General features: G+C 41.7%; 5 protein-coding genes and 1 pseudogene across 5 annotated transcripts; 5 read left to right on the forward strand and 1 right to left on the reverse strand.

The window, feature by feature from the left end:
• The first annotated feature begins 422 nt into the window (after positions 1-422).
• On the forward strand, positions 423-11,169 carry LOC134405758 (vomeronasal type-2 receptor 26-like). Its single transcript, XM_063137011.1, has 7 exons — positions 423-462; positions 1,830-2,028; positions 3,905-4,196; positions 5,387-6,247; positions 8,539-8,766; positions 9,308-9,434; positions 10,271-11,169. Exons 1-7 carry the CDS (start codon positions 423-425, stop codon positions 11,167-11,169), a joined length of 2,646 nt encoding a protein of 881 aa, XP_062993081.1.
• A 5,367-nt stretch (positions 11,170-16,536) lies between these two features.
• On the forward strand, positions 16,537-27,127 carry LOC134405759 (vomeronasal type-2 receptor 26-like). Its single transcript, XM_063137013.1, has 6 exons — positions 16,537-16,793; positions 18,563-18,854; positions 20,414-21,274; positions 24,446-24,673; positions 25,212-25,338; positions 26,217-27,127. The coding sequence occupies exons 1-6, from the start codon at positions 16,537-16,539 to the stop codon at positions 27,125-27,127; spliced, it is 2,676 nt and encodes an 891-aa protein (XP_062993083.1).
• Positions 27,128-28,530: 1,403 nt separating this feature from the next.
• LOC134405760 (vomeronasal type-2 receptor 26-like) lies at positions 28,531-41,042 on the forward strand. The gene is made up of 7 exons (XM_063137014.1): positions 28,531-28,570; positions 30,527-30,716; positions 33,148-33,325; positions 34,937-35,797; positions 37,561-37,788; positions 38,440-38,566; positions 40,141-41,042. The coding sequence occupies exons 1-7, from the start codon at positions 28,531-28,533 to the stop codon at positions 41,040-41,042; spliced, it is 2,526 nt and encodes an 841-aa protein (XP_062993084.1).
• A 1,842-nt stretch (positions 41,043-42,884) lies between these two features.
• LOC134405761 (vomeronasal type-2 receptor 26-like) lies at positions 42,885-57,538 on the forward strand. The gene is made up of 5 exons (XM_063137015.1): positions 42,885-42,908; positions 43,916-44,091; positions 47,442-47,733; positions 55,645-55,771; positions 56,637-57,538. The coding sequence occupies exons 1-5, from the start codon at positions 42,885-42,887 to the stop codon at positions 57,536-57,538; spliced, it is 1,521 nt and encodes a 506-aa protein (XP_062993085.1).
• Positions 57,539-80,537: 22,999 nt separating this feature from the next.
• Positions 80,538-90,202, forward strand: LOC134405762 (vomeronasal type-2 receptor 26-like). Its single transcript, XM_063137016.1, has 4 exons — positions 80,538-80,825; positions 86,919-87,146; positions 88,013-88,139; positions 89,304-90,202. Exons 1-4 carry the CDS (start codon positions 80,538-80,540, stop codon positions 90,200-90,202), a joined length of 1,542 nt encoding a protein of 513 aa, XP_062993086.1.
• On the reverse strand, positions 86,653-86,746 carry LOC134407080 (U6 spliceosomal RNA; annotated as a pseudogene).
• Positions 90,203-101,978: the final 11,776 nt, after the last annotated feature.

Raw genomic sequence — 101,978 nt, forward strand, 5'->3', positions numbered from 1 at the left:
GGTCACAGGATATGGATCACACATGCTGGAGTATGCTTTTACTGCAGACACCCTAAGAGGTCAACTTTCAGCAAGGAAGCAAGAGACATTGTCTTGCTGGTGGAAAACCAAACTTGCAGGGGCAGAGCTGGGTTGGACAAGATGATAACACTGTTGGCACACTCTCCCAGGACTGGCCAGACTGGCATCAAGAATTGAAGCCAGATTCTTTCCCCTTCACGTCACACTTAATTCAGAATTGAAAACCTGCATGCCAATTCACCTTGTCCTTCTTCTTCGTAACCCTCTACTGTTCCCAATCGTTGTCTTTTGTCTTTATCTTTGTGTATACTCCCTCTAAAAGTATGGGAAAGACACCCACATATTCCCCTTCAGAACTTTGGCCATGACCAGAGTCTGAGTCTCTTGGGAGGTTGGGGGCAATGGCTCCTGTAGCGGTACAGGCAGCTGTCCGCCATACTGGTGAGCATGTCACTAACAGGAACTTCGGCTGGGAGCTCTCCCCTCTTCAGGGTACATCCGGACAAATAGGTTGAAAGAAAAGCCAAGCTTGTACAATGTACCAGATAGGTGAGCCCAAGGCGTGAATGGAGGCCAGCATGGCCAACTTGCTGGCCATGGTAGAGTATGTTCCCTCTGCCCACTGTTGCTTTCGGTCTCTGGTGATACTGGATCCCAATCCTGTGTGATGTGTGCCGGCTGTGCTTCAGTGATCAAGGTCAAAGTCCTGCCAGCCTGTCAGTCATCAAAGGTGCCACCACATCCATTGGACTGAAGCTGACTGGCTGTGCCCAAAAATGGTGCTTGAGCTACTCTGTGGCTGCCCATAACATCAGCTATGGCAGTCTCTGGTGTCCTCCACTTTCAGGATCACTAGCACTTGGTATCCTCTTTCTTATTAGAAGTGTTGGACTGAACTGCAATGTATACTTAAGGGGGATAGCAGCAGCCAAACTGAAGCAGGCAGGGTGTGGGACCTAGCTCACACCACTGTCCCAGCAAGGCAGGCCCCACCGCCCATCACTTGACACCCCAGACACCCTTACTTTGGGCCAAACAGAAAGTCCAAACAATAGGAAAAGGCAGCCTGAGCAAAAGGAAATGAGGGGTACGAGGGCCAGTACCAGCCTTAATCACATACAGTGCAGCTCTCGTAGGCAGGCACACAGGCCAAAGCCGAGTGGGAGCAGAAGAGGGGCGCATGTGGGTCAGATCCACTCTCCAGGGGATTCTGTGACTCCCTGCTTTATAGCGGTATTGAAGTGCACTGACAACTCTTGGGGCCCATTGACACATGCCATATACTGATTTCATACTTCTATATCTTGCCCGGTGAGACTCGTGCCTTTCATATACTGCTTCAATAGTGCAATATCTGACTTGGTGTAGTTTAGGCCATCGTAACTCAGGCCAACTCCATTGCAGGATTGGGCCTGAACCCAGACTGGGAAAGATCAAAATAGCATAAGCATGTTTTCTTCTGCAGTGTCTCCTGGAACCAGTAATTCTCAGAAAGAGATTATCTCCCCTGTAATTATCCATTTTACCATGATGAATTTTCCTTCTTTGACAAGCCTTGAGGGAAATCTCACTAGAAACAATATAGTCTAAAACTGCAGTATGGTATTAATACTCCTATCATTCAGAGCTGGGACCAGGGACAGCCAGTATGAACAATACTGATCCTTGATTATGCACAGTGTGAGCAATACAGTAGCCAAATAATTAACATTCAAGTCTGGCTGCCCATTTCAGTGGAATTTGAAGGATAATGGACTGGAATAAAACAGGAAGAGTTCCATGCAAGTCAGCGGGGTTCTTTCTTTCAGTCTCAGTGCTGCTAGCTCCGGTGGTGTGCAGCAGTCCCAGTGCTAAATGCAGCATCAGTGACCCTCTTCCTATTCTTCACAAGCATTATCAGTCAGGAGACTTCATCATTGGTGGCATCATGTCTCAGATTTACATCATATTCTCCAATCTGATAGAATTCACAAAATGTCCCTCTAAGGAACTTTTTGGAGACATTGTGTAAGGAATCTTCTTGAGGCGTATCTTAGGGTGACCATATGAAAAGGAGGACAGGGCTCCTGTATCTTTAACAGTTGTACTGAAAAGGGAATTTCAGCAGATGTCATTTGTATATATGGGGAACCTGGTGAAATTTCCTCTTCATCACAACAGTTAAAGCTGCAGGTGCCCTGCCCTCTTTTAAATCTGGTCACTCTAGTACAGCTCCTGCAGCTTTAACTGTTGCGATGAAGAGGGAATTTCACCAGGTTTTCCATATATACAAATGACACCTGCTGAAATCCCCTTTTCTATGCAACTGTTAAAGATACAGGAGCCCTGTCCTCCTTTTCATATGGTCACCATAGCGTATCTTCATACCTCTTTGCAAGTAATATTTCCAGCAATGCCTGCCCCGTTGATTGGCTTTTCTTCCAGGGGATTAGTTGAGAATGGCGGGAACTTCATCTGTCTCTTTAATTGTTGAATGGGATCGTGTTCCTTCCTGTTCTAACTGTATCATCACCAATGCCAGGCTTGGCTTCCCTCAAGCATTAACAGAGATAGACTATTCTGGGAGGGGAGGTTTTCTTTTCATTCTCCGTACCATAAATAATATGCAAATTGAATGGGGGATGGAAGCAACAGAAGCACTCTGTCTCTCTGTCTCTCTGTCTCTCTCTCTGTGTCAATCTCTCTCTCTCTCTCTCTCTCTCTCTCTCTCTCTCTCTCTCTCTCTCTCTCTCTCTGTGTGTGTGTGTGTGTGTGTGTGTGTGTGTGTGTGTGTGTGTGTGTGTGTGTGTGTAAACCAGTCTGTGCTGGGGCAGGATCTGAAAAAGAGGTAGACCTAACTTTGCTCTGTGCACCAAATGTTATGGTAATATACGTTCCCCTCGATGGCTGATGTGGATCAGGTTTCTGTTGGAATGTGAATGCTGGCCTGATCTACACCAAACAGGATGTTTCACTATGAACAATATGTAAAAGGCAGGACAACAGTTGGGGCCCATTGACACATACCATATACCACTTTCATACGCTTTCATAGTGCTGCTTTGCGTAGATTAGGCCGCTGCATTCTGCATTATTATCTAATGCAGAATTGTCATCTCATGCTCAGCATATATGTGTGTGTGTGTGTATGTTGTGTGTGTGTGTGTGTAAATGAAATGCAATAAGTCACCACTGGTCTCATTCTGAGGAAAGAATCCTGAGTTAGTGCTGGAACCCCCAAAATATCTTACCAGACAAAATCAGGTGCCAGTGTGGCATAGCAGCTAAAGTGTTTGACTGGGAGTTGGGAGATCTGGGTTCTAATCCCCACTTGGCCATGGAAATGCACTGGGTGCCAGTCTGTTGGTACCCAGTGTTGCATTTATAGCAGCTTACATACCAAAACAATATATATATATATGGATTTTTAAGTGCACATTTTAATGACTTCCTTCTGCGGTTCTGTTATAAATTGCAATGTACATTGATTTAGTGCAAAAAAAATCTGATTTTATTTGAATGTATCTGCATTCCTAAATGTCTGCAAACCAGCAATCATGACACTTGCAGTGCTAATGATTTTTTAAAATTGTTTAAGGGAAGCTTACTAGTAAAAACAAAAACAAAAAACTGAACTCACGTCCACACAAAAAAATCACCTAAGGTAGTATTTCAAAAAGCTATGGAATAATTTGGAAATGGAGAGTTTTAGAGGCTTTCTTCTTCAAGCAATTGTCTTCCACCTAAACAGATCTGAAATATAATAAATGACAAAGATGGAAGCACGTTTTCCATGTTGCACCCTGTAACTCTCAATGCAGGATGCTATCTCAGATTTGAAGTGTAGCATGTGACATATTCTGAAGCAAATGCACATTGACACATGATGTGACTCTCATTACAGGTTCATGATTCAGATCTATCAGCACATCCTGGCCTTGGTATTTGCTGTCAAGGAGATCAATGAAAATCCCCAGATCTTACCCAACATCACCCTGGGCTTCAATATCTATAATAGCCTCTTCTTTCAGCGATGGGCATATCATGCCTCAATGGAACTTCTCTCTACAAGGAACAAATTCATTCCGAATTATAAATGTGATGGTCGGGATAATCCAGTAGCAGTGATCGGAGGAACTAATTGTAAAGTTTCTTTACACATGGCCCCTGTTCTATTCACCTATAAAATGCCACAGGTCAGAGATGCATCTAGACAGAAGGAATGAAAGAAGTTGCTCACAGTTAATTTACCTTTTAAATTTCGTTGTGTTGCTTGGAGATCAAAAGTGCTCGAGATCAAAAATGAAATGACCCTTTTCTGAGTCAGGCAATAGATTCGTTTTTGAAAGATCCAGAAGAAGACCTCAAAAGATGCAGGTAGAACTTGAACCTAAAGGAATTTTGTTTGGAGTTTTGTTTATGTAGTGTACAATGTAGACATCAAACAAATGTCATGACAAGAGCATCAAAGGATGAGAGATTATTGGAGACACCGTTGTTGTCGTGTCTTGTCTGGGCTGGGAGATAATGACAGGAAACTGCAGTCCAAGACATGTGAAGGATGGCAGATCAAAGGAGGTTACAATTGTTTTGTAAGATGTGCAGGTGACAGAGACTGGATTTGGGAAGTGTGGTGAATTTGGTCTCTTATCAATTTGAATACTTAGGCTGCCATCCTACATACAGCTCGGTGGGAGGAAATCCCACTAGATTCAATGGGGACTTGCTTTGAGCATCTATCAAAAATTGAAAGATTGACTGACCATAGAAGATCGCACTCTGTGCTGGTCTTGCCTCCCCACATAGGATAGTCGCTAGCCTCTGAGGTTGGATGCTTATGACATCCAGATAGGAGTGCACCCTTAGTTTATTATTTTAAAATGCAATACATAGAAGTTAGAATGCTATGATGTCTACCTTCTTCATTGTATAGGGTGGCAATTTCAATATGGTTAAAAAAAAAAAGGAAATGGATCACCTCACCCCCACATTAAATAAAAGCTTTAGAAGCATGCTATATCATATTCTTCATCCTGTTCACATGGTTGATCTGCATTGGTAGAATGAGAATTTCACTTGCACGTTCGGCTTCCTTAGGATGTGGGTTGTAAGCCTTCAGCCACAATTTGCCTGCCTTTTTTTGCCTATGCATTTCATTGAAAAATATATCATCTTAACATTTTTTTTGTAAATCATACGGTTATTGTTTAAAGAATATCCTTTATACCATAAATTAATCTATGTGTGCAAAAGCTTCAAGAGCTGGAAACATAGGCAAGGAACCAAGCTATCCAAATATTCGAAGAGAGAGAGATACACAGACACAATTAATTTCATTTTGGAAGCTATCTTCTCCCCTAAGCACTTCTTGATTTATTTTATATAGCTCATCTATGGCTCTTCTCCCATGATGAATACCAATATCCAAGATGATTTCTTCCACCGGATGTTACCAAACAACATTCATCAATATGAAGGGATTCTCGAGTTACTCTTGCATTTTGGGTGGACATGGATTGGGTTGATTTCTGAGATTGATGACGATGGAGACAGATTGATACAGGATATTGTTCCCATGTTTGCCAAGAAAGGTGTCTGCTTTGACTTCATAGAAAGATATCCAACACTTAAATTTGAGAAGGACATTCTTGACACTGTGGAGTTGGCATTTGAACTATTAGGGATTGTTATTAGAAGTACTGCTAATGCAGTTATTGTAAATGGTGGAATTCATACCATGATATTACTGCGAATGTTGCTCCAGGATTTAGAAAGTGAAGGCGTGCCTACAAAAATGGAAGGTAAAGTCTGTATTATGACAGCTCAGATGGATTTCACATCACTTCCCTTCCAAAGAAATTCAGGCATAGACTTCATTCACGGTTCCATATCATTTGCAATTCACTCAAAGGAGGTATTCGGATTTCAAAAATTTCTTCAGCTGAGGAACCCTAACACTGAAAGAGAAGATGGATTCATCAGAGTTTTCTGGGAAACAGCATTTGAGTGTTCCTTCCCCAACTCTGAGGTGGATGTGATGGCTGGAAACATCTGTACTGGGGAGGAAAAGCTAGAGTCTCTTCCAACTTCTGTGTTTGAAATGACCATGACTGGCCACAGCTACAGTGTCTACAATGCTGTCTATGCCGTGGCTCATGCTTTGCATGCTGTGCTTTCGCCCAAATGCAAACATCGAGCTTTGGCAAATGGAAAGAGATGTGATCTTCAGAAGCTAATGTCATGGCAGGTAACGTTCTTAGCAAAAGAACCCAGCAGAGACCCCACATCTGAGAGCAAAATGAGAATCCAGAGTGTTTAGAATAATTTCCATGTACAAAGGCTGGATTGGTATAAATGTAGCAGTGATATAACAGAGCACTTTAATTTTCCCTGCTTGGAATAGTGGGCAGAATATCTATTCTGTAATTGTTTCCAGTCACACCAAGAAAGGTGGATCTGTAAGAGATTCTAGTGTCTGAGGAGTTCTTCTCCAGATTACAAACTTATTTTCCCAAAGGACTGAAAAACAAAACAATACAAATGTAGTTTTTTGCTCAAATTACTTAATTTTCATAGATTATTTATATATAAAGTACTAGAATCTCTTACAGATCCACCTTTCTTGGTGTGACTGGAAACAATTACAGAATAGATATTCTGCCCACTATTCCAAGCAGGGAAAATTAAAGTGCTCTGTTATATCACTGCTACATTTATACTACTACTAGCTGTACCCTGCCACGCGTTGCTGTGGCTCAGTCTGGTTAAATTGAAAAGAAAGAAAAGACGAAGTGGATGTTTCTAATATGTTTAATTTCACAATGCTTGTGGATATACAATATTTTTAGTTGTTCCATTGTCTGTGTAGATATAGAGATTGTCTGGTTCGCCGACTCAGAACACCAACATATAATTGTCCATGAGAGAAGCAATCTGTGTCTAGATCTAAACTGCACAATTCTAAAGATTGGCCCTGAGCTTTGTTAATGGTGATTGCAAACGCCAATAGAATTGGAAATTGCAATCTCTTAAATTGAAATGGCATATCTGTTGGAATCATAGGAATGCGAGGAATGAGGACATCTTCACCTTTGAAAGGTCCTGTCAAGATTGTTGCTTCTATGACGTTGCTCAGTAATTTTTTTACTGCAAGCCGCTGGGTTGTACCGGAATGCAAGGTGACTGTAATCATTTCATTGTTTACCACGGAGTCGTGTTTGACACTGATGTGCTGTTTCTCGTTGATGTCTTTCAGCCACTCTCAGCCTGTCGTGTTCATTCTGTTGAGAACAAAGCAGATCTGAAGCTGTAGAACGCGATTGCCGTGCTCGCAACCGTGCATCCTCAAGGCTGGCTGAACGTTGCTTGGCTGGTTCCTTGGCACGTATTTGAGGCATTCTTTTCCTTTTTTTCTCGTTTGCTGATGCCCATTCTTCCTCAGTCTGATTTGCAATTTCTCATCGCAGTGCTTCCGCTCTGCGAGTACGACGACCTAAGTGTGATCTTCTGCGAGGCATTATTTGGATGAAGTAAAGCAGATTGTTTGGTGTTTTAAAAAGGATGTTTTTACGGTGAGGAGGTTAGTGGAAACTCCTGGCAGTTACCTTTCTTCAGAACGTGTAACTGTCACAGGTGTGACATCTATATTCACTCAGCCAATTGTGAGAGAACATGCAAATAGGAGAGGAGCCAGAGGCAGTGGATTGGCCTACTGGTTGGCAATGTCACAATGACCTATAAGAGCAAATAGGAGAGAACATGCAAATAGGAGAGAAGGCAGAGGCAGTGGATTGGCCTACTGGTTGGCGATGTCACAATGACCTATAAGAGCAAATAGGAGAGAACATGCAAATAGGAGAGAAGGCAGAGGCAGTGGTTTGGCCTACTGGTTGGCGATGTCACAATGACCTATAAGAGCAAATAGGAGAGAACATGCAAATAGGAGAGGAGGCAGAGGCAGTGGATTGGCCTACTGGTTGGCGATGTCACAATGACCTATAAGAGCAAATAGGAGAGAACATGCAAATAGGAGAGAAGGCAGAGGCAGTGGTTTGGCCTACTGGTTGGCGATGTCACAATGACCTATAAGAGCAAATAGGAGAGAACATGCAAATAGGAGAGGAGGCAGAGGCAGTGGATTGGCCTACTGGTTGGCGATGTCACAATGATCAGCAGGACTGGTTTTGAGGAGGCCTATTTCTTCGATTTTAAGTCAAACTTTTGTCCCCATATAGAACATAGTTACATAACAAAGCTCGCGTATTCGAATGCAACGTTGTGTCAAAATTTCAAAACAATCGGTGAAGAACTTTCGGAGATATAATGTCTGTTTCGAATGAACATTTACATTTTTATTTATATAGATTACATCTACACTGTATGGGGTCTTTAAAGGAACCACTAGCCAAAGATATCCAGTATGAAATGTGGACATTCTCTTGTACATTTGGATTTTGTTTCACTCTTCTGGATTTCCATTCTTTCTTTCTTTTTCTTTTTCTTTCTTTCTTTCTTTTTTCCCCTTTTTTTGCAATTTAGCTCCACCACTTTCTGAGAGCCACCTCGTTTAACAACAGTGCTGGGGAACTGGTTTCTTTTGATCAAAATGGGGAATTAATAGGTGGCTTTGATATTATCAACTGGGTCACATTCCCAAACCAATCTTTTCAGAGAGTCAAGGTTGGAAAGATGGACCCCAGGGCTCCCCAAGAAGAAGTGTTCACCGTATCTGAGGATGTTATCATATGGAACAGTGGATATACCCAGGTGTGGCCTACTCACATTTCTGAGAGTCATTTACAGATTGTTCCACTGTTCAGACCTTGTCATAGCTCTGTCTTTGTATTCTGGCAGCTCATTCCTTCATAACCAAATGTCTGCCATGCTTCCATGGTTAACCAATCATTGCCAAACAGTTCGGCAGTAAGGGTTGCTGAAAGTGGCACTAGTGCCCATGACATTGTGTGAGATTTCCATGACAATCCAAGAAGCATGTGAAGACGCAGGGATAGATGAACTCTAACATTCCCACCGAGTCCCTCACTTTTGGGTCAATTTTTAAAAAATTATTTAGGTTTCCAAATTCTTGCAAAACTGCATTTATGTAAATGTCCTGTACAATTAGTTGGATTGGTGTTTCGGTGCCAGAAACATCACTGTGATTGGAAGCATATGCAGTAATAAATGTTGAACTCCCTCTTTTTACAACAGAGGGAGGGACAAGGGAGCAAGATTGCTAACTCAATGGTACCCAGTGAAATTAAAACTTCCAGTTCATAAAACATTATTGTCTTTTGTTTATGGATAGGTGCGGCCCCTTTCTCAGTGTAATGACAATTGCCAGCCAGGTTATAGCAAGACAATGATAGAAGGGAAGCCATTCTGCTGCTATAATTGTCTTCAATGTCCAGAGGGCAAGTTCTCAAAACATGTGGGTAAGCAATGCTGTGTGTATATTTTATCAAATCTAGTGACATAAGAGCTGCCTCTATTTCATCTTTATGATATATTGTAACGAACTCCATTGCTCTCCGACAATTGTCTAATAACCAAAATCCCTGAATGGAGCCCCTTTTATCTTTATTAATACAATTGGATTGTTTCTAAAAATAGTGTGTACATATTATATTCATGATTTTGGAATGAAATAGGACAATGTGTTGAATCCAAGGTGGCTCGTTTACCTTTTTAAGGGTGAGAACTCAGATCGTTCATTTGCTATGGAGAAATCCGGAACTAAAGTCTGTTGCTTCAGAATGGTTGGTTTCTTTTGAGATTGCTCGAGCTGAAATCGTTTTGTCTTTTGTGCACAGCCCTACAGAGCATTATTTTAGCATCTTTCCCATAATTTAGCAATCCTGCATATTTTTCATGGTTGCTTCCTTCAAGACTTTACAAGGACTCTACCTTATAATTCTACACTTTAATTCATGCAAAATAATCTATATTTGTATCCAAGGACAGAAGACACATGCACTGATTGGATTTATTTTCTCATGGGCCCCATTCAGACAACACGCTAAACCACACTGCTTAACCACAAAAGTGTTATAATACATTCCGTTAATCATTTTGTGGTGAAGCAGCATGGTTTAGCGTGTTGTCTGAATGCCCGGGGCCATGGTGTGTTACATCTCATTTCCTTTGGAATTAATCACAGTATAACTTACTAGAAATGCAGTGGCTTTAAAAGAAGGGAAGCTTTTGTTTAGATTTCAAAGTAGCAATATACATAAGACTGCAATGTCAAAACCCCTGTTTTCACTTTCAGATATGGATGATTGTTCTCAATGTCCAGATGATCATTATCCAAACTCTCAGAAGGATTTATGCCTTCCCAGAATGATAACCTTCCTGTCTTATGAAGAGCCTTTGGGTACCACTTCGGCAATTTTGGCTCTTTGCTTTGCTTTCATAACAGCTTTGATGTTGGGTATCTTCATTAAGTACCAAGACACCCCCTTAGTCAAAGCCAACAACCGGAATCTCACCTACACTCTCCTTGTCTCCCTTCTGCTTTCCTTCCTTTGTGCTTTGCTATTTATTGGTGATCCTATTGAGTTGACTTGTTGTCTTCGACAAACTGCTTTTGGTGTCATCTTCACCTTGGCTGTTTCCTGCATCCTGGCCAAGACTACCATTGTGGTTTTAGCTTTCATGGCCACCATGCCCGGATCAATAATGAGGAAATGGGCTGGGAATAAGTTGTCATTCTCCATTGTCCTCTTCTGCTCTCTCATTCAAGCCACACTTTGTACTGTGTGGTTGGCAACCTCTCCTCCATTCCCAAATCTTGATATGCACTCAATGAGTAAAGTGATTGTACTAGAATGCAATGAAGGATCCGTCATCATGTTCTATTGTGTCTTGGGCTTCCTGGGCTTCCTGGCTATTGTCAGCTTCGTTTTGGCTTTCCTAGCCAGGAAGTTGCCCGACAGTTTCAATGAAGCCAAGTTTATCACCTTTAGCATGTTAGTCTTTTGCAGTGTTTGGCTTTCCTTTGTTCCAACCTACCTGAGCACAAGGGGGAAATACATGGTGGCTGTGGAGATCTTCTCCATCTTGGCTTCCAGTGCTGGGTTACTGTTATGTATCTTTTCCCCCAAATGCTACATCATTGTGCTGAGACCAGAGTTAAACAATAGAGATCAGCTACAAAGACGAAAGTAAAAGCTTTAAAATTCTGTGAAACTTGTCTAGCCAACATCAACCATTCTTAAGTAATAACTGTAAATAAGTTAATTACTTGGAATATGTGTTATTTTTTCAATGGGTTTCATCAATTATATCTGCATTGCTTTTTTTTTTCATTAGAACAAAGTGAAGCATGAAGCTAGGTTATTGATTGGTAGTGATGTTTATTTCTCTTTATAACTCCTACAATATATGTGATAACATTATCAATTTTTACAGAATATTGTTTTCCGATGCATCAGAAGTGTATGTTTAGTGATATTAAATGTTTCAGTATGTTTTTTATTTATTTGTGTTGCCTGTGGAAGTGTAATTGCTGTTGTGTTTCTTATATTGTAGAGATTAGGGCGCTCTGCTTCAAAAGTCTGAAAAGCCAACAGTGCTCTGAGTTTTTGGTGTAGAGAGGAGATGGTTTAAAAACTGATGAATATGCATGGAGTGGAGATGTCCATCATTGGAACTCTGTTCTGTTTTTGGATAACCATTCCATTCCAGTCTATGGGAATTAACAAAAATGCTTACAGCTCTGTCATTTTTAAAGATAAAGAGATGAAGCTTGGCACTGTTATAAACTTTATGTAGTACTTTATCCTTGCCAATTTTGAGGCAGATTCCTTCATCCCTTGATTTTTAGGAGATTATATTTAAACTTGGGCTTTTAAAATTGATTTAAAAAAGACTATCATTTTTAATTATAGTGATGAAACTTGCCAGGATGTTATCCCTTAAGTAGGGATTTAGCCATGCCAAGTTTGAAACAGAGATGCTCATTCCTGGGTTTTAAGATTTTTTTTTAAAAAAAAATCCGCTTTAACGATTCCCCCCCCCCAAGGATGGACAAGCCAACTCACCTCATAAGGTTCATGTGGATAGGCCCCATGGTGTAATGTCATCCAGAACTCCAGTAAGTTGACTTGGATGGACCAGAAGGCCAAAAGAAAAGAGCTCCAGGAATGCCAAATCTATCCCAGGCCAAAGCCATTACCAGGCACACCAACATTCACACAATATAAATTTTAAATTGTGGGAGCCAGAAGTCACCTGCTCAGCCACACCTCCTGCTCCCTTCCAGCAAGGGTCACTAGGCAGCAGCCATTCCATTCCCTCCTCCCGGTCAAATTGAGCTAATTAACTGTTAATTAACTGTCCGGGAATTGAATCACATTGAGCGTGTGTACCTGAGTCTAAAGACCAGGGATAGACTGGGGATTCTGTTAGTGTACTGGCCACCTCGCTTCCTATCAGACTCCCTGGCCGAGCTCACGGAACTGGTGTCGGAGTTGGTGTTGGAGTCGCCCAGGCTTTTGGTCCTGGGTGACTTCAACATCCCTTTCTGGAATGGTTTGTCAGGTACAGCTCAGAAGTTCATGGCATCCATGACAAAACTTGGGCCTATCCAAATTGGTCTCTGGACCCACACATTCAGCAGGTCTCACCCTAGATGCTGTTTTCAGTTCCGAACAGACAGATCTGTGGGCGGAGGTGATAAATACCTCTGCATTGTCATGAACAGACCATTTTCTGGTCAGGGTTAATATCATGGCTACCATCCGCCCCTGCAGGGGTGGCAGACCTATTAAGATGGTCTGCCCTCGAAGGCTGATGGATCCTCTTGGATTCCAGAAAGCCTTAGAGGGTGCTATGGCTGGTATTGTCGACAATCCTGTTGAAGCCCTGGTCAATAGATGGAATCAAGACCTAACTAGGGCTATCGACATGATTGCCCCCAAACGTCCTCTCTGACCTGCTTCCAATCAGGCACCTTGGTACACAGAAGATCTCAGGAAGTTGAAGCAGGAAGGTCGACGACTGGAGCACCGATGGCGGAAAACTTGTCTCATATCTGACAAGGCACGTCATAGAGAACATCTTCGTTCCTATGGGGTGGCAATACGTGCAGCGAAGAAAGCTTTCTTCTCTGACCGCATTGCGTCTGCGAATTCACATCCAGCAGAACTGTTTAGGGTGGTGAGGGGTCTAACTCAGGCACCTCCTGCCCTGAACCCAGTTTTAGAGCCTTCGGTAGTTCACTGTGATGCATTTAATGATCATTTCACAGATAAAATCTCTCAGATAAGAGTCAATTTAGATGCCGTCGTTATAACAGAAGCTGAAGCTGAAGTATCCAGGAACTCTGTGAGTAGGATTACACTGGATCAGTTTCAGTTGGTGAGTACTGATGATGTGGATAAGCTGCTTGGATGAGTAAGGAGTTGCCCAGTATCAAATCTTCCATTTTTGGGCAAGGTGATTGAGAGGGCTGTTGCTTTCTAACTCCAAGCAGTCTTGGATGATACAGATTTTCTAGACCCATTTTAAACCGGCTTTAGGGCAATATACAGAGTTGAGACAGCTATGGTCACCTTAGTGGACGATCTCCACATGCGTATTGACAGGGGGAGTGTGTCGCTGCTGGTACTTTTGGACCTTTCAGTGGCTTTCGATACCATCATCCATGGTATCCTTCTGGAACGCCTGAGGGATTTGGGAATTGGGGCACTGTGCTGCAGTGGTTCCGGTCCTACCTCTCAGGTAGATTCTAGATGGTGATGCTTGGGGATAGTTGCTCCTCAAAAAAGGAGCTGTTGTATGGTGTACCACAGGGTGCCATCCTATCCCCAATGCTGTTTAACATCTACATGAAACTGCTGGGAGAGATCATCCAGAGGCATGGGGTGGGGTGCTATCAGTATGCTGATGACACTCAAATATACTTCTCTATGCCTTCAATAAAAGCATCAGCTAAGGATAGTGTGTCTTCTCTGAATGAATGCTTGGAGGCGGTAATGGGCTGGATGAGGAAAAACAAACTGAAGCTGAATCCAGACAAAACAGAGGTGCTTGCTTTCAAGGGCTCTGACCTAGGTTTGGAGCTGTGCCAACCAGTTCTGGATGGGGCTACACTCCCCCTGAAAGACTGTGTTTGCAGTTTGGGGGTGCTCCTGGATCCGTCGCTCCAAATGACAGCCCAGATAGATGTGACAGCCAGGAGTGCCTACTATCAGCTTCGGCTGATACGCCAGCTGCTCCCCTTCTTAGAGTCACAAGACCTAAAGACAGTAGTGCACACACTGGTAACCTCAAGGCTTGACTTCTGCAATGCACTCTACATAGGGCTACCATTGTACCTAGTTCGGAAACTTCAACTAGTTCAAAATATGGCAGCCAGGTTGGTCACTGGTACATCTAGGGGTGAGCATATTACCCGATCATTAAAATCACTCCACTGGCTGCCAATTAGTTTCTGGGCAAAGTACAAAGTGTTGGTCATTACCTTTAAAGCCCTAAATGGTTTGGGTCCAGGTTACCTGCGGGATCGCCTTCTCCCATACAGTCTGCCCCACACACTCAGGTCCTCTGGGGTGAACTTATTTCAGTTATCTAAAACTAGGCGGACATGAGTTTCCCAGAGGACCTTTTCTTCTGTCGTCCTCAGATTGTGGAACGGCCTGCCGGAGGAGATTTGTAAAATTAACTCTCTGTGTGATTTTAAGGCAGCCTTTTCTTGCAGGCCTATCCAGATCAATGTAAAATCAAGAATTTTTAAGATGTATTGATAACTGTTCTAATGTTGTTCCCCGCCTCAATCCAAAGGGAGAGGCGGGTAATAAATAAATGATTATTATTATTATTATTATTATTATTATTATTATTATTATTATTATTATCTTGGTGTATTTGCATTTCACCTCCAGTATCCATCCTGCCTCCAAACTGATAACAGTTATACTCTCTGAGACTTCTCCCAGACATGATGTGCTCCAATTTCTACCTAAAGTGTATGCAGTGATGAGGGTAATTCCCCCTCCCCATGGCTTCATATTAGTTGTCTAATAAAGACCCGACCCATTGTTATTACCCACCAAGGATTAAACAGTTCTCACCATTGACCTTCTTAGGGACCATACGGAATGAAGACACTCAAAGGGGGATATGGGAATAAGCCTAAAACATGGCTGGCCTTTACATCCTTAACTTTGTCCTGGTCCTGGGGCTCCATACAGGGATGGAGGCCTGCTTCCAGGCCTAAACAGTGGGCACTGGGGCCTTCAAGAAGGGTTCTAAACCAAGGAGGAAAATGTTGAACAAAGAATTCATCCTTCCTATATGGGTAATCTAACAGAAGTAAGGGCAAACTTAATTGGGCTTGGGCCCCTTCACAAAAGGGGGCAGTTTATCTGGCTCATGCTCTGACTGTGGCTCCCTGGGTCCCCTAATCCCTGTTACTTGGGGGCATCCTGAGGATGGATGGGTGTCACAGGATATGGATCACACTTGCTGGAGTATGTTCCTAGTGCAAACACCCTAAGAGCTAAAGTACCAGCAAGCAGGCAAGAGAAACTGCCTCACTGGTGGAAACCCACATTGGAAAAGAAACAGCTGGGTGGGACAAGATGATGACACTGTCAGCGCACTCTTCCAATTCTGCCATTGGCTTCATATAGATGATAACATTGGAGAGAGAATAATGCTCCATGTAATCCCTCCGAGAAGCTGCTGGGGGTGGGCGGCAAGGCCCAGTCATCCAATTTTATTGTCTGGAACTATCCCTGTAAGTAAGAGCCAAAATGCCATAAATGGTGACCCCATATCACAAGGCATGGATAACTCAACCCCCCCCCCACTAAGAGGAGGATACTGTGTTCAATGGTATAAAACCACTGAGATAATATTGAAAGGTCTGAATCTTCCTGTTCCTCTCTCAGAGAAGAGCATTTCTCATGGGCCTAATGTACACCAAGCAGAATGTTGCACTATGAAAGTGGTATGAAAGTGGAATATAAGGGCAGGTGCCACACTACTGCTTGATAGCGGTACTGAAGTGCACTGATGACTCTTGGGGCACATTGACACATACCATATACTGATTTCACATCACTATATCCTGCCCAGTGTGGCTTCTGCCTCCTATATACTGCTTTAATAGTGTAATATCCGTCTTCGTGTAGGTTAGGACATGGTAACCCAGGCCAAACTCCATCCCAGGATTGGGCCTGAACCCAGCCTGGGACAGATGAAAATAGCATAAGCATGTTTTCTTCTGCAGTGACTCTTGGAACCAGTAATTCTCAGAAAGAGATTATCTCCCCTGTAATTATCCATTTTATCATGATGACTTCTACTTCTTCGACAAGCCCCGAGGGAAATGTCACTAGAAACAATATAGTCTAATACTGCAGTATGCTTTTAATACTCCTATCATTCTGAACTGGAACTAGAGACAGCCAGGGCTCTGGCCATCTGATCAATACTGATCATTGATTTTGCATAGTGTGAGCCACACATTAGCCAAATAATTAACGTTCAAGGCAGGCTGCCCATTTCAGAGGTATTTGAAGGATAATGGACTGGAATAAAACAGGAAGAGTTCCATGCAAATCAGTGGGATTTCTTCTTTCAGTCTCAGTGCTGCTAGCTCAGGTGGTGTGCAGCAGTCCCAGTGCTAAATGCAGCATCAGTGACCCTCTTCCTATTCTTCACAAGCATTATCAGTCAGGAGACTTCATCATCGGTGGCATCATGTCTCAGATTTACATAATATTCTCCAATCTGATAGAATTCACAAAATGTCCCTCTAAGGAACTTTTTGGAGACATTGTGTAAGGAATCTTCTTGAGCCATATCTTCATACCTCTTTGCAAGTAATGTTTCCAGCTATGCCTGACCCTTGGATTGGCTTTACTTCCAGGTGATGGGAGCAACAGAATCTCTGTGTGTGTGTGTGTGTGTGTGTGTGTTTACGTGTGTGCGTGCGTGCATGTTTATAAACCAGTCTGTACTGGGGCAGAATCTGAAAAGGACGCAGAACTTACTTTGCTCTGTGTAGAAATTCTCATGGCAATATACATTCCCCTCGATAGTTTATGGGGATCAGGAATCTGTTGGAATGGAAATGCTGGCCTGATCTACACCAATCAGGATATTTCACTATGAACGGAATATAAAAGGCAGGACAACTGTTGGGGCCCATTGTAACATACCATATACTGCTTCCATACTGCTCAATATCCTGCTTGGTGTGGCTCCTGCCTTTTATATACTACTTTCATACTGCTCTCAAAGTGCAATATCCTGATTTGCGTAGATTAGGCTACTGTATTCTGCATTTTTCTCATGCTCAGCCTGTATAGATGTGTGTAAATGAAATGCAATAAGTCTCCACTGATTTCATTCAAGGAAAGAATCCTGAGTTAGTGCTGGGACCCCCAAAATACCTCACCAGACAAAATCTGGTGCCATTGTGGCATAGCGGCTAAAGTGTTTGACTGGGAGTTGGGGGTTCCGGGTTCTAGTCCCACTCAGCCATGGAAATCCACTGGATGACTTTGGGCCAGTCACACACTCTCAGCCCAACCCACCTCACAGGGTTGTTGTTGTGAGGATAAAATGGAGAGGAGAATTATGTATGATGGCTTGGGTTCCTTGGAGTAAAAAAGGCAGGATATAAACACAAGAAAATGAATGAATCAATCAATAAATTACTTATATCAAAACAATTTAAATCATAAGGACTTCAGATTACTATCCCATTGATATCAATAGGTCAACTTTATGAGTATTTATGAGTGTTGCTTTTTGTCTGCATGTTTGTAGTTTGAGTGTGGTAAGCTAAGAATGAGAAGTTTCCCCCTAGTATTGAAACGCTTCCACAAACATAGCTGGATGAAAGCTGCTAAGAGTAGGGGGAAATAAGTTGCTTTTTCACCTCAATGCTAATAGCCTTAGATTAGTTCAAAGCAAAAGCAATACTTAAACAATGTTTATTGGACGTCAAATGACAAAATAGCTTGTCCTTAATGAGGAAATAGCGTCCCTATCTCAAACATTCCTCACTTAGTTCCTCTGATAGGATACTGTTACATTTACAGGAGCTTAAATATCCAAAACAAAGAATAGATTTTTTTAACTGCACATTTTAATGTACTTTCTCCTGCGGTTCTGTTATAAATTGCAAAGTCCATTGGTTTAGTGCAAACAAAATTTGAGTTTATTTGAATGTTTCTGCATTCCTAAATGTTTGCAAACCAGCAATCATGGCACATGTTGTCCTGATGTGTTTTTTAAAAAAATTGTTTAAGGGATGCTTACTAGTAAAAGAAAATCTGCACTCAAATCCACAAAAAATACACCTAATTTAGTATTGGAAAAACTATGGAATAATTTGGAAATGGAGACTTTTGGAAGCTTTCTTTTTCAACCGATTGTCTTCCACCTAAACAGAGCTGAAATAAATGACAAAGACGGACGCAGTGTTTCCATGATGCCACGTGGAATGCTCAATGCAGGATGCTATCACAGAACTGAATTATAACCTATGCCATGTTCTGAAGCAAATGCACTTTAACACATGACATAACTCTCACTACAGGTTCATGATTCAGATCTATCAGCACATCCTGGCCTTGGTATTTGCTGTCGAGGAGATCAATGAAAATCCCCAGATCTTACCCAACATCACCCTGGGCTTCAATATCTATAATAGCCTCTTCTTTGAACAATGGGCATATCATGCCTCAATGGAACTTCTCTCTACAAGGAACAAATTCATTCCAAATTATAAATGTGATAGTCAGGTAAATCTAGTAGCAGTGATTGGAGGAACTACTTGTAAAGTTTCTTTACACATGGCCGCTGTTCTATCCACCTATAAGATCCCACAGGTAAGAGATGTATCTCCACAGAAGGAATGAAAAAAGTTGCTTGCAATTATTTTATCTTTTAAATTTTGTCATCTCATTTTGAGATCAAAACTGCTAGAGATCAAAAATGAACTGATATTTTTTCTGAGTCAGGCCATAAATCCTTTTTTGAAAGATCCAGAAGAAGACCTCAAAAGATGCAGGTAGAACTTGAATCTAAAGGAATTATGTTTGGAGTTTTGCTTATGTAGTGTACAATGTCATGACAAGAGCATCAAAGGAGGAGAGTTTATATGAGATTAGCAAAAAAGCCCGTCATACGACAGGTGTAGAGGAGCAGTCTGGTGAAGAGGTTAGTGGGTTTTGGCCCCTTTGCTAAGGCAGAAGCTCCTGGCAGTTACTTCCATAGAAGGCCACAGTTCTGAGAAACATTGCTAGATGGCGCCACAGGGTAAAACCTAGAAGTGGCTTGGAGGAGCCCTCTGGCCTTCTATCTTGGAACTTCCCTAGATGGAAGTTATATTGCTTGATAGATGGCAGTTATTTTTCTTGGATATTCCATAGAAGGCCCTGTGAGCTCAGAATTTTTAAACATGCAAATAGGAGAGAATGCAGAGCCAGTGGATTCGCCTACTGCTCGGCAATGTCATTGTGACATCACCAACCAGTAGGCCAATCCACTGCCTCTGCCTTCTCTCCTATTTGCATAAGTGGCTTGGAGGAGGCCTCTGAGCTCTTATATATTACAGGGAAACACGAGTGTGTTTCCCTGTGTTATAGGCGATCAGTGAAAAGTGCATTCCACCATGTTAAGGCCGAAATTGGGGGTGGGTCATTCTGACGTTCATAAAATGGAAAATGTTTCACCAATCTTTCTGAAACAGAGACCTGCCAGAAAGTAATGCTGGTCTTACATACCCTGCACATTTCAAGAAGATTTGTGAAATATTGAGGGCAGGATGGCAGTTCAAAGTACCAAAATGGGGAAAGCCTCTCTGGCTCAAAATGGCTTTTTTCTATTTCCAGGTGGCAATGATTTTTGTGTGCACTAAAAGCTCTGAGTTGGGACCCTTACCCTTTAAACCAGCAGTGGGATCTTGTCCCCTTGTCCTTCTAGTTGGTGGAATGGCTTTTCTTTTTTCAAAATTCGCTTCCATTAATTTTTAATGAATATTTCTTTGCCCCATTAAAGTGAATACAGACTCATAACTCCTAAATGGAAGATGCGAGGGAGACTGGAGCAGGCAGGCACCATCGGAGCCTGCTTCAGTTGGACCCCCCCCCCCCCCACAGGGCTAACATCTTCACCTTGTGGGGAAGAAGGAGCTGTTGGTTTGCCCCTCCATTGGGAGATGAGAGGACGGAGCAGGGCCTTCCCACCAGCAATATGGTTATTGCTTAAAGAATATCCTTTATTGTTTAAAGAATATCCTTTATATGTGTAAAAGATTCAAGAGCTGAAAACATAGGCAATGAACCAAACTATCCAAATATTCAAAAAGGGAGATATACACAGACACAATTAATTTCATTTTGGAAGCTATCTTCTCCCCAAGCACTTCTTGATTTATTTTCTTTAGCTTATCTATGGCTCTTCTCCCATGATGAATACCAATATCCATGATGATTTCTTCCACCGGATGTTACCAAACAACATTCATCAATATGAAGGGATTCTCGAGTTACTCTTGCATTTTGGGTGGACATGGATTGGGTTGATTTCTGAGACTGATGATGATGGAGACAGATTGATACAGGATATCGTTCCCATGTTTGCCAAGAAAGGTGTCTGCTTTGACTTCATAGGAAGATATCCAGCACTTAAATTTGAGAAGGACATTTTTGACACTGTGGAGTTGGCATTTGAACTGTTAGGGGTTGTTATTAGAAGTACTGCTAATGCAGTTATTGTAAATGGTGAAATTCATACCATGATATTTATGCGAATCTTGCTCCAGGATTTAGAAAGTGAAGGCTTGCCTAGGAAGACCGAAGGTAAAGTCTGGATTATGACAGCTCAGATGGATTTCATATCACTTCCCTTCCAAAGAAATTCAGGCATAGACTTCATTCATGGTTCCATATCATTTGCAATTCACTCGAAGGAGATATTCGGATTTCAAAAATTTCTTCATGTGAGGAATCCTAACATTGAAAGTGAAGATGGATTCATCAGAGTTTTCTGGGAAATAGCCTTTGAGTGTTCCTTCCCCAACTCTGAGGTGGATGTGATGGCTAGGAACATCTGTACTGGGGAGGAAAAGCTAGAGTCTCTTCCAGCCTCTGTGTTTGAAATGACCATGACTGGCCACAGCTACAGTGTCTACAATGCTGTCTACGCCGTGGCTCATGCTTTGCATGCTGTACTTTCCTCCAAATGCAAACACCGAGCTTTGGCAAATGGAAAGAGATGTGATCTTCAGAAGCAAATGTCATGGCAGGTAACGTTCTTAGCAAAAGAATGCAGCAGACACCACACATCTGAGAGCGAAATGAGAATCCAGAGTGTTTAGAATGATTTCCATGTACAAAGGCTGACTTGGACATTGTAGGCACTTTCTACATTTTCGAATTTATAGTTTGACAGTTCAGGAGTTTTATTTATTATTTTATTTTAATTTATTAATTACATTTCTATACCGCCCAATAGCCGAAGCTCTTTGGGAGGTTCACAAAAATAATTAAAAAAAACCATATAAAGTATAAAACTTTAGTATAAAACCATAATAAAAAATGCAATATAAAAGCTCAACCAGATAAAAAGTTGTGGGGAGGAATCTGCTCTGAAAATTTAATGAGTGGGAAATGAGCTTCCTTCAAAGTAGCTCATTTGCATTGTTTCACCTGAGAACCACTAATGGAGTATCCATTTAGTAACCTCTCTGCTTGTTGTCTTGAATTTACCAAAAATTCTACTTCAACACTTTTAATATTGAGTCATGGCACCATCCACAAATCTTGATCCTTTGGATTTTTACTGTGTTTCTGAATATTTCAAATGCAGCTGAAATTGACTAGTTTTAAGTAATCAGTAATTTGCTCTCAATATTCGCAGGACTATTTGATATACTTTATATATAAATGATGCATTAAAGTAAAGTAATATGAGCAAAAAAAAACCCATGTATGTGTTGTATTGTTTATCAGTCATTTGGGGAAATATGTTTGTACTCTGGATAATACCTCAGACACTAGAATTTCTTTCAGATCCATCTTTCTCTTTGTGATTGGAAACATTTCCAGAATAGATATTCTGCCCACTATTCCAAGCAGGGAAAAGTAAAGTGCTCTGTTATATCACTGCTACATTTATACTACTACTACTACTACTACATCTTGTCCCTTCATTTTGTATTTATTTTGTATGCTAATAGCCTAAGGCCTAAGCATTAATAAATTACTACAAATTTACTAGGGCTGTGCACAGACCCACCGATCCACTTTGGATCCCGATCCACAACTTCCAGATTGGGCGCGCTCCGCTCCGTGTCAACCTGCCAGTTGTCTGCTCTGCATTGCTCCGGAGCTCCGGATCCAAATCGGAGCTCCATTCTCCCCCCCCTCCATAGAATTGCATTGAAATCCAAACACCTATAACTTTTTTCTGTCAATGTTAGAAACCTCAAAATTGGCACCATGCGAGCTTATCCATGCATCCACCTTCATGCCAAGTTGGAAGTCAATCCGAGCCTCCCCTGATTTTTGGGGATTTTTTGAAAAAAAACCACCCCATTTTCAGAAATGCGATTTACTCTGACATCTGTACAGCTACAAACTTGGAAGTGGGCACCCTCACTGATGCCATCTGGATCCACATTCATGGCAAGCTTCAAGCAAATCCCATCATCCCCTGATTTTTGGCAATTTTTTCCCCTTTTAACTCAAACCAATTCAAATCCCATGCTAGAACACTGTCACTTTTTATGTTAGAATCCTCAAAATTGGAACCATGAGAGCTTATCCATGTATCCACATTCATGCCCAGTTGGAAGGAAATCTGAGCCTCCAGTGATTTTGGGGGAATATATGAAAAATCCCCCCAAAAAGGACAATATGCCCATAAGAAAAACATACCTGCCATAGGGATCCATTGCAAAGCGCTTGCCCATAGCAATCAATAGCACAGATGATTTGGGGGAATCAAGATTTTTTTCTAAATAAGGATCTTCATCTCAGGTGAAACATTTCCAAAAATGAACACACACACACACACCAAGAAATCTTAAATAGGGTGAGTGTGAAATGGAGCTGCTTTTTATCACACAGAAGGATACCCTCCCTGAGTCAAAGCAAGACACGCACAAACCATCCCTGCAAGGTGGGCACAGACGAGGACAAACAGCACTGGGAGCAAGCATGCCAGAGGCTTGTGGGGTTGAACCACAAAGCCCATCATCTAGTACATCTCCCAGGCACCAGGAGGGCAGAGAGGCAGGCAGAGATGTATGACTATGCCATAGATCTATGGGAAAGTAAGTCCCAGCAGATACCCCACCACAACAGCACCCAGGCGGAGGTGGGAAGGCAGGCATGCAGCAGACATTTCTGGGGGCACAAGGAAGTGAGCCAAGGATTGTTTCAAAGCCAGTAATGCAAACTGTCCCTGTGAGGTGGGAACAGCACAGAGAGATGTCTTTTCTTTTGCATCCCATAACTAGGAGGCTAGGAGGATAAGAGTAAAGCTTTGTGATCATTGCTTCACAGTTGATTGACTGCACTGTGATCACAGCCATTATTAAACAACAACAACAATAATAATGTTAATAATAGCAGTACTAATATTAATATTAATAGTAATAATAATAACAACCACAACAATAAGGAGTTGAACCACAATGAAAGCCTGACTGACTTCACTGAAGAGGGAAAGCCAGGAGAGCTTGGGCTATGGGGTGTATAATAAATGTAATAAATAAATAAATAAAAACAGGAAGGGTGGAATTAAAAGCAGCAGTGTTGCTGAATCACAACAACAACAAGAATTTTTTTTTAAAGGCTATGTCTGTCTTTTACCAGTAAGAGGAAAGTGGACGTGCGCAGGGGGAGAGGGAATTGTGCCAATTTCACTGGTCCTGTCTAGGAACCAGTCTTTGATAAGCTACGTTACACTTAATTTTTAAAAAAATATATAGCAAGGAAACCACAGCACGAAAACTGCTAAAAATAGGCACAAATGACCCCCCACCCATGACTTTCTAAATACATTCAGTTTCAAGGATGTAGCTTAAAAAACAAAAAAAGTCATACGCTAATCTTTTCCGCTATGCAATCCTATGTGGAAAATATCTAAAATGCCTGGTGGAACACTCTGCGTAAAAGTGAATTATTTATTTCTAGTCGCTTCTCTTCACCATGCTTCGCCAGCCACCCGATCCGCTTCTCCTCCGCCTGTAACAGAGGCGAATCAGGCCGCTCTGCTATCGCTTCAAAGAACCGAAGAGAAGCAGAGCACAGCCCTAAAACCTACTACTACATCTACACTGTACGGGACTTTTAAAGGAACCACTGGCCATAGATTTCCAGTATGAAATGTGGCCATTCCCTTGTACATTTGGATTTTGTTTCACTCTTCTGAATTTCCATTCTTTCTTTTTTTCTTTTTTGAAATTTAGCTCCACCATTTTCTGAGAACCATCTCGTTTAACAACAGTGCTGGGGAAATGGTTTCTTTTGATCAAAATGGGGAAATAATAGGTGGCTTTGATATTATCAACTGGGTCACATTCCCAAACCAATCGTTTCAGAAAGTCAAGGTTGGAAAGATAGACCCCAGGGCTCCCCAAGAAGAAGTGTTCACCATATCTGAGGATGTTATCATATGGAACAGCGGATATACCCAGGTTGGGCCGACTCCCATTCCTGGGAGTCATTTACAGATTCTTCCATTTTTCACACACTGTCATAGCTCTGTCTTTGTATTCTGACAGCTCAGTCCTTCATCACCAAATGTCTGCCATGCCTTCATGGTTAACCAATCATTGCCAAACAGTTCAGTAGTAAGGGTGGCTGAAAATGGCACTTGTGCCCGTGACCTCATGTGAGATTCCCATGACAATCCAAGAAGAATGTGAAGATCTAGGGATAGGTGAACTCAACCATTTCCGTGTCTCACACTTTTGAGTCATTTTCTTTTAATTGTTTAAGTTTTCAAATTCGTGCAAAACTGCATTTATGTAAATGTCCTGTACAATTGGTTGGATTGGTGTTTCGGTCTCAGAAACATCACTGTGATTGGCAGCTTGTGCAGTAACAAATGTTGAATTCCTGGGTTTTTACAAGAGAGGGAGGGACAAGGAAGCAAGATTGCTAACTGAATGGTACCCAGTGAAATGGAAACTTCCAGTTCATAAAACATTATTGTCTTTTGTTTATGGATAGGTGCGGCCCCTTTCTCAGTGTAATGACAATTGCCAGCCAGGTTATAGCAAGACAATGATAGAAGGGAAGCCATTCTGCTGCTATGATTGTCTTCCATGTCCAGAGGGCAAGTTCTCAAAACATGTGGGTAAGCAATGCTGTGTGTATATTTGATCAAATCTAGTGATATAAGAGCTGCCTCTATTTCATCTTTATGAGATATAATAACTAACTGGATTGGATTGTTTTTTTAAAAAATATTTTAACCCACTATAGTGTGTATATATTTTATTATTGATTTTGGAATGAAATTGGACAATGCGTTTAATCTAAGGTGGCTCATTTACCATTTTAAGAGTGAACACTCAGATTGTTCATTTGCTATTGAAACATCTGAAACTAAAGTCTGTTGCTTCAGAATGGTTGGTTTCTTTTGAGATTGCTCCAGCTGAATTCACCCACTATCTGAAGACCCAAAGCAGCATATAGACCACATTTTGTCTTTTGTGCACAGCCATACTGAGCGTTATTGTAGCATCTTTCCCATAATTTAGCAATCCTGCATATTTTACATGGTTGCTTCCTACAAGACTTTACAAGGATTCTATTTTATAATTTGTATGTTTATCCAAGGAGAGAAGACTCATGCACTAATGGGATTTATTTTCTTATGGGCCCCATTCAGGCAACATGCTAAACCATGCTGCTTAAACACAAAATGGTTAATGGAATGTGTAATGCATTCCGTTCACCATTTTGTGGTGAAGCAGCATGGTTTAGTGTGTTGTCTGAATGGGGCCATGGTGTGTTACATCTCATTTCCTTTGGAATCAATCACAGTATAACTTACTAGAAATGTAGTGGCTTTAAAAGCAGGGAAGCTTCTGTTTAGATTTCAAAGTAGCAATTTTTTGTGAACCGCCCAGAGAGCTCCGGCTATTGGGCGGTATAGAAACGTAATAAATAAATAAAAATAAATTAATATACAGAAGACTACAATGTCAAAACCCCTATTTTCACTTTCAGACATGGATGACTGTTCTCAATGTCCAGAAGATCATTATCCAAATTCTGAGCAGGACTTATGCCTTCCTAAAACCATAACCTTCCTTTCTTATGAAGAGCCTTTGGGGACCACTTTGGCCATTTTGGCTCTTTGCTTTGCTTTCGTCACAGTTTCGGTATTGTATACTTTCATTAAGTACCAGGACACCCCCTTAGTCAAAGCCAACAACCGGAATCTCACCTACACCCTCCTTGTCTCTCTCATGCTCTCCTTCCTTTGTGCTTTGCTATTTATTGGTGATCCTAATGAGTTGACTTGTTGTCTTCGACAAACTGCTTTTGGTGTCATCTTCACCTTGGCTGTTTCTTGCATCTTGGCCAAGACTACCATTGTGGTCTTAGCTTTCATGGCCACCATGCCGGGGTCTATAATGAGGAAATGGGCTGGGAATAAGCTGTCATCCTCCATTGTTATAATCTGCTCTCTCATTCAAGCCACTCTTTGTACTGTGTGGTTAGCAACCTCTACTCCATTTCCAGAACTTGATATGAACTCAATGAGTAAAGAAATTGTATTGGGATGTAATGAAGGATCTGTCAGCATGTTCTATTATGTCTTGGGCTTCCTGGGCTTCCTGGCCGTTGTCAGCTTCACTTTGGCTTTCCTAACCAGGAAGTTGCCTGACAGTTTTAATGAAGCCAAGTTCATCACCTTCAGTATGTTGGTCTTCTGCAGTGTTTGGCTTTCCTTTGTTCCAACCTACCTGAGCACAAGAGGGAAATACATGGTGGCTGTGGAGATCTTCTCCATCTTGGCCTCCAGTGCTGGGTTATTGTTATGTATCTTTTCCCCCAAATGCTATATCATTGTGCTGAGGCCTGAGTTAAACAGCAGAGATCAGCTACGAAGAAGGAAGAAGAAAAAGCTTTAAAATTCTGTGGTACTTGTCTAGCCAACATCAACCATTCTTAAGAAATAATTGTAAATAAGTTAATTACTTGGGGAATATGCGTTATTAATTTCAATGGGTTTTATCAATTATATCTGTCTTCTTTTTTCGTCTTCATTAAAACAAAGCAAAGCATGAAACTACATTATTGTTTGTTATTGGTGTTCATTTCACTTCATAACTCCTACAATCTTTGTGATAAGATTTTCAGCTTTTACAGAATATTGTTTTCTGATGCATCAAAACGTGTATGTTTTATTTTATTAAATTTTTCAGAATGCTTTTGATTTATTTTTGTTGCGTCTGGAAGAGTAATTGCTGTTGTGTTTCTTAGATTGTAGAGATTGCTCCAAAAGTCTGAAAAGTCGATGTTGCTCAGAGTTTTTGCAGTAGAAAGGAGATAGTTAAAAAAAGTGATGAATACCCACAGGGTGGAGATGTGCATCATTGGAGCTTTGTTCTATTTTTGGATAACTATTCCATTACTGTCTATGGGAATTAACAAACATGTTTACAGCTCTGTCATTTTTAAAGATAAAGAGATGAAGCTTGGCACTCTGAGAGATCTTAAGTAGCACTTTATCCTTGACAATTTTGAGGAAGATCCCTTCATCCCTTGATTTTTAGGAAACCCTTGAACAAAGAATGCATCCTTCCTATATGGGTAATCTAACAGAAGTAAGGGCAAATCCTTGAATTAATTGGGCTAGGGCCCTTTCACAAAAGGGGGCAGGTTATCTGGCTTATGCTCTGACTGTAGCTCCCTGGGTCCCCTAATCCCTGTTACTTGGGGGCATCCTGAGGATGGATGGGGGTCACAGGATATGGATCACACATGCTGGAGTATGTTTTTAGTGCAGACACCCTAAGAGGTCAACTCCCAGCAAGAAAGCAAGAGACATTGTCTTGCTGGTGGGAACCCAAACTTGCAGGGGCAGAGCTGGGTTGGACAAGATGATGCCACTGTTGGCACACTCTCCCAGGTCTGGCCAGACTGGCATCATGAATTGAAGCCAGATTCTTTCCCCTTCACATCCCACTTAATTCAGAATTGAAAACCCGCAAGCCAAACCACCTTGTCCTTCTTCTTAACCCTCTCTTGTTCCCAATCTTTGTCCTTATGTTTATCTTTGTGTTTCCCCCTCTCTTAAAAGTATGGGAAAGCCAGATTCTTTCCCCTTCACATCCCACTAAATTTAGAATTGAAAATCCGCAGGCCAATTTACCTTGTCCTTCATCTTCTTAACCCTCTCCTGTTCCCAATCTTTGTCCTTTTCTTTATCTTTGTGTTTACCCCCCCTAAAAGTATGGGAAAGACACCTACATATTCCTCTTCAGAACTTTGGCCATGACCAGAGTCTGAGGCTCTTGGGAAGTTGGGAGCAATGGCTCCTGTAGATATACTGGCAGCTGGCCACCATACTGGTGAGCATGTCACTAACAGGAACTGCAGGTGGGAGGTCTCCCCTCTGCAGGGCACATCCGGACAAATAGGTTGTAAGAAAAGCCAAGCTTGTACAATGCCCCCAGATAGGTGAGCCCAAGGCCTGAATGGAGGCCAGCATGGCCAACTTGCTGGCCATGGGGAATATGTTCACTATTGCAACTTTTGCTTTGGGTGTCTGGTGATACTGGATCCCAATGCTGTGTGACATTTGCTGGCCCACCTTCAGTGATCAAGGACAAAGTCCTGCCAGCCTGCCAGCCATCAAAGGTGCCACCACATTAATAATATTTGTGGCTCCCTGAGATGAGGCCCTGGCTAGCTGGGACTCAGAAGCGCAGCCAAGTGGGCTGAACATCTACTCCAGCCGTGTGTGCACTGGGCCGAAGTTCTGCACTCAGTACATGGATTACGGCTAAAGTAAGGCAGCCAGGGGTTCGAGGCCATGGCCAGGAGGGTGCGGGACTTGAGCAGTGGCCAGGTAGAAGCTTTGGAATGAGGTGCCGGGGTGGACCAAACCTATCCTGTTCCATGTCCTCTCTTGCATCTTCTCCCAGTCTCTGAAGGGCAGCTTCAAGGCAGCATTGGCAATGTGCCCAAGCCCCGCTGGCTTTCCGAATGCTTGTCCTCCAGCAGCCAGAAAGCAAAAGAGGGAGAGTAGGGTGGCAGCCAGCTCAAGGCTTGGAGTGTGAAGCACTAATCTGCAGGGGCTTAGAGACCCGAAAAACAGCAGCAGCGAGTCTGCTTCTAAAGCTACCCGCTGAGTGAGCATGTGGGTACGGGAGCTGAGCTCGGCTCCCAGGAAGTAAAAGGACAGCCCTGGTTTAGAGGGCTGGAGTGGCTGATGGTTGCCTCAGTTGAGCTTGTCACCTCCTCCCAAGCTCAAAGGTGAGGGGGGACACCAAGCATCAGTGGTGGTGACCCAAAGTGGCTGAACAGCCTCTCCAGCCTTGTGCTCGCTGTGTTTGTGACAGTGGCTATCTATCGACAGGGAGTGTGGAGCATTTATAGACTTCCCCATATATGCTTGCATATGTTCATGAGACTCATGCAAGTTCTTAGCTACTTCTTCCGACCTGCAAATTCCTTCCACCGCCCAAGTCATGGTGAAAGGGCAGGCATAGGGCATCTCCAATGGTTGCTCCCAATGGCTTCATGTAGATGTCAACAATGAGGACAAAATAATGCTCCATGCAGCCCCTCTGATAAATTCCCAGGGGACCAAAGCACAGTCATCCAGTCTTATTCTCTGTAAGTAGGCGCCAACCACCATAAAATGGAGACTACATATCAGAAAGCATGGAGGTGGCCCAGGAGGATACCGTGGTCGATGGAATCAAAAGCCACTGAGAGATTGAGAAAGAATAGAAGGGTCTGAATCCTCCTGTCCCTCTCCCAGGCCATAGCTAGACCTAACGCTTATCCCAGGATTGTCCTGGGGTCAAACCTTTTCATCTAAGTGCCACACAGGGCATCCAGCGCTCAGGCAGGGACCCGGGATGATCCTGGGATAAACCTTTGGTTTAGCTACGGCCCAAGAGATGTTCATTTATCAGGATGACCAGGGCTAACTCCATCCCATGATTATGACAGAACACCGATGTGATAAATATGTTTTATTCTGCAGTGTTTCCTAGAACAAGTATTTCTCAATAAGTGATTATCTCCTCTATAATTATCCATTTTACCATGATGACTTCTACTTCTTCAACAACCCCCAAGGGAAATGTTAATAGAAACACTACAGTTTAATACTGCAGTATGCTATTAATACTCCTTCTATCATTCAGAGCTGGGACTAGAGACAGCCACAGGTCTGCCCATCTGATCACTGATCTTTTATTCTGCACAGTTTGAATCACACACCAGTATTTGAAGCAAAATGGACACAGGAAGAGTTTCACACAAGTCAGTGGGATTTTTTCTTTCTTTCTTAGTGCTGCTACCTCAGGTGGTGAGCAGCAGTCCCAGTGCTAAATGCAGCATCAGTGACCCTCTTCCTATTCTTCACAAGCATTATCAGTCAGGAGACTTCATCATCGGTGGCATCATGTCTCAGATCTACATGTTCTCCAATCTGATAGAATTCACAAAACGTCCCTCCAAGGAACTCTTTGGAGACATTATGTAAGGAATCACCTTGAGGCTTATCTTCACACCTGTATGCAACTAATATTTTCAGCAGTGCCTGCCCCATGGATTGGATTTAATTCCAGGGGATTAGTGGAGAATAACATGCACTTCATCTCTCTCTTGAATTGCTGAATGGGATGATAACCCTTCCTATTCCACCATTTATCATCAACACTAACACCATGTTTCACTTTCCTCAAGCATGAACAGAGATAGACTATTCTAAAAGGGGAGGTACCTTTTGCTTCTTCCTACAATAAAGAATATGCAAATTGAGTTAGGGGCGAGAGCTACAGCAGCTCTCTCTCTCTCTCTCTCTCTCTCTCTGGGCATGTCTACATGGGGCGATATCTCAGGGATCACCACTGGATCGTCTCTGTGTGTCCACATGATGCACAGGGCATCCCAGGAGCAGGGAGGGACGATCCCTCCTTTCCCCGGGATATCACCCTACCTGAGACTGCGGGACGTATGGCCTGCTGTTGTGGTTTCGTTCCGGCTCCTCGTAAGTAACGAGCTCCGTGCCCATTGGGGGTGGGGTGGGGGAAGTGGGAGCAATATTTTTTAAAATTACTTACCTTCTTGAAGGAGTGCTCGAACGTTTATCTTGAGTATTTTAAAAAAATCCTAAATGGTGGGCGCGATGTGTTCTGTGCTCCTGAGACATCTCACGCCATGTGTAGACAGAGGGGGAAGATCTCATAATCATCATATCCCGAGATCGTATTTATTTATTTATTTATTTATTTATCACATCTCCCTCCATGCCCCTCGTCTAGCCATGCTCTCTCTCTCTCTCTCTCTCTCTCTCTCTCTCTCTCTCTCTCTCTCTCTCTCTCTCTCTGTGTGTGTGTGTGTGTGTGTGTGTGTGTGTCAACCAGTCTGTGCTGGGACAGGATCCAAAGAGCAGACAGAGCTTACTTTTCTCTGTTCAGAAAAGCTCATAGCAATATAGGATCCCCTCAGTTGATGGGGATCAGGAATCTGTTGGAATGGAAATGCTGTATATTATCTAATGGAGAATGATCATCTCATGCTCAGTCTATATATGTGTGTAAATGAAATGCAATAAGTCTCCACTAGTCTCATTCTGAGGAAAGAATCCTGAGTTTGGGCTTGAACCCCTGAAATATTTTACCAGTCAAAATCAGGTGCGAGTGCTTATCACCAGTTATAGCAGAACCATTTAAATCATAAGGACTTCAGAGTAATATCCCATTGATTTCAATAGGTCAACTTTACGTATGATTATGTCTCGATCCAGCCTTTTATGAGTGTTACTTTTTGCCTGCATGTTTGTAGTTTAAGTATAGTATGCTAAGAATGAGAAGATTCTCCCTAATCCTGAAAGACTCCCACAAAAATAGCTGGATGAAAGCTGCTAATAAAAGGCCGAATTTAGTTGCCTTTTCCATTCAATACTTAGGCTTAGATTAGTCCAGAACAAAATCAATCTTTAAACAATGTTTGTTGGATGTCAAATGACAAAATATCTTGTCCATAGTGAGGAAATTGAGCCTCTATCTCAAACATTCCTCAATTAGTTCCTCTGATGTGATACCACTATGTTTACAGCAGCTTACACACTGAAACAAAGGATAGCTTTTTCAAGAAGACATTTTAATGTGGTACTTGAAGGTCGCTGTAGGAGAATTACATTTGAAAAATCAGGTTTGTCGTTGTGGAGATGGAAATATTGAAACCGAGGCAATTTCATCCTGGGTTTTAAATAGTATAATTTTAGTTCGAACTGAATTCAATGTTTATATTCACTTGGTCATATTGAGTATATTTGTCTGAAGGATTCTTTTGGATACTGGACAGTTTGCTGTCCATTTTATATTTGATGATGTAGATTTGTATGAACACTGCAATAATTTGCAATGAACATTGGCTTGGTGGAAATAAAATTTGATTTAATTTAATTTGAATACACCTGCATTCCCAAATGTCTTCAAACCAGCAATCATGATAAATGTTCTCATGATTATTTTTTTTAATTTTGCAATGTTTAGCAGATACTTACTAGTAAAAAAAAAACCTACACTCATATCAACACAAAGTCACCTGATTTAGAATTTCAAAAACCATGCAGAAATTTGGAAATGGAGAATTTTGGGAGTATTCCTCTTCCAACTATTGTCTTCCATCTCTATGGAACTGAAATGTAGTAAATGTCAAAGATGGAAGCACGTTTTCCATGTTGGACCCTGTAACTCTCAATACAGGATGCTATCTCAGATTTGAAGTGTAGCATGTGACATATTTTGAGGCAAATGCACATTGACACATGATGTGACTCTCATTACAGGTTCATGATTCAGATCTATCAGCACATCCTGGCCTTGGTATTTGCTGTGGAGGAGATCAATGAAAATCCCCAGATCTTACCCAACATCACCCTGGGCTTCAATATCTATAATAGCCATTTCTATGAACGATGGGCATATCATGCCTCAATGGAACTTCTCTCTACAAGGAACAAATTCATTCCGAATTATAAATGTGATAGTCGGGATAATCCAGTAGCAGTGATCGGAGGACCTAATTGTAAAGTTTCTTTACACATGGCCGCTGTTCTATTCACCTATAAGATGCCACAGGTAAGAGATGCTGTCACAACACAGTACTCACACACCAGGCCTTGTCGCAAACAAACCCTCCTCAAGCTAAGCGCCACCACTTGAACAACCTGAAGGTAGGGTAAAACACAACCTTTCCCTCATATGAGAGGGTAAAGGCTAGAATCTGAAAAGGTTTTACTTTGTATGTAATAAGCTGGAGGTTATATATAAGGTTTTTATGATAATAACTGTAGCGCAGGTGATAAAGCCAAGCAGACACGTGGTTTGAGGTAACAAAACTAAATAAAATGTTTATTTTTGCTTAACAGAACAGTTACTTCAAATTCAAGTTAACCTGCTTAATCTACTAGTTTTAATAAAAACAGTAATCTTCAGTCTCTTAACGTCTTATCTCTTTTCACTCTTCACGCCACTGAAAATCTTAATTGACACTCCCAACTCCTAACCAACCAACTAACCCCCGCTCTAGACTCCCCCATTTATACTCCTCCCCTCTTTCAAAGCATCATCAGCTACACCCACTCAGTCTAACATTCTGCACTTACTAGACATACAAAGCTAGACATGCCTAAGGGAACAGAACTGTGGGGTAATGCCACAGCTACATCTAGAGGGAATGAATTATGCAAGTTAGTCACCATTATTTTACCTTTTAAATTTTGTTGTATGTTTTGGAGATCAAAAGTGGTGGAGATTAAAAACGAAGTGACCTTCTTCTGAGTCAGGTCATGAATCCATTTTTTTGAAAGATCTGTCAGAAGAGATCAAAAGATGCAGGAAGGACATGAACATGAACCTAAAGGAATTACGTTTGGTGTTTTGCTCATGCAGTGTGCAATTTAGACTCTACATGGACATCAAGATGCATGTCATGTCAGGAGCATCAAAGGAGAAGGGATTAAAGGAGATACAGTTGTTGCTGTGTCCCATCAGGGCTAAGAGGCCATGAGGGAAACTGCAGTCAAAGACATCTGACGCATGACAGGTTGTGGAAGGTTACAATTGTTTTGTAAGAGGTATTCTTAGTTTAAATACGTAGGTTGCAATCTTACATACACCTGGCCAGGAGGAAGTCCCATTACATTCAATGGGGACTTGCTTTCAGCAATTTAAATATGGTCAAAAAACGGAACTGCATCATTCCATGCCCACAAGAAATCAAAGCTGAAGTAGCATAATATATCGTATTCTATATTTGTTTCATATGGTTTATCTGATTTGGGAGAATGAGAATTTCACTTGGACTTTCTGCCAATTTAGGAGGGATGTGGAGTTGTGGACTGTGACCCCTAGCTCACAATTTCCATGCCTTTTGTTCCCTGACTTTTTTGTTAGAAAAATGTATCAACTTAATATTTTTTTTTGTATAGATTATATGGTTGTTGTTTACAGAATATCCTTTATACTGTAAATTAATCTATACCATGTAAAAGCTTCAAGAGCTGAAAACTTAGCCAAGGAACCAAACTATCTAAATATTCAAAGAGAGAGAGAGATACACAAACCGCCCAGAGAGCTTCAGCTATGGGGTGGTATATAAATGCAATAAATAAATAAATACATAAATAAAATTAATTTCATTTTGGAAGGTATCTTCTCCCCAAGCACTACTTGATTTATTTTCTTTAGCTCATCTATGGCTCTTCTCCCATGATAAATCCCAACATTCCAGATGTTTTCTTCTATCGAATGTTACCAAACAACATTAATCAATATGAGGGGATTCTTCAGTTACTCCTGCATTTTTGGTGGATATGGATTGGGTTGATTTCTGTGAATGATGATAATGGAGACAGATTGATACAGGATATTGTTCCCATGTTTGCCAAGAAAGGTGTCTGCTTTGACTTCATGGAACGATTTCCTGCACTTTCATTTGATAAGGACATTCTTGACACTGTGGAGTTGGCATTTGAAATGTTAGGGGTCATCATTAGGAGTACTGCTAGTGCAGTTATCGTAAATGGTGAAATTCATACCATGATTTTTCTGCGATTGTTGCCCCAGGCTTTAGAAAGTGAAAGCTTGCCAATGAAGACAAAAGGAAAAGTCTGGATTATGACAGCTCAGATGGATTTCACATCACTTCCCTTCCAAAGAAATTCAGACATAGACTTCATTCATGGTTCTATATCGTTTGCAATTCACTCAAAGGAGATGTCTGGATTTCCGAAATTTCTTCACATGAGGAACCCTACCATTGAAAGAGAAGACGGCTTCATCAGAGTTTTCTGGGAAATGGCATTTGAGTGTTTATTCCCCAACTCTGGTTTGGATGCAATAGATGGGAATGTCTGTACTGGGGAGGAAAAACTAGAGTCTCTTCCAGCATCTGTGTTTGAAATGAGCATGACTGGCCACAGCTACAGTGTCTACAATGCTGTCTATGCCACGGCACATGCTTTGCAGGCTGTACTTTCCTCCAAATGCAAACATGGAGTGATGGCCAATGGAAGGAGATGTGATCTTGAGTATCAAATGTCATGGCAGGTAATGTTCTTAGCAAATGAATGGAGCAGAAACCCCATATCTAGGAGAATCCAGACTATGTAGAAAGCTGTTTGTCTACAAAGGCTGGCTTGCATATTGCAGAAACATTCCTTGTTTGCTATATTTATGGTTTGACAGTGCAGGAATTGTGTGGAGGAATAAATCCAGGCTTCTGCTCTTCCTGTGAAAAGTTGAAGATTGGGAAATCAGCTTGATTTAGTGTAGTCAACATGAATAAGTTCCAGTTTGAAACTACTAATGGTGTACCAATTTAATAACAATACTTCTCTTTGTCTTGAATACACAGAAAATACTACTGCAAGACATTTAATATTGAGTAATGGTACTGCACAAATCCAGATCCTATGCATTTTTACTGTGTGTCTGTCTATTTAGCTCAAACTGACTAATTAGTTTTACGTCATCAACAATTTGCTCCAGATATTGGTAGAACTAATTTCTATGCTTTATGATGAGTTTCATTATGCATTAATTTGAGCAAAATTGCATATTTAAAAATGCGCTTATGTGTTGCATTGAGCAGGGGGTTGGACTCAATGGCCTTATAGGCCCCTTCCAACTCTACTATTCTATGACTCTATGATTTTATGATTCAGTCACTTTGGAAAATAGGTCTGTAGTCTGGAGAAGAAAGCCACAGACACTAGAATCTCTACCAGTACCATCTTTTTCTGTGGGCCTTGCTAGACCTGCCGGGATAAGCCGGCAGGGAGGCGGGGCTACGGCGTGCTAAGTTTAACGCGCGCCGCCCAGCCTCCTAGACGGCCGACCCGCAGGGACGACGGAAGCCCTGCAGCGTCGGCCATGTTTTTTTTTTTTTAAAGGGGCCATGTGGGGCCCGAAGCCGCCGGAGAAGGTAAGGTTTTTTTTTTAATTTAATCCCCCCCCATCCGCCCACCTCGCCGTCTCCTTCGTCGCCCTCCGCCCCCCCACCATCTCCTTCGTCGCCCTCCGCCCCCCCACCATCTCCTTCGTCGCCCTCCGCCCCCCCCACCATCTCCTTCGTCGCCCTCTGCCATCACCTCGCTGTCTCCTTCGTCGCCCTCTGCCATCACCTCGCTGTCTCCTTCGTCGCCCTCTGCCATCACCTCGCTGTCTCCTTCGTCGCCCTCTGCCATCCCCTCATCGTCTCCGTCGCCCTCCGCCCCCCCACCATCTCCTTCGTCGCCCTCTGCCATCACCTCGCTGTCTCCTTCGTCGCCCTCTGCCATCTCCCCCCCCCGGATCACCCACCTCCTGGCACGATGGGCACAGCGCATCGTGCCAAGTCCGTGGCTTTTCGCGGCTCCTCGCGAGTAAGCGAGGAGCCGCGAAAAGCCGCGGAACTCTCCACACTTTCCCCAGCTCCGGCCTGAGGCCGGAGCTGGGGAAAAGGCGCGCCATAAGCGACTTCGCTTATGGCGGGTAAGACCAGGCCTCAGCGCGGCCTGTCTGCGGATTCCCCTGTGCGTCATCTGGACGCACAGCAGGGAAGCCGGGACAGAATGCGCGCTAAGGCCTCGTCTAGGAAGGCCCTGTGTGACTGGATTTTTTTCCAGAATACATACTGTGCCCAGTATTCCAAGCAGGGAGAAGTAAAGTACTATGTTCTACCTTTGCTACATTTATACTACTACTACATCTACACTGATGGGACTTTTAAAGGGACCACTAGCCATAGATATCCAGTGCAAAATGTGGCCATACTGTTGTACATTTGGATTTTAGTGAATTTAGCTTAATTTCTGTTGGTTCTTATTCAGGTCCACCACTTTCTGAGAGCCATCTCTTTTAACAACAGTGCTGGCGAAAAGGTTTCTTTTGACCAAAATGGGGAAATAATAGATGGCTTTGATATTATCAACTGGGTCACATTCCCAAACCAATCTTTTCAGAGAGTCAGGGTTGGAAAGATGGACCCCAGGGCTCCCCAAGAAGAAGTGTTCACCATATGTGAAGGTACTATCATATGGCACAGCAGGTATAACCAGGTAGGGATAATTCATATTCCTGGGAGTGGTTCACTGTTCAAACTCTGCCGTAGGTCTGTCTCTGTATTCTGTCGGTACGGCGCTGCATATCTGAACCAGGAGTATTAACCTATTATCTTTTTAAACTTGTTTTATTCACATGAAGTAGACCGCTATAGTTAATTTCCCCTAAATACATATCACTTATACTCCATTGACTGTAGCATGGTCATGCATTGTTTTTTTTTCTTTCTTTGGAAAAATGTGCATTTCAAATGTACATTAAATCAACAGAACAACAACAAACATATTTTTTGAACACATTTGGATATTTGGGGAAGTGATTTTTTTTAAGTCCCACCATTCACATTCAGGATTACAAACAGGCCAAATTTGGGCGATTTGAAAACAGAAACAGAATTGTTGTTCATCCCTACTGCCAAGCTGAGATGCATGAGAGGCCGAAAACGTAACAATGAGTTAAAGATTATGGAGAATATATGCCAGAATATTAAGAGCTGTGATAGGCATCTTATGCAGTTTTACATATTGAACTCAAGGGTTTTTTACAATGGAAGGAGGTGCAAGGGAAAAAGACTGCTAACAATGTAGTGCCCACTAAAATGGAAACTCCCAATTCATAAAACATAATTCTCTTTGGTTTCTGGATAGGTGCAGCCCCTTTCTCAGTGTAATGACAATTGCCAGCCAGGTTATAGCAAAACAATGATGGAAGGGAAGCCATTTTGCTGCTATGGTTGCCTTCGATGTCCAGAGGGCAAGTTCTCAAAACATGTGGGTAAGGGATATTGTGTGTATGTTTGATCAAATTTAGCAATATTTCATTGTTATGATATATATTAACAGACTGTATTGTTCTCATCCAATTATCAAATAATTACCATCCTTGAATTGAGCCAGTTTTATCTTTATTAAAATAATTGGAAAGTTTTTTTTTTAAATTTTTAACTCACAATTCTATAATCTTGATTTAGGAGTGGAATGGGACAGTGCATTGAATCCAAGGCCATAGCTAGACAGGGTGATGTCCTGGAGATCATCCTGGGATCGTCCCTGTGCATCCACATGATCCCTCCCTCTCCCTGGATATCACCCTACCCTTTTTTCACAGTTTTTCCGCAGTCTTGGGATTATCCTGAGACCGTGGAAAGTGTGGCCTGCTATCACAGTTTGTCCCGGCTCCTCGCGAGTAACCGCAAGGAGCCAGGAGCCAGGCATGGGGCACAGAGCTCCTCAGGAGCTCTGTGCCCACCCATGGTGGTGTTGGGGGAACAGAGAAATTATATCTATCTATCTATCTATCTACTCACCAGTTTGCAGACGAGTGCTCGTGCACGCATTCTCCTTTAAAAACTAAAACAAAATGGCGGCCGTGATGTTGCATGCTGCATGTAAACAAGAGTGACGATGTCATGATCATCAAATTGTGAGATGATTGCCCTTTCACCCCCTCGTCTATCCATGGCCCAAGTTAGCTTATTTACCTTTTTATGTATAAACACTCTGATTGTGCATTCTGCCAAAGGAAGTGAGGCAGGTGGCTACCAGGAGGAGGGCCTTCTCTGCTGTGGCACCCCGGCTGTGGAATGAGCTCCCTAAGGAGGTTCGCTTGGCACCTACATTATATGCTTTTAGATGCCAGGTGAAGACCTTTATTCTCCCAAGCAGTTTAACAGTCTATAAATAAATTTTAACTTGGTGTTTTAAATTTGTAATTTTGCCTTGCTGCAGTTTTTATCTGGTTGAGCTTTTATATTGTATTTTATATTAAGGTTTTATACTGTTGTTTTATACTTTGAATGTTTTTAATTTTTGTGAACCGCCCAGAGAGCTCCACCTATTGGGCGGTATAGAAATGTAATTAATAAATAAATATTAAATAAATTTGCTATGGACAAATCCATAGTAAATGCTTCAGAGAGAGTTGGTTTCTTGACCAACTTTCTGAATTTCCCAAGCAGCATTAATACCTCATTTTGCCTTTTTTCCACAGCCCGACTAAGCATTATTATAACATCTTTCCCAGAACCTGGCAAGTCTGCAGATTTTACATGGTTGCTTCGTAGAACTCTTTACAATACGTCTATCCCATAACCCTACCCTATAATTTACTCAAAATAACCTCTATCTGAATCCAAGGAGAGAACACTCATTCATTGATAGGACTCCTCTTCTCATGGTGCATTATATCTAATTTCCTTTGGAAACAGCCTGAGTATAACATACTAGAAACGTAAAACATAAAAGCAGGAAAGCTTTTGTTTGGATTTCACTCTAGTGATCATTCAGAGGTTTCAGTGTTGAGACTCTAAAATAATAATGCACTGTAGAAACTCATCTTTTCTTTTTCAGACATGGTTGACTGCTCTGAATGTCCAGAAGATCATTATCCAAACTCTAGGCAGGATTTATGCCTTCCTAAACCTCTAACCTTCCTTACTTACGAAGAGCCTTTGGGGACCACTTTGGCCAGTTTGTCTCTTTGCTTTGCTTTCATCACAGCTTTGGTATTTTGTATTTTCATTAAGTACCAGGACACTCCCTTAGTCAAAGCTAACAACCAGAACCTCACCTACACTCTCCTCACATCCCTTCTACTCTCCTTCCTTTGTGCTTTGCTATTCATAGGCCAGCCTGATGCGTTGCCCTGTTGTCTTCGACAAACTGCTTTTGGTGTCATCTTCAGCTTGGCTGTTTCCTGCATCTTGGCAAAGACTACCATTGTGGTTTTAGCTTTCATGGCCACCATGCCTGGGTCCAAAATGAGGAAATGGGCTGGGAATAAGCTGTCATTCTCCATTGTTCTATTCTGCTTTCTCATTCAAGCCACTCTTTGTACTGTGTGGTTGGCAACCTCTCCACCATTCCCAGATCTAGATATGCACTCAATGAGTACAGAAATCATACTGGAATGTAATGAAGGATCAGTCACCATGTTCTATTTTGTCTTGAGCTTCCTAGGCTTCCTGGCCATTGTCAGCTTTACTTTGGCTTTCTTAGCCAGGAAGTTGCCAGACAGTTTCAATGAAGCCAAGTTCATCACTTTCAGCATGTTGGTCTTCTGCAGTGTTTGGCTTTCCTTTGTTCCAACCTACCTGAGCACAAGAGGGAAATACATGGTGGCTGTGGAGATCTTCTCCATCTTGGCCTCCAGTGCTGGGTTACTGTTATGTATCTTTTCCCCAAAATGCTACATCATTGTGCTTAGGCCTGAGTTAAACAGCAGAGATCAGCTACGAAGAAGGAAGAAGTAAAGGATCTAAAACTCTGTGGACAAAAGTCAACCTTCCTTTGTAACTTTGTAACTCTGCTTATAGAAGTAAAGGATCTAAAACTGTGTATATCTTTTCTAACCAAAAGGATCTAAAACTCCGTGGATGGAAGACAACCATCCTTTGTATCTAATTTGAACTAACTTAATTTCATTGAATGTGTGTCATTACTTTCAATGGGATTTTATCAATGATATCTGCATTGGGTTTTACATAGCAACTATATCTGCTTTTCAATTTATGACCTCATTACAGCTTTAATGTAAAGCAAAGTGTGAAACTAGGTTAATTTGTGATATTGATGTTTGTTTCTCTTCATATCTTCTGCATTATATGTGACAAGTAGGCATGTGCTCCGCTCCTATTAGAAGCGCAGAAGCAGGAGCGAATTGGCCTGCTCCGCCTTGCCCAGAGGCGGAGTAGAAGTGGACCGCGGACCGCGGACCCTTAGAAGCAAGGTGAAGAGAAGCACCCATTTTCAGAGCGCTTCTCTTTCCGCGGAGCGCTCCGATCGCCATCTTGAAACATTTCACCCATAGATAACTGGGTTGTTTTTGAAGCTATTGTTCTGAAAATTCTTGTGCTTAGACAGTCGTGGATGGGGGTCATTTTGAGACTACTCTCACCTCTCTGCGTCGTGCGGGTCGCGTGCTATATTTTTTAAAAAATCGGGTCAACAAACGGACAGCGCGGGTAAAACTGTGGTTTTCGCCCATAGGATTGCATTGCGGAAAAGAATCGGGGATAACTGGGTTGTTTTTTAAGCTATCGTTCTGAAAATTCTTGTGCCAGTAGTTGCTGTCATAGGCTTCCATGGAGTAGGGAAAACATTGGAGATCGTGGGCGGGGGGGGTGTTTCAGAGATCGTGGGGGTTCAGAGATTGTGGGCAGGGGGATCGGATATCGCAGGCAGGGGGAGTGGAGATCGTGGGTGGGTAGATCAGAGATTGCGAGCGGGGGGAGCAGAGATCGTGGGCAGGGGATTGCAGGGAGGATCGCTGCCAGGGTGGGGAAATCGGGGGCAGGGAACCCCCCTTTTTTAAAGCCTACCTTAATCAATGGTGTGCTCCTATGCACCTGGCCCTTTAAAAATAAAAAAATGGTGACCACAACGGGGCTTTCCTGCAGCCCGTTGCATCTGACATTTAGACTGGGGTGACAGCGCGCTACTTCTAGTGTGGGCTGGCCTCTCCTCCCAACCAGATTCAAAGGTAGGTCTAGCAAGGCCCAAGTCTTATGAAGAAATATTGCAAGAATTCGGTATGTTTAGTCTGCTGAAGACTCTATTCGGAGGTTATATGATCACCAGCTGCAAATGTGTGAGAAGGGCTGTCACATCCACAATAAAATCATTTTTGTTGTTGTATAGTGTGAGACCCAAGATTCAAATTGTGACAATAAACATTCAGAAACTCTGACAGTAGAAGTTGTTTGGCAAGAGAGCATAATGTGTAGGAGAGGTGTAATCCACCTTCATTAGAAGTTTGTTTTAGGAAGGAGTTGGGTTAGATGAACATGAAGTCATTTCCATCACAGTGTTTCTGAATTCTCTCTCTTGGCACATTAAATAAATGTGTTCCATAAATTGCAACATTGCAACTTTCTGATGATAACTTTTATATTTTTTGTGGACCTCCCATAGTTCAAAATCTTCATGTATAGTCTCTATTTTCTTTCCTCTTTCTTTTTAGAGGTTTTACATTTCTCTTCCTACTGACTACTAACCTAAAATTGCTTTCTCTCACTCTGTGGATTGACTCAACTGCTCCCAGCTTTGTCAGGCACTCCCTGAATCGCTGTCACCACCTGTCCCTGTGCTCCATGATGTGTGAACTTCTGGATGTCCCAGTAAGAGCCCGATTGAGCACGTTTGAGGCAACAATGTTGCACAGAATGGTGCTTCATTAAGGGTGTGGGTGGCTGCCAGGTTTTCATTGAGTGGTCAATGGTTTGACAAGCAGTAAGGGACAAAATAGTGCCCTGTGCCTCCTCTCAGATAAACTGCCACAGGGGCAAAGTCCAGTCATCCAGGGTTCTTCTCTGGAACTAATTCTATATGTAAGAGACCAACCACCATAAAATAGTGACTCCATATCACAAGACATGGAGAAGTCCAGGGGGGATCTACAGTACTACTTTTAAAGCGCTTTAAAGTGCTTTGAAAACGTTTTGAAACCTGCATATGCAGTGTGTCCTGGGCCCCAACAGTTGTCAAAACTGTTATAAAGTGCTTTAAAGCAGTAGTGTAGATCCCCCCCCCCAGGAGAATACTTTGTTCAATGGTATCAAAAGCCACTGAAAGACTGAAAAAGATGATCAGGGTCTGAATCTTCCTGTCCTTCTCCTAGAGACGATCATCTTTTAGGGTGACCAAGGCCAGCTCCATCCAGAATTGGACATGAACCAAGACTCAGATGCGTCTAAATTTCATAAACATGTTTTCATCTGCAGTGTTTCCTAGAATATTTTAATTCTCAATGCTTATCTCCCCTATAATGACCCCTTTTACCATTTCTCAATAAGTGATTACCTCCTCTATAATTATCCATTTTACCATGATGACTTCTACTTCTTCAACAAGCCCCAGGGGAAATGTCAATAGAAACACTATGGTCTAATACTGCAGTATGCTATTAATACACCCTCTATCATTCAGAGCAGGGACTAAAGACATCCAGGGCTCTGTCAGTCTGATTATTGATCCTTTATGCTGCACAGCCTGAGCCACACATCAGCCAAGTGACTGACATTCAGTCGGGCTGTGCATCTCAGTGGTATTTGGACTGGGATGAAACAGGAAGAGTTTCATGAAGTCAGTGAATTTTTTCCTTTCTGTTCTAGTCTTGCTACCTCAGGTGGTGTGCAACAGTATCAATGCTAAATGCAGCATCAGTGACCCTCTTCCTATTCTTCACACGCATTATCAGTCAGGAGATTTCATCATTGGTGGCATCATGTCTCAGATCTACATGCGCTCCAATATGACAGAATTCACAATACGTCCTTCAAAGGAACTCTTTGAAAACATGGTGTAAGCAATCATTTCAAGCTATATCTTCATGCCTGTATGTAACGAATATTTGGTTTACTTTCCAGGGGTTTCATGGGGAGTAACAGGCACTTCTTCTGTTTCTTTAATTGTTCAATGGGATCATGTTACTTCCTATGCCAATTTATCATCCCCAATGCCATGTTTGCCTTCCCTCAAACTGGGAAGGGAGGTACCTTTCCTTCCTCTCTCTCTCTCTCTCTCTCTCTCTCTCTCTCTCTCTCTCTCTCTCTCTCTGTCTTTCCTTCCCTCCCTCCCCCCTTTCTGCATTTGTGTATGCATAGGTGCTTGTGTACCTGTACTGGAGGAAGATTTCCTATGCAGGAAATATTATGCTATTATGATGGTTCCTCTTGAAAGCTGATGTGATCAGGTTTTTGGGGGAGTGTTAATAGTGTGTATATTATTTTATATAAAGTTACTAGGTTATGTTCAGCCTGCATATGTGTGTGAGTGAAATTACATAAGTCTCCTGGCCTTAGCCTGAGGAAACAACCCTGAAGTAGTGCTGGAAGACATGAAACATCTTACAAGTCAGAATTGGGTGCTGATGCATAACCCTATTTAGAACAGAACCATTTAAATCATAGGGACGAGGAGCCCCAGTGACAAAATCTCTGCAAACAAGTGAGTTAAGCAACTGGGCGAGGAGAAGGTAATTGAAATTACTTATTTACCTAGTATGTTATCTTAGGTCATAATTTATATTATAATTTTCAATGTAATTAATAATACATAAACAGTTGCTGAAGCCAAACTGTTGTTTTTATACTGTTTATGTTTTTGATGGTTTTAAATTTTGTATACTTTTTAATGTTCACTGTTTTTAACTTTTGTAAACCACCCAAAGAGCTTCAGCTATGGGGAGGTATATAAATGTGATAAATCAAATCAAAAAAAGGCCGCAGATTAACCCAAGAGGGGCAACCACTTGCAAACTTACAATAGGGAGCTAAAGATCAGAGGGGAAATCCAGCAAGGACTTACAGCTCTTGCTGTAAGATTCCTGAGTGGTTGAAAAGTGTCCCAGCTACATATTTTGACTAATTCCAAACTTATAAAGAGGGAACAAAAGCAATTCATAGCTGTATACTGACAGGAGCTACTGAACAGGACTAAATAGTGGAAGATTCTGCTTATAAAGAAAAAAAAGTGCAAACTAGATCCAGTCAGGTTTTGGGGCTTAAAAAGCAGTTGCAAAAGAAAGCTTAAGAACTCAGCTTATCATTGAGGTTGGTTTTTTTTAAAAAATTCTCTCTCTCTCTCTCTCTCTCTCTCTCACACACACACACACACTCACAAATATAAAATAATTAAAAAGTCTTACTCTTTGCTATCTTCAGTTTAGGCTCAGGTTGTAGGCCTTAGAGAGCAATTCATTTAACAAAGTTAGTTTTTCTTTTCTTTTGTGAATTTAACAAAACAGAACAGAAAACAAATTATGTGTGTGTGTAGTGGGGGAAACAAAACAAAACATTCTATACATAGGAGTGTCATATATTTATTTATTTATTTATTTATTTATTATCAGAAATGCCATTCATAAAAAGTGGGGAGACACATGAACAGGTTTCAAATAAATCAGACCAAGGGCTCATCTACACCTAAGGGTGTAGCAGGAGGGAGGGGGAGGATCACAGACTTCCGCAATCCTCCCCCAGTGTCTATACAGCCATGTAACATCCCGGAAGGGAAGACGGACATCACAGGCACTTTTTTTTTTTTTTTTTTTTTAAAAAAGAGGAGCCATTCATGGTGAAAAAGAGAAGAAATCCTCCACCAAACTCCATGCCCCCACCTTTCCAGGGATGGTAAAATTACTACTCCCCACCCCATGGGCATGGAGCAATCCTGCACAGCTCCGTGCCCTTTGAGAACCCTCACCAAAGACTCCTGAGCAAACTCAGCACTCATAGAATAAGGGGACAGGTCCTCGTATGGATCAGCAACTAGTTAAAGTACAGAAAGCAGAGAATAGGAATAAATGGTAAATTCTCCTGATGGAGGGAAGTAAATAGTGGGGTCCCACAGGGATCTGTATTGAGACCAATTCTTTTCATCTTATTCATAAAGGATCTGGAATTAGGAGTGAGCAGTGAAGTGACCAAGTTTGCTAATGACACCAAATTATTTAAGGTTTTTAAAACAATAAAAGGGATTGTGAGGAGCTCCAAAAGGATCTGTCCAAGCTCAGAGAGTGGGAATCCAAATGGAAAATGTGGTTCAATGTAAGCAAGTGTAAAGTGATGCATTTTGGGCTAACCCCCCTGCCTAACTTTAAGTATAAACAGATGGGATTTGAGCTGGCAGTGACCAACTAAGAAATAGATCTTGGGGTTGTGGTGGACAGATCGATGAAAATGTCAACCCAGTGTGCTGTGAGATTCAGTACAGATAAAAGGAAGGACTTCTTCACACAGTGCATAGTTATACCATGGAATTCATTACAACAAGATGTGGCGATGGCCACCAATTGGGATGGCTTTAAAAGGGGGTTGGATAAATTCCTGGAGGAGAAGACTATCAATGGCTATTAGTCCTGATGGCTGAGTGCAATTCCAGTATCAGAGTGTGAATAGAGTGCTGAAGAGATGGATGCTTGGTCTAATCCAGCATGGCTCTTATGTCCTTAGATATAACTAAATTATAACCTATCAATTTCAATAGGTCAAATTTATGTATGATTGAGTTTGATCCAAACTTTTATATGTGTTGCTTTTGCATATATGTTTGTAGTTTGAGTGTGGTAAGATAAGAATGAGAGGATTTCCCTGATAAATGAATGCATTTGCATTCCTAAATGTCTGCAAGCCAGCAATCAGAACACATGTTGTTCTCATGATTCTTCTTAATAATAATAATAATAATAATAATAATAATAATAATAATAATGAATTTATTTCTTGCCCGCCTCTCTATTTAAATGTTTAACAGATGCTTACTAGAAAAAATCTACACTCACATCCACACAAAGACAACAACAACAACAACAACAACAACAACAATAATAATTTATTTGTTACCCACCCCTCCCTCTGGATCAAGGCAGGGTACAACACAAATAAAAACACCATAAAATACATAAAAATGATTTAGAACTTCAAAAAATCATGCAGAAATTTGAAAATGGAGAATTCTGGGAGCACTCCTCTTGCAACTATTGTCTTCCGCCTATATGGAACTGAAATGTAGTCAATGTCAAAGACGGAAGCACCTTTTCCATGTTGCAGCCTGTAACTCTCAATGAAGGATGCTATCTCAGAACTGAAGTGTAGCAGGCAACATATTCTGAAGCAAATGCACATTGACACATGATGTGACTCTCATTACAGGTTCCTGATTCATATCTATCAGCACATCCTGGCCTTGATATTTGCTGTGGAGGAGATCAATGAAAATCCCCGGATCTTACCCAACATCAGCCTGGGCTTCCATATCTACAACAGCCATTTCATTGAAAAATGGACATATCATGCCTCAATGAAACTTCTCTCTACAAGGAACAAATTCATTCCAAATTATAAATGTGATGTTCAGGATAATCCAGTAGCAGTGATTGGAGGACCTAATTATAGAGTTTCTTTACACATGGCCGCTGTTCTAGTCACCTACAAAATGCCACAGGTAAGAGATGCATCTAGAGGGAAGGAATTAAACAAGTTGCTCACAATTATTTTACCATTTAAATTGTGTTGTGTTGTTTGGACATCATAAGTGAGAGCGATCAAAAACGAAGTGGCCTTTTTCTGAGTCAGGCCATGAGTCCATTTTTGAAAGATCTGGCAGAAGACCTCAAAAGATGCAGGTAGAACTTAAACCTAAAGGAATTGTGGTTGGTGTTTTGCTCATGCAGTGTACAATGTAGACTCTACATGGACATCAAGGGGCATCAAAAGAAGCATCAAAGAAGGTGGGACACAGTTGTTGTTGTGTCTCATCAGCACTGTCTGGCAAAGATGGGGAGCTGCAGTCCATCACATCTGTAGGGCAACAGGTTGTGAAAGACTACAATTGCTACTGCAAGACCTACAAGGAACAGACAGTGCATTTGGGAATTGTGCTGAATTGGTCTATTATTAATTTGAATACTTAGGCTGCAATACTCGACTAAGAGTACATTCCACTACATTCAATTGAACTTTCTTCTGAGTAGACATGCATTGTATTCTTCTGCTAATGAATGCTTGCATAAAACTAGGAAGATGTATGTCTACATAATAAATGATTGTGCATAAAGCAGCACCTATTCAAGGAGCCCTTTAATTTTATTTGTTTATTAAAACATTTGTATCCTGCCCTATATAACTAGGATTTCAGATAAAATCATACAAATAGTATAAAACCATAAATAGATACAGCTAAAAACAAATTAAACCAACAATCAAGCTAAACCAGTATAGAATTTAAAAGCAATAGAAGCAATTAAAACAATTAAAACCAAGTGCAGTCTCTGTGAATTTCACCATCAAAGGCTTTGTTTAAAAGCTGTGTTTTAATTTGGTGCTGAAAGGAGGTCAGCGCCGGCACCAGTCAGGCCTCCAGGCAGAGGGCATTCCATAGCTGGTCTGCCACAATGGAGAAAGCTATCTCCCACATCCCACCATACTGTATGTCTCACATTGATGGGACGTGGAGGAGGGCTTCTCCAACAGATCTCAAGTTTCAGGCAGGCATATATAGGGAAAGGTGCTCCCCCAACTACTGAGGTCCCAAGCTGTTTAGTTCTTTAAATATCATTACCAGCACCTTGAATTACAAGCAGAAGCTTTTAGGCAGCCAGTGCAATTCCTTTAAGGCTGGTGTTATATGGTCTTTGTGGGATGTATTGGTCAGCAGTCTGGCTGCTGCATTTTGCAGTTGCTGCAACCTCTGTGTTGTCTTCAAGGGCAGACCCACCTAGAGTGCATTGCAGTAGTCTAATAGGGAAGTTACCAGTCCATGCACTACTGTGGCTAGGTTGTCTCTGCCCAGGAATGGCCATAGCTGGCAGATCTGTTGAAGCTGGCTCCAAGTACTCTAGGCCACAGAGTCAACCTGGGCCTCCAGTTATAAGGATATGTCTAGGAGTACTTCCAAGCTATGCACCTGCTCCTTCAGAGGGAGTGCAACTCCATCCAGGACATCCAATTCCTGCACTTGGCAACCAACAATCCACAGAGCTTCTGCCTTATCAGGATTCAGATTCAGTTTATTGGCCCTTATCCAGCCCATCACAGCCTCCAGGCACCTCCAGCACCTCTACAATGCCAGCTGACTCAAACGACAAGGAGAAATAGAGCTGGGCATATCGGCATACTGATGGTACCCAACCCCAAAACACTTAATGACCTCTCCCAGTAGCTTCATATACAGTAGAAGTTAAACAGCATGGGGGATAGAATTGAGCCCTGTGTAACCCCATAACCTTACTGTGTAAGCCCATAACCCCATAACCCCATCCCATAGCAGCCATGGGATGGAACAGGAATCCCCCAATACCATTCTCTGGAATAGGCCCTGCAAGCAAGAGCAGAACCACTGTAACACAGTGCCTCCTACTCTCATCTCGCAGAGCCAAATTTTTGAAGTTATAACTTGCATACTATTTTTGTTAATAAATCAATAAATCAATAAATAAACAAACAAACAAATGTATGAACCAAAGTGTTTTAGGGCAGAATCCTATAGCCACTGTCTAGATGGTCATAGAACTTCATAGCTGGCACTGTTCTTTCTGCCTCTGCTCCTTTTCCGCACTTAGGAACAAATCCCAGAGAGGGTGAAAGGTGGGTGTTCCTGGGGGTGGAATCTCTATGCAGTGTGAAAACTCCACTCAACAGTTGTGTTTGAAGGGGGTACTCATCACACAACATGTTATAACTTCACCGTTGTGTGACTGTGGGCTCCTGTAGAGTAGAGTAAAAATAAATGCAGTGTTTGAGTGACAGTTTCTCTGCCCTGTCTCCTCCCCCAGTCCACCCAATAGTATCACATCAGCCATTGCTGTGAAAAAAAAAAAATTCCCAGTGGCTCTCTTAGAGCGGCATTCCCTCCTTTTGCCACTCTTGCCAGAGAACTCTGTGGCCAGTGGGAAAAATCAACTCAATGCAACACAAAACTCCATGGAGCCCTCCACACAACAGGCAACACAATGGATGTGCAGGAAGTCTCCTCTGCACAGTGTGGATATTCAGCATGGAGTGTTTTCTTTTAAAATTCCGCAGTGGGGTGGAGTTTTCCCTCCAGACAACACATTTCTCAATGGTGGTGTAAAAACTGCACCATGGAGTTCTAAAACTACTGTTGAGAAATGTGTTGTCTGAACTGATCCATCGAAAGTTCCTTTACACAGCTTCCTATGTGTCGCACAGCCTCCCCTATATTCTGCTTCAAATCTCCCCGGCTAGACACTCAAATTGGAGTATCTAGCAAAAAACTGCATGGCACAGCCCTACATAGGATAGTTGTTAGCCTCCAAGGTCTAAGATAGGAATACACCCTTAGGCCATAGCTAAATGGGGCTTTATCCCGGGACGAACCCCGGGATCATCCCTGTGCATCCATATGATGCATAGGGGATCCCAGGATCAGGGAGGGATGATCCCTACCTTGACCCAGGATAGAGCCCTCCCCTTTGGCCCCAGTTTTTCCACTGTCCCAGGCTGAGACCAAGATTGTGGAATGTGTGGCCGGTTGCCGTGAGTTGACCTGGCTCCACGCGATTCCTTGCGCATAGCTGGGAGCTGCACCCATCGGGGGTAGGGTGGGGGAGCAGGGTAAGTAATTTATTTTTTTAAAAGGACTTACCTTTTGCGCATGAGCATTCGTGCGCTGCTCGTCCTTTAAGAAAATTTTAAAGAATGGCAGGCGCGATGCCTCTCCTCCTGAGGTCATCGCATGTAAACAGAGGAGGGATCTTGCGTTAAACACAATGTGAGATCTTCCCTCCTCCGTCGCGGGATAGCAGGTAGGTTGAGCTAAGGCCTTAGTTTATTATCTTAAAATGTATTACACTGAAATGTGAATGCTATCATGCCTCATTTTTTTCTTTGGATACGGCAGCAATTTTGATATCATAAAAAAAAAAAAAAAAAGGAAAAGGAAATGCATCACCCATCTACCCACCCAATAAAATAAAATAAATCAAAGCTGCAGTAGCATATTATAGGGAATACAAAAATAATGTCCATGACATTTTAAAATAATCTTTACCCATGTGAGAATTAAGTGCTGGCTCCGTCCTTTATCACAAATGGCTGAACACATGAAGAAGAACTCTCCCTGTGAGTCCGAACACCATATATCTGGCATTTAATAAACAGGGAAGTTATGGCAAGCATTGTGAACTGATTTTACTTGATTAGTTATTGAAGATGCATTAATTGTTGGTTTAAGATACAATCTATTTAAAGTGCTAAAAATGTTTTGGAGTCCCTAATTATAAACAAAGGATGGCAATGACCATGCTAGATAGCACTGATGGGAGTTGAAGTATCTTCTCCCAAAACACTTCTTGCTTGATTTTCTTTAGCTCATCTACGGCTCTTCTCCCATGATGAATACCAACATCCAAGATGTTTTCTTCCACCGGATGTTCCCAAACAGCATTCATCAATATGAGGGGATTCTCCAGCTACTCCTGCATTTTAGGTGGACATGGATTGGATTGATTTCTATGAATGATGATAATGGAGACAGATTGATACAGGATATCGTTCCCATGTTTGCAAAGAAAGGTGTCTGCTTTGACTTCATACAGAGATTTCCTACAGTTTCATTTGATATGCAGTTGACTGATGTTTTGGACTTGATGCTTGAAAACATAAGGGTTATTGATAAAAGTACTGCAAATGCAGTTATCCTAAATAGTGAAATTCATACCACGACATTACTTCTAGGGTTTCCCCAGGCTTTAGAACATGGAGGCTTACCAATGAAGATGAAAAGTAAAGTCTTTATTATGACAGCTGAGATGGATTTCATATCAGTTCCCTCCCAAAGAAATTCAGACATAGACGTCATTCACGGTTCTATATCATTTGCAGTTCACTCAAAGAAGGATTTTGGATTTCAAAAATTTCTTCAGATGAGGAACCCTTCCACTGAAAGAGAAGATGGCTTCATCAGAATTTTCTGGGAAACAGCCTTTGAGTGTTCCTTCCCCAACTCTGAAGTGGATGTGACCATTGGGAACATCTGTACTGGGGAGGAAAAGCTAGAGTCTCTTCCAGCATCTGTGTTTGAAATGAGCATGACTGGCCACAGCTACAGTGTCTACAATGCTGTCTATGCTGTGGCACATGCTTTGCATGCTGTACTCTCCTCCAAATGCAAACATCTATCAATGGCCAGTGGAAAGAGATGTGATCTTGATAATCAAATGTCATGGCAGGTAACATTCTTAGCAAATGAATACAGCAGAAACCCCCATATCTAGGAGAATCCAGGGTATTTAGAAAGCTGTCCATCTATAAAAGCTGGCTTGGATATTATAGACATACTCTAGGTTTGTCATTTTTATAGTTTGACAGCACAGGAGTTGTGCTCTGCCTGTGAAAATTTGATGAGTGAGAATTCATCTGGCTTCGAAGTTGTCCACATGCTCATGCAGTCAGCATTGAAGACCCTTCTCACTATCTTGACTTCACAGAAAATACTACTGCAAATCTCATAATATTAATTAAAGGCACTGCCCACAAATCCTGATCCTGTGCCTCTTTACTATGAATCTGGGTGTTTGTTTACAACTGAAATAGATGAAATAATGTTAAGCCATCAGCAAGTATTGGTAAAATTAATTCACGTATTTTGTGTAAAGTTTCATTATGCATTAACGTAAAGGAATTTGAGCACAAATGTATTGATGTGTTGTATTGTTTCTCAGTCTCCTTGGGAAAATAGGTCTTGGGAAGAAGTCCATAGACACTAGAATCTCTTTCAGAACCATCTTTCTCTGTATGGCTGGAAACATTTCCGGAATAGGATCCAAATAGGATCCAATGTTGTCCCCAGTGCGAGGTGGGTGATTTCCTTGACCTTCCTTGGTTTGGGTGTCTTATAACATTGAAGAATTCAATATCCCCTACATTTTTCAGCTTGAGAATCAAATTATGGGTAGCATAATGCAGGTGTTTAAAGAGGCATGCTTAACCTGGTTGCTTGTGTATATAGGGAAAGCTATAGGGAAAACTTTTCTTTTCCCTATAGCTTTTAAACTTTGAGTTTGTTCTGACTCTATACTGTTAGCTTCACCCTTCCCGGTGCCTGTTTACACTTCCCTGTGCCTGTTTGCATTCTCTTTCCCTTCTTATTGTTTACTACAACTTTATTAGATTGTAAGCCTATGCGGCAGGGTCTTGCTATTTACTGTGTTATCTGTACAGCACCATGTACATCGATGGTGCTATATAAATAAATAATAATAATAATAATTGTGTTCCCAATTTAGAATATACAGCTTATCTGAACTAGGGCCCCACCCTGGTTTTCTTCTGAAAACTTCTAGCCCTGGATTATCTTTTTATCCTTGGGTTTGCTATTTCCTACAAATTGCAAGTTAGGGAGCAAATAGCACCAAGATAGGAAGTGATAAGAAGCAGTTTGATTCTTAGGGCTCATCTACACCAAGCAGGATATTCCACTATGAAAGCGGTATGAATGCGGTATATAAAAGGCAGGAGCCACGCTACTGCTTTATAGTAATATTGAAGTGCACTGCAGGATCTACACTACTGCCTTATAGTGGTAATGAAGTGCACTGACAACTGTTGGGGCCCATTGACACATCTACACCAAGCAGGATGTAACACCTGTGGTATGAAAGCGGTATGAAAGCGGTATATGACATGTGTCAATGGGCCCCAACAGTTGTCAGTGCAAATAAGAAGAGAAAGAGAAAAGTTCATAACAATCTTGATTCTTTTCTTTCTTTCTTTTTTTACAATTCAGGTCCACCACTTTCTGAGAGCCATCTCTTTTAACAACAGTGCTGGCGAAAAGGTTTCTTTTGACCAAAATGGGGAAATAATAGATGGCTTTGATATTATCAACTGGGTCACATTCCCAAACCAATCTTTTCAGAGAGTCAGGGTTGGAAAGATGGACCCCAGGGCTCCCCAAGAAGAAGTGTTCACCATATGTGAAGATACCATCATATGGCACAGCAGGTGTAACCAGGTGGGGCCTACTCACATTTCTAGGAGGTATATACAAAGTGGTTCACTCTTGAATCACTGCCATAGGTCTGTCTCTGTATTCTGTCAATGCAATTCAGCACATCTGAACCAAGGGAGTTAACTTCATTGATTATTTGACTATATTTTCAAATTTGTTGATTTTACAGGAAATTTGCATCTATAATTCCTATGTATTTAGATCACTTTGACTCCATTGACTAAAGTATGAATATGCATTTTTCTTTCTTTCTTTGGAAAATGTACATTTTTGAAATTTGTTTACTTTGCATCTATAGTTCAATTCCTATATAAACAGATCACTTTTATTCCATTGACTAAAGCATGAACATGTGATTGTAATCATTTTTTTGGGGGGGGGGAAGGTGCATTACAAATGCACATTGAAAAATAACAGTTACACATATTTCAAATGCAAAGGTTTGGGAATCTGAACTTTTTTAAAAAAAAATAATGTCCCCCCATTCATGTACAGGATGGCAAGCAGGCCAAGCCTGGGCAATTTGCAAAATAATTAAAAAAAAGTCCATCCCTAGTATCAAGCCAAGATTCATAGGAGAAGAAGCACTAACAATAAGATGAAGGCTATGGAGAAGGTCTTATGTAAAATAAGGATCAAGGATCTTCCAGTAGGGATCTGATGGAAACCGATACTGCAGGTGCTCTTCTATGGAGCAAATATGGGTTTATTCAAGTGTGCTTTATTCTAGGGCTGTGCATGGACACCCCAAACAGCTTCGTGGCCCGATCCACAACTTTCAGATCGGGCCGATCCGCTTCCGGTTGATCCAATCCTCCCCCGCTCTGCTCTGTGGAGTGAGTTCCAGAGGGGCAGATCGACATTTTCCCCCCTTCCCTACTTACTTGCCTCCGCAGCAGATGGCGGAGGCAGGTAAGTGGGGAAGGGGGGGCAAAATGGGGGCCGAATAAGCCCTCTGCCCCTTTACCTGGCTCTGCCACTGTCACCACACAGAGTGCACCGCCGCCACCAGGTGAGCCCCCTCCCACCACTTACCTCAATTCGGAGCTCTGGATGGAGGCAAACCGCTTCACCTCGATCCGCAGCTCCCCTGACCCAATTTGAATCCGCCTTTGGCAGAGGCAGATCGAGTTGCTCTGCCCCAGCTTCGAGATCCGAAGCGGAATGGAGCACAGTCCTACTTTATTCTCAGTCACTGTTTGTTTGTAAGTATGGCTCAAATGTGATAGCCAGCTGTGATAGGCAGCTTATGCAGTAAATGTTCATCTCAAGGGCTTTTACAACAGAGGAATGGATAAGACAGCAAGATTGTTAACTGTATGGTGATGACTGAAATGGAAACTCCCAATTCATAAAACATTATTGTCTTTTGTTCATGGATAGGTGCGGCCCCTTTCTCGGTGTAATGACAATTGCCAGCCAGGTTATAGCAAGACAATGATAGAAGGGAAGCCATTCTGCTGCTATGGTTGCCTTCCATGTCCAGAGGGCAAGTTCTCAAAACATGTGGGTAAGCAATGTTGTATGTATATTTTATCAAATCTAGTGATATGAGACATGCTTCTATTCCATCATTATGATATGTATTGACTGTATCACTCTCCTATGGTTGTCTGATGACCACCAGTTTTATCTATATTAATATTACATATCACAATCTTGATTTAGGAGTGAAGGGGGACAGAATGAGGGACCAAAAGTGCCTTGTTTGCTTACTTCTGTGTGAGCACTCTGTGCATTTGCTGTGGACAAATCCAAAAATAAAGTGGGTTGCTTCAGGGAGATGGGTTTCTCTTGAGATTGCTCAAACTGAATTGACCCACTTTCTGAAGATCCGAAGCAGCAGAATACCACATTTTATCTTTTGTTCACAGCCCTACTGAGCATTATTCTAGCATCTTTCCCAGAATCTGGCAATACCGCAGACTTTACATGGTTGCTTCCTAGAACCTCTTACAACAATTATGTCCTATATTCTAACCTATAGTTCATGTAAAATAACCTATATATGTATCAGAGGGAAGACTCATTCACTGAAAGGACTCCGCTTCTCATGGTGTGTTCTATCTAATTTCCTTTGGAATCAATCTCGTAATAAATTACTAGAAATGTAATGGTATCAAAAGCAGTGAAGCTTTCATTTATATTTCTATATGACAGTCATTCAGGCCATAGCTAGACCTAAGGTTTATCCCTGGATCATCCAGGGGTCAAACCTGTTCATCTAGGTGACACACAGGGGATCCAGTGCTCAGGCAGGGGCGAACCCTGGATGATCCCAGGATAAACCTTAGATCTAGCTGTGGCCTCAGAGGTTTCAGTGCTGAGACTCTAAAATAGTAATGCACTATAGAAACTCCTGTTTTCTCTTTCAGACATGGATGACTGCTCTCAGTGTCCAGAAGATCGCTATCCAAACTCTCAGCAGGATTTATGCCTTCCTAAAAGTATAACCTTCCTGGCTTATGAAGAGCCTTTGGGGACCACTTTGGCCAGTTTGGCTCTTTGCTTTGCTTTCATCACAGCTTTGGTGTTGTGTATCTTTTTCAGGAACCAGGATACACCCTTAGTCAAAGCCAACAACCGAAACCTCACCTACACTCTCCTTATTTCTCTTCTGCTCTCCTTTCTTTGTGCTTTGCTATTCATAGGCCAGCCTAAGGCGTTGCCATGTCTTCTTCGACAAACTGCTTTTGGTGTCATCTTCGCCTTGGCTGTTTCCTGCATCTTGGCCAAAACTACCATTGTGCTTTTAGCTTTTATGGCCACCATGCCTGGGTCCAACATGAGGAAATGGGCTGGGAATAAGCTGTCATCCCCCATTGTTCTATTCTGCTCTCTCATTCAAGCCACTCTTTGTACTGTGTGGTTGGCAACCTCTCCTCCATTCCCAAATCTTGATATGCACTCAATGAGTAAAGAAATTGTACTGGAATGTAATGAAGGATCAGTCACCATGTTCTATTGTGTCTTGGGTTTCCTAGGCTTCCTGGCCATTGTCAGCTTCACTTTGGCTTTCCTAGCCAGGAAGTTGCCTGACAGTTTCAATGAAGCCAAGTTCATCACCTTCAGCATGTTGGTCTTCTGCAGTGTTTGGCTTTCCTTTGTTCCAACCTACCTGAGCACAAGAGGGAAATACATGGTGGCTGTGGAGATCTTCTCCATCTTGGCCTCCAGTGCTGGGTTACTGTTATGTATATTTTCCCCCAAGTGCTACATCATTGTGCTGAGACCGGAGTTAAACAACCGAGATCAGCTACGAAGAAGAAAGATGTAAAGGATCTAAGCTGTGTAGATCTTTTCTAGCCAAAAGGATCTTAAACTCTGTGGGGTAAAAGTCAACCATCCTTTGTAACTAATTTGAACTACGTTAATTTCATTGAATGTGTGTCATTACTTTCAATGGTATTTTATCAATAATATCTGCATGGAGTTTTATATATCAATTATATCTGCATTTCTATTTATGTCCTCATTACAGCTTTAATGTAAAGCAAAGTGTGAAACTAGATTAATTTGCAATATTGATGTTTGTTCCTTTTCATATCTCCTGTAATATATGTGACAAGATTATCAGAGTTTACAGAATGTTTGTTGATTCATTTCCACCCATCAAAAATGACATTTTTGTAATATTAGGTTTTACATAATGTTTTTATTTATTTATGATGCCTATGGGAGTTCAATTGCTGGTGTGTGTGTGTGTGTGTGTGTGTTTATAGTATATTTATATTCTGTTACATAACATTGGGTAAAAATTAGGTTTGTTGCACTTAATTCCAATTGAGATCATTACTAACTTGTTCCATTGATGTCAATGGAATCTAAATTCTGTTGTTCACAGACCAATGCATATTACAATATCAAGATAATGTGAAAAGGAATATCCTTATTTGCCTTTTTTTGTCACCCTCCATGGGTGTAGCTTGGGATGTTCTGTTTATTTAAGCTCTTTGCACAATTTATAATTGAATCAATTACAAAAACAAAAAACAAAATACCAAAACACTTTGTGTCTTATGACCAGAGTTAAGGCTATTTCATGTGGACTAAGCCTCCACAAAGCCAGATTCTATCTGTTGGCACGTTAAATAAATGTGTTCCATAAATTTCAATATCACATCATCCTGATGGTCACTTTATTTTTTGTGGACCTCCAATAATTCAAGATCTTCATATATAGTCTCTATTCCCCCCCCCTTTCTTTTTAGAGGTTTTACATTTCCTTGGCTAGTGTGACCACTAACCAAAAATTGCCTTCTCTCACTCTGTGAAAACCCTGGAAAATCCAACTAGAGATGGATTGACTCAACTGCTCCCAGCTTTGTGGGGCACACACCTAATCACTGTCACCACCTGCCCCTGTGCACTGCACCGAGTGAGCTTCTGGAGCCCAGTGAGTGCCTGATGTAGCCCCCCAAGTGGCCATTGTTGCACAGAATGGCTAAGGGTGTGGGTGGCTGCCAGGTGCTCATTGAGTGGCCAATGGTTGGGCAAATGGGGGATTCTCCCAATGTCCCTAAATAAGAGCACTCTCCTGGCAAGAATGTCAAAATGAATGGAGTTACCTATCCCATGTCTAATAGCCATCCTCCTTGCTACTACATAAAGTTGACTCCTGTGACGGGAGTGTGTTTAAGGCGGGTTTGTTGATGGAAGTCAAAGTTTTCCCCCCCGGTGTCAGAGGAAATGTTCACAAAAGCCAAAAAGGAGTGTGGGCACACTATTTTGCCTGTTTCCCCTTCCATTCAAAGACCAGGGCATTGCCAATCCATAACACATCCAAAGACACCCTTTTCTCATTTGCTATTAGGTTGAATTATACCTCCATTTAAGATAAGCAGATGGCAGCATTTGGCACCAAAGTTCTGGAAAGGCCCTATGTAACTGGGGGAGGCTTGATGTGTAAGAATAATGTGGCATTGTGTGTTATTATTTCATTATTATTTTAACTCACCACTAGGGGAAAGAACTTCCATTAACAACTGCACAATCTTTCTTGATGTCATAACCATAAAGCCCAGTCTCTGACAGCATGACAGTGGTATAACTCCAATAATCCTTCAATACTGATGCCACAATTCTCCAAATCTTTTAATGACTGCTCCCAATGGCTACATATAGATGGGGACAAAATAGTGCCCTGGTCCAGTCATCCAGGGTTATTCCCTGTAACTAACACTGTATGTAAGAGCGAAACCACCATAGAATGGTGCACTACCTCTGAATGCATGGAGAAGGCCCTGGAGGATACTGTGTCCAATGGTATCAAACGCCACTGACAGACTGAGAAGAAATCACATGGTCTGAATCTTCATGTCCCTCTCCCATAGAACTTCCTCTATCAGGGTGACCAAAGCCAACTCCATAACAGAATTGGGCCTGAACCCAGACTGGGGGTATGACTACACTGGGTGATATCCAGGGGGAAAGGTAATAAAGGCCGGGGAAGGCAACGGCAAACCACCCCACTATAAGGCCTGCCAAGAAAACGTCGGCGAAAGCTGGAGTCCCTCCCAGGGTCAGTAATGATCCAGTGCTTGCACGAGAGGTTCCTTTCCTTTCCTATTTTTGAATACGGACCCAAAATTGTCTTCTCTCACTTTATAAATCCCATGGACAGACTCACCCATGTCCATGTTTGCAGAGTGTCCCAGAGTTTAGCATGTGAGGTCTGGGAGGGGACTCTCCCAATGTATCTAAATCAAACTACCAAACTCTTCTGGCAAGGATGTTATAATGAATGGAATTAACTATCCCATGTCCAAAAGCCAAACCCCATGGTACATAAAGTTGATTCCTGAAATCAGAGTGTGTTTTAAGGCTGGCTTGGTGATCAAAGCCAAAGAAAAAGATGTCTCCCTGGTGTTAGAGGAAATGGTCGCAGGAAGGGAAAGAAGAAAAGGAGTGTAGACACATTATTTTGCCGTTACCCCCCTTGCATTCATAGATCAGGGCACTACCAATCCATAACACTTATGAAGACATCCCATTTTCATTGGCTATAAGGCTCAGATATACCTTCATTTGAGATATGCAGATGGCAGCATTTGGAACCTATGTTCCAGAAAGGCCCTTTGCCACTGGGGGAGGGTTGGTGACTATGGATAATGTGCCTTAATATGTTCTCTTGTATCATTTTGACACTCCACTGGAGGAAACAACTTTCATTAAGGACTGCACAATCTTTCTTGGTGCCATAACCAAAAACCCAGGCCGTGATAGCATGGCAGGGGTATAAGGTCAATTATCCTTCAATACAAATGCCACCATTCTCCATCTCTTCTAATGAGTGCTCCCAATGGCTTCATGTAGATGTTTACACTGGGGACAAAATAGTGCCCTTTGCCTCAGATTAAAACTGCCAGTGGGGAAAGGACCAGTCATCCAGGGTTCCTCTCTAGAACTAACCCGATATGTAAGAACCAAACCACCATAAAATGGCAGACTGCTCATGAGTGCATGGAGACAGCCCTGGAGGATACAGTGTTCAATGGTATGAAACACCACTTAGAAGAAATCACAAGGTCTGAATCTTCCTGTCCTTCTCCCACAGAGAGTCATCTATCATGATGACCAAGTCCAACTCCATCCCACAATTGGGCCTGACCCCAGATTGGGATGGGTCAAAATATCATAAACATGTTTTCTTCTTCAGTATCCCCTAGAACTTCTAATTGATTGATTGCATTTGTATACTACCCAATAGCCAAAGTTCCCTGGGTGGTTCACAATTCTCAGTCAATTCTCAGTCAATAATTATCTCCCCTATAATTATCCATTTTACCATGATGACTTCTATAACAAGCCCCGAGGGAAATGTCAGTAGAAACACGATGGTCCAATTCAACAGAATGCTATTAATACCCATTCTAGTCTGTCATTCAGAGCAGTGACTAGGGACAACCAGGTCCCTGTCATGCCGATCAACCCGGATCCTTTATGCTACACAGTCTGAGCCTCACATCAGCCAAGCGCCTGACATTCAAGTCAGGCTGTGAAGTACAACGGTACTTGAAGGAAAATGGATTGGGATAAACTAGGAAGAGTTTCACGCAAGTCAGTGGGATTCTTTCTTTCTGTCTTAGTGCTGCAACCTCAGTTTGTGTGCAGCCATCCCAGTGCTAAATGCAGCATCAGTGACCCTCTTCCTATTCTTCACACGCATTACCGGTCAGGAGACTTTATAATTGGTGGCATCATCTCTCAGATTTTCATATTCTCTAATCTGATAGAATTCACAAAACGTCCTTCCAAGGAACTCTATGAAGACATTGTGTAAGGAATAATATTTAGCCATACCTTCATACCTGTATGCAACTAATATTTCCAGTAATGCCTGCCCTGTCGATTGTCTTTACTTCCTGGGGATTTGTGGGGAATAATGGGCACTTCATCTGACTAGCACCTTCCTATGTCACATTTATCATTATCACCAATACCATTTTTGACTTCCCTCAAGCAGACAGACACAGGCTATACTAGGAGGGGAGGCACTTTGTCCTTACATAAGAACATATGAAGTGCAATGCTGGATCAGCCCAAGGATTCATCTAATCTATCCCTCTGTTCATACAGTGGCGAACCAGCTGTTGACAAGACCCCACAAGCAGGACATGGATGCAACAGCCCCCTCCTGCCCATGTTGCCCCACGACTGGTTTACATAGGCTTACTGCCTCTGATATTGTGATAGCACATAGCTATCAGGACTAGTGGCCATTGATAGCATTCTGCACCAGGAATTTATTCAAACTCCTTTGAAATTCATGCAGAGTGAACACAGTACTGGACTAGATGGACCCTTTGGTCTGATCCAGCATGACTCTTCTTACGTTCTTATTGTTCATCACCATATCTTGTGGCAGTGATTTCCATAGTTAAATTCTGTGCTGTGTGAAGAAGTGCTTCCTTCTGTCTATCCTGAAACTTCCACCAATCAACTTCATGGGATGACCCTAGGTACTAGTAATATGAGAGAGAGAGAGAGAAATCTCTTCCTATCCACATTCTGTACACCATGTATAATATTGTACACCTCTATCATGTCTCACCAAGGTGTCCTTTTTTTGCTCCAAGATAAATGACCCCAACAGTTGTAATCTTCCTTAATGAGGGAGATACTCCAGCCCTAGTGATCACCTTGCTTTCCCTTTTCTGCACTTTTCCAGCTCCACAGTATCTTTCATTTGGCGTGGAGACTATAACTGTATACGGTATTAGAAGTGGGATAATATTATAGGTTTTTTTTTAATATAAAGGCAGTATTTCAAAGAATATGTACATTGCGTTGTGTGTGAGAACAGTAGAAACAATCTCTCTCTCTCTCTCTCTCTCTCACTCTGTGTGTGTGTGTGTGTGTGTGTGTGCAACAGTCTGTACTGCAACAGACTGTTGTAAGTCATAGACCAATTTAAGTAACAGGGGCTTTAAGAATGACTATCTTACATCCTATTGATTTCAATAGGTCAACTTTACATAGGATTATGTTTGGATCCAACCATTTATATGTACTGCCTTTCGCATGCATGCCTGTACTTTCAGTGCGGTAAGATAAGAACAAGAAGATCCCTCCTATTTATGAATCCATCTGCATTCCTAAATGTCGGCAAAGCAGCAATCCTAACACATCTTGTCCTCATGGGGCTTTCATTCTCTAAGGCCTCATCTACACAAAGCAGGATATTGCACTATGAAAGTGGTATATAAAAGGCAGGAGCCACATCAAGCAGGATATAGTGGTATGAAAACAGTATTCGGTATGTGTCAATGGGCTCCATCAGTTGTCAGGGCACTTCAATACCGCTATAAAGCAGTAGTGTGGCTTCTGCCTTTTATATACCACTTTCATACCACTTTCATAGTGGAATATCCTGCTTGGTGTAGATGAGGCCTAAGATGCAGCATGTAACTCTCAAGGCAGGATGCTTCCTCAGAACTGAAGTGTAGCATCTGACATATTCTGAAGCAAATTCACTTCGACAAATGATGTTACTCTTATTACAGGGTCATCTCTCAGATCTATCAGCACATCCTGGCCTTGGTGTTTGCTGTTGAAGAGATCAATGAAAATCCCCAGATCTTACCCAACATCAGCTTGGGCTTCAATATCTACAATAGCCATTTCGTTGAACAATGGGCATATCATTCCTCAATGGAACTTCTCAATACAAGGAACAAATTAATTCCAAATTATAAATGTCATGGACAAGGTAATCCAGTAGCAGTGATTGGAGGACCTAATTGTGAAATTTCTTTCCACATGGCTGCTGTTCTATTCACCTATAAGATTCCACAGGTAAGAGATGCATTTAGGGGAAGGCAGTTAACCAACTTGTCCCCCAGTATTTTAACCTTTAAAACATATTTGTTTTATTTATTTATTAAACATTTGTTTCCCACTCAATATCACTGGGATCTAAGGGTGGCATTGTTGTGTTGTTTGGGGATCAAAAGTGGTAGAGATCAAAATTGAAGTGGACTTTGCAGAGTCAAATCTCAAAAGATGCAGCTAGAACTTGAACCTAAGAGAATTATGTTTGGTGTTTTGCTCATGTCAGCCGTACAGTGTTGTGGAGTGGACTTCCACTGGTGGGTTGAGAACCAAAAGTGATTTGTGAGATCAGTTCAGATGGATTGTGGCAAAGCTGTTGCCACCATTTTGGGCATGGAGAAATGTTGGCAATGAATCCCATGTTGTAGGTTGCCTAGGTGGGTCTCGGGTCTGGACTAGTTGAGGACCACTGCTGTAGTATTTACATGGCCATCCTCAAAGGTCATGCCCTGACAGCATCAAAGAAGGAGGAATTTTAGGAGACATATTTGTTGCTGTCTCCCATCTGGATGGGTTTAGAATGGACATCTTCACTCCAAGACATCTCAAGGACCACAAGCTATGGACGTTTATAATTGTTATTGTAAGTCCTGCAGGTGACAGAGACTGAATTTATGAACTGTACTGAATTTGGTCTATTCTTTACTTGAATACTTGGGCTGCAGTCCAATATACATCTGTCTGGGAGGAGGTCATACTACATTCAATGGGGACTTGCTTTGATCATCCAGCAGAAAATGCAGGATGATTGAAGACAGAATCCTCTCCATTCTGGCACCTCCACAGTATTTATTTATTATTGCATTTATATCCTGCCGTTTTTCTTCCAAGGAACCCAAGGTGGCATATAGAATTCTCTTCCTCTCCATTTTATCCTCACAAGAACCCTGTGAGGTAGGTTGGGCTGAGAGTTCATGACTGGCCCAAAGTCACCCAGTGGGTTTCCATGGCTGAATGTGGACTGGAACCTGGATCTAGTGGGGACTAGAACCCAGACTTGGAGTCAGGATATCCTGACTCCTAGTCCAACACTTTAGCCACCACACCACACTGGCTCTCTATAGGATAGACATTAGCTTGTGAAGTCAGAGGGTTACAACTTACCAAGTAGCATTGCACCTTTAGGTTATTATTTTAAAATGTACTATACTGAGTATGTTTTTGTGGTTATCTTCTTCACTGAATACAGTGGCAATTTAGAATAGAACTGCATCACCATTACCATCACCACCACAAAAACCAAAGCTTTGGTAGGATATGGTGGAGAATACAAGAAATAATATCTATACTATTTTTAAATCATCTTCATCCATTCGAGTGTAAGGTTCTAGCTCTGTCACATGTCGCTGAGCACTTCAAGAAGAACTCTCCCTGTGAGTCCCCAACACCATATATCTGGCTATCAATAAACAGAAAGGTCATGGCCAATATTGTGAACTGATTTTGTCTTGTTTAGGTATTGAAGATCGATTAATTGTTGGGTTTAGATACAGTCTATTTAAAGTGCTCCCCCTCTTTTGGAGTTCCTTGAAGGATCAGGTATGTTCTAAACTTTTTTTAAAAAAAAGATGGCAATGCTGGAAGTTATGGAAGGCTGATCTAAAACAAGAAGAGAAGTAGGTGGCCCTAGAATATCCATAACACCACTGTCACCTTTGCATATCCTATCAATTTCTCCATTTAAGTGGTTTATCTGCTTTTGGAGAATGTGGATTTCACTTCTACTTTCCGCATCCTCAGGAAAGATGTGCAGTTGGGGGTTGTGAGCCTGAGCTCACAATTTCCCTACTTGTCAGGCCTTTGTTGAATAACGTATCACATTAACACTTCTTTTTTTCTTTTGTAATTGATAGAGGTTTTGTTGATTAAATATCCTTTAGACTTTGAATTAAGGTATAACCTGTAAAAGCTTAAAGAGCTGAAAACATAGGCAAGGAACAAAGCCACATATATCACCTTAAAGAGAAAGACATACACAAACACATGTCTTTTCATTTTGGAAGGTATCTTCTCCCAAAACACTTCTTGCTTGATTTTCTTTAGCTCATCTACGGTTCTACTCCAATGATGAATACCAACATCCAAGATGTTTTCTTCCACCGGATGTTCCCAAACAGCATTCACCAATATGAGGGGATTCTCCAGTTACTCCTGCATTTTGGGTGGACATGGGTTGGATTGATTGCTTTGACTAATGAGAACACGGAGAGATTGATACAGATTGCTGTTCCCATGTTTGCCAAGAAAGGTGTCTGCTTTGACTTCATAGAAAGATATCCTACAATGTCATTTGTTATGCAGTTGCTTGATGTTGTGGACTTGGCTCTTGAACAATTCAGGGTTGTTCTTAGAAGTTCTGCTACTGCAGTTATCTTAAAAGGTGAAATTCATACCATGTTATTTCTGCCAATACTGCCCCAGGCTTTAGAATATGAAGGCTTGCCAATGAAGACAAAAGGAAAAGTCTTGATTATGACAGCTGAGATGGATTTCGTAACACTCCCATTTCAAAGAAATTTAGACCTAGATTTCCTTCACGGTTCTTTATCATTTGCAGTTCAATCAAAAGAGGTGTTCGGATTTCCAAAATTTCTTCAGATGAGGAACCCTACCACTGAAAGAGAAGATGGTTTCATTAAGGCCTTCTGGGAAACAGCATTTGAATGTTTCTTCCCCAACTCTGAGTTGGATGTGAAGTCTGGGAACATCTGTACTGGGGAGGAAAAGTTAGAGTCTCTTCCAACATATCTGTTTGAAATGAGCATGACTGGCCACAGCTACAGTGTCTACAATGCTGTCTATGCCACGGCACATGCATTGCAGGCTGTACTTCCCACCAAATGCAAACATTTAGCAATGGCAAATGGAAAGAGATGTGAACATCAAAATCAAATGCCATGGCAGGTAAGATTCTTAGCAAAACAATGCAGTGGAAACTCCATATTTGGGAGCAAAATGAGAATCCAGGGTGTTTCGAAAGCTGTCCATCTACAAATGCTGGCTTTGATATTATAGTCACATTCTTGCTTTGTTGTACTTGTAGTTTAACAGTGCAGGAGTTGTGGGGAGGAATGAATCCACCCTTCTGTTCTGCCTGTCACCACAGCTAGACCTAAGGTTTATCCTGAGATCATCCAGGGTTCACCCCTGCCTGAGCCCTGGATCCCCTGTGTGTCACCTAGATGAACAGGTTTGACCCCTGGATGATCCAGGGATAAACCTTAGGTCTAGCTAAGGCCTATAAAAATCAGGTCAGTTGGAATTCAGCTTGTTTCAAGGTAGTCCACATGCATAAGTTCAAGCTGGATACCACTTGTCCAGTACCTATTTAGTAACCTTCCTACTATTTGTCTTGAATACACAGAAGATGCTTCTTCAAGACTTTTAAGAGTGAATCGTATCTCCACCCACAAATCCTGATCCTGTGCATTTTTACTTTGTGTCTGGCTGTTTGTATTCAGCTGCAATGAACAAAATAGTTGTGGGTGGAGGCGGACGCATGAAATAAGACACACACACCAGAGCTTGGGTAAACTAGGGCCTCTTTATTAAATTAAAGTTTAATCCATACCTCCTTGGATCTGCACATGAAAGTGCGGGAATTAAATCCTTATCTCTGGCCACTTGATTGGCTTAAGGGTGAGCCACTCTCCAAAGCAAGGAGTTTTGGGATCCGACTTCCTGCTTATGTGACACTTTGAAAGTGTGGGGAGATCATCCCATGACACCCCCCCCCCCCCGCTCACTGCCATAAGCGACAGCGAGTAGGTGAAGAAAGGATGATCTCCAAAGGCACAATATATCCTGACACGTGGGCTGCTTAGCCCCCTAGGAGCAGGTCCTCCGGATATGCCAATCACCCAAATGGGTGCTAGAGTGCTCACCATCCCTATCTGAGACAGTAAATTCCCACACATTCCCTGCCACAAATTAACGTAATTATACACCCTCCGTACTAATGCCATCAGTATGAAGTAGGCAAAAACTGGATTGGAAAGAAATCCGATTTAGCCCTCCCTCCAAAGGGAGCGACTGGCTAATCCCATAGTAATAACGAGAAGGGTGGGTGGGAGCTGAAATCGAAAGAGGCCGAGCCTCAGGCGGGGCGGCCTTTTATAGTTACGGCCCTGCCCTGCTTCATGAAGCTCATGTTCTGAGCCTCGTGAACCGTCTCCTTCCTGCCGCACCCTTCCCACAATGGCTGCTTTCCCACCCAAACCGTTAGCTGGGCAGGAAGAAGATTTTTTATCGGTCAGCAATTTGCTCTGAGTAGTGCTCTGAACATCATGCCTAATTACTATACTTTATGTTCAGTTTCATTAAACATTAACATAAAGCAACTTGAGCAAGAAAATATTGATGTGTTGTATTGTTTCTCAGGGCCTTGCTAAATGATGGGGTAGCCCGGTGCGAGTGCCAGCATGGCCCCTGTGCATCCAGATGATGCATAGGGGATCCCGGGCTCAGGCAGGGGTAACCCTCCCTTGGCCCTGGATAACCAGCACTGGTTGTGGTCTGGTATTTCCCACGGTTTCGGGCTGAGACTGCAGGTATGTAGCCTGCTCCGCCGCTTTTCCCGGCTACCACATTTACTCACGAGTAGCCGGGAAAAGCAGTGAACATAGGGTGACCATATTTTGGAAACCAAAAAGGAGGACAACATGGTCGCCCCCAAGGGTGTGTGTCCAGTACCAAGGGGGCGTGCCCACCTGAACATAGCCTTGGTCACATGTCTGATTTTACAGCACACATTTAAGACAAATCTGTTCTACATAACATCTTAATGTTAAAATCACTGAAATAAAGAACAAGTGAGAGATTCAATGTATCTGAAATTAACTTCACTCACTCCTACTTTTGTAGGTTTTGCTGTACTTTGAAGCTTTTGCTATACTCTGTGTGTTACATTCTCCCCTTCCCTCAAATATCTTTTCTGACTGTATCTTCACTCATTGCAAGCTGCTGTTGTTGTTAACAGGGTTTACTACTGTCCCCAGATTTGTTTCAAATTTGGGATGGCTAAAGCTCTACCTAAATCCTAGCAGGGTACAAAGTTTCATCTCCTTATCTTTAAAAATGACAATTAAAAAATAATTTTAAAACCTCAATTTTAAAAAAATTCCTAAAAAATCAATGGATGAACAGATCTGTTTCAAATTTGGTGTGGCTAAAGCTCTACCTAAATCCTTTCATGGTGCAAAGTTTCATCTCTTTATCTTTAAAAGTGACGATTTTAAAAATAATAATTTTAAAACCTCATTTTTAAAAAAATTCCTAAAAAATCAATGGATGAACAGATCTGTTTCAAATTTGGTATGACTAAAGCCCTTCCTAAGAGCTACCATTGTGCCAAGTTTCATGTCTTTATCTTAAAAATGACAGAGTTATAAGCATTTTTGTTAATTCCCATTAGAGCTGCTCTTTGAAAAAATCCGGATTTCCCCTCCCCCCTCCTGGATTTGCTATCGAAAACCCGGACAAATCCGGGTAAATCCAGTCATGAACATCCTGCAGCACTCACTGGAGTGCTACAGCTGTCAGGGCAGGGTGGGGAGATGGTGGGGGGAATGGAGCTGGGGGGATGGGGAAAATAGAACCAAGGGGGGATGGTGAGGGGAAATGGAGCCAGGGGGATGGGGGGATCGGAGATTGTGGGCGGGGGGGATTGCAGCCAAGGTGAGGAAATCGGAGTGGGGGCAAGTGGGGAACCCTTTTTTTAAAAGCATACCTTTATTGTTGGTGTGCTCCTGTGCACATGGCCCTTTTAAAGTAAAAAAAATATGGCGGACGTGATGGGTCTTTCCTGCAGCCCATTGCGTCTTACGTGTAGACAGGGGCTACAGCCTGCACTACTTTTAGTGCGGGCTGGCCCCTCCTCCCAACCGGATTCAAAGGTAGGTCTAGCAAGACCCTCAGTCACTTGGGAAAAAAGGTCTGAAGAAGAATTCACTTTTTGTCTGGAAACAGAATGGATATGTTGCCCATGATTCCAAGGAAGAAAGTGGGGAAAATATACACATAGGTGATTACTTACTACTAGACAATACCACTGCTAAACCAATTACTACTCTACCACTACTACAACTACAATCTATAGGAGTTTTAAAGGGACTGTTAGCCACAGCTATCCGGGGTGAAATGTGGCCATTCTGCTGTACATTTGGAAGTTTCTACTTTCTTCTGAATTTCTATTTTTTATTGTTTTACAATTCAGCTCCACCACTTTTTGAGAACCATTCCTTTTAACAACACTGCTGGGGACACAGTTTCTTTTGACCAAAATGGGGAATTACTAGGTGGCTTTGATATTATCAACTGGGTCACATTCCCAAACCAATCTTTTCAGAGAGTCAAGGTTGGAGAGACAGACCCCAGGGCTTCTCAAGAAGAAATGATCACCATAAGCGAAGATGCTATCATATGGCACAGCAGGTATAACCAGGTGAGGCCCTGGAAGTCATGAACAGAAAGGTTCAGTGTTTGGATACTGTCATAGGTTGGTCTCTGTTTCCTCTCAGTCCGTTGCTGCACATTTGAACCATTGCCTCTTCTGTTATCTAGCTATATATATTTTAACTTGTTTGTTTTACATCACTACTGCAAAGTCAAGATGCATAGGAGAGGTCAAAAGCCTAACAATGAGCTGAAGGCTATGGAGAAGTTTTATTTTAAACTAGCTGATATGCCCAGCATTGCTCAGGTCCGTGAATAATGTTTATAACATTTATTTGATATATTATAAATTTCTGTGCAGCTTATTCATCTTTAGATTGTTTGGTTTGGTTTTAGTTTGGTTGAGTTAGTAAATTGTTTTGTTAGAATAAATGGGAAATCGTGTTAATAAGAACTGTATTTTAAATTAGAGCTTTGTGATAAACCACATTTTTTGTTTTACCTGAAAAGCATAGACCTCCCAACATGCCTTAGCTGGAGCAGCTGCCTAAACTTCAAAAACAATCAGGACACACAACACCCTTTCTACCAGCTAAAAAAGATGCAAACCTAAAAATATCTTTTCAAAATATACCCAGCATTGCCCAGATATCTGAATAACATATAGTAGGGAAGTGGATCCACCATCTTAAAGTAGCAGGCCTGTGCTAGGCCTGTGAGTTAACCTTTAAACAAATTAAGTTCATTTACCACCACCCCTCTTACCCTCATGACAACCCTGCAGGGTAGGCCTCTGCTAGGCCTGTGAGGTAACTTTAAAACAAATTAAATTAGTTTCTTTTCTCTCTCTCTCTCTCTCTCTCTCACACACACACACACACACAGACAACACACACACACACACACACACACACACACACACACACACACACACACACTCAATGCCTGGAATCTGATGGATACTGATGGCACAGGTGTTCTGCCCCTGAGTAAATATATATTTATTCATGTGGCCTTTATCCCCAGAAACTGATTGTTAGTAGTGGCCAAATGCGATTTTGTCCCTTTTCAGACTTCATACTTAGCCATGATGATTAAGAATTTTGAGCTAACAATTATGACTTAGTGTATTGTGTCAACGGTGTTTTCCTAACAATGGTGGCTACTTAACCATGCTTTAACCACTCTTACTATTGATGCACTACAAAAGGGTGCATGGAGGACTACGGACCTCTATGGGATAGTAGTTTGTTAGGGAGTGTTCAGATTAACCATGGTCATCTGATGGTAGCATGTGTAGTGGTTAGTAGTAACTATAATGCCATGCGGTACTCTAACCACCCCTCCCCAAGCAGTGTCTGAATGGGGCCACTGAAATTTGAATATCTGCTCTGTTCATTGTGGTTGTATTGTGCCAGTCCAACAATGTCAACTGTGTTTTATCTCCCTTGAAGAAACATGGCTACTAAAAAAGTGCAATAAAGGAATAAACAATAAATGAATATTAACTACTTGTGGAGAAGAGGAAAACAACGTTTCCACAGTCACTATAGCTCTCCCTACTGACCCTCGTGTGGATAGGTTTTTGGGTGCCAGAATATGAAGAACTGTGGGAGGTTTTTACAACAGAGGCAGACACAAAGGAACAAGATTACCAACTCTATGGTGACCACTGAAATGAAAACTCCCAATTCATAAAACAATATTCAATATGCACTTTGCAGACAAAATCACTCGGATCTGCTCTGACTTGGATGCTATTGTTGATGCAGATCCAGTGGATGTAACTTTGGCACCTGCTTGTCCAGTATTATTGGATACTTTTCAATTTGCACAGTCCGATGATGTGGACAGGGTCCTTGGATTGGTGAGAGCCACCACGTGTATACTAGATCCTTGCCCTTCCTGGCTTATAAAAGCTGCCAGAGGGGGACTGGCTGAGTGGGTAAGCGGAGTGGTCAATGCCTCCCTTCGCCAAGGAAGGGTCCCAGCCTGTTTGAAGGAGGCAGGGTAAGACCCACACTGAAAAAGCCCTCCTTGGCCCCCACTGTATTGGATAACTACCGGCCAGTCTCCAACATCTCATTTTTGGGCAAGGTATTGGAGCGTGTGGTGGCCTCCCAACTCCAGGGATTCCTGGATGAGACAGATTATCTAGATCCATTTCAATCTGGCTTCAGGCCTGGTTATGGGACAGAAACAGCTTTGGTCGCCTTAGTGGATGATCTTCTCCGGGAACTGGACAGGGGGAGTGTGTCCCTGCTGGTTCTGCTGGAACTCTCAGCGGCGTTCAATACCATCGACCATGGTATCCTTCTGGGCCGCCTTGCTGGGATGGGACTTGGAGGCACTGTTTTACAGTGGCTCCATTCCTTCCTGGATGGACGGACCCAGAAGGTGGTACTGGGGGACTCCTGTTCGACTCCTTGGCCATTGGCCTGTGGAGTCCCTCAGGGCTCTGTTTTGTCTCCCATGCTATTTAACATATACATGAAACCGTTGGGAGAGGTTATCCGGAGTTGTGGGGTGCGGTGCCACCAGTACGCTGATGACACCCAACTCTACTACTCCTTTCCACCCAATTCCAAGGAAGCAGTTTCTGTGCTAAACCGCTGTTTGTTGGCAGTAATGGATTGGATGAGGGCGAACAAATTGAAGCTTAATCCAGATAAGACAGAGGTGCTCCTGGTCAGTCGAAAGGCAGATCAGGGAATAGGGATCCAGCTTGTGTTGGATGGGGTTACACTCCCCCTGAAGACGCAGGTCCGCAGCTTGGGTGTACTCCTGGATTCAGCCCTGAGCCTGGATGCCCAGGATTCGGCAGTGGCCAGGAGTACATTTGCACAGTTAAAGCTAGTGCGCCAGCTGCGCCCGTTCCTAGAGATGTCGGACCTGGCCACGGTGACACATGCCTTAGTTACATCCCGATTGGATTACTGTAACGCGCTCTACGTGGGGCTGCCTTTGAAGAGTGTTCGGAAACTCCAGCTGGTTCAAAGAGAAGCAGCCAGATTGTTGACTGGGGCTGGTTACAGGGAGCACAAAACTCCCCTGTTAAAACAGCTCCACTGGCTTCCAGTCTGTTTCCGGGCACAATTCAAAGTGCTGGTTATAACCTATAAAGCTCTATATGGTTAGGGTCCAGGTTATTTGAAAGAACGCATTCTCCCTTATGAGCCTGCCCATGCTTTGAGATCTTCTGGAGAGGCCCTTCTTTCAGTCCCACCTTCTTCACAGGCACGCTTGGTGGGAACATGGGAGAGGGCCTTCTCGGTGGCTGCTCCAGTGCTTTGGAACTCTCTTCCCGGGGAAGCTAGGCTGGCTCCCTCCTTGATGGGCTTTCAGAAAAAGGCTAAAACTTTTTTGTTCAAGCAGGCCTTTGGAGAATAATCCAGCCCTCCATCTATGTTAATGTCTAATAATTTTGTTTTGTATTTTTTAATTGTTTATGGTTTTGTTTCCCTCCACCCCCCATGTATATTTTAAACTTTGTAAGGCCGCCTTGAGGCCCAGCATTGGGCAAAAGGCGGGATACAAATAATAATAATAATAATAATAATAATAATAATAATAATAATAATAATAATAATTTGTTCATGCATAGGTGCAGCCCCTTTCTCAGTGTAATGACAATTGCCAGCCAGGTTATAGCAAAACAAAGATGGAAGAGAAACCATTTTGCTGCTATGGTTGCCTTCGATGTCCGGAGGGAAAGTTCTCAAACCATGCGGGTAAGGAATGTTGTGTACACATTTTATCATATCTAGTGATATGAGACATGCCTCTATTCCATCATTTTGATATATGTTAATTAACCGTATTACCCTCCTACAGTTACCTGATAACTAAAATCCTTAAATCAAACTCATTCTATCTGTATTAATAGAATTGAATTTTTTAATGCAATGTGTTTCAACCCAGAATAATGTATGCATGTGAAAATCTTGATTTGGGAATGAAATGGGATAGTGTGATGAATCCATGGTGATTTGTTTACCTACTTATGTGTGAGCACTCTAATTGTGGATTTTTCATGGTGTGTTATATCTAATATTCTTTGGAGACAATCTGAGTATAACATACTAGAAATGTAATGGTATTAAAAGCAAGGATTAAAAGCTTCAATTCCACTCCAGCGGTCATTTAGAGGTTTCAATGTTGAGACTTTATCATAGTAATGCAATATAAATAAGACTGCAATGTAGAAAACCCTATTCTCTCTTTCAGACATAGATGACTGCTCTCAATGTCCAGAAGGTCATTATCCAAGCTCCAAGCAGGATTTATGCCTTCCTAAAACTATAACCTCCCTGGTTTATGGAGAGCCTTTGGGGACCACTTTGGCCAGTTTGGCACTTTGCTTTGCTTTCATCACAGTTTTGGTATTGTGTATCTTCATCAGGAACCAGGACACTCCCTTAGTCAAAGCCAACAACCTGAATCTCACCTACACCCTCCTGGTCTCTCTCATGCTCTCCTTCCTGTGTGCTTTGCTATTCATAGGCCAGCCTGATGTGTTGCTCTGTCGTCTTCGACAAACTGCTTTTGGTGTCATCTTCACCTTGGCTGTTTCCTGCATCTTGGCCAAGACTACCATTGTGGTTTTAGCTTTCATGGCCACTGTGCCTGGGTCCAGAATGAGGAAATGGGCTGGGAATAAGCTGTCATCCTCCATTGTTCTATTCTGCTCACTCATTCAAGCCACTCTTTGTACTGTGTGGTTGGCAACTTCTCCTCCATTCCCAAATCTTGATATGCACACAATGAGTAAAGAAATTGTACTGGAATGTAATGACGGATCAGTCATCATGTTCTATTGTGTCTTGGGCTTCCTGGGCTTCCTGGCCATTGTCAGCTTCACTTTGGCTTTCCTAGCCAGGAAGTTGCCTGACAGTTTCAATGAAGCCAAGTTCATCACCTTCAGCATGTTGGTCTTCTGCAGTGTTTGGCTTTCCTTTGTTCCAACCTACCTGAGCACAAGAGGGAAATACATGGTGGCTGTGGAGATCTTCTCCATCTTGGCTTCTAGTGCCGGGATATTGTTATGTATCTTTTCCCCAAAATGCTATATCATTTTGCTGAGGCCTGAGTTAAACAACAGAGATCAGCTACGAAGAAGAAATTAGTAATGTAGCTAAAACTCACTGGACCTTATATAGCAAAAGTCATGCATCTTTTGTAAATAATTGAAATTAGTCTACTTTAATTGAATCTGTATCATTTTTTTCAATGTGATTCTCTTATTTATATCTGTGTTGGGTTTTACATTTCCATTATGTACATATCAATTGCTGCTTATGTCATCATTAGAGCTTTTATGTAATGCAAAGTGTGAAACTAGATTAATGTGTGATATTGGTATTCATTTCTCTTCTTATGTCCAGCAATATATGTGACACAATTATCAGAGTTTACGGAAGTACTATGGTTTAATTCCACCCTTAAAATATGTCATTTTAGTTGTATAAGTTTTTTCAGAATGTTTTTGATTTATTTTTTATGCCTCTGGAGGTGTAATTGCTGTTGGTTTTTTTATATATATATTGTATGAATATTCCATTACAAAACATTGGGTACAATTTATGTTTGTTTCACTTTGTTCCAGTTGGGATCATTACAAAGTTGTTCCATTCATTTCAATAGGACCTTAATTCTATGAATCACAGACCAATGCAGGTATTTATATTCATACAATATCAAGATAATGTAAAAAGGAATATCCTTAGTTACCCTGGTGCTGTCGTTACATATTCTAAGTCACTGCACAGCGGTGCTGGGTCAGTTATGCAACTCAGCCACAGACTTGCAACCACTGTGGGGCTTTTTGTCAAAGGTGCATGGTAAAATAAGTCAGGAACTTACTCCAACTTTTTTCTTCAAAGTTAGGTCACCATAGCCCTTCCGCCATGTGATCTTGCTCCAGAGCTGAGCCAGGGGTAGATAGTGATTTTTGATTGGTTTCTCGAAGCCAGTCTGAGGTCACTTCCAGTGAGACACAATGGCTGATTGACCATGCCATGGATAGTGGAGTAACAAAGCAGCTTGGAAAAGCCAGGAAGAAGGGCATCTGAAGAAACCATCCCAGATCAATGGGATAGGTTAGAAGATATCAGATTTACCTCTTATGCTGATCCGTGTAGTCTGTGGCCTAGACTTCCTGGTTGAACCGCGGGCTCAATTGAAGAAGCCGACGGACCACGGACGGAGGCAGGTAAGGGAGAGGAGGGTGGGTTACCGGGCCCTGCCGCTGTCGCTGCATGGGCGACAGCGACAGCGGCAGGGCCCAATAAACCCCACTTACCTTTCCAGCGGAGCTCCGGATCGAGGCGAAGGATCCACCTTCACGTCGATTCTCTTCGCCACGCTCCGCCGGCCCCCCAATCCTCTTCGCCTATGCCTTAAGGGGAGGCGAAGCACCCCGCTCCGCTTCTAATTCGCCGGTTCAATTAGAAGCGGAGCACATCCCTAATAATTTGTCTTTAATGGAACTAAGACAGAATGAACTCTGGGGGCCTTGCTAGATGGAGGTTTAGCCTGGTGCTCACCCCAGGCTCACTCCTGTACGTCCAGATGACACACAGGGGATCCCGGGGTCAGGCAGGGGTAAAACCTCCCTGGGCATGGGGTAAGTGAAATCCCATTTAGCCTGTTTTTTCCCGTGGTCCTGGCTTCAGGACCAGGTCCAATTCAGCAGAATGCTACAAATACCCATTTTTGTCTATCATTTAGAGCAGGGACTAGGGACAAGCAGGTCCCTGTCATGCTGATCAACACAGATTATTTATGCTGCATGGCGTGAGCATCACATCAGCCAAGTGACTGACATTCAAGTCAGGCTGTGAAATACAGCAGTACTTGAAGGAAAATGCACTGTGATAAACCAGGAAGAGTTTCACGCAAATCAGTGGGATTCTTTCTTTCTGTCTTAGTGCTGCTACCTCAGGTGGTGTGCAGCAGTCCCAGTGCTAAATGCAGCATCAGTGACCCTCTTCCCATTCTTCACAAGCATTATCAGTCAGGAGACTTCATCATCGGTGGCATTATGTCTCAGATTTACATATTCTCCAATCTGATAGACTTCACAAAATGTCCTTCCAAGGAACTCTATGAAGACGCTATGTAAGGAATAATTTTTATTCCAAAAAAAGAAAAAAGAAAGGAAGAAAGTAGTTGAATAATCTAATATATTGTTACGTGATGTGCTCTCATTAGACCCGTGTACAAACTTGCACACGTTCTAATAAGACTTACACCTGTAAAGGAAGAACGCCCAGCAAACCGCTGGCTTTAGACTGGATTTAGCACGGACCCTTGGTTTGGACACTCAAAGCTCACACAGAATGAGGTTTAAGACCATTTATACAGGATAAGGGTAGGAAATACATGGGATTCAGCAGAATAAAACTTAGTTACATGCATAAAGTACCAGAACCCAGAGTAAGCAAGCTAAAATCTAAAACTACAGATCATACGTCACCCAGACCAGACTCAGCCGACTCTTCCCTGTTCTTTTCACAGGGTTTCTTTATACTATCCTTTTCACTCCATTCCCCCCTCCCTTCAGCTTTGATGCAAGGAGTTACTTCACACTCAGACATTAATTGGTGGGTTTGGAAGCAGGCAATCTCTGTTCTGGAAGATTGAGGCCTCCATGGATGTTTATATCCACCAAGCAGGATATAACACTATGAAAGTGGTATGAAAGCAGTATATGGGATGTGTCATGGGTAGGATGATCATATGAAAAGGAGGACAGGGCTCCTGTATCTTTAACAGTTGCATAGAAAAGGGAATTTCAGCAGGTGTCATTTGTATATATGGAGAACACGGTGAAATCCTGTCTTCATCACAACAGTTAAAGGCACAGGAGCTATACTAGAGTGACCAGATTCAAAAGGTGGCGGGGCACCTGTAGCTTTAACGGCTGTGGTGAAGAGGGAATTTCACCAGGTTCTCCATATATACAAATGACACCTGCTGAAATTCCCTTGTCTATACAACTGTTAAAGATAGAGGAGCCCTGTCCTCCTTTTTATATGGTCACCCTAGTCATGGGTCCCAACAGTTGCCAGTGCACTTCCATACTACTACAAAGCAGTAGTGGCGGTCCTGCCACCACATTCCACTTCCATACCACTTCCATAGCACTATATCATTCTTGGTGTAGATCTGGGTTTTCTTCAAAATTCAGTTTGGCACTAAAACAGAAAGAGGTTCAGCACCGTTGCCATACATTTTACTTCATGACAAGTGAGATTTCCACTTTGTGAATGATTCCTTTTGTTTAATAAACAAGCAATGCTTATGCCATGAAAAAATAAAGGCCTTGACAAAAAAGTACCTCTTTACTGGAAGTTCTTGGGTAGGCCTCTGTGTCTCTTCCTGTCCCAGCAAGGAGGACTAGAGAAAACCTCTGCTGGGATGTGACAAACATGTTTTGCTCTCTACTGTTACATGAACAATTCTAAACAGATAATTATCTCCTCTGTAACTATCAAATTAACCATGATTACTTCATCTTCAACACCCATGGAAACTGCAGTAAGCACCAGCAAAACTATGAACCAAGATGCAAGGATGTTATTAATATCCCCTGTACCATTCCGACCTGGGGTTGGAGATAGTCAGGGCTCTGTCTGTTTGATCTCTGAGATATTTTAATGCACAGCCAGATCTACCAATTAACTCAGTGGCCATTGAAGTTAAATGTGGGTTCAGCTGAATGGGAATAAAAAAGGAACAATATCACGCAAGTCAGTGTCAGCGTTATTAGTGCTTTTGCCTCAGATGGGGTGCAAGATTCCTAACATCAGATGCAGCATCAGTGACCCTCTTCCTGTTCTCCATAAATATTCCCAGTCTGGAGACCTCATCATTGCTGGCATTATGTCTCAGATCTACATATTTTCAAACCCAATCACCTTCAAAAGTCTTCCCTCTAATGAGCTCTTTGAAGACATGATGTAAGATTAAAACAAAATAAAATAAGGGGGGGGGGTCTGTGGTAGTCAGAGAGGAAAAGTCTGCTAGTTGGTGATGTGTTTTAGAAGGACTAAGCTGAGGAAGTGAATAGCTGACGCCTGATTGTTGTGCTACTCTTTCTTTTTGGACAATCATATGTGATGGGTGGAAATTCAGAATACTGAGGAGGTGGCTGTGTTATGCCAAGAGGCTTCCCTAAGATCTTGTCAGAGGAAGGTTACACAAGCAGGCATAAAACAACAACAACCACAACACCTAGGTAACCTGACCAAGCATCTAGCAGTTATTATTAATATTATTATTATTAATATTTATTTATAAACACCATCAATTTTCATGGCGCTGTACAGAATAAAACAAAACAAGACAATCTGCCATATGGCTTACAATCTGAAATCACCGTAACAGACAGGGGAGGGAGGGGGGAAGCCAATAGGAGTAGGGGTATCGAGGAAATCAAGCTGGGTGGTTCTTTTACCTATGCCCACAGGTATAAGAAAATGGCTCTATAAATCATAAGATTCATAGCTTTCTGCATAACTAGCACATATACTAAGACTGCTCCCTAATATACTAATATATACTATTTATATATACTAATATTGCTCCCTGCCTCAATCCAGAGGGAGAGGAGGGGAATTATTATTATTATTATTATTATTATTATTATTATTATTATTATTATTATTATTATTATTATTGCTACTGGGAGGCTTTAAAGCTGTCATGCAGAACTGGTAGTAGTCGAAAAGGACCAGCTTGTGGAACTCCGAGTTATATTGGCAGAGTGTTCCTTAATTTAGCTTGACCACTTACGACTTACAAGAGGGAGAGAGAGAGAGAGAGAGAGAGAGAGAGAGAGGGTAGAGTGCAGGGAAACAAATAAACAAACAAAAAACCTTGAAGTTATTCATATGTTTGGTCTCATGTGCTTGATTTATTTTTAATTTTATTTTATTTTATTTGGTGGTGGTGCTGGTAATAGCTGACTTGGGAGGGATATGGATCAGGTCGTGGTATGGAAGGGGGTCTTTAATATTTCCACCTGTATTCCCAATCAGTGTCCTTCCTTCAGTGCCTGTATTTTTCAAAGGGAGGGAAGCTCCTGCTGAGACCCATGGGAACTGGACCATGGTGGGAACAATTTGTGAAAGCTTCCCCAACACACACAGCAGAATAATCCATATGAATAATGCCATGTCTAGTTTCCCTCAAAGTATTTATAATTCAGTATTTTGACTAAAGTGTCTCAGTTCTTTTGTTTATTGATATTGAAGGTGGCTGGATTCATTTCTTATCATGGTTTAGATAGATGATGTTCTGATCAGCAATGACTACTTCTAGAAGATCAACAGTTGTGGGATTGGGGCCATATTTAGTCATACTTAGAGGAGGCCAGTTGAAATCAATGGGACTTATGTTAGTAATGTTTAACTTAAATTTTACTGATTTCAATAGGTCTACACGAATGGCTTTGCAATCCACTGCGTCAACCTTTAGTTTTGTCACAGAGTATTTTTTTTAACCAAGGGCACTGTAACACAGCAAGAATCTCTCATTACAGAGTCATGACTCAGATCTACCAGCATATCCTGGCCTTGACATTTGCCATAAAGGAGATAAATGACAATCCCATGATTTTATGCAATGTCACTGTAGGCTTCAATATCTACAATAGCCATTTCAGTCCAAGTTGGACCTATCGTGCTTCACTGGAACTCTTCTCGACCAAGGGCAGATTTGTCCCGAACTACAAGTGTGACATCCAAAGTAATCCCGTAGCAGTCATCGGAGGACCCAACTCTGAAGTCTGCCTCCACATGGCAACCATCCTGTGCATCAACAAGATTCCACAGGTATGATGTATACATGGAACATGGAAGTTTAAGAAAACATTCACACATTCCCTTTATATTTACAGTAGATACAGTTTTGTGGTTTGGAGATGAAAATGGAAAGTGTTGTGACTGAAATAAATTGCGTTGACATATTGCCATTTTTATTTATGCTCCCTTAACCTCCCATTTGACTATTTATAAATAGGCCCTTTCCATACATGGCTTTGCCCTTTAGGACATTCTGAAAACATCAGTAAGTACAAAGAGGAGCTAACTGTCACTCACTTTGCATGCAGAAGTTTTCAGTTTAAATATCTGGCCTCTCCAAGTAGGGGCTTATCTACACCAAGCAGGATATTCCACTATAAAAACAGTATGAAAGTTGTATGTAAAAGGCACGTGCCACACTAGTGCTGTATAGCAGTATTGAAGTGAACTGCAGGATCTACACTTCTGCTTTATAGTGCTACTGAGGTAGATTGACAAGTGTTTCGGCCCATGACATGTCTACACCAAGCAGGATACACCACTTCCAAAGTGGTATGAAAGCAATATATGGTATGTGTCATGAGCTCCAACAGTTGTCAGTGCACTTCAATAGTCCTGCCTGAAACCCTGGAAAGGCAGTGTCCATTAGTGTCAACAAAACTAGCCTGATTCTTCTTCTTTTCCTATGTAAAGTGGAGCTGTTGGAGAACCAATTGAGGTCACTAATGGGAACAAACCAGTCAGTGTTGAGAGAACTCCACTCACTCTTGCATGGGCTTTATTCTTTTTTTCGATTGCCAGTTTCGTTGTTTACGAATGGATTTTTCTAGTTTTGTTTTGATTTTTTATTTGCAATTTTGTAAATTGCCCTGGAAATGAATGTTGAAACGCTAGAGGTGGGTTTTTTTGGGGTGGTGGTGGTTGTAATAAAATAGCACATATATTTTATTATCATCATAATGTGACACATGCCACCACTAACAAATACAGTACTTTGATACTTTGGTGCAACATTCTTCTAGTGTATCCAATCATTGGTGCATCTACACCAGCAGAAAAAAAAATCTATTATGGTGGTATGACTTCTAGTTGTGTTATAGTGGTCATTTGTTTTGTTTTTGGGGTACCAAACGAAAGTACCAAGCTATTGGAGGTTATGAAAGGGGGGTGGAGCTAGGGGAAGGGTGTCTCATCCAGTTTTTGTTTTTGGTTTTAGTAGGCAGTTGGACACAAAATGTGCAGTTGGGAAAAATGTGCAGTTGGAAATCAGATAAGCTGCAGTTGGAAAAAGTGGTGAAAATATAAGACCCGTGTTATGTCTATGTGTTTATTAAGAACTCAACAATAGACAAAGTCAGCGATGGCATGTAACACAAATAATGTAAGGATGCAGGTGAAAGAGCCCTTGATGATGTGATTGATGTTGCTGGGTCTTGTGACATTGTTGTCTGAATAGATGTGAGGGCAGAGTAAGCACTAGGATCTATTACATGGTCTGGTACCTTTGTTTGCGTCTCTGTCCTGTGTACTATGGTGGTTAGCATCTGCTTTAGGTTGGGAGGTAGTCTGTAGCTCTGTCAAGGCGACTTTAAATTTAAGGTGCTACTGCTGTTGGTGATCATCTGTCCAGTCATGAAAGAGAAATAATGTGTTTGGCTTGTGCGGTGTGTGTGTGTGTATCTGACAGGGCATTAAATTCTGCTTAAACCCGCCCCCCCCATGGTGTAGTCATCTATGATTCCACTTGGCTGGATTAGGATTTTGCCCCAGGTTTGAGGTCACAACTCCTTTTTAATAGGAAGACTCAAGCTGTCTGGTCCATTGGAATTCCATCAGTGTCAGAGGAAATAAGGAAAAATTGGAAAACTACTGGCTCAAAATTTGATATCTCAACTATATCTTAATTTATGTTTTGGGGCTTCAATTTAAAGGCGACAATTCTCTTCTTCTTCCCTCATTTTTATTTATGTTCTTTAGCTCCTCTATGGCTCTACTCCAGAGACTCATAATAAAAACCAGGCTGTTTTCAGCCACCAGCTGTTACCAAATATAGACATTCAATATTATGGCATTCTCCAGTTGCTGTTGCATTTTGGATGGACATGGATTGGGATAATGACTGCGAATAATAACAATGGAGAGAGGTTTGTACACAACATGGTTCCTATGTTTTCCCAGAGAGGTATCTGCCTGGATTTCATTGAAAAATTCCCAATGGTTACTTTTATTAGTGACGTTACTGATATGGTTGCAGAAGGGATTGAAATACAGAGTGTTGTTTTGAGAAGCACTGCTAATGTAGTGTTAGTTAATGGTGAAATTGAGATCATGATGCTTTTGAGAATGTTTCCTGCCTTCTCAGAATACGATGATATACCAATTAAAAAGGTCTGGATTATGACCGTCCACATGGATTTCACCTCACTTCCCACTCAACGAAGTTGGGATATAGACTTCCTCCATGGTGCTCTGTCATTCACAATTCACTCAAAGGAGGTGTTTGGATTCAAGAGATTTCTTCAGAGGAGAAACCCTACCTTGGAAAACAGAGATGGCTTCATCAGGGTCTTCTGGGAAAATGCATTTGAATGTTCGTTCCCCAATTTGTCCAGAGCCAAGCAAGTTGGGACCATCTGCACTGGGGAGGAGAAGCTAGAAACTCTTCCTACTTCTGTGTTTGAAATGAGCATGACCGGCCACAGCTACAGCATCTACAATGCAGTCTATGCTGTGGCACATGCTTTGCACGCCATGCATTCCTCTAAAAGCAAACACAGAGCAATAGCGGATGAAAGAAGACTGAAGCTTCTGCATGAAGAACCATGGAAGGTAATGTTCAGAGCACACTAATTCAGACAATTCACCTTATATGTGGAAAGATAAAAAAAGGTTCAGACTGTGTAGCAAGCTATCTATCTATCTATCTATCTATCTATCTATCTATCTATCTATCTATCTATCAAGGCTTCTTACCTTCTAAGTGTCATATTGTATATGACATTGCAGATGTCACTTCGAGTTGATGACTTTTTCAAACATTGTAAAAAAGCAGCTGCTAGGAGTCCTAAGCAGCATTGGGACTGTGGCACAAAGGACCCTTTCCTCTCACCAATGGGAGATGCCAATGGGAGCTTCCTTCTGTACTAAATTGTATCTGTTATGCCAAAGAAAGACATTAACACGCACACCCTACATGCTGTGATACTGACCCTGAAAGAGGTCAGCACTGAAATAGCCTTCATCTTATGCTGAGGACTTATGCTGAGGAACGGAGGGGGGGTTACAAGCCCATTTGTTCCCTTGGACCCCTCAGTGGCGTTCAATACATTGAACAATGGTATCCTTCTGAGTTGCCTGGCCAGAGTGGGTCTGGAAGGTTTTTTTGACATGGTTCCAGGTTGTAGTTCAAAGGGGAACTGAGAAGGTGGTGCTGGGGAACTCCTGTTCTACTTCTACGACTCTGTCATCTAGGGTGAATTAGGTTCTCCTCTATAACCACTATGTTCTCCTGGTCATAGTGCTATCAGTCAAGACACAGATCACGTTACTAGACAGATGTGCCTTTTTTTAGCTTTGGCTGTTTTGCCAGCTGTGACCATATCTGGAGATAACAGACCTTACCTCCAGCACTCATGATCCAGTTACCTCTAGATTAGACTACTTTAATATGCTATGTGGGCCTGCTTTTGGAGACAGTTTGGAAGCTTCAACTAGTGTAGAGAGAGGCAGCTGGTTGCTTGTGGGGGCCACATGGTTGGACCACATTATGCCATTTTTGTACCAGCTGCACTGGTTGCCAGTATGCTTTCAGGTCTCATTGAAAGTGCTGATGGAGACATTTAAGGCCCTCAACAGCTTGAGACCAGATTATTTAAAGGGCTGCCTGTACCTATGAGAGCTTGCATGGATCTTACAATTGGCTACATGCAGCCCTGCTCGTTAGATTCATCAGGCTAGTGGGCTCAAGAGATTGGCAGCCTTCTCAGTTGTGGTCCCATCATTATGGAATTCCATTCTGGGGGAGATGCATCTGGCTCTCTTATTGGTTGTTTTAAATGCTTACAACAGCTATTCAGGTTTGAGGTTGGCCCAGGCTTTCAAGTTGTGACTTTAATCATCACTGCTATATTTGCCATTTTATTATTTTAGTGCTGGCTTTCAGATTTAATTTAAATTGTTATTGTGAATTTCTATTTTTAATTCTTCTAATTTTGATGATGATGATGATGATGATGATGATGATGATGTGTATGAAACACCTTCAGAAGGCTGCATAGCTTTGAAATGTAGAATATACATTTGAATGCATGTATAGAAAAATCATAGCATTCTGCATCAATGCATTGGTTCAATTGGCCACTATGCCGACTGGCAAAGATTTTCTAGAGTTTCTGATAGGAAGTTTCCACAGCCATAGCTGGAACTTCCTGCATGCATAGCCTGTGCGCTACTGAGCAATAAACCTTTTTTTAGTCTTATGAATATCAATGCTCTTGTTTTTTTCTGGTGTTATCCTCCTTTGGGTTGCGTTTTCTTTAGGTATTAAGTCTGAAGGAAAGGTTCTGTCCTGATTTCATGTCCTGTGCTTTTTTTCTTTTCTTTTTTGGTTCTGTTATTATGCATTTCGATGATGATGATGATGATGATTTTTTAAAAAATAAATGTTATTTCAAATAATACCGCTTAACATAACATACAAACTAAACAACGAATACAATCAAATACATAACAATTTACTTAAATATATAAATGTTAACTACTTATTATCCATAAACAATCAACATAATCCAACCAGTGCACCCCCTTCCCTTCGGGATCACTCCTGTTTCCAGAATCTTAACACCTCTTCTGGTGGTGGATTTCCACTTCCCTTAGAAAACACAAAAGTTAGGAACTGTTTCCATATCACATCAAATTCATTCGTCTTTGCTATACCTCTTCTTACCTTGATATTACATGTCAATTTATCGTTAATAGCAATATCCCAAACTTCTTTATACCATTCTTCAATATGATAATCCTCTTGAATCTTCCAGTTCCTAGATATAATTAACCTTGCAGCAGTCAGCAAATTTGTTATCAACTCCTTAGTTTCTTTTTTACACTTTAGATTTTCAAATAGTGAGAGTAATGCCACTCTTGGTGTCGCTTCAATCTTCATTACAACTATTTCTTCAATCTCATTAAACATCTTCCACAATTTCTGCACAAATTTACATTCCCACCACATATGTAAATACGTTCCCTTTCCCCCACAACCTCTCCAACAATTTGCTGAGTGCTGGTTGCTCATTTTATTTAATCTAACCGGAGTTAAATACAACCTCCAAATAATTTTATAATAATTCTCTTTTATTCTCACTGACATATTTTTCAACACTCTTTGTCTCCATAATCCTTCCCAACTCTGTTGCCCTATTTGTTCCTTCAAATCTATCTCCCACACCATTTTTCCTGAACTTCCCATCTCCCCTTCCCCAAGCATTATTCTATATATTTCACTCATTAATTCTTTTATTGGTTTATTTCCCCCCTTGTCAATTTCTTTTTTAATAATTAATTCCTCAAACTTCGTTAACTCTCTACAGTCCCCATTATCTCTTAACCAATTTTTCATCCAATGTTCCAATTGTCTATAATTTAACCATGTTAATGTCTTTTCTTTTAACACCTCTTGTAATTCCTCTCTTGTTTTCATCCCAATTAACCAATCCCTTAATTTCATTTTATTTTTCTCTATTAAAATTTTATTCAAACTAATATTTAAATTCTCCGGGAAAGTCTTTAACATTATTACCGGTGATAGAGGGGAGTTATTCGGGAGCAACCCCCCTTTATATTTACTCCAAATTTCCCAATACTTATGGAACACTTCACGAATTTGCGTGTCATCCTCTGTAATCTTCTCTGTATCGTTCCAATTTTAGAATATGTGCTGCCGAAGCGAGCACGATGATGATGATGATGATGAAGTGCCTAGTAATATTAAAGGCTCAATTGCTACTTACACAATAGCCTGAACAAAGCTTGTATAGGGTTCATATGATTGACTGTCCACATGCCTCAAGTGGGGCATCATCCTTCTGTACCTCTTTATGAATTGTTCCTTCTTTGCTTTACTAGCTCAACCAGTTCATAAGAAGCATCACATTCAATAACAGTGCTGGGGAACAAGTATCCTTCAACCAAAATGGAGAGTTAAAGGCTGGATTGGATGTTATAAACTGGCTCATGTTCCCAAACCAGTCCTTTCTTAGAGCAAAAGTTGGACGGATAGAGGCTACGGTTTCCCAAGGCTCTATGTTCACCATTGTTGAGGAAGCCATTGTGTGGTCAAGCAGGTTTAACCAGGTAGGGACCAGGCTCCTGTATCGAGCAGTCAGTTCACCAATGTGGGAGAAGTGTTTCACTGAAGTGTTTCACTCAGTTCACTGAGTGGGCTCATCTACGCAAAGCAAAATATTGCACCTTGAAACCAGTATATAAAAGGCAGGAGCCACACCAAGTGATATAGTGGTATGAAAGTGGTAAATGGAATGTGTCAATGGGCCCCAACAGTTGTCAGTGCTCGCCAGCACTGCTATAAAGTAGTAGTGTGGCTCCTGCCTTTTATATACCAGTTTTATAGTGGAATATCCTGCTTGGTGTAGATGGCCTCTCTGTCTCTAGCCGCCTTTAGATACCCCCCCTATGAATATAATAAATGAGAAAGACATTGGGATCACAACCTTGGGGCCAGCCCAAAGCATCACCATGCTTGTAATGTTATGGGCATAGGTAATGGAAGCTGGTGGCTCTGATTACAGTGGGGCTGTGAATCAACTCTGGGTTTCATTCAGAACAAGCCAGATCTTTCTCCAAGTTTCTGTACCTTTCCCCAAAGCAGGTTCTGCACCTTGGATAACTTCTCTAGAATTCTGGCTGGTTCTGACTGAAAGATGGAGTGGATTCTAACAAAGCCCCAGCAAAGGACAAAGAGAGAGAGAGAGAGAACATACAATTTTCTCAATGACCACTGCCTAATTACTGAAGTACATGGAAGGTAAACTGCAAAATGTGATAAGGAAAGGCTGGCTATAGCTGGCTGGCTGGCTTTTGTCTCCCATTGGCTGCCCTGCATGACTTTGTCTAGAGGAGTTACAAAATGCAAAGGAAATATTAATATAAAGAACAAACAAACAACAACAAAACTTTCTTTGTCTTTCATGTGTGGACAGGCACAGCCCCTTTCTCTCTGCAATGCCCACTGCCAATCAGGTCACACTAGAACCAAGGAGGAAGGGAAGCCATTTTGCTGCTATGATTGCCTTCCATGTCCAGTAGGAAAAATTTCAAACCAGACAGGTAAGTGATATCATTTATACACTTCATCAAGCATCTTAATATTGGACAAGGTCAAAGCAAGTTTTTTGGACCAAGGGCCACTTGTCAATTTGACAAGCTGTCCTGGGCACCACCACAAAATGGCTGCCATGGGAGGCATGGCAAAGAACAAGTAGCCTGTCCAAGTAGGGTAAAAATCAAATGGGGGGTTTGAGCACCGATGCACACAACAACTCTTAGGAACTTACAGTTTTCAGCACCAACAGAAAACATTTTCGAAAGAATCCCATCTGCCAATAAGAAAATGTTTTATTAAAAAATAAATAAATTGGCAGGGCAGGGCACAGGGCACCTTAGGAAATACCCCCAAAAATAATTATCTGGAAGTTGTTCGGAGGTCATGGATACCACATATGCTAACCTTGCATTCGAGATTATAGAAATTTATTTACCCTGTATTGAAATGGTTGTTCACAATGAAATGGTAGAAGTAATGGTGTTTACTGATATGAGGGTACAGCCTGAAATAATTACTGGTGGTTGAAAGGAATACAAAGTTGGTGCCTACCTGCCCTCCAGAGAATGAGGCTACCATGCTGAAGACTCTTCCCCTGGTGGACTCCAATAGGAGGATGGATCTATGTGGTACCACCAGGAACATGCCCCCAGATAACATCCCAAGTTGTTTAGGGCTTTGTACACAAGTAAAGTAGCTTAAACCTGGGCATATACCATACAGACATGTATATGGTATATCGAAATGGGAAGGAACAGAATGGTAGATAAAACGTGTTTTTTAAAAAATATAATCTTGCAAACTGCACAGTGGGCTTTGGCTACCCAATGGTACATAAATGATAATAATAATAATAATAATAATAATAATAATAATAATAATAATAATAATAAAAATCCACAATCACCAATGTGCAATTCCAAGCGAGGCACATCCAATGATCGCATTGAAATTCCATTACTGAATTGGGTCACCAAAGAATTGGGTTATGCATTGAACATTCCTGAACATCAAATACAGAAAATATAATGGTATGAGAAGACTGCAAATTCCCCCATTCCAGCCTTATTTAAAGCCAATATCTGTCATTCAGGGCTCTGTACTATTAGATATTATTTCAGTTCAAATTTTAGGGGGCTGTAAATAAAAACCTGGGTTTTAATTTTCAGATATGGACGACTGCTTTCTATGTCCACAAGACCACTATCCAAACACAGAACAAAATTCGTGCATTCCAAAAGTGACCATTTTCTTGTCTTATGGAGAACCTTTGGGGATCACTTTGGCCAGTTCTGCTCTTTGCTTTTCTTCCATCACAGCTTTGGTGCTTGGCATCTTCATGAAGCACAAGGACACAGCCATAGTCAAAGCCAACAACCGGAACCTCACCCTCATTCTCCTCATCTCCCTCCTGCTCTCCTTCATTTCCGCTTTGCTGTTCATTGGCCGACCTGAGACAATGACTTGTCTCCTTCGACAAACTGCTTTTGCCATCATCTTCTCAGTGGCAGTTTCCTGTGTGTTGGCCAAAACCATCATTGTAGTTCTAGCTTTCATGGCCACCAAACCTGGGTCCAGCATGAGGAAATGGATCGGGAAGAGACTGGCATCTCCTATCGTTCTTTCTTGCTTCCTTGTACAAGTCACTATTTGTACTGTGTGGCTGACAACGTCTCCCCCATTCCCAGATCTTGACATGCACTCAATGCCTGAAGTAATTGTACTGGAGTGTAATGAAGGGTCAGCCATCATGTTCTATGGTGTCCTGGGATTTATGGGATTCCTGGCCGTTGTTAGCTTCATGGTGGCCTTCCTAGCCAGGAAGTTACCTGACTGTTTTAACGAAGCCAAATTTATCACCTTCAGCATGTTGGTCTTTTGCAGTGTTTGGTTCACTTTTGTTCCAACCTACCTAAGCACAAAGGGGAAATACATGGCGGCTGTAGAGATTTTCTGCATTATAGCCTCTGCTGCCGGCTTACTGGGTTGCATCTTCTTCCCAAAATGTTATGTTATCATAGTGAGGCCCCAGCTGAACAGCAAAGAGCAGCTAAGAAGAAGAAATTGATTGAAGAAGCCAGTTAAAACTATTTTCTAACACTGACATTCAGCTGAAAGATATCAGTGTAGATACGATGAGAAAAGCTTGATGAATGTGCAGACAGAAGTTGCAATAAACAGTCTGTTAAGACTTATGTCCAATGTAGAAAAGAAAACAATAATAGCTGTATTCTAAGTTTAAAAAACATACATAGTCACTTCTACTAGAGATTAAAAAAATGACAAAACTTCATTGCAGAGCGAGAAGGAGAGAGTGTTCTGTGAAGTGCTCTCCTTAGACCCATGTACAAACTTGTACTCATTCTAATGAGACCTACATACACTTATAAGGAATCTGTAGACATTGGCAATACAGCATCTGTGGCTAAGTAAAGCAATTCTTACTCAAAGAAATCTACGTCACTGAAGAGGATAATGCCACAATGGCACATTTATTGAGGTTTAAACAAATACAAATGCACAAGCAAGTTTTGGGGAAATTAGCTGAGCAAGTGTAGGTTTAGAAGTAGACTGTGCGAAGTCTTCTTGAAACTTAGAGCGTACACACACACACAGCAGGCGAAAGAGGTGAGGGAACCTCTAAAAGCCATATACCTTTCCCTGTGCTGAAGCCCTTTCCTAAGACAGCAATTAGTATGCATTGCAGTTTCTGGTCTCAGGTGAAGAAGAAAGAAGGAGCAGGAGCCCTTCCTCTGGGAGGAGAGACTCCGCAACTTTGGCAGCAGTGTGCAGCAGCATCCCCTCAGCACCCAATGATTCTAGCATCATGGCGCCATGTTGCCTTTGAAGTACTAATGTTGCCCTGAGATGAACTTTTGCTCCTTCCAATACACATTTTATTTCTGAGGGAGATTGTGGTTGAGGTTTAATTTTAAAAAATCGCTAAAAATCAGGGCATGATCCAATTTGCTTCAACATCAGCTTGCATAAGGTCCTATGTGGAGCCTGGTTAAAATCCTTAATAATTTTTATCCATATGCAAAATGCTCAGTGTTTCAGATTTGTTGTAATCCTTCCCCAGGAGCTACAATTAATATTTTTTTGAATATATTTTAAAATGTATTAATTTCATTAATTGTATCTCCTGAGGAAGGATTACAACTAATCTGAAACATTGAACATTTTGCATACGGATAAGAATTAACCATTTTCAACAGCACCAGAGCTAGTCTCTCATTCCTTAACTGTTCAGTGGTGCCTCTTTTCCCTGCCAACTACACCTATGTGGAGTCTATCATGGTGCCCAGTTACATGTGTGTATCTTGAAAAATGATGAAAATGAATGCAGTTTTGGAAATGGGGGAAACTTTAAAAAATCCCTAAAAATCAGGGGATGATCCCATTTCCTTCAAAAAGGCCAGGCCTAAGTTTCTATGTGGAGCCTATTATGGTGCCCAGTTCTATGTGTGTATCTTGAAAAATGATGGAGATAGATGCAGTTTGTAAAAGGGGGGAATTTTTAAAATCCCCTAAAAATCAGGGGATGATCCAATTTGCTTCAAACGTAGCATGACTAAGGATCTATTTAGACACTATCATGGTGCCCAGTTACATGTGTATCTTGAAAAATATAAAAGTTACAGGTGTTTTTCTTTTCCAATGCAAGTCAATTGGGAAAAAAAATCGGACTTCCAAATCTTGCCTCGGATCTGGGTGCAAGGTGGATTGGGTGAGGTCTGGATTGGTCCAAGGCAGACTGGACTCAATTTGGAAGGTCTGGATCAGGCTCCAAAGCAGATTACGGGGTCCATGAACAGCCCTACTAACCAGTTTAGTTACATATATATATAAAGGACTTTTAGCAGACCTTTAAAGGACTTTTAGCAGACTTTTAGGAGACTTTTTGCAGACTTTTAGCAAACTTTTAAAGGACTTTTAGCAGACTTTTAAAGGACTTTTAGCAGACTATTAAATGACTTTTAGCAGACTTTTAGCAGACTTTTAGCAGACTTTAAAGGACTTTTAGCAGACTTTTAGCTGACTTTTAGCAGACTTTTAGCAGACTTTTAACAGACTTTAAAGGACTTTTAGCAAATGTTTAAAGGACTTTTAAAGGACTTTTAAAGGACATAGCATACTTTTAAAGGACTTTTTAAAGGACTTTGGAGTTTGGCAGGGGGAGTGTAGGGGAAGAGGAGACCAAGGAAAGGGGAACAAGAGAAGCCTCAAGGAAACCCAGGAGGCTGCCAATTCAAAGAGGCCGTGTGCTTGCCATGTGCTCCTGAGTGCTGAGTGAGAGGTTGGTGTTTATAATTGCTGCAGGAGCTGAAGGGGGAGTGGCCTGATTGTCAGTTGGTCTCAGCAATCAGTGCCTAATTGCTGTTGATTGTTGTTGGCCTTTCAGTGACCTCATTCTGGTTCCTGACTTGGAGCTGAGCAGAAGCAGGGAAAAGCAGCTGGCCCAGCTCAAGGAGGAGCTAGAAAAGTAAGCCAGATTCCCAGGGAGCGAGCGAACAGGGAGCGAGCTAACAGGAAGAGCAAACAGGAGTTTGGCAGGGGAGGCCAAGGGGGAGGCCTCTAAATAATAATAATAATAATAAAATAAATAAATAAATAAAATAAAAATAAAAAAGAGGTGGGGGGAAAAAGAAAAGCATAAAGAGAAAAAAAAAACCCACAAAACCACCACCAAACAAAAGCAAAAAAACCCCCAAAAGATTACTTTCCCTTAAGACATACTCATATAGTTGTGTACCTTCAGAGAGGACACAACAAAGCAAAGGCAATTCTACTATAATCAAAAAGGGGAAAAACAAAAGCAGAAATCGACATTATGGATGGAAAGGAGTCCCTAGAGGTAGTGACCTGCAAAGGGTGTGCAATGTTCGTGTTTCTGCCTGAGCGCAACATGGCGTATACCTGCAACAAGTGCAAGCTGGTGGCACTTTTGGAAGAAAAAGTGAGAGGACTTGAGCAGCGAGTGTCCACCCTCCAAGGAATAAGAGAAGTCGAGGAGTTCTTAGACCGAACGGTGGAACTGCAACAGCAACAAGAAGCACATGAGATTGAAGAACAACAGCCAGCTGAGGCAGAAGTGGAGTATGCTGAGGGGAGGAAAGCCAATGAAGAGGAAACTCCCTGGAAAAGAGTGACAGTTAGAAGAGGAATTAGAGGGCGTTCTGCACCGGTGGAGCCATTGCAGTTAAGCAACCGCTTTCAGCTTCTGGAGAATGAGACTGAAGGACAGTTTGCAGAGGAAGAAGTACAGGAGGCACCATGCAACAGTGACCAAGAGACAGAAGGTAGGTCAACCAAGAAGAAGCGAAGAGTAGTCATTGTGGGAGACTCCCTGCTGCGTGGGATTGAAACCCAAGTATGTCGTGAAGACCCATGGACTCGCCAGGTGTGCTGTCTCCCTGGAGCACAGATTAGAGATGTGACTGAAGGGTTACCGAAGCTCATAAAGCCCACGGACACATACCCCTTTCTTCTCATCCATGTGGGAACAAATGATGTCGCCAAGCAGAGCTACGAAGAAATCATTTCAGACTTTGAAGTTCTGGGAAGGAAACTGAAGAACTTTGGGGCCCAGGTAGTTTTCTCATCCATCCTCCCGGTTCTTGGAAGAGGATTAGAAAGGGAAAGAAAAATACTCCGGATGAACGACTGGCTTCGAAGGTGGTGCCGTCGTGAGAGTTTTGGATTCTGGGACCACGGGCTACGCTACTTGGAACATGGACTACTGGCAAGGGATGGTTTGCACCTCACAAGGGCTGGAAAGAATGAGTTCGGCCACAGCATGAAGAACTTCATCAGGAGGGCTTTAAACTGAATCTTGCGGGGGTGGGAGACGTAAATTTTGAGGCAACAATGGATGAAGGCCAATGCACCACAGTACAGAGAACAGCTCCAACAGAGTCCCAAAATAGTGTCTGCAACAAGGTAGGAACAAAGCCAGACTATAAAACACATGGTCTTCGATGTCTATATACTAATGCCCAGAGCATGGGAAACAAACAGAATGAACTTGAACTCTTATTACATGAAGGCAAATACGACTTGATAGGTATAACTGAAACTTGGTGGGATGACTCCCATGACTGGAATATAGCAATTGAGGGATATAACTTGTTCAAAAAGAACAGAAGAAATAGAAAGGGAGGTGGAGTTGCACTATATGTTAAAAATACCTATCCCTGCACAGAAATACAGGCGGATGAGATTGGGAGCCCCGTCGAGAGCGTCTGGATTAAAATAAATGGGGCTAGGAATAAAAAGAATATGATAATCGGAGTCTACTACCGACCACCCAATTAAGGAGAAGACGAGGACGAAACTTTTGAGAAACAAATTGCCAGTGTTTCAAGGAAGTGTGATGTAGTAGTGATGGGGGACTTCAATTACCCTGATATCTGTTGGGAGACCATTACTGCCAAAAGCGGCCCTTCCAAGAAATTCCTGACATGTATGGGTGATAACTTTCTCCTACAGAAAGTGGTGGAAGGAACTAGAGGGTCGGCAATCCTTGACTTGTTATTGACCAATAGGGATGACTTAGTGGATAAAGTGGCAGTTACGGGAACTCTGGGGGAAAGTGACCACGTCATACTTGAATTCTTGATTATGAAGGAGACAAAAGTCGAGCGTAGCCATACACGTACTCTGGATTTTAGGAAAGCTGATTTTAATAAACTCAGAACTATAATAAGTAAGGTCCCGTGGCAAGGGAGCCTAAAAAGAAAAGGAGTGCAGGATGGGTGGGAGTATCTAAAAAATGAAATTTTAAAGGCACAGTTACAAACAATTCCAACAAGGAGAAAAGATAGAAGGCAACAGAGGAAACCAATGTGGCTCCACAAAAAGCTTATTGATGAACTGAAAACAAAAAGGGATACATATAGGAAGTGGAAGGAAGGCCAAGCTACAAAAGAAGAGTACAGACAAGTGGCGCAGAAGTGCCGAAATGGCGTCAGGAAGGCTAAAGCTGTGAATGAGCTGAGATTAGCGAGGGATGCTAAAAGCGATAAAAAGGCTTTCTTCAGATACGTGAGTAGTAAAAGACAGAGGAAAGAAATGGTGGTTCAACTGCTTAATGAGGATGGCAAATTGATAACAGACGACAAACAAAAGGCTGAAGTGCTCAATTCCTACTTTGCCTCGGTCTTCTCCCAAAAGCGGATCTATGACCCCCCTGGAAAAAGTGAAGCAGAAGTTGAGGGGGCAGGATTGCAGTTTGAGATTGATAAACAAATGGTCAAAGAACACCTAATTTCCTTGAATGAGTTCAAATCCCCAGGGCCCGATGAACTGCATCCAAGAGTAATGAAGGAGCTAGCGGAAGAACTCTCAGAACCTTTGTCTATTATCTTTGCAAAATCATGGAAGACGGGTGAGGTGCCGGACGACTGGAGGAGGGCTAACGTTGTCCCTATCTTCAAAAAGGGCAAAAAGGAGGAACCTGGGAACTACAGACCAGTCAGCCTGACATCCATCCCTGGGAAAATTCTGGAGCAGATTATAAAGAAGTCAATCTGTAAACACCTTGAAATCAATGCAGTGATTACTAGAAGCCAACATGGATTTGTCAGGAACAAATCCTGTCAGACTAATTTGATCTCATTTTTTGATAGGATAACCTCCCTTGTGGACTGTGGGAATGCTGTGGATGTCATATATCTTGACTTCAGCAAAGCTTTTGACAAAGTACCACATGACATTCTGATTAACAAACTAGCTAAAAGTGGGCTAGATGGAACAACTATTAGGTGGATCCACAGTTGGCTACAGAATCGGACTCAAAGAGTACTTATCAATGGAACCTTCTCAAACTGGGGAGAGGCAACGAGTGGGGTGCCGCAGGGCTCAGTCCTGGGCCCAGTGCTCTTTAACATTTTTATTAATGATTTGGACGAGGAGGTGCAGGGAACGCTGATCAAATTTGCAGATGACACCAAATTGGGTGGGATAGCTAATACCCTGGAAGACAGAAACAAACTTCAAAGTGATCTTGATAGGCTGGAGTGCTGGGCTGAAAACAACAGAATGAAATTTAATAGGGATAAATGCCAAGTTCTACATTTAGAGAATAGAAACCAAATGCACAGTTACAAGATGGGGGACACTTGGCTCAGCAATACTACAAATGAGAAAGATCTTGGAATTGTTGTAGATCACAAGCTGAATATGAGCCAACAGTGCGATATGGCTGCAAGAAAGGCAAATGCTATTTTGGGCTGCATTAATAGAAGTATAGCTTCCAAATCACGTGAGGTACTGGTTCCTCTCTATTCGGCCCTGGTTAGGCCTCATCTAGAGTATTGCGTCCAGTTCTGGGCTCCACAATTCAAGAAGGACGCAGACAAGCTGGAGCGTGTTCAGAAGAGGGCAACGAGGATGATCAGAGGTCTAGAAACAAAGCCCTATGAAGAGAGACTGAAAGAACTGGGCATGTTTAGCCTGGAGAAGAGAAGATTGAGGGGAGACATGATAGCACTCTTCAAATACTTAAAAGGTTGTCACACAGAGGAGGGCCAGGATCTCTTCTCGATCCTCCCAGAGTGCAGGACACGGAATAACGGGCTCAAGTTAAAGGAAGCCAGATTCCGGCTGGACATCAGGAAAAACTTCCTGACTGTTAGAGCAGTGCAACGGTGGAATCAGCTACCTAGGGAGGTTGTGGGCTCTCCCACACTAGAGGCATTCAAGAGGCAGCTGGACAACCATCTGTCAGGGATGCTTTAGGGTGGATTCCTGCATTGAGCAGGGGGTTGGACTCGATGGCCTTGTAGGCCCCTTCCAACTCTGCTATTCTATGATTCTATGATTCTATGACTTTTAAAGGACTTTTAAAGGACTTTTAGCAGACTTTTAAAGGACTTTTAGCAGACTATTAAAGGACTTTTAGCAGACTTTTAAAGGACTTTTAGCAGACTTTTAAAGGACTTTTAGCAGACTTTTAGCAGACTTTAAAGGACTTTTAGCAAATGTTTAAAGGACTTTTAAAGGACTTTTAGCAGACTTTTAAAGAACTTTTAGCAGACTTTTAGCAGACTTTTAGCAGACTTTTAAAGGACTTTTAGCAGACTTTTAAAGGACTTTTAGCAGACTTTTAGCAGACTTTTAAAGGACTTTTAGCAGACTTTTAAAGGACTTTTAAAGGACTTTTAGCAGACCCTGTAAGCCTAAAATCAGGCCCACGGCTGCTGTAGAGGACATGGAACTGATTTAAAGAGCAGGGATGGGATGGGAGTGAGCAGTGCATAAGTCTAATGGCAGCAGTAAGAATTGTTTCTTTAAGACAGAAATGTAAAAATACAACTTAATCCAAGCTCTTCTCCCAACGTGCAGGAAACCTAGTGCTGGAAGGTCTCTCTGCTCAATTTCTCTCTTCGGCAGGTGGCTATGTCAGCTGAGGCAATGGCTGATCAGGTCCCACCCCTGGAGAACTGTGATCCCCTGGTCCTAACCCTGCAGTGACAGGATGGCGGTGGAGCAGTAGGCGGTGTGACTTTTGATCTCAAACAGGATATTCTTTTAGTAGACTTTTAAAGGACTTCCAGCGGACTTTTAGCGGACTTTTAGCAGACTTTTAGCAGACTTTTAACAGACTTTTAACAGACTTTAAAGGACTTTTAGCAAATGTTTAAAGGACTTTTAAAGGACTTTTAGAAGATTTTAAAGGACTTTTAGCAGACTTTTAAAGGACTTTTACCAGACTTTTAAAGGACTTTTAATAGACTTTTAAAGGACTTTTAAAGGACTTTTAAAGGACATAGCATACTTTTAAAGGAATTTTTAAAGGACTTTTAGCAGACTTTTAGCAGACTTTTAGCAGACTTTTAAAGGACTTTTAAAGGACTTTTAGCTAGGCATGTGCTCCGCTCCGATTAGAATCGGAGAATTAGAAGCAAATTGGCCTGTTCCGCCTTGCCCTGAGGCAGAATAGAAGCGGACCGGGGACTCGTAGAAGCATGGCGAAGAGAAGCCCCCATAGGCAGAGTACTTCACTTTTCGCGGCGTGATCCAATTGCCATTTTGAAAACTTTCACCCATAGGATTGCATTGCGGAAAAGAATAGGGGATAACTGTGTTGTTTTTAAAGCTATCTTTCTGAAACTTCTTGTGCTTAGAGAGTCGTGGCTGGGGGTCATTTTGAGCCTACTCTGAGCTCTCTGCGTGGTGCCATGCGGTTGCTAGAATTTTTTTAAAAATTGGGTAAAAAAAGCAGGAAAAGGTACCTTTTCGAAGTGCTGAGGGGCAGAGTCAACTCCCGGTCATGATCACATGATCCCAAAGTTGGAGGAGGGGATAGGCAAAATGGGTAACTTGGGATATTTTTAGCAGACTTTTAGCAGACTTTTAAAGGACTTTTACCAGACTTTTAAAGGACTTTTACCAGACTTTTAGCAGACTTTTAAAGGACTTTTAGCAGACTTTTAAAGGACTTTTAGCAGACTTTTAGCAGACTTTTAAAGGACATTTAGCAGACTTTTAGCAGACTTTTAAAGGACTTTTAGCAGACTTTTAAAGGACTTTTAAAGGACTTTTAGCAGACTTTTAAAGGACTTTCAGCAGACTTTTAGCAGACTTTTAAAGGACTTTTAAAGGACTTTTAAAGGACGTTTAAAGGACTTTTAGCAGACTTTTAAAGGACTTTTAAAGGACTTTTAGCAGACTTTTAAAGGACTTTCAGCAGACTTTTAAAGGACTTTTAAAGGACTTTTAGCAGACTTTTAAAGGACTTTTAAAGGACTTTTAGCAGACTTTTAAAGGACTTTTAGCAGACTTTTAGCAGACTTTTAAAGGACTTTTAAAGGACTTTTAGCAGACTTTTAGCAGACTTTTACCAGATTTTAACGGACTTTTAGCAGACTTTTAAAGGACTTTTAGCAGACTTTTAGCAGACTTTTAAAGGACTTTTAGCAGACTTTTAGCAGACTTTTAGCAGACTTTTAAAGGACTTTTAGCAGACTTTTAAGGACTTTTAGCAGACTTTTAAAGGACTTTTAGCAGACTTTTAGCAGACTTTTAAAGGACTTTTAAAGGACTTTTAGCAGACTTTTAAAGGACTTTTAGCAGACTTTTAGCAGACTTTTAAAGGACTTTTAAAGGACTTTTAAAGGACGTTTAAAGGACTTTTAGCAGACTTTTAAAGGACTTTTAAAGGACTTTTAGCAGACTTTTAAAGGACTTTTAAAGGACTTTTAAAGGACTTTTAGCAGACATTTAAAGGACTTCATTGGCCGACCTGAGACAATGACTTGTCTCCTTCGACAAACTGCTTTTGCCATCATCTTCTCAGTGTCTGTTTCCTGTGTGCTGGCCAAAACCATCATTGTAGTTCTGGCTTTCATGGCCACCAAACCTGGGTCCAGCATGAGGAAATGGATTGGGAAAAGACTGGCATCTCCTATTGTTCTTTCTTGTTTCATTGTGCAAGTCACTATTTGTACTGTGTGGCTGACAACGTCTCCCCCATTCCCAGTTCTTGACATGCACACAATGCCTGAATAAATTGTACTGGAGTGTAATGAAGGGTCAGCCATCATGTTCTATGGTGTCCTGGGATTTATGGGATTCCTGGCCGTTGTTAGCTTCATGGTGGCCTTCCTAGCCAGGAAGTTACCTGACTGTTTTAACGAAGCCAAATTTATCACCTTCAGCATGTTGGTCTTTTGCAGTGTTTGGTTCACTTTTGTTCCAACCTACCTAAGCACAAAGGGGAAATACATGGCGGCTGTAGAGATTTTCTGCATTATAGCCTCTGGTGCTGGCTTACTGGGTTGCATCTTCTTCCCAAAATGTTATGTTATCATATTGAGGCCCCAGCTGAACAGCAAAGAGCAGCTAAGAAGAAGAAATTGATTGAAGAAGCAGACTTTTAGCAGACTTTTAGTGGACTTTTAGCAGACTTTTAGCGGACTTTTAGCAGACTTTTAACAGACTTTAAAGGACTTTTAGCAAATGTTTAAAGGACTTTTAAAGGACTTTTAGCAGACTTTTAAAGGACTTTTAAAGGACTTTTAGCAGACTTTTAAAGGACTTTTAGCAGACTTTTAAAGGACTTTTAAAGGACTTTTAGCAGACTTTTAAAGGACTTTTAGCAGACTTTTAAAGGACTTTTAAAGGACTTTTAGCAGACTTTTAAAGGACTTTTAAAGGACTTTTAAAGGACTTTTAGCAGACTTTTAGCAGACTTTTAAAGGACTTTTAAAGGACTTTTAAAGGACTTTTAAAGGACTTTTAGCAGACTTTTAAAGGACTTATAACAGACTTTTAAAGGACTTTTAAAGGACTTTTAAAGGACTTTTAAAGGACTTTTATTAGATTTTTAAAGGACTTTGCACAATTTGGAAACTATACTTCTATTAATGAAACCCAAAATAGCATTTGTTTTTTTTACAGCCACATTACACTGTTGGCTCATATTCAACTTTTGATCTAAAACAATTCCAAGATCCTTCTAGGTTGTCGTATTGCTGTTCAATTGGTAACTGTTCAATTGGTTTCCTTTTCCTAGGTGTAGAACTTGGCATTCAAGAAAGCTATAAAGCTTGATCTCTTCTGGGAGGCCTATCCAGTGGAATTTTAAGATGTTTTTAAAATGTTTTTAGGATGTATTTTAGGATGTTTTTAACAATGTATATTATGTTTTAATTGAGTATTATGTATTTTATCATTGATTGTTGTTCCCTGCCTCAATCAGAATGGAGAGGCAGGTAAGAAATAAATTGTTGTTATTATTATTATTATTATTATTATTATTATTATTATTATTATTATTCCTATTAAATTTCATTCTGTTGTTTTCAGCCCAGCACTCCAGCCTATCACGATCACTTTGAAGTTTGCGTCTGTCTTCTGGGGTATTAGCTAACCCACCCAATTTGGTGTCAAAGAACCATTCAATATTCGGGTAACAGGTGCTAATAGAAATGCCTACAGTTCCCTCATTTTTAAAGATAAAGAGATAAAGTTTGGCACAATGATAGCTCTTAATGAGAGCTTTAGCACCGCCAAGATTGAATCAGATCAGTTCATGCTTTGATTTTTAAAGGAATTTTTCAATGGAAATTAACAAAACTGCTTACATCTGAGTAATTTTATAGATACAGACATGAAATATGGCAAAGTAATACCTCTTCTGGAGGTCTTTAGCAATACCAAGTTTGAACAAGATCCGTACATGCCTTGATTTTATACGATTTTTTTTAAAAATAACTGCACTCTAGCCTTCCCCAACCAGGTGCCCTCCAGATCTATTGGATGGAGCACCCGCCCCTACACCCAGCCACTGAAATAAAGGGCCTGCTTGTGCCTGACTTAGGTGTAGAAGCATTCTCACTCACCATGCCAGCCAACCAGCCCAGCAGCACTTTCACACTGTGGAAATGTGGAAGATTAACTTCTACGAGTGTGAGCAGAAACACGCTCCCTCATTTTCTCCCTCTCCCAATGGCCAGAATCAGCAGCCAGTTAGTATTTCCCATTCCCCAAACCCTGCAATTAAGATTAGCCTGGAGAAGAGAAGATTGAGGGGAGACATGATAGCACTCTTCAAATACTTAAAAGGTTGTCACACAGAGGAGGGACAGGATCTCTTCTTGATCCTCCCAGAGTGCAGGACACGGAATAACAGGCTCAAGTTAAAGGAAGCCAGATTCCAGCTGGACATCAGGAAAAACTTCCTGACTGTTAGAGCAGTACGACAATGGAATCAGTTGACTGATGAGGTTGTGGCCTCTCCCACACTAGAGGCCTTCAAGACGCAGCTGGACAACCATCTGTCAAGGATGCTTTAGGGTGGATTCCTGCATTGAGCAGGGGGTTGGACTCGATGGCCT

This window comes from Elgaria multicarinata, chromosome 11 (genome assembly GCF_023053635.1).
Source record: "Elgaria multicarinata webbii isolate HBS135686 ecotype San Diego chromosome 11, rElgMul1.1.pri, whole genome shotgun sequence".
Taxonomy (NCBI): Eukaryota; Metazoa; Chordata; class Lepidosauria; order Squamata; family Anguidae; genus Elgaria; species Elgaria multicarinata.

Excerpts from the sequence above, each read along its gene's own strand:
- LOC134405762 (XM_063137016.1), top strand. The coding sequence starts at position 80,538 with ATGACTCAGATCTACCAGCATATCCTGGCCTTGACATTTGCCATAAAG. Across the intron at positions 80,826-86,918 it reads GCATCAACAAGATTCCACAG|CTCAACCAGTTCATAAGAAG; the intron begins GTATGATGTATA and ends TTGCTTTACTAG. Across the intron at positions 88,140-89,303 it reads AAAAATTTCAAACCAGACAG|ATATGGACGACTGCTTTCTA; the intron begins GTAAGTGATATC and ends TTTAATTTTCAG.
- LOC134405760 (XM_063137014.1), top strand. The coding sequence starts at position 28,531 with ATGGCTCCTGTAGATATACTGGCAGCTGGCCACCATACTG. Across the intron at positions 35,798-37,560 it reads AGTATCAAATGTCATGGCAG|GTCCACCACTTTCTGAGAGC; the intron begins GTAATGTTCTTA and ends GTTCTTATTCAG. Across the intron at positions 37,789-38,439 it reads GGCACAGCAGGTATAACCAG|GTGCAGCCCCTTTCTCAGTG; the intron begins GTAGGGATAATT and ends GTTTCTGGATAG.
- LOC134405761 (XM_063137015.1), top strand. The coding sequence starts at position 42,885 with ATGTGTGAACTTCTGGATGTCCCA. Across the intron at positions 44,092-47,441 it reads GAACTCTTTGAAAACATGGT|GTTCCTGATTCATATCTATC; the intron begins GTAAGCAATCAT and ends CTCTCATTACAG. Across the intron at positions 47,734-55,644 it reads TCACCTACAAAATGCCACAG|GTGCGGCCCCTTTCTCGGTG; the intron begins GTAAGAGATGCA and ends GTTCATGGATAG.
- LOC134405759 (XM_063137013.1), top strand. The coding sequence starts at position 16,537 with ATGGACTGGAATAAAACAGGAAGAGTTCCATGCAAATCAGTGGGATTT. Across the intron at positions 18,855-20,413 it reads CCACCTATAAGATCCCACAG|CTTATCTATGGCTCTTCTCC; the intron begins GTAAGAGATGTA and ends TATTTTCTTTAG. Across the intron at positions 21,275-24,445 it reads AGAAGCAAATGTCATGGCAG|CTCCACCATTTTCTGAGAAC; the intron begins GTAACGTTCTTA and ends TTTGAAATTTAG.
- LOC134405758 (XM_063137011.1), top strand. The coding sequence starts at position 423 with ATGGCTCCTGTAGCGGTACAGGCAGCTGTCCGCCATACTG. Across the intron at positions 6,248-8,538 it reads AGAAGCTAATGTCATGGCAG|CTCCACCACTTTCTGAGAGC; the intron begins GTAACGTTCTTA and ends TTTGCAATTTAG. Across the intron at positions 9,435-10,270 it reads CAAGTTCTCAAAACATGTGG|ATATGGATGATTGTTCTCAA; the intron begins GTAAGCAATGCT and ends TTTCACTTTCAG.